Raw genomic sequence first — 144,179 nt, forward strand, 5'->3', positions numbered from 1 at the left:
CGCCAAGAACATTGGAAGAACTCGACTCATAGCCTTGGTCATTACCATGCCGCTCCATCGGCCTAACAATTCGATTAGGCACTGGTTGTTGAGCCACAGGCATGGTATTAGAATTGACTGCCTGGCCTCCACCATTTGGAGCCATTTGACTGCCCGTAGGCATCGACATGCTAGGGGGAGCTGGTAATAAAGGGACATTCTGCATCATGTTCCCTCTCCCATTAGGATTAGCCATCACTATCCCTTGACCACTACTGCCATTGGCTATTCCCATATTGTTTCCCAATACTAAACCCATGTTCGAATTGCCTCTAGAAGCATAGGCTGCTTGTAGTCGGGATTCCACCTCTTGTGCTCGTGTAATGGCAGTATCTATATCCCCCAAGGGGACACTACTCAACTGCAATTGGATATTGAAGTCCAACCCATGTAGGAAATATTGCAATTGGGCAGCTGCGGGGATAGGAATAGAGGTGTCCAACTTACGGAAAACCTCTTTTATCTTCTTCGCATAAGCACGAATATCCTCGTGTGGTTCTTGGCGGGTCACGTTGAGTACACGCAACCAATATTTCCCACCCCTTTCAGGGGCAAACTCCCTTCGAAAAGCTCCATAAAATGCATCAATGTTCAATATAGTTCCGGCTTCTAAACCATGATACCATATAGCGGCTCTTCCTTTGAGAGTCATATTGAAGAACATCATTAAATGCCCTTCTTCTTGAATGCGACAGTTAAACATCAGCTTTTGAAACTCCCTAATGTGGAGTTCCGCATCTTCCTCAACTAGCCCATTAAAAATGGGTAGTGGGTAACCTAGAGCCGGCAAATCCGTCGTTCCTGCTGGAATTGCAATAGGCTGCGCCATGACGCGGATTGGATTTGCACTAGGAATAAAGACCGGTGGGGTTATACCTCCCGTACTTGACGTGGACTGGCTTATAGAAGGAAGGGGAGCACTAGAGCTTCCCCCTTCTCCTAACTTACTGCTTGGGGTCCTAAGACCACTAGATCCACTCCCTCATAAGGGTTCAGCACCGCTACGCTTAGGGGAATATCTCCTAAAAATTTCAGCACGTCGCCTAGCTCTTTCGTCTCTTTCTTGCTTTTGGATTTCTGCTAGACGATGCTTATCAATAAATAACGGATCAATCTCAATATCCTTTGGCATAAACTGCTAGTTGGTCCTTAAACAACCAGGATTCGAGAACCGCCACTTTTAAGCAGCTCCCGACAGACGCACCACTGATGGACCTAAAAAACGGGCCGGCACTGGCTCATGCACTAGCCGGACCTCGTCACTACGCACAAGACAACCCCTCGGCCTCGCGGCCAGGAGCGTCTATCAAAATCTCTGCCTTCCTAAACATTGCGTTTGTAATACGTTGTAGTCCAACTGATCCTAACCCAATATTACTCCTCAGAGGGAGTCCCTTTCACATGGCCAAAAGGCTCGAATCACATACACATGGGGTTCCTCCTACGCCTGAATGCCGTCAACCCTCTGCGACTCTCCTACACCTTGGGGATTGGCCCCTCGATGCGTCGCTCAACATTTAGACATTTCGCACAAAGGTCGCTCAAGGTACCAAATAAGCGTATCCAAGAATGTACCATTGTCCTTACTTGATTTCCCCTTTAGGATCCCACGACTAGCCTACAGCATAGGAACCTCACGCTCTCAACGGTGGGTCAAGGGCCATTGAAAACAATTGCTATGCGTATCCAGGAGCTGACTCTGATACTTTTAATTTCCTCTAAATGATCATGCAAAGAGGTGGATGCCTAGTGCTCAAACATTTTAAAAAAACCAGCAGCGTGCAAGTGCAAAACATCTCTTTCATGCTTTTCTTTCTAACCGCTTTGTGCTTCGCTGCAACACCTAGCACCGAAGTGATCTTCGTGCTACTAGGTTTTAATTTTTATCATTATTATTCCGTCCTAGATGCGATGCATATAAAATCAGCAAATTATTCCTCATGCTCAGAGGCATTTACCCATTTTTTCCACAACTCTACCCTTCCCCGTTTTTCACTTCCTTTGCTTTGTAGTAAACATTACCCCCCTCCTAGTTGAGTGCCAGTCCCATGGCACTATTGGGTGGTGAGTCAGATGGTGTGGCTGGGATAACTAGGTGGCTTTTTGAGTTTATATACAAACCCTGGTGAAAGGTGTGTTGGAGGGATTCATGCCTTTGAAAGGCTTTTTGAGTTTGTATATGATCCCTGGTGGAAGTTGTGTTGGAGGGATTTATAGTTCTGAAATGGAACATCGGGTTGGATGGATCCCTCTGTTGGCTCTCCATGATTGCCTTCTCTTGCACTGTTCCAAATGAGCTTCTTCATTCACTTTTCGATTGGGGTTGTTGCATCCCACCCCTTGCTTTGTTGTGCCGGCATGGTGACATGTTGCATAAGATGGGGAGTGCATTGCATGGATGATGCGGCCTCTGGAGCTGGTGGTCGGGGCCTTTGTTTGTACCTGGAAAGAAAAGAATGTGCACTACCTAGGGGTGTTTCTGCCTTACCGTGGAGTGTGTGGTGCCCATGCTTGTGGAACTAGAAGATGGGTCTAAGCCTTTGGAAGTGTCCCACACTCGAGGGCCTAGTTTGTGCACAAAGGAGGTGCGGTGCATGGGGCTTAGAGTGACAGGTCTAACCATAGGCAAGAATTACCTTCATAGGTATGTCCTACCCTTGGTACGCCCTAAGCATGTGTCATGGGGAATCCAAAGGGCTAGGGGGTTAGACATGGAGCTGGCCGACCAAGGCCACTGGATGCACCTAACTCGGGAACCCCTGGTGCAGTGACTGCGATCGATGTGCAGGTTGCGATTTTTGTGTGGTGTCTCTTCCCATTTCTTTTTTCTTTTCCCTTTCCTCTTTTTTTATAAAATAAACAGAGTCTTGACTTTGGTGGGGTGGTACAAGATTGAGGATTTATTCTTCGAGTTCTTGAGCGTGGGATGGGGAGGTAGGGGGCTTTAATGATTTACTAAGGAATTCCCTACTTAGCATGTACCATTTTTGGCCTATTCTAACATGGAGAGGGGTGGTGGACAAAAATGGATGGCTACAGTTGGTGAAATGGCTGTGGTTCATGTCCTCAAGGAGGGCCATGCAAAATGATGGGAGTAAAGCAGCACGCAGCATTAGTCGAGTCATAGCGCATCCATCTATTCCCGCATTAATGTAAAAGGCCCTTCATCCTCTAAACCTTTAATCCTAGGAAGGATTCACCTCAATTCAAAAGGGGGGGAGGTAAGGTGAATCAAACCAAACACATAAGGAGAATAGAAAGGAAAAGCACACATGGGGGACCTCAATGGTAGGATGAAGCAACTTGTGCTTAAGGAATTGACAATAAAATGTGAAATCAATAGATTGATTGGAGGAAAATGTCTAATTATGTACGAAAAACAATTTAATTTGCCAAGCATGAAGTCCTAAGTAATCTAATATCATTACATGTTGTTACAAAGGCATAGTCTAAAAACACTAAGATTATGTGCTACAGGCCCTTCATCCTCTAAACTTTTAATCCTAAGAAGGATTCACCTCAATTCAAAAGGGGGGGAGGTAAGATGAATCAAACCAAACACATAAGGAGAACAGTAAAGGAAAAGCGCACATGGAGGACCTCAATGGTAGGATGAAGCAACTTCTGCTTGAGGAATTGACAATAAAATCTAAACTCAATAGATTGCTTGGAAGAAAAAGTCTAATTATGTACAAAATAATAATAATTTTCCAAGCATGAAGTCTTTTCTCCCAGCAAGGGATTGTTTGGAAAAGTAGTAATGACAAACCGTGGCTTATGACAAGAGCTGAAGATGTCGCAACAAAACCGAGCCCATCGCCTGCCCTTCACAGAAGAGCAAAGAGCAAAGTACGACCTCTCCCTTGAGAACCTAGCGTACAGCCAACTCAGGTTTAGGATCATCCACAACATCGAAGGGGTAGTGATCAGTGAGGAAGCCATCAGGAGGATCGTGGACCAATGCAACCTCACCACATACATCGAAAAGTTCACACTTAGTGTGTGGAATTCCTGAGGGCATATGACCCCAATAAAGGAGAGTGGGACAGTGTCCTTGGCAAGCAAAGAAGGAATCAAGCAGGTACAAGTCCCGCTCAGCAAGGCCTTAGTGGAAAAGGCATTGGGATTGGAACCAAAGGTGGAGAAGAGACTTAAAAGAGATGTCTATGCCATACTAGGGATGAGGAAGGAGAGTGTCTTGACGAATGATGGTATAAGCATCCAGGACATTCTCAATGCAGAGGTTAGGGCTGCAAGTCAAGGTGATCCACTCCCTCTTCTCTAGTCAAAGATACAATTCACTCATGCATAGGATCAGCATGTCCGTACTAGAGAGCGTGGCAGATCATTCAATGCATGAAGTGGACTGGAAGGGCTATGTCAGGAAAACAATAGATCAATCAGCTAGAACACTAGCCCTTGGAAGCAGATCGGTGAGTGGAGAATCCCCACCATCAAAAGGAACTGACAGGAAGAGGCCCTCAACCAAGGCCTCATTCATAGGGTATGGAGAAGTCTTTACCACCCTTATCCAAGAGGCGATGAAAGAGGCACAAGACAGAGAAGAGGGATCAAATGAAACACCTGATAGGTCACCTCCTCGTCAAGACAAAGAACAATCAAGTGAGAGGATAGTCAGTAAAGAAGAGGGAGAGAAGAAGCTCAATCCAGCAAGAGAAAGGAAAATATGCCTAAAAAGAAATGGCAAAGAATAAGCAAGAGAAAGGAGGAAGCAAACCTACAAAAGGCCAAAACTGAGTCGAAAAGAGCTGAGGAAGAAAGGAGGAGAAAAGCTGTTGAACAGGAAGAGGAGTTGAGAAGAAACGAAGAGGAGGACTTGGCACAAGCCGTGCACATATCCATTGAGCAGCAGTGCAGGCATGAGGAACTAGCAACAATGAGCCTGCCAAGGTAGTGTGAGTACTTCCATTGCTGTAGGCTCTTCCAAGAGACCTAAGTCTAGTCTATCGTAGTTTTTAGCCAATGTCATGAAGGTAGCGTTCAAGCGGCTTAGGCAAGCAACCAAGTCATCACCCGTATTTTTAGCTAGGTTCGCAGTCAAGGTTAGCATCGAGCGTCACTTATAAGAGGGTTTAAGGTCTTGAGGCTTGACAGTAATAGAGAGTTCAGTAGCTACTGGTTGTTGTTCTATTTGCTCTTGAGGGTGTAGCTTGGCCTCATGTTCGATGGGTTTAGGTGTAGCTGCAATTGTCATGCTACTAAATGTTTCTAAGATACGAGGTGCACCATCGGTACTAGATTTAGGTGATTTGTTAATAGCAGGCTGCAGTTTTGGACGATAGATTGGCTTGGGCCTTGGGTCTCGCTGATCTAGGTTTTGGAGGTTCTATGGACATAGCGCTCTTATGGCCCAAGTTTCTCTGGCTTAGTGTTTCGTGTGGTCCAGTTTGAGGGTGGTGTTTGAATAGGGTTTTTGGTTGGTTTGGCTTTAGGGAGCCAAATCCAAGGGTTACCCTCATAGTAGCTTTGCACTTGCGATAAGGCTTTGGCGACCCATCGTAGCTTAACCATGTGTCGATGTTTACGGTTTCGTCTTGGGTTCCTAGGTTCCAAGTGTGGGCCCTTAGCTCCATGAGGGCATGGGTGTCTGCCTCGAGGTGGTAGTCCTTGACATTTAGGCACCCATTTGAACTTGGATCTTTTGGCTTTAGCATGTTGCCGGCATTGAGGTTTGGTGAGTTGTGATGAGACACGAACCCCCTCCTTAGACTTGACAGTGGGGTTCTCTACTGGTGGCCTTGCGAACTTGGAAGGAGTCACACCGCTCTTACTGAAAGCTGTAACTATTCGGACATTGCTATGCCTAGGTGGATATGTTGTGACTCGTAGTCGATAGTACAATGAGCTCACTTCTTGAAGGTTCGTCCTAACAATGATTTTGTGCCTACATCCTTAGTGTTAGGCAGCACATAGAAGATTATTGGCATGCTTTCAGACTCCATAGAAACTGCAACTTGGCACTTTTCCAAAAGTGTGTAGGGTTGGCCTCCATAAGGGCTGAGCTTAGCATTAGTGGGTTGCAATTGCGGTTTGCCAATTTGGGTCCAATGGTCATGGGTTAAGACATTAAAATCAGATCCCTCATGGATCAATGAGTTGATGGTGCATGTGTGCTTAGCAGTGACTATCATGTTTAGGTAAGCTGGTTCTACTTGTTTCTCATTCTCATCATACATCTCAATGATAGTGGCTACTCGTACGTGGACAGGAGGTGCTAGCATTGGCAGCTCATGCAATGAGTGCGTAGGAGGGAAGTCCTTATTTATGTGACAGCCATTGAAAAAGCCCATGCCCTCACCTTCTAGGGTTTCGAGTTCTACATTGCCAGTTCGGCTGATGGTTCTCGAACCCTAAAGGGACCTAGCCCTCAAAACTTCAGTTTCTGCTTATGTCCTTTGACTGAGTATAGCAGCACACTAAGTCTCCCTGTTCAAAGTTGCGCTGCTTGACATGCTTGTCAAACTAGCATTTGCATCTTGCCTTCTCACAGATTAGTGCATAGGTGGCTAGAAGCCGGGTTTCGATAAGTGTTCAAGCTCAATTAAGTGTTCTGTCCATGCCTCTTTCCCGTCTCATCTCTCTTGAAGGGCTATCCTGAGGCTAGGTAAGAAGAACTCCAAGGATGGAATTGCCTCTATACCATAAGTCAACCTAAAGGGGGTCTATCCTATAGCTGTCTTGTAAGCCGTGCAATAGGCCCATAAGGCCGCCATAAACTTGTTATCCCAATCATTGCCCGAGACAGAGATGACTTTGGTCAAGACGTTTACTAAGATTTTATTTGTGGACTCGGCTTGATCGTTTGCCTGAGGATAATAAGGCGAAGATTTCCGATGGATGATTAGGAAGGAGGACAAGAGGTGAGCTATCACTTCATTGATGAAGTGTATGCCTTGGTCTCGCTGACTAGTTCAATGGGGTAGCTGAAGTGTGAGATCACCTGCTTCCATAAGAACTTGGTAATGGTCCTAGCATCATTTTTTCTCGTAGCTCGTGCTTCTGTCCATTTTGTTAGATAGTCAGTGGCCACAATGATGTATTTGGCTTGTGAATATTGTGCTGCAAGACTAATGGGTCCGATGAAGTCAATCCCCCATTTCTCGAAGGGTTATAGTGCAATAATTGGGGTTACCATGTGATCTTCATGAATATGGACTTTAGTTTGTTAGCACTCATCGTAATGCTTTACAAATCGTGTTGCATCTCAGAAGAGTGCAGGCCACCATAGTTGGGACTGTAACACTTTGCGAGCTATTGCGTCTCCCCTGAAATGTCCTCCTATGATTCTGTCGTGTGCCTGTAGTCAATACGTCATGCATCTCATGCTCACACACGCATTTGCACAATAATCTATCTTGCTCCAACCTGTAGAGTTGGCCTGCTATCAACTCATAGGGTTAGATCTTCAGGATGAGTTGTCTAAGTCAGGCCTTTTCTATTGGTTGTTCCGGTTGTCCATGCTCAAGCACTTGAACTGTGTCATCTACTCAATACAATGTCATGTCGGCTCTAAACAAATCCCTTTTGCTCGACAAGCTAAATAGATGTGCATCTAGTAGTTTCTCTACAATGCCTTGTCGAGCGGATTCTTCTGTGGGGATGCGAGACATAATGGTCAGGCATGTAATGTTGCTTCCCTTTACACACCACCATGGAGAAGTCAAACTCCAAAAGCAATAACCATTTAGTGATGCATCCTATAGCGCGCAAGGTTTGTTAACTAGACACAACAAGGATTGATGGTCAACAAAAAAGGTAAAAGGCATTGCCAGAAGATAATGCCGAAATTTCTCTATAGCAAATACCATGGCCAAGCTCTCTCTCTCCATTGTTGAGTAATTCATTTCGGTCTTAGTAAGTTTTCTGCTAGCAAAGCTCACTAGATAATCCAAGTTGTGTTCACCAAGTTGGCACAACACCGCTCATACGACGAATTTCTAAGTATCAATGTGCACATGGAACGTGAGTGCCCAATCTCGGACTCATAGAATTGGTGCCATGGTCGGAGCCTTTTTTAGTTCCTCATACGCGCGTTGGCATTTCTCCGTCCATTCAAATATGATCAATAGCCTATATAGAGGTCTAACAATCAATGCATAGTTTAACATGAAGCGTCAATAATACCCTGTATGTCCTAAGAAGCACTGAATGCCCTTGTAATTAGTTGGGGGTGGAAGGTCGACAATGACCCTAATCTTTGAGAAATATGTGGCAATTCTGTCTTTCGACACCACATATCCTAGGATGCATCCATGCCTCACCCAAAACTGGCACTTCAAGGGGTTCAACGAGAGACGGTATAGTCGACATCATTCAAAGACCGCTAGGAGTTTGTCTAAGTGCTCTCTCCAAGTAGAGTGAACACACAAGTCATCCATGAAGACCTCCAACTCCTTCCTCAACACGTCTTTGAATATTGTACACATCATTCGTTGGAAGGTGACTGGCCCGTTAGTCAATCCAAAAGGCATGACTATGTAGATATGGCGAATGCGGTCTTATGCCTATCGTTAGGATGCACTTGCACCTGATTATATCCAGAGAAGCCATCCAGAAAACTGTAGGCCTCTTTGCCAGTCACTCTCTTGAGCATGTGCTCGGTGTACAGCAATGGGTAAATATCTCTTTTCGTAGCAGCGTTTACCTTCTTGTAATTGACACACACTCTAACTTTCCATTCTTCTTTAATATGATGACTATGGGGGAAATCCAATCCATGTGTTCAATTTCATAGATGAATCCTGCTCTCATTAGCTTGCCAATTTCTTCCTTGACGGCATGGGCGTACTTTGGATTCATGGGATACGGTCGTTGCTTGGCCGATGTTGTGGCAGGTGTCATGGGTATGTTGTGAGTCATCACACTTGGGTCTACCCCTTTGAGCTATTCTAGGGACCAAGCAAAGACGTCTATATACTCTCGTAAGAGAGTAACGAGACCTACTTCATCTTACTCAGCTAAGTCATCAACTATAAAGAAAGGTCATGGGGTCTCCCCTTCCCTGGATAAATTGACCTCCTTGACCTTGGTGGGTCCCTCGATTGGTTCGCTTGCTTGCCCATATCATTTTGCTCCTAGCAAGATCACCATCCTATCCTTCTTTCTTAAACTTCGTGAATCGCTTTGGCAAGTCTTGCAATTTTCACTGCTCTTCTATCTACGTTTCTTTAGGCAGCTTCCATCGTTCCTCCCTTAACCGTCGGTATCTTAGGTGGATGGGTAGGTCCCCTTGGTGCGTCTAGTTTTGGGAGGTCGAGGTATTTCAGGATCACTATCTGAGCTAACTTTCGACTCAGAATCAAACTCTTCGCTTTGCTAGAAGAGGGGCTCTCTCCGGGTGGTCGTATCTCAGAAGATGAGTCCGTTCATAGAGCAGTGGTGCATCATTCTGTTGGGTTAGGCCTACCTGCTCGTAGTCGATTGCCCCTATGTGCTCCAACTAAGTTCGATCACAATCCTTGTGCCAAACTCCTTTCTCTACTCTAAGGGTGCTCTGCTTGTGTGGTCTGGGGTCCACTCGTATTTGTTTGATTATACGTCCCCCAGTGTCATATTCTATAGTATCGATTTCCCTTTCTCTCTCATCACTGAAGGAACATTAGTCCTCGTATTCTTCATCAGAGCTGTCTCTGTCTGGTTGCACATCATTCTCCAAGTTCTGATATATCTCTTCTTGCTAGTTCAGGATTAAAGCCCAATTGTACCTCAAGTTTAAATCATGTACCTTGGACCATCACCATTTGTTGGGGGTAAAGGTGCCTCTTCCTAGCTGCCCGTGTATTACTACACTGACAGTACCTGCCACTGCACATTACAGGTGGCGGGCGCCCGTCATTGTCACTTTATTTTTTATTCTTTTAGTGACATTTTGAATAAAGGAAGGCCCCAGTCACACATTGTGACTATTGGAGTTCCCATTTGTGTCTCTCTCTCTTCTTGCTCTTGCTCTTGCTCTCCGCCACCGCTCACTTCCAAGCAAGCTTCGATCCTTCTCACCTTTCAACTGGTATCAGAGTGAGGCTTCCCAACTTCTCGAGCTTGGTTTGTGGCATTCTTAGCTTCCATTCAAATACCTACAGCATTGGGTCTCCTTCTCGACAGCCATACCCGATCTTCTCGAGCTCCTGTCACTTTGCGACTTCCCGAGTACCTTCCCGGCCTATTGAGGCACCCTTAGGGCATTGCTACAAAGGTATTAAAATGTTCTTTTAGTGCTTTTATTCAGTTCTCAGGTTGCAGTCAATCAGGGCAGCCATAGCTCAAACCCTTGGAGCTTGGATCTTAGTCCCTCTTGCATTTGGGCACTTGAGGCTTGTTTTGTGCCTTCGGAGCTTCCTTACCATCTTGACCAGCACAACAACATCAGCAAAAGCCCTCATTAGATCAACGTGATTTGCGCCTGATCTATTGGCTCCTTGGATAGCTTATCTCCCACTTGTTGAAGGTCATGCCCTACTCATGGATCAATGTGGCACCCTTGGCATTGATGATTAACATGCTTTGAAGCCTCCTGAGCCTTGGACATTGATCTGAGGTCCTATAGCATTGTTTTGAAATAGTTTATAGCAGTCTACAAACATTAAATGTCAATGATACACTAGCAGTTGATGCCTATGCTTGTTTGGTGCTTCCTAGTTAAGCGGTTTGATACCTATTGATGACCGATTGTTTGGGGGATGCAAGACATATGTTATGCCATCATTTTGAACTGATTTTCTTGCTAAAAATACTCAGTTTTGAACAATAAATCACTATTGTGCCTCAGTGGGCAGAACCCTATTACCTCATGTTTGGTTATGCCTATTGGTTTTCGGGCATGTCTTTGGGATATGTAATGAAGTATTGACCTTCGGGGTACAACATCAAGCTTATCTTTGGTTCTGGATCTTTATTTTCACTTGAGCTCAACTTTGGAATGCATTTGATGCTCTGTCTTGGACGTACATATAGCGTATATGTTACCTATGTCTGACCAGTCTTGACATGCTTGGCCTGTGCCACTACTACATGCTCATTACATTGTTTGGAGCCGATTTCTACTAGTGCCTTGCCTTGGTGTGCATCTGGCTTCTTGGAACTTACTTGGGATATTTCTTGGCTTGCCAAAGTTGTATTTGGGATACAGTTGATGTCTATGGATGCTATACTTGGAGGCTATAGAGCTTATATGCTCATGATGTCTTATTGATGTCTGGTCTTGGATCTTTCATCACTGGTGCTCTCATATGCCTTTCTTGAGCTTCTTGGCTTGATCCATACGGCTTTTTGCTAGTGGGAGTATCGTTGGATATTTGACAGACATTGAGCATGTGGATTATGCTATTGGGCTTTGAGTCTTCTAAGACTGGGATCTTCTTCACTTGGATGTTGCATGGTTGATATGCCATGGTCCGTATACATGTTCTTGGGTTGATTTGGGCTTCGCACTCCCTAAGCATTCACCTCTTTGTGTCAGGTCTTGCCAATGTTGTGTACACTTTGCCCTATTACACAAGGGGTGTGCCGGCTTGCTGACGGATTTGTTTGACATGCTTGGGTGTTTGCTCAATGTCCATATGACTGTCATATGCTGATTTATGTCTGCTTGATGCTGGTTATGCTTTGACAGTCCGTGGTTGACTTGGTGCATTCATTTTGCCTATAGTTTGCTCTCATAGTACATGGCTGTAATTTATTACAACAAGCAGTTATGTATGGACTAATGTGGAATTTTTATGTTGAATCATCCTGTTTTTATGTACTTTTGATGGTACTTGGTGGACAACATCATTAGCTATCAGTTCGTGGTCATTTTGCCTTGGTTTGGTTGGTATTTTGGCTATTTACGAGCAGAAAACAGCAAGCAATTTTGAGCTATCTGCATTGATTTGGACTGCATTATGGGTTCTTCTTCCACTGATAGTGCTTTCTTCAACATCACTAAGCTTGATGGTACGAATTTTGCCTATTGGAAGAGCCAAGTTTAGCAGGTATTGGTGCACAAATCACGGATAAAGCCACTAAGGATGCATAGTGAGCAACCTAAAACTATGACTGATGATGAATGGGATGAGCTTGATGAGTTATGCAAGTCCACCCTCATCTTGTCTCTCATTGAATAGGTGCATTACAATGTGGTTGAGGAATCTCAGAGTGCTTGGTAGCTTTGGGATCAAATTAAGAACCTCTATGACAAGAAAAGTCCAACAAGTCAGATGTATTGGCTGAAGCAGCTTATGGACCTGTATATAAAGGAGAATATAACAATGTCTGCTCATTTAAGCCAATTCCATGCTATTCTCAAGAACTTGACTTCGTAGGGTATTACCTTTAATGATGAGGTTACTCAATTGTTTTTGCTTGGGACTCTGAGTGAGTCATGGGATGTATTCCGCACTGCCTTATGTGCTCCTGCTACTATTTTGAACTTGCCTGATCTAGAGAGTGCTCTTCTGCAGGAAGAGATCAACCGTAAGAACCTGGATGCCTCTCGTGTGTCGCATGCTTTGACTGTTAGAGGCAGAGATGGTAATGGCAAGAATGACCATGGGAATGGCCGTGGCAGAGACTCGCAGAAGTCTAGGTCTAAGTCGCATGGTAAGTCACACAGCAAGTCTCATGGGAGAAATGCTAATGTGACATGTCATCATTGCGGCAAGAAGGGTCATATACGCCCATAGTGTCATGAGTTATGCAATGAGAAGTGCAAAGAGAAGGGGAAAGACAAAGTATAGGAAAAGTCCTTTGATCGCAGTATTATGCCTGCGAAATCTAGTGTGAAAATCGAGGAGATAAATGTCATGCAGACCGATGCCTCCGATGGGGAGTACATACTTACAACTAGTTCTTGTGATGCTACATCGTTGACTAATGTTTACTCTATGTATGCGCAGTGCTGTGCTGGCTTTTGGATTCTAGTGCTTCATTTCATGTTACACCATGCCATGAGTGGTTCCACTCCTACCGCACTGTCTCTGGTTCAATTCACTTGGATGATGATAGGTCACTTCCTATTGTTGGCATTGGGGATATACGGCTGCAGTTCTCTACTGGCAGTACTTTTTTGTTACAGGATGTACACCATGTACCTACGCTTACACGGAGTCTTATGTCTGCATGGTAGCTTGATGATGTTGGGTTCATGTTTCGTTTGAGGATTCTGCCTAGAAGATCACCCGTGGCAGACGTGCTTGTTAGAGGTGCCAAAGCTCGCAGCCTATATCCTCTTGTATTTGATGGGTCGTCCTCTGTTGACCATGTTTTGTCAGTGGGTTCCATTCCATATGTATCTCTTTGGCATGCCCGTTTGGGCCATATGTCCTTGAAGGGAATGAAAATGCTTTCTGGTTTGCAGTACTTACCGCCCCTTGACTACGCATGTTTTAATTCATGTGAGCATTGTCTTTATGCAAATAGACTAGGAATACGCATAAGAAGTCTGGTAGGACACGCATGAGTGAGCCCCTGGCATTGGTACATTTGGATGTTTGTGGGCCCATGCCCTGTCAATCTATGGGTTGTGCAAAGTATTTTGTGACGTTCATTGAAAATTTTTCGCGTAAAGTCTGGGCTTACCCCATTAGGCTTAAGTCTGAAGTCTTGGCTGTGTTTCAGAGATGGCTTGCATTGGTTGAGAACCAAACTAGGCATAGTTGAAATGCCTTAGGACTGACAATGGGGGAGAATATGTGTCACATGCTTTTGAGAAACTATGTGACGAGAGCGGTATTAAGTGTCAGTTGACCGCCCCCTATACCCCACCCCAGAATGGTTTTGCAGAACCTAGGAGGGAGCACCTAGTGTGCAAGTTGAAGAAAAGTCTTTATGGCTTGAAGCAGACACCTAGGGAGTGGTATCATAAGTTTGATGCCTTTTATGCAGTCACAAAGCTATAGCAGGAGTGTTATGGATCCGTGTCTTTATACGAAGACAGCCCATGATGGCTCCTTGCTTATTTTGGTACTTTATGTGAATGATATGCTAATAGCAAGGAAAGCTCATGATGAGCTGGATGCTCTTAAATCTCAGTTGAAGAAGAGCTTTGAGATGAAGAATTTGGGACAAGCCTCACATTCTTAGTATGTGCATTAAGGCACGACAGGCATCAGGGACTACTTTACCTCTCAAATAGGGAGTACATTCATAAAGTCCTTAGAGTGTTTCCGTATGTAGGACATAAAGCCTTTTGGCTATCCATTACCTTCTTATGTGAAGGTTTCACAGGCCGATTGTCCACAAATAGATGAGCAGAGGGCCGAGATGGCTTAGATCCCTTATGTATCAGCCGTGGGCAGTTTGATGTATGCCATGATAGCCACTCGTCTAGATATTGCCTTTGCAGTTGGTGTTGTGGCACGCTATATGGCTACACCTGGCAAAAAGCATTGGGATACCGTAAAAGGTATCATGAGATACTTGAAGGGCACAGCAGATATGTGTATTTGCTCTGGGAGCTAGGATACATGAGTTGTAGGCTACACAGACTTCGATTATGCAGGACATGCAGATAGTAGAAAGTCCACTTCTGGCTATATCTTTACCTATGCTGGAGGTGTTGTTTCTTGGATATCCAAGGTTCAGAAATATACAGCTCTCTCTACCACTAAGGGCGAGTATGTTGCAGCACCACTGAGGCTTGCAAGGAGGCCATATGGTTGGATCGTTTGGTTCATGACCTTGGGATTGATACTATCCCTACGCTACATTCGGATTCTATAAGTGCTATTCAGCTAGCCAAGAATATGGTCTTCCATGTGAAGACCAAACACATTGAGGTGAGGTATCACTTCATACGTGGGGTCGTGGAGGATAAGTCTGTTGACACTATTGGAGTTTCCATTTGTGTCTCTCACTCTTCTTGCTCTTGCTCTCTACCACTGCTCACTTCCAAGCAAGCTTCGATCCTTCTCACCTTTCACCATTCAGGTTCGTCTAAGAGATCTTGGAGTGGCTTAAGATTCGTTGCTAGATTGCCAGCCAACTTGTCGGTCAAGTATCCTAGGATCACCAAGAGCTCTCATCTATTGTCCGAGACTTGGAATGCAACAGGGTTGGGTCTTCCGCATAGGCTTCCAGTCATCATGCAGACTGGCACTGAAGGTGTGTCCTTGGGCTCGCTAGTTGCCTTGATGGCTCGTTCATACTCCTCCATGTCCGAGAATGGCAGATCGATGGTAGCAAGAACATGCATCCAATCTCTCTCATCCTCAGGCCATAGGGCATGGGATATACTTGGTAAGGGCCCTATAGGATCCCCTAATCTGGCCGTCACCCTTCAACATGGTGGAGATGGCATCTAGGTTAATTGGCATAGTTTTCCAAGTGTCCATCTCTACTCTTATAGCCTTCGTTCGATTGCCTAAGAAGATGAGACCGTTACCCCAATATTCTATGACTCTTGCATTGCGTATCCAGGGTCGGCCTAGCAAGATGTTGTAGTCCACTCCCTTCATGACTATAAAGTCAACAAAGAATTGGATTCCTGCTATCTTTACTGGCCAAATTTTCAACACTCCGAATGGTTTCACCTTCATTTCTTTAGCTAGTGTGACATTGAACCTAACAGTCTCGACTGAGGGGTTACCCCAAGTTTGGAGTACTGCATGGTTTACCACACTCACTCCTACCCCCGTGTCTATGATTCCCTTTCTTGTGACATCTCCCAAAGCTAGGACTGGCAGGATTGTATGCATTTCCATGCCTTCCCAAAAAGCATTGATGTGCAAGGATTTAGGCATAGAGTGCAGCATGAGACTCGATATTTGTGTTTCTATGTCATGCTCAAGCAAGTATGTGGTAACTGGCTTATCCGATTCCTCGACCCACTATTTTAGCTCCTGCCATAGCATTGAATGCTACCTAAGTAGGTCGCCTAAGCTTAGAGTCACAGGGGTGGTCACTAGTGTATTAAGGAGGTTGATAACCACTTGCCTTTCTCCTCCTAATTCTATAGTTCTTGGCCACTGGCCTTGTCTGGTTTACTGGCCCGGAATATTTAGACTTTGTCTAGGTGGCCATGTTTGTGGTGCCATCATCTCCCTTGATTTTGGTCATGGGAGAGAGACTGGCACACTTATGCTTGAGAGATCATTGACCTCGTCTTCTAGTATGGGCTCAGTGTCTTTAAGGTGCTCTTGGGCCTCCTTCACCCACTCTTTCACCTTCTTGATGGCTTCAAGTTGGCGCTTTGGGTTGGGGTGCTCTCTGACCTTAGCACTTCCCTTTTCAGCCGTCCGTGGAGCCAATGTTTCTTCCTCTGTGTTAATGACTTTGCTTCCAATAGACAGTGTTGTGGCACTTTCAATTTTGAGGGTGACCTTAGTGTCTCGTCTTTTCTTCCTTTGTCTCCGACTTTTCTTTCCAACTAAGGTTGTGTCAAGGTTGCTAGGCCCTGGCAATGATATACCAGCTTGCTTCGTCTACGCGCGGGTCATGACATGCAATGGGATAGTCGTGGCCTCCCCATCAAGGGTCTCAACACCGAATAATCTCAATGGAACTAATGGCTCATTTTTCAAACTAGAGGATGGCCTTCACCTGGGGAAATCGACAAAGAGATGAGTGATTCCATACTCAGTGCATCTCAGATCAGCCTTATCTCTATTTGCTTGCTCCCTCTCGGGGCAGCGCAAAGAAATGTGTCCTGGGTGACCGCAAGTCCAACACATAATTGGCTCTTGGGTCTGTCCTCCTAGGCCTCTGCCTCTCCCTCTACCTAATGCCATCACCGGTACTAGTCAGTAGTCCATAAGGACTGTGTTGCCCTCCTCATCGTATGGCATATATGGGTTTACATAAGGCTCGTCGCCGCTAGACTCGTCCACATAGTGGACTGGAGTATCACTCAATGGGTGGGTCACGTAGGGTCCAGGTGGTCTAGGGATACATATAGGATTTATTTTCATCCTAGGGATGGGCGGTTTGGCATCGTTAGGTGCCGAGAGAGCCAATGGGGCTCCGCTTCCAAAGAAGTTCGATGGCCTATTGCCAAGGTAGGGTTGACTGTAAGGTTGTGGATATGGGAGTCTCCGAGGTAGTCGACAATGCATGGCATCATGGCCGAATTTACCACAATTAGCGCAAGGTCGTGACCTAGGGTCCTAACACTCGGCTTGCAAGTGATTTTCGCCACAATGCACGCATTGGACATGTGGGCGCATTGGTCGTCTCATCATCTCCTGGAGTTTGACTATGTCCATCCTAATCTCTGCTAGCTCTTGTCTCGAATCAATGCCCTTCCCTTTGTCCTGCACGCTTGGGCCTACTCTTTCACTTGGCTTTGAGGCCCTCTCGGAACTCCTGGCACTGGACTCTACTCGATCCGAGTCTTCGGAGCTTCTTTCCTTGAGCTGGTCATCCACTCTAATAGCTTCTTCAAAGACTCTTGCTAGTGCGTCTTACTGCAAGCTCAAGTTGTCGGCCAAGGCTTTATAGAGCTCTTCACTTTGTACTCCACTGATGAATACCGTGGATACTGCTATTTCGGTTGCTCTCTCACCCATTGGGATTCTCTTGAAGAGGCTCCTCATATGGGTCATATAATCTCGAATATTTTCCTCTCTCTACTTGGCATTCATGAGTCATACTAGCAGGTTATCGGAGTACCCAAGTTTGAAAAATCTCTTAATGAAGAGATTTTCAAACTATTGAAATCTGCACGCTCTCTGCAACATCTAGACTCGTATACTAGGTCCGTCGACCCTTATCACCCAAACATAGTCCAAAAGCTTGTGAGCGTTGCGTGGGGTTAGTGAGGCCATTGGCCTCACAGACCTACTCGAACTGCTCCACAAAGCTGTATGGGTCGTTATTTGCTTGGTATTTGTCCAACTGCTTCGCCACCACAGGAATTCTCGATTGGCTCTTAGAGCCTTGGTTGACTCCTAGCCCCACTAGCAACAATGTTGCTAATGCTGCAACGCTTTACTCTGCTGTCATTTTATCTAGCAGCCACTTCATCAAAATCTCACTTAATGTGAGGTCTCCTTCTAGTGCTCTCGCGGTCTCCGATAGGTTTCTGCATGCTAGGGCTAGCACTCTTTGGATCCGTCGCATTTCCATACTCTGGCGCAAGCTCCCAGTTTGCCGCGATCATGGTTATATGCAACTAGGCCTTGTAGAACCCTGCGTGCCAGCTTCCTTTTCTCCTCAAGATTTGCTATGACGTCCTCTACAGGTCTATGGCGGTGTTCTAGTTGAGTTTAAGCATTGTATTTGTTCACTAACTGTTTGATGGCCTCAGGAAAATCGCGTAGATCCAGTTCTTCATTGCTTCTATGACCTGAGCTGCCCTCTTCCATGTCCAAGGCTTCCTATTCTGCCAAGTTGTCGATCAAGTTGATAAGGCTAGGTAGGTCCACTTCCACGATAGTGTATGTCCTTGTTGTGTCCGGCTTTTTAGCTGTGTTCTTTGCTTAGTCCTACCTTTGGGGATTTGATCACCCTTCTATGTCTTTGGGCCTTCTCTTACTAGTGGGTTCCTTCAAGTTCTTAAGTCTGAGTGAGTTTCTTGTTAATTACAACCAATCCTCAATTTACCCTTACTCTGTGCGTGTGTGCATGTGTGTGTTCTTTTCTGTGCACTGTGCTCTCAAGTGTGTTTTGAGGGCTGGAAATCAAAGTGAGTGAGAAAACAAAGTGTCTGGATGGCTCTAGCACTCTCATTATGGGTTTAGCTTGATAGACTTGTCTGCTCGGTCTCTGATTGTCCTCGTTGGTTCATAGGGTTCTCCGCTATGCCCTCCACTCAGTCATGATTCTTTTGTCCTCTACGATTCCGCTTGATGTTGCTAACGGACCAGATTGCTAGATGGTCGAGTACGTTGCCTCTATGCCTGCTTCTCGCTAATTCCTTTGTTCCTTGTGTCAAAAATGCATCTCAAGTGTCTGTATGGTCTTCAGATATTCATACGGTTGGTATCTAGGTGGTCTCGTCCAAATTTCAAAGATTCTAACAAAAATTAGACTCGATCCAATAGGTCCGAATGGAAAGGATTGAGTGACTAATTCGAACGGGCCAACTGGTCGAAGGCCGAGTACCTAATCTGGCCGAGTGGGCGACTCAGACGGGTTGGTCAGCCAAGTGTCGAGTATCCGAATGTGCATGGGCCAAACTGGGCTGGGCCGAGTGCAAGTTGGTTCGAGTGTTTGATTCGGACGAGCCGAGCAGTGGGCGTCTGAGTCAAGTGGGACGAATGGCCAAATACAAGAGAGGGCCGAGGGCCAAATTTCCACAAGTTCGAGTCGAGTGGGTCGAGTGGCCGAATATAAGAGAGGGTCAAGGGTCAATTTTGGGACTCGGCCCAAAATCGACATCACTCGGATGGACTGAATGCGGTACGTTTTTTTCGAAGTGACGAAAAATTCGTTGCGCTAAGCAATTGTGGGCTTCACACTAGTTGAGCACTTCTAGATCCTACCTATACATGAAGGAGAAGGTGTGGGTATACCTATAGTCAGCAACAAACTCATCAACGACGCGATTGAAGCAGATCCATGCAATGGAGCTCACACACACACACACACACACACACTCTCTCTCTCTCTCTCTCTCTCTCTCTCTCTCTCTCTCTCTCTCTCTCTCTCTCTCTCTCTCTCTCTCTCTCTCTCTCTCTCTCTCTCTCTCTCTCTCTCTCTCTCTCTCTCTCTCTCTCTCTCTCTCTCTCTCTCAACCAAGGTTTCAAATGAGCTCCCCCTTGGTCTCCTGGCTATTAAACCCCTCCCCCGCAAGGTTCTCACCACTCCAGTCCCCTTGCTTGTCGACCTCAACCCCCTTCAGCACTCCTTCTTCCCTTTTTTCCCTGATTTGTGCCTTGTTTGGCCTGTTTTACAACAGGAAACCCTACGCTTTTCCAACCGATCTCTTAATCTTAACCTACTCTAAATGCAACAAGAATCGAAAACAAAGTACTGAACTAGTTTCTCCTACTCAACTAACCATCAAAAACCAAAAATACTTACTTGTAACACGGATTAAAGTCCCAAAACCTCCTATCTATCTCAAGCTCCAGTTCGAGGATGAAACCCTTACTTTGATGCTCGATTTAAAGCGCTCAAGCTTAAATCCATTGGTCCCAGAAAATGGAACCAAAATGTAGAGGCAAGCTCAAGCTCAATTGCCAAAACCCACGAACTGCTTATTGTTTCAAGCATTTCAAGCAAGCACTAATGGCTGCCTCTCACATATCCCATTGCCAACCATCAACTCTTGGTGAGTCCTACTATTCTTGGACTCTCTTTCATTCTAGGCTCCCCTAAACCCTGTTCAGGTGCCCAAGGCCCCTGGACGGTTCATCAAGGAACTATGATGACCAAGTATGCTAAAAACCACCATCCTTTAGGAAAGTCTCTAGAAGCATGATAGATGTATATTGTGCCTGTGAAGTTGGGAATGTGGTTGAAGCAAAAGGTGAAGAACTTGTAGCTATAGAAAGCACTATACTAGAAGATAACCAGCAAATCACCATGCTTTGAGTGTGAAGAACAACATGGTAGGAAATGTTACATTAATAAAGTAAATTATGGGAAACAGGCGCGAGGGACGACCGTCCGGGGGCCTTGGGCACCGAAATGGGGTTTAAGGGAGCCTATAATGAAAGAGAGTCCAAGAATAGTAGGACTCACCAAGAGTTGACGGCTAGCAATGGGATCACGATGAGAGTTGCCAGCAACTATCTAGGCAAGGTTGGGAGGAGAAACGAGTCTCGTGCCTCTGTTTTCAAGATCGAGTCGTGAGACGTTCTCATTGAGTGAAGTCGAATCTAACTGAGGTTCAAATAATAGACCCTGATTCATATTATGACCAGTTGTTGCATTTCCTCACAAAAGGGATTATGCTAGCACACCTTACAGAGACCTTAGAGTAGATCAAAGAAGAAGATTGGCACTGAAGAGGAGAGCATTTTAGGTTATTATGAACACACTATACAGAAGGGGAGTAGATAATGTCTTAAGAAGGTGTGTTCCTGAATTTGAGCAACTAGCATTTCTTCATGAAGCTCATTCCGGAGTGTTCAGTGGTAATTTGTCAGGGGAGATTACAAGCAGGAAAATACTGCAAGCAGATCTATGGTGGCCTACTATATTGAAGGATGCTCATCAATATGCTAAAGAGTATTTGCAGTGTTTAAAGGAGGTTCAACCTCTAACTCCCTCACTCACTCACACTCCCTCCCTCAAGCACTCACAAGCAAGCAAGAGAAGAGAATGGGAGAAGAAGAAGAGCCCACTTTGCCACACACCAAAGAATGAGCTCTTATTCACTTTTTGAACTTTATATACATGCCCTGAATCCCATAGGCATCCATCCCCTTTTTACATGGTCATGGCCTAGGCCCTTTTTCCCTTTGCCCTACTTCCTAGCTTAGTCCTACGGCCCGTTCATGATTGCAAATTGCATAGGAGGGAGCCTGGTGCTCTTATACAAAGGTTTGGCTATGCCTTTATAGTTAAAGGTGCACCTTCTTGCTTTTGGCTTCTTGCAAATTCCATGGTTGCATCTTGGACTCCTGTGGTTATTCCCATGCTTTTAGATTTCCTCCAAGCCCACTCTCTTGTAGGGTGCATTTTTCTTTTTTTCACCTTGCACTTTTCCTCTTGATGCCTTGTTTTTTGCTTCCTTCGCTTTGCAATAAACAGAGCCTCCTATTATTGTACAACCAGCTAGATAGCCTGTAGAAACTCATGCTCTAGTGGCCTAGGACCTTGATGTTAGACAGAATGTATAGGCCTCACAACCTATTTTGCAACGGTCTACTAGAGATAGACAACTACAAAACTTCTGATCGATTTACACTCTCTATGGATTATGTTATGGTGACAAATTCTAGTAAGCCTCTTACCTATGATGAGGCCATGTGTAGAGGTGATAGTCACTCTTAGGAGAGGGCAATCAAAGTATGGCTCACTGTAGAAAAATCATATGTGTGATTCGGCTCCTTTGCCTAGTGAAAAGCATGCTTTGCCATGCAAGTGCATATACAAGTTGAAACATACCCCTAGACACCCTAAGCCAGCCTATAAGACCAGATTGGTTGCTAAGGGTTTTAAGTAGAAGCATGGTGTTGACTTCGATGAAGCCTCATTTCTTGTCATCAAGATGATAACCCTACACTTGGTATTGTCTTTGGTTACACAGTTAGATCTAGACATTTATCAGATCGATGTCAAGACAAGTTTCTTACATGGATACTTGCATGATGAGATTTATATGCAATAGTCTAATAGCTTTGAGAAAAAGGGCAGGAACACCTCATGTACAAGTTGAGAAAGAGTCGTTATAGCCTTAAGCAGGCACCTAGGGAATGTATCAGGAGTTTGATGCTTTCATGCATTCATAGGGATATACTCGAGAATATACATATAGTGATATGGATGCGTGTTTGTATACGAAGAAGGCTCGTGATGGCAACCTTATGATTTTGGTGCTCTATGTGAATGATATGCTAATTGTTGGAAGTGCTCGTGATGAGTTGGATGCCTTCAAAGGTCAACTCATGAAGAGCTTCATTGCTTTATATGAATGATATGCTAATTGCCGGGAGTGCTCATGGATCCCTGTTTATACATGAAGAAGGCCCGTGATGGCAGCCTTATGATTTTGGTGCTCTATGTGAATGATATGCTAATTGTTGGGAGTGCTCATGATGAGTTGGATGCCTTGAAAGGCCAACTCAAGAAGAGCTTTGAGATGAAGGACATGGGATAGGCCTCACATATTATTGGGATGCACATCATGCAAATTGCTCTAAGAGGCTCCTTTACTCGTCATAGAAGGAGTACATCCAAAAGGTCCTTGAATAGTTTCATATGCAGGATGTTAATCCTATTGCCTCTTCTTTACCTTCTCATATGAAGGTTAGCCATGCTAATTGTCTGCAGCTTGATGAGCAGAAAGCCAAGATGACCAAGATTCCTTATGCATCTATAGTGGGTAGTTTGAGGTATGCCATGATAGCTACTCATCCTAATATAGCATTTGCAGTGGGAGTTATGGCATGATATATGGCTACACCTAGTAGGTGACATTGGGATGCCATGATGAAGGGTATCATGAGGAACCTTAAGGGCATTGTAGATATGTGCATAAGTTAAAGTGGCTAGGATACAAGAGTTATAGGATACACTAACTCTCATTATGCAAGACATGCATAGAAAGTCCACCTCTAGCTATGTCTTCACCTTTTTCCAGAGTTGTTCTTTCTTGGATATCCAAGGTGTAGAAATGCATAGCCCTATCTACTACAAAGGTAGAGTATGTTGTAGCCACCACAGAGGCTTGCAAAGAGACTCTCTAGTTAGGTTGTCTGGTTGTAGATCTTGGTATTATTGATGTGGTACTTATATTGCATTCGAATTCTATGGATGCCATTCAATTGATCAAGAATCCAGTCTTCCATATGCAAAGACAAAGCACATTGAGGTGCGCTATCACTTCATTAGGGAGGTGGTAGAGGACAAGTCTATTGCGCTTATCAAACTCTCAATTGACAACAATGCTACAGATCTACTCACTAAAAGTCTCTTAGCGGAGCATTTTGCCTTCTTTGAGAAGCTAATGGGTGTTGGATGAGATGACATCTTTCCTCATTCTATTTTACTTTATGTATAGTTTTCCTTTGTCACTTTTTTCTTGTTCTCTCCTCGCTAGGGATACATTTTCCTTTAAATGGGAGGTAGTTGGAGGTAAAGATGCATGTGCCTAATCGTCCATATACTCATTACATAGACAGTACCCACACACTTGTACACTATAGGCGGTGGCGTCCATCATTGTCACTTCAGCCCTTATTCTTTCAGTGGCATTTGAATAAGGGAAGACAAATCACACATTGTGATTGTTGGAGTTCCTAAATACGGTATCTCTCTCTCTTATTCTCTTACTCCATTTGCCATAGCTATTGCTTTGCTCTTGCTTATGCTTGTGTGCTTCCACTCGAGCTCTATCTTTCCCTACTAGCAAAGAAAAGTAGCACACAGAGAGAGAGAGAGAGAGAGAGAGAGAGAGAGAGAGAGAGAGAGAGAGAGAGAGAGAGAGAGAGAGAGAATAAGAAATGAAAGGACCATCATAATGTATGTATATGTGTGTGCTCATATCACTATTTCCTTCAAAAACAGACCCATATAGAATTATTAAATGTTTAATAAATAATAAAAATTTATGAATCAATTTTGAAATTATATATAAATTTTAAATTTCCACAAAGAGGTTACTTTAAAATAAATATCAATGTATGTTGAATTTGGGATATTTATTAAAATAAAATAGGTGTATTTATACTTTGAGAAAATCCAAATTTCCTTGAATATTACAATAGGGAAAGAAATGATATGTAAAGAGTGGGAAGATTAATATTTGAGAGACATTTGGGAAACTAAAATACCAAGTCACACTTATATTAGTGTAAAATATAAGAGACTTATCTTATTTTCACCGTTCAAAAAACAATAAAAAAATGTCTTTATCTCTCCAACTCCTATAAGCATTCATTGCTTCTCTCTCCTTCTTTCTCTCTTCTTGTCAATATTTCTCTCTCCTCTTTTCTCCCTCTTCTACACTCTTATCTCTCCTCTCTAGTGCCCTTCATGACAATTGATATCAAAGCATAGGTCTTTGGTCCCATTTAGTCATGTCTCAACCAAATATTTCTATTCCCAGTCAAATAATCCATGGCTACTTAGGTACAACAACAAGTAAAGATCTTCCAAGGAATTGTGCAATAACCAGTGGTCCTTCAAGTGAAGAAGAGAGGCCTATTTGAAGACTCTTATCGGGGGGGGATGGTGGCAAAGTTGGAGGTAGGTCAGACAAAATAACAAGTCATCACATCAAATCTCAAGCCACTTTAAAGGTATTTCGTCCAAATAGAAGGTCTCAAGAGTTAGTAGTGGTCCAAAGTTCCAATTACTTTTTGGAAAATAGTCTCTCTCTTCTTTCTTCAAGCATTTTCACAAAGCTCTCATGGTGGACTGCTCTCCAATATCTGATCCTACTCTCAAGAAATCACTTGTCCATCTCCAACTTGCCTCAAAGCACTCCTTAGAATATGGTTAGTGTACTACACTTGTGGTGTACCTTTAAGAGACAACCAACTCAATTCACTTTTTGGCACAATTTTCGTAGCTGCTCTTTCTCTTCACTAATATACACCATCTCATTTGTCTTGCATGCTTCAAGTAAGAGATAATCACCAAGTTTTAGCAAGATTGCTTCATATTCGGTCTTTTTTCTTCATCCTCTTCATCAAAAACCCTAAATGCAAATAGGGCAACCATAGCCATTATCTTGAAGGTTTAATTTATTAAATATTTGTTAGTATTTTGTCTTGGACACTTCTCTATAGTGGTCATCCTTCTAGATTGAATCAAGATTACAAGCTTTGAAGAGCATTGGACATCAAGAGATTTGTGAGAGTTTATTGGACAGGAGGGCAGTTAGTATTTCCTCATAGCAGGCTAAAAATTACGTCTAGATCAATTGGAGATGTTTTCCAAGTCTCGATTTCTACTCATAACACATCCTTTCTATTCTCTAGAAAGACTAGACCATTCTCCCAATCCTTAATGAGTTGTGTGTTCTACCTCCGTCCAAGCAACAAATCACAGTCCACCCCTATGTTTGCTAATTCTTTTTGAAGGATGCATCGGCCTTTAAGTGGGAGGTTGTTGGAATAAAGGCTAATGACTAAAGGCCAAGTGGGTACCTCTTATACTAGTACACACTATACAATCATGTATAATTGAAGATAATAAAGAATAATGTGACTAAATTCCCACAAAACACTTATTGTTCTCTCTCTCTCTCTCTCTCTCTCTCTCTCTCTCTCTCTCTCTCTCTCTCTCTCTCTCTCTCTCTCTCTCTCTCTCTCTCTCTCTCTCTCTCTCTCTCTCTCTCTCTCTCACAGACAGACAGAGTGAGTTCAGATAGACAGAGTGAGAGCTACTGTACCAGCCTCCAGCCAGACCTCCGGGCTCACACTACAGCAGGCTGAGGACCAGCGTACCCGACGCCACACGAGGATTCGTGGGTTTCGGACCCCACAGCCACACCGACAGGAGATCCGGAGGATTCTTGATCTGCATCGACAGCAGACTGAGATCCGACGACACTCGACACATTGGATCTCAGATCTACAGTTTGCTCTTTCTCCACCACCGATGTACCACATCCTGCATCCAGGAGGGATCACCTGCTTAGCGACTTCGACGACTGCTACTACATCCTAGGATAGTATATCTCCCTGCATCTGTTACATATACACATCGCACCACTTTATCACAGCCGACAGTTGTTCCCCTATCACAGCCGACATTTGTTCCCCTTTTGTAGCCATTATCTGGAGTACCAGAGCTACATATGCACATACACATACACGACACTTATCACACTCACAGCACCGTATTTTCAGTTTCCAGTTTTTAGCTTTTCATTCAGCACTTTTATTTTGGATAGCTGGACCTCATCAGTTGTATCACAGTTTGTCTCATAGGCCAGTTTTGGTCTTTAGAAGACGTTAATATAACTTTCTTTCTTTCTTTCTCTCTCTCTCTCTCACACACACACACACACACACATTTCATTGACTCAAAATCCCATCATTGCTTCCTCTCAAGTTGTTTTTTGTGCATTGTCTACTAGTTCTCAACCTTACATTTTTATCAAACAACCTCAGGAGCACACCAACAGCCTAAGAAACTAGATTAGATACTTAGAGTATTGTGAACCCCAAATCAAATTGCTAGAAGTGGTTGAGACCTACATCAAGGTGAATATCAAATTTTCTTATACTATTGTGAACTAGATTTTTGGATCTCTCTTCAAATTGCTTATCTTCGAGCTCAAGGATTCGTAAAAGCTTGGTATGTTGCAATGTATCTATGTTGCACTTTCCACTATCCTAGTGCATTGTTAGTAAGTCTAGACCTTATAATTTGAATTGGGTACTTGAGTCTGGATGTCAAAACATGCAAAAGTGCCAATAACTGCTTTACATTGAGGATATTTCTCTACCCTTTAGTGAGAAAGTATATCCCACTGCACTCCAAAGATGTAAAGGAACTATAATAATCATGTTGACTTCTAAGTAAATGAAGTTTCTATCAAAAATCTTGATAAATGAATCAAGGTTTTAATAGAGATGCTAAGCTCTAATGTGGACCCTAATTTGAGATAGTTACTAGAATTTGATCTCCCCAAAGGATCCAATAGTTTCATAAAATCTAACCCTCATGTTGGTTAAATTAATAGAAAAGCTATTTACTTGCAATGAACATTAAAACAGTGAAAGCCATAGTATAGTCTATCATTGATTAAAAATCAATTAGATATCACATTCAATGTGATGGCTAGAACTTACAAACTTACAAGCATCATAGTGGCTAATGAGACCATGGTAGCAATAGCTAGTGCAATAACCACCCAACATTGTTTGAAGAGTTTCTTAAGACCTTGTATAAGGAGAATGCATAGAAACTTAGGATGACACTATCATACTATAAAAGTAATAAAAGAAGAGATGCCTTATCAAGACATTGTTAGAATAGTTTCTCAAGACCTTGCATAAGGAAAATGCATCGAAACTTAGGATGACACTTTCATACTATAAAAGTAATAAAAGAAGAGATGTCTTTTTAAGCATAAGGTAGAAATGAGTAGCATATTATATGGGAAATAAGATATTGAGGAGAGAAGAGTTTGAATAAAATATTGGGGATTTTATATCCAAGTGGAATATTGAGTGATAAATCTCATAGTAGTAGCTTTATCACTGGTTCAAATGCCATTTGGTGGGATGAAATAATTTTTTGTTTGGTGACTATACCCACCTTGAAGGGAATTGGTTCTTGACACATGAGAAAGTGAAGGGCTTGTGAGGAAAATAATTCTGGAATGGGATTTAAGGAGTCCAGTCTAACACCAATAAATTTGAGCTTTTTAGGAATGCCTTTCCCTTTTGACCATTTGCAAGTTTAATCATTAGAGAAGGAAGGGGGACCACATGAGATGCAACTATATATGCATGCATTTCTCTCTCTCTCTCTCTCTCTCTCTCTCTATATATATATATATATATATATATATATATATATATATATATATATATAAATTTGAGTCTACAATTAGAGTTTTGCACATATGAATGATTATGAATTTTTTAACTTGGTAAAGATTACACTTGAGATCAAAAACTACATTTTTCCTTAAATGATGTTTTTCACTTAAATTGATACATTTTTTTGTACTTTTCATGCTTCATAGCCTTTGTCATTTATGCAAACTTCATGATGAAATGTTGAGTCTTGTGAGGCCTACGAAATTTTTGTGGCCTTTAAAAAAATATATATTGAAGAGTTTTACTCAAGCATGCGAGTTTTTAGTTTTCATTTATATTGTTTTATTTATTCACATAACAATCAATAATTCCTTCATTATCTGCATAGTAATGTTACATTTACCCCACCTACGGAAAAACGATTGAGAAAGCCTAGAATCATGGTGGAGCATGACTGCAATGTCTACATCTCCTAGATTTACGAACAATATGTTCAGATGCATGGCTATGGACTACTGACAAGCAATGTGTAGTTCTTCTTTGTATACAACTTTATCAAACAATTAGTGGTTTAGCAACTCCTCATGGATTGTTTCATTGTGAACATTTGATATTTGTTGAACTCGATGATGATGGCATATACACTATCGTAAGCAATGCTCTTTCAGCCCTATATTGTTCAAGACTTGTGATGATGCATCTTTCTACCTGATTCAAGGCTTGCACATTCATATAGCACTTCATCAAAAATGTTTTTAATCTATACCTTGGCATTAGGTTGATTCATATCCTCTGCAGTAGGATTTTGGAGACCTTTCTTGTATATGGGAATGAGTGTTAACAACTGAGTACCATCCTTGGAAATCTTGTTGGTCCATTCTTCTATTGTTGTAAGACGTTTCTTGTATACAAATGCATACTCATCCCAAGGGTTAGGGGCAATCCATGCCTCTACTAAGAGGCTCATGTTTTAGAAAGCCTTGCACTTTCCAAATTTAGATGCATGAGTATTTGTTGCTTTCAATCAAAGGGACTAAGCAAAGGCACCCTACCTAACACAACATGGAGTTCCTCTAATTGCTAAATATGTATTGCTACATGACGTTCACTTTTCTTGGCCACGTTGTCAACCATTTGTTTGAGAATTTACTTTTTGTAATTAATTTTTACTCCAACTAGAGGGTTGTTTCAGAAATGTATACCTTGATCACTTTTTTCTCACCTCTTGAATTGGTTAATTAACAAGTTGTATTTTTTTAAGTGTGTAGAAGCCATTAGTGGTTGAAATAGTCTCGATTACGTGGGTCTTTTTTGCCATTGAAGTGGCTAATTTTGCTTTAGGATCTAAGGGTTTGTGCTCAAGTTTGTAAATGGCTTCATTTTTTAGCAAGTCATTCTTTGTGTCTCCTCCCATGATGGCCACTAGTTATTGCTGATGCATGTCGTTGGGCTTTGTTGGATATGGCTTTGCGGCTCGATTGCAACATCTTTAGCTTTTAGCACCTTTGAGGGTGGCATTGGTTAAGAACTTTGATTTTGCCTCAAGTAGCCAGAGGGTGTTTTTGCCTTCATAATAACCTTCAACTATTAAAAGTCATTTGGGAACCCACCTTGGTCTTGTGCTTCACCTTGTGTAGTATGTCTTCTATTAGGCTTCCATTGGGATTGCCTCTTAGTTTTCTATCTAATTTATGCGCTTGGTATTTTGGACTTTCCTTTAGCTACTTTATATGTCCTTTCTATTCTTGTGGGGAGACTCAGATTATAGAATTTGATTTCCTATTATCGATTTATTGTAGAGTCCTCACCAAATCTATACCCCCTTGCTATTAAATACCTTACATTGAGGTTTTTGTGGTTGCTTCTATTGGTTGTTTGCTTGGTCCCTTTGATTGAAAGTAGCAACTACCTTTGCATCTAGTAAATTTGGATGCATCCTCCTCGTAGAGCAATCCATGTTGCAACATGTTTGTAATTTGAAATGTATATCGAATGTAAAAAAATTATTGATGTTTTCATGGTTAGGTAGTACATAGAACATGATAGACTCGCTTTCTATTCCAAAACTTCACACTTACCCAAAACCTAGTATACTTTATTCTCATATAGGTGATTTTAACGATTTTTGGCACCACTTCATTCGACAAATTTGTGTCTAGGATTTGCCAAGTTAAGGTAGTGTAGATTGGAGACATGCTAGACTCATATTTGGGGTCAAGATTGATTAATAGTACTCTAAGTCAAATTTTTTGTTGCATTTGTCTTAGCGTCTAAATCTCACTTTTCATGTCCAATTTCATGTCTATGGCAATGTTTATAAGTGCATACATTGTAGGAGCCTTTTGCACATCCACTCTCTTGAAATCTTCATCATCAATGAATGGTAAGTCTAGGATGGCTAGTATATGTATCCAATCCTACTCATTCTCTAAACATGAGAGGTATTTTTTATGTTGTTAACTTTTGGTGTGAGGTTCATGTGTCCTTTTAAGGTTTAAATGTGGCGTTTAGATCAATGGAGGTTTTTTGTGTATCCATCCTTGCACGTATTGCCTCCATTTTTTCTTGTCACCCCAATGTTTACGAGTCTAGCATTGGGGATCCAAAGGTCTTCCTAGGAGTAGATAATAATCCATGCCATCATTATCATGGCCACCAAGAATGGCTTTGCTTTTCCCCCATTGACCACCATTTAGGTTGAAGTGCATGTTCTCTATGGGTGGATTTTCTTATACTTCGAACACTCGATCGACTTTTGACTACTCTCCTCTAGTCTTATATCTACAATGTCTTTCCTTGTGATACTATCTATAGCTAAGATTGAAAGTGAAACATTATGCTTGGCTACATCTCAAAAGTTGTTAGGCTACAAGAATTGCACTAGGTGTTAGGCGTGGTGTTAGTAAGCTAGGCTAGCCTTGCCCCTTTTTGATTGCTTAGCTTGGTCTTTGTTGCCTTTTATTCAACCCTTGAAGGTCCTCTAGATGGCTGGATTCCCTTTCAACAACAAGCAAGAGCACCATAGTCAATCACATCGATTGAAGATATCCCACCAAATTTACTCATGTCCGAGTCTTTGTACGTACTACACCTTATTGGTATGCATGCATGGTGTATTTGGGCTCTTCTTATTCTAGAGGGATGGATGTTTGATGCCTAAGAGACACATCTATTGTGAGTTTGGAACTTGGGCTCACAAACTTCCTTAAAATTCATGTCAGTGTCCCTCATTAGTGTAGGACACACAAATACGAGGTCACCAACTATTAACTTCATTCTCTTGTGAGAATAAACTATTCCTCTCCCCACATTTCCTTTTCATGGTAAGCACCATGTCGAGATTCACACACAAAATACCATGATGTGTTCATGCTTTTTAAAGAATCACAAATCTAGTTAAAGTTTCACAAGTGTGTTGGTACAACTTGTTCCAATATGCAAGTATGTTGGTATTATTTGTTTCAATTTGCAAGTTGTTTGAAGAATCGTGTTTATCACACACTCACAGTAACTTTAATATCAACATACATATAGGGATTTTCACATTCTTAATGTGAGTGGAATCTTTGTGGTTGTGGACATTTTTGATTGAAGGGATTGATGGAAGGTCTCATCAATCAAGAAAGGGGATGATTAGATGATAGCATCCTATTTTGTAATATGTTTATTGGCAATTTAGAATTGACTTTGCTATAGGAGGAGGACATGGTGCAATATAGAATCAAAGCAGAGTTGTATTGCTTAGCAAAACAACTAAATTTCTATTTGCCAGTTGTCTTGCTTTATGGAGCTTTGTCACTAGATGTTGCAAGTTTTTGCTCCACATTAGGTAGATGTAGAAGCTAAGCACACCTATATTGTGCTAAGAATTTGTTTGGGGATGTTACATGGCCACGAGAAATTAGTGGAAAGACATGACAACAAAATTCTCCATTTTAGTTTTTTGACTAGGGTGTCAATACCTTTTCACCAAATTGGCCCCTTATCAGTCGAAGCAATTTCAATGCCAAAAAAGCTCTATCCACATTGAATACTCGAGGATAATAAGTGTAAGGGGCTCCAATACCCTTGACAACCACAATTCAACATATATTTACAACATCCATTTTTGTGATCCATTGTGAGGAAATGTATATAGGACCTTGACGTCCCTTCACGTGCCAAAGGTGTGCCATTGCCATTGAACCTGAGAGCCAGGTCACTAGAGGGTGAGTGGGGTGACCTGCTCAAACTCATGCACCCTAAACATTCAAGTCGCACATGATGGTTCGCAAGGGGGGAATGAAAGAAAAGATAGCTAGCATTAATGGCACTTATTAGCAGCATTGGCTGGTGAAAACCAAAAAAAAAAAAAACAGGATTGGGTCCATCGAATGCACTAACTAGAAAGCAAGACTACTTTCCCAAATCCGACCAATAGAGAGCTTCACCAAAAAGCAAGTCTACTTGCCAAAATCCGACCAATAGAGAGCTTCACCCTACTAGCACCGTCTTGGGAACCGCCTTCTCTGACGATGCTAAGCAAGGTGGCTGGGGGGAGGGGGCAATTCACGTCACTCACCCGACATCTCCCTAGTGTGACCAACCCAGCTTTGGTTGCTTTGGCACTAAGGTGATTATTAGGAGACATTGCATTTTGCTTTCAATGAGGCCAACTTGCATTGTAAGGGGAGGGGCATATGTGGTTGGTGTGTGTGAATGGGATCTAGGTAGGCTCTCCAATAGCTTTTGCAATCCAAGGGGCGGAGCCTGGAGGGCAAAATCTCCGGAGTGAGCCTTGAGGCTGGACGGATAGAACGCCAAGATGACGTGGACGAGGGGCATAGATGCACGAGCATGCATGCATGCATGCATGCAAGCATATGCCTATGGACAATGCAAGCATTCTCTCTCTAAGGGAGGGGCATGGCCTGGGGTTTCTCTCTCTCTCTCTCTCTCTCTCTCTCTCGCTCGCTCGTATTTTGGGAGCTTCCAAAGTAAATAGGTCATCGTCGTTAGCCTCCTTCCAGCCCACTTTTTATTCGCCAAAGCTGCCCTTTTCTACTTCCTTTTTCCCCTTCCTGCCTCTCTCCCCCCCCCTCTGTGCAAGGTTTTGCGTTTCTCTCCCCTGCTCCTCTGCTCAAGAGAAGGAATTCCTGTCTGTTTGTTTTTCCTCTCCCTTCCCTTTTCTCGTCCTTGTTATCCCCCCTAACCCCAGTTTTGTAAAACTTTATCATGGCCCTCAGCCCTGCCCCAGCTCCATAGAGAGCCTCCCCCATGGCTTCTTCCGAGTTTCTCACCGAGGCACCCAGCTCCTGCCCTCCGAGCTGCGGTGGAGATGCCGATTGCCAGCCGTCATCCGTTGGTGCAGCTGCCGCCAATGTTCCTGCCACTGATTCTTCCTTGCCAGCCGCTGCTTCTGCTTCTGTGAAGCCTTCTGGCACAGTGAAAAGGAATGGAGGAGCTGCAGCATTGGCAGCCACTGCGGGAGAAGGGGGAGCGTTATCTAAAGCAGCATCATCAACGCCTACCACAGGTCCACCGGATGGCGGCCGTGGGAAAAGCGCATGGTCCCAGGTTGTACAGGGCCAAGCTTCTGAAGGCGAATCAGTAGGGTTAGGTAAGCACCCCGATACCCCTGCTTTGGTTAATGCGATTGCAAATCCAGATGGTAAAGGATCATTGTCTCCAGCTGTTGCATCGACTGCCTCGCCTGCCCATCCAACTGGGCATTCTGTGGCCTTGGGCTCTCCCAGTTCTAGCCAAAAACAGGGAGATGGAGAGAAACAAAGGTCATCAGATGATGAAATGGCAAATGCAGCCGATCAGACAGATGGAGATGGACTCGATGTAGATTCTCTAGTCAAACCCTCAAAGCTTGCCTGGAAGAAGCCAGCTGACGGTTCAGGAAGAGCTACTGGCTCTGGACCTGTGATGGGAGCTATTACCTGGCCAGCACTGGGAGATGCACGAAGCAGCAAGCATTCTGAAATTTCAAAGGCAGCCTCAACCCCTACAGCTCCCGGAACTGATGTTTCTGCAGTGCAGGTTTCTCCTTTATTCTGTACGAGTGCAGGACAGAGTTCTTAGTTAAGGCATATTCATACAGCATGATGCACTCAACTATGATTTGTACATCTCTTTTTACATCCTGCTGCATGGTTTCTAATCTTTTAGCAGGCCATCTGATTTCATAAACATTGTACTGGATTGGTAGGGATCTGGAACTGGACCCTTATGGTCTAAAAATGGGGGGAGTAGTGGCAATGGGAGTCTTTCTCCAAATACAAACAGACAAAAAGTGGCATCCAAGCACAACAGTGGGGCAAATGGTGCACCTGCATCCCAGGTTTTATTGGCTTCCGTGCCCTCTTTGTCAGTTGAAAGCACAGCTTCCCAGCCCACCTTACCACATGTGACTCCAACGACTGAACCCGTTTCTCTAGAGAACACAGGGAAAGGAGCTGGGGAGTCAGGAAACAAGGTATCATCTGCAGGTGGAGGTGGCAATGATCCCAATCGCACCTTTCATCAAAGAGGGGATGGAACAACTGTTTCTACAAATAATAATTCCGGTCGCAGAAATAACATGCGAGAGCAGAATCGGAACAACCATGGCTGGCACCCTCATAACAATAGGGGCTATGCAAATGGTAGGGATGTGGGTATGGCATTCCAGCAGCAACGCATCGGTCCAAGGAACCTCCCTCGGCCACCCTCACCTTACATGAATCCGAATGCAGGATATTTTCCTGCTGGAGGCTTTCAAAGTATCAACACTTATTCTGACTATCTTATATCATGTTTGGCTATGTGTTTTAACTTGGCTATTTGCAACAAAGTACTAACCTCATCTGTGTTTGAACCACATCTAACCCATCTATTCGTAGCTTGTTTTTCTGGCAAATCTCTCCTATTCTTATGGCAATCTTGATTTACTGGAAAATATGTGCAGCTCCACCACCAGGTATGTATTACCTGCCACCAGGACCAGATCATTTGCATGCTCCACCCTACTTTGCTCCCCCTGGACCACCACCTGGAGTTGTTTTGGCTGGCCCTGACCCTGCTTCTCTCAGAGCCATGTTGCTCAAACAAATAGAGTACTATTTTAGGTGAGGATTAGAAGTTACCGGATAGTTTTGTGCTTGAACACCTACATAGAGAGCATTAACTTGTGGCTTGTTTCTGTTTTCCAGCATTGAGAATTTATGTAGAGATATTTACTTACGATCCAACATGGATGAGCAGGGTTTTATTCCTGTTTCGGTGATTGCAAATTTTAACAGAGTATGCAGTTCACTGATTTTCTAAGATGCTCATGCAATACTTAATATCGTGGAACTGGTTGAATTTTTAATTGTAGCGGTTTCTTTATTAGGTACGTATGTTAACGCCTATGCCATCACTCATTCTGGATGCCTTGCGCAACTCCACAGTGGTTGAAGTTCAAGTAAGATGAAGGGTTCATTGGAAGTTTTGCATCATATTGGCTTCTGCTTTTACTGTTGTTTCACCTTCTGGATTTTGTCAGGGTGACAGGATACGGAAACGAGATGACTGGGCTAAGTGGCTTCTTCCACCAAGCCATTATGGGTCCACTGTTTCAGCTACTTCATCCAAGGCTCTTAAAGAGGAGGATATGAGTCCGACACAGAATCAAGTTACAACCAGTACAGGTCAGGAATCAAGCTTAAGTGGTACCCTGCATTCTGGCATTGACAACTCGCACCAAAGCACAGGAGGCAGTGCTGGGGAAGGGCAGCTCTTGATGGAAGGTCAAGCAAAAGCAGATGTGCATGACAAGACAGCAAAATCAGGTGCAAATCATCCACCATCTAATAAGGGACCGAGGGTATCTGATGGGAACAGTTGCAACATTGATACTTCAAGGGTAGGTGCTGCTGATTCAGCAGGCAATGCCACCTCACATTCACAATCTGATACTGGTACGAAAGGCATGCTTGGAGATTTAGACAATCGTTCCAGGTCAAAACCATGGAACGGGTCTTCTCAGTCAGGTGGTGCAATGAGAAGCCCCAGGTCACGACCAGGTGGTCCCAAAAGAGGAGGTTTGTCTGCTGCATTAGCAGCTAAAAATGCCAGTCATCATGAAGAGGATACTTTTCAACTAGATGAAGAGCTGGAAACAAATCGACCACATAAAGAACACCCTTACCATTCTAAAAAGTTTGTCTCCCTCTCTCTTTCTTTCTCAGTCTGCAAGCCTGCCACCCCTCCCCCCCACCCCTCTCTTTTTTGCTGTTCTTCTCCCTCTCCTTGTGTATTTCTTGCTTTGCTGTGTTGACATCTATCTCACCCATACAACATTTGCAATTTTCTATCATTGGAAAACTGATAATAGAAATGTACTTTTCACCACAGCCGCAATGAAGATGATGAAGATGACTCGGAAATGAATGACAGAGATGTGCAGAGGCTTATTATTGTGACACAGGTAAGTGAACTCAACTGTTGTTTGCAACGGGAAACCAAAACCAGTCTTCCAACTTAGTTTCGGTTCACTCAATAAGCTGTGTTTAGAACTGATCTATCAGTTATTATGGCTGTTCCTACATTCACTCCCTTGATTTTTGCTATAGATCATGTTGTTATACGCGCTAATTCATTATTGTTTTAAATTGACATTTAATCTCTATGTGCCACTTGATTAAAATTTGAAAGACCATTTGCTCACATGGAGTAGAGTGTGTGCTTTCACATTTGGAGATTTCTCTAGTATTAGCTGCATGCATGTCCTTCTACCAGGCAGGAGGTGCAGTAGTCACGTTGCATACATTGTTTTGCCTAGCTTTGCCTGACATTAGGAAACTTGCTGTTTATTGAGTCTGTTGTTGGGCTTATTGTCTAAATTTGTTGTGCTGGTTTCTTCACTTTCCACATTCAATGTGGAATTTGACTTCACTCTCTTTGAATGCCAGCGTTTGTTGCATAAGAAATTGACCTGTGAAGGATTGCATTATAACACAAAAGAAGGCTATAGCCAAATCATGAGGATTGTGTCTTAGTTCCTCATGAGAGGTTACATCCCTGCTCAGGGTATCCAGCATCTGTCGACAAGCTTAAGGCGTGCGTCTTACAAGAAGTTCTCCTCTATCTGTTGTTCAATCTTTAACTCTTTTCTCTATCCCTATAGATCTATGTAATGGTATCTTTAAGTAAATAATAAATTTGATTTGAAGACTCTAACAGGCATTTGTTTTCACTTTCAAGCATCTATATACAGATTTCAAGTTAGAAGGCAGTTAGATGAGGATGTCATTCACTTTTAGTCAAAAGAGTGTTTGTCTTTGATGGTTTCTATGGGTTGTGCTTTCAGCTTTATATTTCACATGTACAGACTTTTAACACATATTCAAGATGTATTTATCTAGCTAGGCTTTTCTATCGAGTCTTTAGATGCTCTTGGTTTGGTCATTGCCCTCTTATATATTTTTGTAAAACTTCAGAGTAAAAGAGTCAACAGAGGTGACAGCAAAGGACGTGAAACTGGTCAAAAGATATCAGAAGAACTTGCAACAGCAATCAATGATGGTCTTTTCTTTTATGAGCAGGTTATTTGGGTTACACAGAATGCCTCTGAAAATATAAGTTGTCAAATTCTCGAATAGTAGCACTGTAGGACTTTAACTAGCAACTGGTCTGGTTATTGCATCACTATTTGGTTCCTTTTTATGATTCAGGAGCTGCATCAAAGCCCAAGACAATCTAATTGGGGTAGTCAGTCAAGTCTTGAAAATAGGCATGCCATAAATAATGCTAAGGCTGGGAGCAGTTCAGGGGACATCTCAAATGCTAAGTCAACTATTGGCAGTGCCAGCACTGCCACAACTGGAGCTAATGATGGCCACAACCACTCACGGCCATGGAGAAGGCTCAACAAGCCTGGTGGCAGCCTTCATGCCACACATCAGCAGCGTCTTTTTCCCAGCAGTTCTCAAGATGCAACTCTCCGGGGTCGCTTTAACCAGAATATTATTGCTGAGAGTCCTCCTAATAGCACCTCTGTTGGGTTCTTATTTGGTTCAACCCCTCCTGACAGTCAAAGGTTTGTGTTGCTAACACTGAAAGCATTACATGTATTCTGGGTTCTATAGCTTGGTTGAAGTTTAATGTTGGCAACTGTTTGCAGTGTTTGTAGTAGCCTATCATCATCTTATGGTTCAAGGCTAGGGTCATCCCCTCATGGAATGTTGACAGCTGGTGGTAGTTTGCAAGGCAGCAGCCCACCTGTTGGGTCTTTGCCAAAATCTTTTCCACATTTTCAGCATCCAAGCCATGCTCTTCTCGAGGATAATGGATTCAAGCAACAAAAGTAAGCAGTTTCTGTAGTTTGTTTCCTATGTTGGCACTTTCTCTTTTGAGTTCTTTTTGTTTTCCTGATCAATGTCTCGATGTAAACATAATTTTGATGGCTTTATGCTTGGTGATTAAACATACTGTGATGGCTTTAGGATTGGTGTTTGTCTTAACTGTTTGTTCCTTTGGGTATTATTGGCTTGTTTGTTTTGACCATTATGTATTGAAGGGAGACTCAAATTAGGTTATTATTACCTTATTATTATTGGCTTGTTTGTTTTGACCATTACCTTAGATTATTATTAGGCTACAAATTAGGTTTGATTAGGACTAAAATCTATTCAGAAATGGGGCTTGCTTGGTAGCAATAAGGCTTTGCTCTTTACCTTTTGTAAATTCAATTGAGAAAAATTCATTTCTCTAAGGGGTCTAGTAAAAGCTAATCAACTTTTAGAATGCAAATCATGTGCCTTATACCTTCAATTATGATGCTGTCAAGAATTTCTAGTGATTGTAAGTATCCTTTATTATTTTTAGTCTTATTTTTGTATCAGAATCTGAACTTTTCATGAACTTCTTTCCGTTGGAACTTTGATTGCCTCTCCATTACTACTAAACTAATCCCTTTTATGGGTGGTGGGCAAAAAAGTTTTTATGTTTAAGCCTAATGGGGTATTTTGATATAAGAACAATTAAGAGAATAACCTGAGGTTCTTTGGTGTTGGTTTATTGTGATCATGATGCCAAAAAGTGGCGGATAGGCATTAAGTCCAATTGCCTAAACACCCCTGTTTTTGCAAGTGATACTTGGCAGCCATGTAACACACGGTCACACTATGGTGCCATGTGAAGGAGCATTCAATGGTGATTCTACTATTATTGGTAATGAGATTCAATGGCCATGTGAGTTGTTGAAGCAAATAGAAACAAGAGTTTGAGTTTATAGGAACAAGTCTTTAAAACAAGACTTTGCTACATACGATGGAAATGAGATAGACTAGTATTTCCTTAGTGTTTTTTGGGGGTTTTCAAATGTAAAGATGGGATAATTGTGCAGTTGTTCCATTGAGTGTATCAAATGGAAGATATGTTAGCAATAGTAGGAAATTAATTGATTTGTTGTACAACTTACTACCACCCCAAAAAGAGGTATTTTCGGTGCTGTTTATCATCATCAATTCTTGGCTATTACATTCCTCCTACACTTCTCAAGGATTTGATGCTCTTGTTATGTTGACTCTTGCAAATCCACATTTACTGTGGAGAAAATGCTGTATGATGGATAAACCGATGTAAATTGTATGAGAAGCTTTATGGAGATTCTCTTTACTCTTCCTTGTAGCTCTATTTTTATATCCCTTTAATTTCTTGTCAAATTAAACTTGGTGGCAAAACCATACCTGCATTTGTTTTCTTTTGTTGGATGGTTATCTTTGTTTGGACAACAATGAATAGAGGGAACACTTGATTCTTGGAGGTGAAAAGGCTGGTCAAATGCTACCAATTGGGGTATGTTTCTTAGCATTGCTTGTTGGGGCATATGCTTCTAGAATGGTATTGTTGTGTGGTGAATTCTTATTCATCAAAAATTACTTCCAACTTTTCCAAGTTAAGGGGGAGAATGGACTGCTTGCTTTTGGTAAGGAATGGAGGGACTCATGAGTAAAGGCCTCCTTTGGGCTTGATCTAAAGAAACTGCAATGGACTTGAGATTTTGAGTTCGGAAGTTTTGTCAATCGCATAGCTTTTTGTAGTTGAGACATTATTTGATCAAGTCCCACGTAACTTTCTTGGCTATGATCATATGTGTGGGAGGTCCCTTTAGTGCCATAGCCTTGATAAACATGTTGCTTTCTTCGTTGTGATCATATATCTTGGAGTCCATAGCTTTGATAGGCAATAGATGATTTAGCTAATTAGGTCCTTGGAGTACCAGTAGGTACCTTGCTATATGATCTTCTTTTTCTCCTTTGTCTTCTACTTCTTGTTCTTTTCTTGTGTACTCTCGACATGCATGCAATTGACATCTTAGATTGCAAGAAAAGCTATGTTCTCTACCCTCTCCTTCCTACATTATTTTCAAAATTTTAATTGAAATAGAAATAAATAGAGTTGTAGAGTGGAAATAGAGATAGGGCACTTGCATGAATCCTCTTTGTTGATCACCAACTGCTATTGCAAAGTCTCTTATGCTCCACCTCACCAACTCCTAGGATTTCTTCAAGATGCCATAGTAGTAGTAGTAGTGTCGCCTTACTTGGTCTTCACTTAGTTTCTCTATATGTGGATCCATTCTTATGTATCGCCCTCTCCTCAAGTCAATGCTTTATCATAGAGCTAGAATACCTCAAGTAATGTAGAGAGTTTTGTTTTCTCAGGTTGAATTCACTTGTTACAACTACTATTGGTCGCTTAAGTACAATAATGTTGATAAAAGGAAAAACATTTTACAAAGATTTGATTCTTTGTCTCTCTCTCTCTCTCTCTCTCTCTCTCTCTTTGCCTTCTTGTAGAAGGGACAAGTGTTCCTCCTGACAAGATGAGCTTGAATGGATGCATGCTTCAAGACTTTGGTTCTTACTTGTTATTTGGAGTAGCTTGCTCTGTGTACTATAGCTTAAAGCAGTTGCCTTCTCCTACAACACTGTGGACATCTAGCTTCCAAGGGCCTTGGCTCCTACTTCTCATTTGAAGCTTGCCTTAAGCGTTGCAGCTCAAAGCAATTGCTTTTCCTCGCAGCCCTACCCATGTGTGTGTGTGTGCATCTAGCTTCGAGGGCTCGTTGTGTTAGAGTGCAGCGATGCGGAAGCGTAGGACAAAGATTGAGAGAGAGTGAACACAAAGAGAAGAGAGAGAAAGGAGATAGTGCAACGCAGAAAATCTGCAGTGTAGTGTGTTGTATAGGAGTGTAGAAATATACACGGGTGCAGAGAAAATATCTGTCTCTCTCTGCCTTGAGGACCTCGATCTCCGTCAGCCCGAGTGCTGTCTGGCTCTGTAGTCTATCTCCGTCAAATCTCACGATCAAAATATGTGAGAATGTGCCACAATCTAACTATAAATAGCCAGGTTGGAAATAGTGCCCACGGTTGCAATAAATGCAGCCGATTGCATAAAATAATGTAAACAATTATCAGATTGTAGGCTACCACGTGGCACCTACGCAGACCGTTGACGTGGTTGTTGTATTGTTGACGTGGCCAGTGTCCTGCCATATTGCTGACGTGGTGAGTGTCTTGCCGTACTGTTGATGTGGCCAGGGAACCCCCTCTCAGAACTTGGGCAAGGTAGAAGATGGAGGGATTTGGAATGTTGTCGAAGAAGAGCCCGGGAAAGTGTCTTCGCGAACAAATTTGCTAAATTATCCTCTGTCTTGCAGTACTCCACATCAATGGTCCCATCCAGAAGCTTCTCACGAATAAAGTGATATTGGATCTCAATGTGCTTCGTTCGGGCATGGAATACAGGATTCCTTACCAAGGCAATGCAACTCTCATTGTTGCACTGCAGAAGAGTAGGATGAGTTTGGGGGCAGCCAAGCTCCTCCAACAATCTCCGAAGCCACACAACCTCACATGTGATTGAAGATGCAGCGCGATACTCCGTCTCAGTAGAAGAAAGGGCTACCGTGGGTTGCTTCTTGCTACTCCATGAGATAACACATGTACCCAAGGCAAAGCAGTAGCCGGTAGTAGACTGCTGATGGTCCACATCACCAGCCCAGTCCGAGTCGCTCCAACTTGCAAGAACAAGATCTGAAGTATCTGTCTCTGTTGGATAAGAAATCCCTAAGTCAGAGGCCCCCCTCAAATATCAAAGAATCCTTAGGGCAGCCTACCAATGCACCTGTTTGGGTTCACTCATGAACCTTGCCAAAAGACCCACAACAAAATAAAGATCAACACAAGTGTTGAGAAGCCAAATCAAGGATCCAATCAACTGATGGTAGCGAGAAGCATCCGTTATAGGAGAATCGGAGTGTGAAGTGGCCTTCCAATTCGGATCCATAGGAGTAGAAATGGTCCGACAAGTCTCCATCTCAAAAGTCACCAAGAGCTTCTGCATATATCTTTGTTGAGAGATGAAAATCCCCCTCTAGGACTGATAAATGTCATGACCCAAGAAGAAATGAAGAAGCCCCAAATCCCTCACCTCGAAGATCTGATGTAAAGCCGTCTTGGTCTCTTGCACCTTTTGTGCATGATTCTTTGTCAAAATCAAATCATCAACATACAACTCAAACAACACATGACCAATCTCGGAAGTGTGCACATAAAGCTGCGGATCGGCTGTGGAGCGTCGATATCCCAATTGTGACTGAAGAAACGAGTTAATCTTCTCGTTTCATGCTCGGGGAGCCTGCTTGAGGCCATAGAAGGCCTTCTTCAAACCTGTAAACTTTCCTAGCCGAGGATCCGAAGCCAGGAGGCTGCTCAACATAGATCTCCTCTTGCCAGTCAGCATCAAGAAAGGCTGACTTCACATCCAACTGATAGACAGGCCATCTCCTATGACTAGCCAAGCCAAGAATAGCTCGAATAGTTGCCATACGCTCAATGGGGGCAAAGGTATCATGGAAGTCAATGCCTGAGCGTTGAGCAAAACCTTTAGTAACAAGGCGAGCCTTGTGCTTGTCCAAAGAACCATCGCTAAGGTACTTAGTCTTGAAGACCCACTTGATACCAATCACCTTCTTGTGAGAGGGACGAGGCACAAGAGACCAAGTGCCATTACTCCTCAATAGCCTCCAACTCGGCTTCCATAGCCTTCCACCAATGGTAAGACTGCAAAGCCTTCTTCACTGAAATGGGCTTGATCCTGCATAACACGGGTCATCAAACAATATCTCCATCAAGAGGCTCGGGCTCCAAAGGAACTGTCTTGGGAGCTCGACTCTCCCCTGGATCTCCAAGGACAGGGTGCTCCTCATCCCCCTTTGTGGTTGGAACTTCCACGAACCGCACATCTTGGCTTGGGTAGATGTGGCATTAAAGTGATATTTAATGTGACATTAAGGTCACAAACATTGAATGTGACATTAAAGTGACATTTAATGTGACATTAAGGTAAATCAAGGGGAACATGCACGAGGATGACCGTCCGGGCTCTTGGGCGCCCGAACGGGGTTAAGGGGGGCCTAGAACTGAAGAGAGTCCAAGAATAGTAGGACTCACCAAGGTTTGACGGCTGGTGATCGGATCACGAGGGTCTGGGCAGCAATATACTAGGCAAGGCTGGGAGGTGAAAGGAATCACTCGTGCTCAACCATCCCGACTGTTTTCTTCTGGCTTCAGAGTCTTCTTCTGAGTCATCTGTCAGTAGACATCCCGCTTGACGCAATCAAATAGATGATAACCTTGGGATTGGGAACTGTGCCAACAAAAACCCGTTGTTGGGAAGCTGCCTCGAACTTGTCACGCTGTGTCTTCGGGATGTGCACATAGGCGTCACACCAACGAATACAAATTCCGTCTCCTCCCAAGAGCAAGGGAGTGTTCATACTTTCGTCGGTATAGGTTCTTCCAAGAGGCCTAAGTCTAGTCGATTGTAGCTTTTAGCCAATGTCATGAAAGTAGCATCCAAGCAATCGGAGGCAAGCAACCAAGTTGTCCCCAGTATTTTCAGCTAAATCCACGGCCAAGGTTAGAATTGATCACCACTCATAAGAGGGCCTAAGCCCGGTGGGTAGTTGAGGCTTGACAGAACTAGAGAGTTCAGTAGCTAATGGTCGCAGTATGGTTTGCTCCTTAGGTTGTAGCTTGGCCTCATGTTCAATGGATTGGGTTGTAGTTGTGGTTGTGGTGCTACTAGATGCGTTTGAGGTCTAAGGGGCATCAAGGGGGTAGATTTGAGCGGTTTGTGGGTGCAGGTTGCGATTTTGGGCAATAGATTGGTTCAGGCCCTGTTGAGCTAGGCTTTGGAGGTTCTATGGACTTAGCAGCCTGATTTTCTTGTGGTTTAAGTGTCTCTAGAATAATGTTTCGTGTGGTCAAGCTTGAGGATGGTTGTCTGAACGCAAGGTCTTCAGTTACCGGCTAGATCAATTCTCCTCAAAGAGAAGCTAATCCTTGAAGTGAGAGAAAGCCTTCGACTTCAATGTCAAGAAATAGGCCCATGTCATTCTGTTGTAGTCATCTACGATCAACATGAAATACAAGCTCCCCTTCAGGGACTCCATCCTCATCGGGCCACAAAGATTCGTAGATACAAGCTCCATAGGTAAAGTAGACCGCCACGAAGCTTTGTTGGGAGTCAAATCCCAATGCAGATTCCCAAGGAATCCAGGAGACACATGGCTGATGGCTCACCACTATGTCCGGCAAACCTCGGACAAATGATCCTCGCGATCCCTTTCGAAGGTACTCATAGTTTGGGTGGCCAAACTAAGCATGCCATAGCTTGGACTGTGTCTGAGGGGTAGGGAGAAGAGAGGTAAGAGCTGTAGAAGACTTCAATTTGTAGATGCCATTCTCCTCATACCCTGTTGCAGAGAGAACCTTCCTCGATCCACGATCAAGGACTCGAACAATATCACTATCAAACTCCACCAAGAGGCCAAGAGCACAAATCTTATGGACCGAAAGTAAATGATACCCCAAGCTTGGCATATGCAACACCTCGAAAGTATGGGTACCACCACGTTCATCTGGAATAAGTTGCATCTCACCCCTCGCAGCAATAGACACAGATGAGAGCTCTCCAATGATAATCTGCCCATGCGAAGGTCGCAAATGGGCAATACCAACGGAAGGAGTCATGTGCCGTGAAACACCACTGTTCGTGATCCACTCGCGAGCCTGGGGAGTTGTCATCGCAGCATTAGAAGTCTACCTCAATGACTGCTAAGTGTAGAAAAGCAGTTAATGAGGGTGCAGCCACCACTCCAGAATCCTTCGTGTCCTTCTTGGTGTCCTTGTCTTTGTTGGGGCAATCCTTCTTCTAATGACCGGTCTTACCACAAAGATGGCAGGTTGAGTCCTCCTTGTCCTTCTTGGATTTGTTGTTCTCCTTCTTTTGGTCCTTCCCCTTCTTCTAAGAGGCTCGACCAATCAAAGCCTCTGATTTGGAAGCATTCTATCCCTTTAATTGTACCTCTTTGTCCAAGACCATAGGAACCAACTCTTCCCACCAAAGAGTCGACTCCCGCCCTAATGTAATAAGAGTGGAATAAAAGGTACTGGGACAACAAAGTGATCGCCACATCTTCGGAGGAGATAGGCTTCCTCGCATTTTGAACTTGCATCTGAAGCTGTCGAAGCTTGTTTATGTGTTCCTGAAGCAAAGAAGACTTATTCACGGATAAGGTCTGCATTTGCACCTCCAAAGAAACCCTCTTCATCAGGGTCGTCCGGTTATACATCTGGTCGAGCTCTAGCCATATCTCTCGAGCCACCGTCAAGTGCTCGATGTGAGCTATCACAACTGTAGTGCAAGATAGAAAAGAAAAGAATGAATCTTGGCATTCAGTTTGTCCCAGTGAGATTGGCTTTGGTCAAGTCTGCACGAGCACTGGAAAAGAGTTTGGACTCATCTATCATTGACGGCCGATTGATCTCCTCCATCACAAGCTCCGCCAAATCATAAGACTCTAGAATGGCAACATCATCACGTGCCAAACGTGGTAATTGTCACCATCAAGCTTTTGATCCGATAGAAGAGTTGGTAGGACAGGCACCTTCTTGTCCATGATCGCCTGGAACTCCAAGTCAGTCTCTAAAGACATGTTCACTCATAATACCTGCACAAACACAAAAGCAACCCCCTCTGACTGTGAAGACGCAGCTTGCTAGGGCTCTTTCCTCCGCTTTTCGAACCTTTTTCAGCCGTCGGAGGAGATGAAAAGGTAAAATCTGCAATGGAAGACCTAAAACACAGCCTTCCTCCCCTTCAAACAGCAACAACCTGCAGCAAACTCACCAACTGGGCTCCTTTCCCACACCCACGCTCGCTTCAGCTGTGATCCGATTCGCAGCTCTCACGCTCGCCCTCGAATGTTGGAAATGCAGCCTTGTGTCGCTCTGAAATCTCCTCTTCAGGTAGGTTCAGCACTCAATCAGTCCATCTTCACTGCTCTGATACCATGTCAGAGTGCAGTGATGCGGAAGCGTAGGACAAAGACAGAGAGAGAGTGAACACACAGAGAATAGAGGGAGAAAAGGAGACTGTGTAACGCAGAAAATCTGTAGTGTAGTATGCTGTATAGGAGTGCAGAAATATACACGGGTGGAGAGAAAATATCTGCGTGTGTCTCCGCCTTGAGGACCTTGATCTCTGTCAGCCTGAGTGCTGTCCGTCTCTGCAGTCTGTCTCTGTCAAATCTCACGATCAGAATATCTGAGAATGTGCCACAATCTGACTATAAATTGCCAGGAAGGAAATAGTGCCCAGCACCAGGTCGGCTGCAATAAATGCAGCCGACTGCATAAAATAATGGTAAAAAACTCTCCGACTGCAGGCTGCCATGTGGCACCTGCGCAGACTGCTGACGTGGCCAGTGTCCTGCTGTACTGCTGACATGGCCAGGGAACGACTCGCTAACACGTTGAGCAAGTGAAATTGAGGGCCTCCATTAACACAAAATTATCATTTATTTTGGTGTCGTTTTTAACTCCACATTAACAGCCTCAAAAATATATACTTATGAAAAAGGCATTTGCTTGGGACAAATGCCTAAACATCCCCATACAAGCACATGTGGGGATCCATCCCCATCCCTCATTATCTTCATTCTACCACCAGCCATCGACCATCTCTCTCTCTCTCTCTAGGTAACCATGCCCTATCTAGGGGCTGTCACCTATTGTTAGGAGCTGCTACTCTGTTGTTGGATTCTTAGGATTGCTACAGCCTGCATGTTCACACCTGCAGCCTTCATTTTGTTGCTCATAGGGATATATTGCTGGCATAATCTTCTTCTCCATCATCTATTATGCATTGGGGTGCATTTTAGAAAGTAGACCTTGTGTTTTGCTACGTGGAGTATCAATTGATATCATGCTTCTTGGAGGACTATGTTTTGCTTGCTCCATTGATGCCTGCATCATTAGCCTTTACAATGGACTGCTGCTGCTATTGCTGCATTTTGGGATCCTTGTGAAGTATGGCACGGTCTTGGAGCTGTTTTTGATGTCTTTGACACCAGTCTCAACTTATCTCTAGCCTGGTTCTGGACGCATGGAAGTTTTGAGGCCCTTTGTATCATTCTTTATCTTTATGTACTCTCATCTTCATTGAGGCATTCATTAGATTGTGTTTATTTTGTGTCATATGTTTGCATTTCTCTATGTTTCTCCTAGAATTTCGTTACATGTTATCAAAGTTGGGTATTCTTGATGGACACTTGAGTCGTGATTCAGAAAGCTTGGCATTCAAGAGCGCATGACAACACTCTTAGAGATGTTTCAACTAATCTTGCCAAAGTTATTTGCCCTTGAAGCCTATTTTCAGATCATCAAATGTAAATGCCTCGTATTGTGGTTTGTTGGACAATCATAATACTTGCTTATTTTTTAGACTTAGCATTTCAAATGAATTGAAAGAATGAATCCTTAGAAGCCAAATATCACAATTATTCAAACAATTACAATACAAACATATGTATAAAAGAAATTGAGACCAATTGAGAGTTGAAGAAGAGCTTCAAAATGAGGCATTGTAATGAATTTATAGGTTTGGTTGTCTTGTAAAACAACAATGAGAGAAGAGGGAGATTAATAGATTTGATAATCAAAGAGTGGAGGATGATGGTGGAGATAATGAGCTCTTTTTATACAAGGGAGGTAGAATTAGTGCAAAGAGAGAGAGTGGAGTAGTGTCTTGAAGTGGGAAAAGTGGTGGGATACTTGGAAGCTTGAGTAACAAAGTGTTTTGACACTTGTCCTTTCTTTATGGCTTTCATTTTTGGGTCGAGAATTGTCAATAATTTGAAACAACCAACATTAGTAAGAATTGTCAAAACATGAATTTATTATTTTTAGAATGCGATTTCTATTTGTTAGCAATAGTATGTTAAGGTCAATTTGAGGTTGCTAAATTTAGGAGCCTCCCAAAATTTAGGGACTTGTAGACATAGGTATCATGTGAAAGCTCTTTTCAAGTGTATTACAAATGTCAAAGACAGCCCTAGATCTTCATATGTCTTTTCCCTTTTGGAGTAAGAAATGTCAAGAACTAGAAATAATCAAATTTAGTAAAAATTGTTAGAATTTAGAGGTATCATTTCAAGAATATTATCCTTATTTTTTAGGATTAGCATTTTTAGGCCATTTTGAGGCTATTAGAATTTAGAGATACCCTAAAACTTAGGAACTCCTTAAAATTTAGGGATTTTCCATACGAGAAAACTCATTCAAGTTTTTTGTGTAATTCTTGGATGTGGATTGTAGTTGTTGGTTTTGTCAAACGTAGCTACACTTACAGGCATCTATCCTTTTTGCGTGTTAGTTTGACCTTGTTATGCTTGAGTTTTGATTAGAGGCGCCTAGTTGTTGAATCATACTATATTTCTTCTAACCCATAGCATGGATCTATCGTAAGTTGTGATTGCTCAAGTCAATGGCAAGCTCTAATGGACTATTCTAGAAATCTATTAATGTCAAAGTAAACAAATATAATAACTAATTGATTGCAAATTAACTAAGGAGGATACAAGGTCTTTTTCTTGTGTTGTGACAAACTCCCCTTGCATTACAGGCTTTAAGGGATCAAAATTTGGAGTCATCCACCATGGTTGAAAGGATAAGCACCATCAAAGTTTACTATGCCATCACCCTTGATGAATTCACAACACTCTCAAGATAAAGATTTTCATATCTTGAAGTAGTTCCTAGGAATTATTTGCCTCAATATTGTCTTGTAAAACTCTAGTAGCACCAACATGCCCCCATATTAGCAAATTTATATCATGAAGAGAGGTGCTCAATAGTTGGTGCTAAATGAGCTCCTAGTTGAAAGAGGACGTATCAACCTAAGCACCAAACAACTATTTGATACCTTTTAGAGCTCCTAGTTGAAAGAGGGTACATTGACATGAATATAATGGTTTGTTTAATGTCTCCATTTCCACTAGAATTGATGCAAGGTATATACGATTTATATATTGCCAGGCCTTGTTTTCTTACATCTTTTGAAGTGCAAGCTATGGGTATAAGTTACCATGGAGATTAAGACCTATACCAATGTGTGAATATGGGAAGAGGTAGTTTTAGAGATATAAGGATAGGTAATGTTTCTCAAGCACATGCTAAATTTGATGATTTTACTTTTGACGTATCACCCTCATGTACTTGAAACTCACTCATTCACCCTTTGCGCTCATCATTTCCACTTACTGTTGCTGCATTTAGTCATCCACTTTTTCCTAATCACATCACATTGGGGCTCTTATTGCTTCAAGACACATACCCCTGAGGTTCTAATCCTATTTATTAGCCGGGTTCTAGCAATGCAAGGTTGGTGAAAAAGTTCCACTCCTTATTCAAGCAACCTTAGGAGTTCATGCACAAGTTACGATTCTTCATGTATCAAACCCTAGATACCACCTAGGAGATCACATAGTTTGCATAGATGCCAATGCCTAGTGGTCCATCTTCCTTCTATCAAGCAACTCCACTTTACATTGATTATCCACCTAGAGTACCCATGACCAACATCTCATTATTGCTTGTGTTTTTGCCACATACTTATCCATCATTTCATTTCTCCCACTCTATTGCTGAAACTGGCCTGTTCACTGGAAAGGACGGTAGTGTACAACCAAAATACATAAATGCTTTCACCCAATTTACAGTCGTCCACTTTACCTGAACTTAAAGACACAGAATCAAGAAGAAAAACAGGAAGCTAAAATGCTCCTATTGCCACACAGACACCCTGTTGGCCCCTAAGTTAGGCGCCCCTTGCGGTATTTCTTTATTTTTAAAAAGAGAGAGAGTACAATGGGCTGTCTTTCACCTATTCTGGGTGAATTTTGGCAGCATAACAGTACAATTACTGACCCAAAACAAGCCGACCAGGAGGGGAAACTCTGCCGAAGTCTGAATCTTCTGGTTGGAGTGCAGAATTGACCATTTCAGCCTGCTGTAATTACTGGTTCAGACATGTTTTGAAACCTGTTTACAACTCATACTGTTCCCTGTACTGTTCAGCCCACTGTAATTACTGGTTCAGACCTGTTCTGAAACCTGTTTTCAGCTTATATTGATCCCTGTACTGTTCTGCATCATATGTGCCAAGTGCCCCTTGATTCTGACATCAATTGGGCTCTGAAATAACCTCTGAACAGTCCAGAATCAGTACTGATTTAGTGCTGTTTCAGACACTTGCTTGGTGAGGTTACCACCCTCACCTGCTCCTGCTTGTGGGCAACAAACAACTGCTTCTGTTCCTGGAGAAAAGAGGCTCTTGCCTCATGCAAAAACAACATATTCCACACAGCTGTACCTGAATCAGAAGAAAGGCCCTTGATTCTGCAGCATAACCATACTGTCAACGAGAGAAAGAGTGAGTAGGGAGCAAGCCCAGCCCTCTGTGCATCATAGACAAGGTAGGCCAGCTCTCAAGAGCTCTCCAAGTGCAGCTGTTTATCACAAATGAGCCCCTTTCAGCCCAAAAACTGCACGCCAGCCCTCTTTAAAGAGGTAAGTGCACACATTTGTGCCAAGTGGCAGCACTGTAAGATATTTCCCGTTCTAGCCTTCCGGTCTAAAATTCTCCATGCTCGGTGCAGAATTTGACCTCGTCACAGACTAGAGGATTGATTCTCGTGCAAAAACAAAGATAATGACGCGAACAGATTTTGGGATCCAAAAATAGTAACTCCCTAAATTTTAGGAGTTGCTTCCATTGCATCCCCACTAGTCTTCTGACCATCTTTGCAGACTATGGTTACATCCAAATTTGTAATGTAGCCCAACTGAAAGTGAATTTCCAGTGATGACCCCACATGGACTAATCTCTTGGAGATTTGTCCATCTTCACTTTGAACTAGTCTCTTCCAGGCTAGTTCTTCAACACACTTGTCCATATACACTTTCACAAGTCTCTTCCAGACTTATACTGGACCTTAACTGTCCAGACTTGACTCACTAGATATTCCTGTCCGTTTCACAAACTGTCCATGCAACTCAGGCGTTTAGATTTCAAGAGGGATCCTTCCAAAAAGAAAAACCAAATAAAGTATGTAATAAAGAAATCAACAAAAAGGTAATAGTTGTCACAGTCTTGTGACATACCTCCCTCTCGAAATCGCAAACGTCCTCGTTTGCATGAATGTCATACATGCTTTCAGCTAACACAGTGAACTTAAACTTGGCAAAACATGTAGAACACATATATGCTATCAATCAACATTGTGAACTGAACACACTGTTAACACATGTATGTTCTAACTGTGAAACATGGCAGACTATCATCATGTGACTCCACATCACTGTTTTCAGATATAGTGGCCGGTACACCACAATGATATCCCCATAGTGGAAGATTCTCATTTGATGACTCCACATCACCCTGACTAGAGATCTAGTGGCCGGTACATCAAAATGATATTCCCTTTGAGTCAATTCACAAAATACATGCCCGATCGAGTAACCATTGTTACAACATGTATTCAATTCAATAGAAGTGAAAACTGTATTCTTGCAAGCAATACTTACTTCTTTAGCACTGAGAAAACCATATGGACACAATAAGTGTTAACCTGTACAAAATCTATTTCTGTATATAATTTCTTTCTTGAGCTATTGTCACTTTAACAATCTATTTCAGCTTAGAGATACAAGGTGTCAAGGTAGGTTTCAAGCGAAATGCTTCAAGGTAAAGTTCCAACACATTAGGTGACTCTGCAAGTTCACCTTCGTCCATCCACTTGGCATCTATAACTGGATAGTTCTTGAACTTAACCAAATACCTTCTAGCAACTTTACCTTTCACTTTCCTTTCCTTGTGTGCCAATACTTGTTCTGGAACAAGAATTTCATCAAGTTCCTCAACTTCGGGCTGTTCCTCAACTGGCATATCTTCTGGCACATCACCAACATAGGGTCTAAGAAGACTTACATGGAAAGCATTATGAATCTTCCAATTGTCAGGCAATTTCAGCCTATAGTTGACATCACTAATCTTCTCTGTTACTTGAAAAGGTCCATAGTATCGCACACTAAGCTTAGTGAAAAGACTTTCCTTGCCTTTCGGCTTCTTTAAGCGTGCCTTTTCAAATCGCAACAGTACCCAATCACCAAGTGAAAATATCAATTCACGACGGTGATGATTAGGAGCTTTCTTTTGCTTTGCTTGAGTCCTTTCAAGGGCATGCTTAACTTTCTGATACATTTCCCCCATACTCTGCACATACTGATCTGCCTGAAAGATCTTATCCTTTGTATGCAAAATGGGAGGAACCTTTTTACCACCTTCAACAATTTCAAAAGGGGCTTTGCCTGTTGACGAATGCACAGTATTATTGTATGCATACTTGACCAAAGGCAAATACTACTCCCACTTTGACTTGTGCTCTGACACATAGCACTTAAGCAAATCCAAGACAGTAGAATTTGCCTCTTCTGACTGTCCATCAGTCTGTGGATGAAATGACGATGAGAACTTAAGCGTTGTGCCCATGTTCTCAAATATGCCTCTCGAGAATAGACTTGTCATCCGTGGATCACGGTCACCGACAATAGACTGTGGCATACCATGATACTTGAAGACATTGCACATAAACAAACGTGCCATCTGATCTGGTTTTATCTTCTTCCTGACAGGAATGAAATGAGCCTGTTTGCTAAACCTGCAAATAATAGTCCATATCCCATCATTTCCTGTCTGTGTCCTTGGAACATAGCTTTGCTTTCCCATGGTTTATGTGGAATAGGCAATGGCTGTAAAAGCCCTGGCGCTTTTTCCCTGTCAAACTTGACCTTCTGGCAAATCAAGCACTGCCGCACAAAAGCATCCACGTCTCTTCTCAAAGTAGGCCAATAAAAGAATGCCTCTATTGCTTTGACTGTTGCATCAATACCACGATGCCTTGCATACGGTGGAGAGTGACTCTCTGTCATAACTTTTCGTCTCAATGGCATAGTCACACATAGTCTACCATGCATCAACACGAAACCATCCTTGAGAAGATAATGCTCATGATGTTGTCCATTCACAAGTTGATCAAAGATCCTTGCAAAATCTTCATCATCAGCATACTGTTCCTTCATATCATCAAGCTCATGATGATAAGGAATTGACATAGCTGAAATTTGTGGCTTCCTTGACAAAGCATCAGCCACAACATTCTTTTTGCCTTCCACATGCATAATCTGAAAGTGGAACATTGACAAAAAGTTTGCCCTACGCATGCTTTTCTGACAGCTTAGTTTGAGTTAAGAAATAACGCAATGTTTGATGATCTGTCTGGACAACAAAATCTGCCCCAAGTAGGTAGTGTTTCCAATAAGAAAGCGCATGAATTACAGCCAGCAATTCTTTCTCATAGACTTGCATAGTCTTTTCTGGCCCTTGCAAGAGTTTGCTTTCATAAGCCACTACCCGGCCATCTTGCATTAGCACTACACCAATGCTATTGCCACAGGCATCACACTGGACAACAAATGACTTCCTAAGATCTGGCAGAATGATCACTGGACTAGAAGTCATCTTTTCTTTAAGAAGATTACAAGCTGAAATCTCTTTCTGTGTCCACTGGAATGAGTCTCCTTTCTTCTGTAAAGCATGTAAAGTGAAGCAATCTCTGCAAAATTGCGAATTCTGCTGAAAATTGATCCACTCTTCAAATCGATCCTGCTGAAAATTGACGCTCCTTCCAAACGGCCAAGGATGTCGTCAATTCTTGGAATGGGGAACCTGTTCTCGATGGTACTCTTGTTTAGCGCTCGATAATCTATACACATGCGCCAAGAGCCATCCTTCTTCTGCACTAAGAGCACTGGTGAGCAAAAGGGAGATGAACTTGGCTGAATCAACCCTTTCTCTAACAGCTCATTCACCCGGCTCAATATCTGTTTTTGTTGGGCTGCACTAACCCTATACGGAAGTCTATTTGGTGGGCTACTGCGTGGCACCAAATCTATTGCATGATCCTCAGACCTCTCTGGTGGCAACTGTGATGGTAATGAGTCAGAAAAACAATTGCTGAACTGAGACAAGAAAGCAGACCTGTCTCTATCTAACATAGAAAAATTTGACTCATCATTATCCTTGACATCACGTGCAAAAATCAAGTACGCAGAAAGATGATTCTGTATACAGATGTAATGGTAGAAGCCGATACAACAGGTACAGACTCTCTTTTAAGCTTCACATCAAGCATATGAGTCTTTCCCCTATGTTCCAAAGTCAGTGTCTTGTTAAAGGCATCCAACACAGCATGCTTTTTGAACATCCATGGCATTCCCAACAAGACATCACAGCCTTCAAGTGGCATGATATAATATTCTTGTGCATCAACATAAGACTGTATATGAAGACGCAACTTTCCCAGAATGGGTGTCACAGACTCTGAGTGGCCAGGACATGCCAACCTTGCCTCTGCTGTGTAGCCCATCTCATTTGCTCTGATGCCCAAAGTAGAAGCCAACTTTGGTGAGATAAAGATTGCCTTAGCTCGAGGATCAAAGAAAATAAGTACATGTTGATCCCTAACTTTACCCCAAGCTCTGCAGAGCTCATTAGCATCCGAGTGTGGCTTGTCTCCTAGCATATGCGGCACTAAACCTGCTGAAGGTTTGGGCTTCTTTCCTTTCTTGTCCTCTTTATTATCATCAACTGGTCTCTTATTCTTGTCAGGACAGTTAGACGCAATATGACCAGTCTGCTCACAGATAAAGCATTTCCTCTCAGCCGTTAAAACCTCTCTCTCTTCCAGAGACTTGCACACAAAAGCTTTCTTCTGGTCCTTTGGCTGCTGTCCAAAGAACTTGGCTGGCTTCTTCTTGAACTGCCAAGGTTTACCTGTGCTTTGAGAATTCTGATAAACCTGTTTACCAAATGGCTTCTTTGCTGAAAATTTTTCAGATTTGTCCTGTTTAATGCTGCCCCCCAAACCACTTGACTGTCCCAACAATAATGCATTTCCTGTTGTGGCATTCTCAATTAACTGAGTCAAAGTGGTGACCTTTGTCTTTGTACAATAATTCCGGAGTTCCTTGGGCAGCCCACAGCAATATTTCTTTATCTGCTCGGTCAATGGCACAACCCTGTAAGAAGTGACTGGAAGTAAAGCCTCCCAAAACTTCTTGTTATAGTCTTCCAGATCCTTGCATTTAGATGCATCCAAATTGTGCCAAGTTGACATAACATCGATCTCAAATTCATTGGTCAACCAAGTGAAGCAAATACTTGCTTGAAGTAAGTCCAAGTGGCAGGAGCCTGTCCTTGCATCAACAGTGTACTTCACCACTGACTAGCATTGTCCTTAAGAAAAGTGGCAGCTTTCGAACCTTAGAAGGCTCTGTAAAGTTCCCTCCTGCAAATGCGGCATCAAACTGGTGTAAGAAAGAGAGAGCCTTAGTCCTATCTTCAAATCCTCGAAAGATGTCAAACTGTACAGCTGCACCACCTTCCTTGTATGGCTTTGGCTTCTCATGAGCCATCAAAGGATCCGTAGGATATGCCTGTAACATAGGAACACTAATAGGTGGCATAGGAGTTGCCGGACCACTGACTACAGGGCTTGTAGACACAATACTTGCTTGCTGGTTTTGATAACCAGCCATACCAAAAGTGCCCTGTGGCATGCCAAAGCTGCCCTGAACTCCCTGAAATCCAGGCTGCATGCCTATATTGCCATACATGGGGTTTGGCATAAAACCCTGTGTACCCCCAAACACTGTTCCTGGTACATAAATCTGGTTTCCAGGCGCATAACCAGCCATACTCTGAAATACAGATCCACCTCCAAAGTATCCAGGATGTACAGAGGTCGGTGGGAAAACCTGTGGTAAAGCCTGAAAACTGTTTCCCTGTCCATTTAAACCAACATTTGACTGCTGTAAAGTGGCAAGCTGAACTGGCAATGCCTGTGTAACTAGCGTTTCCGCCACCTGTTCTTGGACAGTCGGAACCAATCTTGGAGTCTCCATTGACTCCGCAAGCTGCCTTGGTGTTTCCACTGAATTTGCAGCATGATTACCCTTATCCTGGACCTCTACTGGATCCGATATCTTTGCAGGTTGCCGAACTTGCTGTAAAGGAAGGGAAGGCTCTAAAAATGCCAAAAACCTTGGATTCTGCATCACTTGAGTAAACATACTCACAGCAGCAACTAACTGAGTCTTGAAAGTGTCCTCATCCATAGAAGAAGCCGTAAGAACTTGTGGGTCAACCATAGTAGGAGGAGTAACAAACTGTGGAGGTCTAGAAGACTCTCCCACCTCATGAACAACAGGGATCTCCTGTGAAGAAGACGCTTCCTCTCTGGTGTCTTCCTTTCTATCAGCCATCATGCACAATTCTGTGTCTTACACCCAATCAAACCCTGGCTCACTCTTTAGGGAAAAAGTGATTTGGTCCCAGCAACGGAAGCATGGAACTGGCCTGTTCACTGGAAAGGGCGGTAGTGTACAACCCAAATACATAAATGCTTTCAGCCAATTTACAGTCGTCCACTTTACCTGAACTTAAAGACACAGAATTAAGAAGGAAAACAGGAAGCTAAAATGCTCCTGTTGCCACACAGACACCCTGTTGGCCCCTAAGTTAGGCGCCCCTTGCGGTATTTCTTTATTTTTAAAAAGAGCGAGAGTACAATGGGCTGTCTTTTACCTATTCTGGGTGAATTTTGGCAGCATAACAGTACAATTACTGACCCAAAACAAGCCGACCAGGAGTGGAAACTCTGCCGAAGTCTGAATCTTCTGGTTGGAGTGCAGAATTGACCATTTCAGCCTGCTGTAATTACTGGTTCAGACATGTTCTGAAACCTGTTTACAACTCATACTGTTCCCTGTACTGTTCAGCCCACTGTGATTACTGGTTCAGACCTGTTCTGAAACCTGTTTTCAGCTTATATTGATCCCTGTACTGTTCTGCATCATATGTGCCAAGTGCCCCTTGATTCTGACATCAATTGGCTCTGAAATAACCTCTGAACAGTCCAGAATCAGTACTGATTTAGTGCTGTTTCAAACACTTGCTTGGTGAGGTTACCACCCTCACCTGTTCCTGCTTGTGGGCAGCAAACAACTGCTCCTGTTCCTGGAGAAAAGAGGCTCTTGCCTCATGCAAAAACAGCATATTCCACACAACTGTACCTGAATCAGAAGAAAGGCCCTTGATTCTGCAGCATAACCATACTGTCAGGGAGAGAAAGAGTGAGTAGGGAGCAAGCCCAACCCTCTGTGCATCATAGACTAGGTAGGCCAGCTCTCAAGAGCTCTCCAACTGCAGCTGTTCATCACAAATGAGCCCCTTTCAGCCCCAAAACTGCACGCCAGCTCTCTTTAAAGAGGTAAGTGCACACATTTGTTCCAAGTGGCAGCACTGTAAGATATTTCCCGTTCTAGCCTTCCGGTCTAAAATTCTCCATGCTCGGTGCAGAATTTGACCTCGTCACAGACCAGAGGATTGATTCTCGTGCAAAAACAAAGATAATGACACGAACAGATTCTGGGATCCAAAAATAGTAACTCCCTAAATTTTAGGAGTTGCTTCCATTGCATCCCCACTAGTCTTCTGACCATCTTTGTAGACTATGGTTACATCCAAATTTGTAATGTAGCCCAACTGAAAGTGAATTTCCAGTGATGACCCCACATGGACTAATCTCTTGGAGATTTGTCCATCTTCACTTTGAACTAGTCTCTTCCAGGCTAGTTCTTCAACACACTTGTCCATATACACTTTCACAAGTCTCTTCCAGACTTGTATTGGACCTTAACTGTCCGGACTTGACTCACTAGACATTCCTGTTTGTTTCACATACTGGCCATGCAACTCAGGCGTTTAGATTTCAAGAGGGATCCTTCCAAAATGAAAAACCAAATAAAGTATGTAATAAAGAAATCAACAAAAAGGTAATAGTTGTCACAGTCTTGTGACAATTGCTATGGGGAAGAACACATTTAGTGATTAAATTCGCTTCAATGGGTTGAATTGCATGACACGGTTTGACCTTATGTAGCATGTTTCGGATTTGTAGGATATATGGGATGTTGTTTAAAGGTAGGATGCCCTATTTGATTTGTGATGGTTTTTATGTGAAGTCCAATGCTCTTGAAAGAGTTGAAAGGCAAAGACGAGTAAGGAGTAGAGTAGCTTGCAATTGGTGTTAAAACTATGTTAGTAGATTATACCAAAGAAGAATAGATTTTGCCATCATTGTGAAAAGGCTTAAAGGCCAAGGGTACCTTTCCCAAATCTCACAACTCTATGTCTCGTAGGACCTTCTGTTCACGAGGACAGGTTGATGTAGTATCTCTTTGGTAATCGAGAGGAGGTCATGCTTCTCTACTCATGATTCATTTAGCATGCTTGCTAGGTGTTGCAATGATTAGTGGAGACATGTTGGTCTAACAACCTATGGAGAATGTCTTCTCTTCTTGACATGAGAAGGGATGCTTGATTGGTCCACTGCTCCTTCAATTGACCTTAGTCTAGACACATCTTCGTGTTAAAAAAGTATGGAGCAATGGAAGCGAAGAGATAATGATGAACAAAAAAGAATAACAAGGTCACAAAAGAACTTGGAGAGGATAAAACTTATATCAAGGCTCTTGAGTAGTACATGGTGGTGTTAAGGACAAGTACAGTGTATCAGTCTCCACCCTCTTTGACAAGCAATGTGCTCATATCTAATAAATGTATGAGAGGATGGAGTAGCCTATAAATAGAAAGAAATAAATACATTAAATTATGCAGTCCGGTAGCATTTTATGTGGCAAAATTAAGTTGGCCACATTTAATGCGCTAGATTGAGAATCAAAATGCACTTTGATTGCAGGTTTCAATACCCAAGATAAACACTTTGGCATCCAGTATATGTACATTCCTAATATCCTCTCTTAGATCATGGGTGACGAGTACAATAAAATATACAATGATGAAGGACTCATCATAGTATATACATAAATTATAATTCAAAAGGACCATGGATACGCAAGTAGTGGTTGATCAAGCCACCACCAAGCTGCCTCAGTGGAAAGACTTTGATATTGATGTTGATTCTTCTAGTCCTTGACCATAGAAAGTAGAAATAGTTGAGATTTGATGCATATCACCAATGCCTTGCAGAAGCGCATCATGACCGTGGGTTCTCTGTCTTCAGCTAAGACCACCGAAGTGTGTTGTGTGAAAATAGACTAGCAATTAAGGCCACATTATATCAAGTATCCCATTATGAACCTAAAGGTCAAACTAGCTCTAGGATTTGAATTTGACAGAACTAGTTGTTGTTGTCGAAAGATATACTCAAGATTCTCCACACTTGCATTTGGATAAGGCTTTGATGTTAGCACAGTCTACATCTCATGGATGTACAAGTTTGCATTTTATAGCAAAGATTTTTGTGGTGGCCTTTGCTTCTAGTTTAAGCTCACATGAAGAGATACTTCGGTGATTTGATCGAAGATAAGGGATCCATGGTCATGATGTGCCTTTTGCGGAGCTAATCGAGAGCTACTTTGATTACTTTTTGTGGTTCAAGATTGGTATAATCTACATAGACAAGAGTCTTTTTGAGGCACCTTAGTGGTGGCTTGATTATCCATTGCTTCCATGGTGCTATTTGAGTATCATTGTGTAACAAACCTTTTGTATATCGATTGTTACCAAGACATATCTGTTCAATGATTCCAAATTAATTTGATGCTTATGTACTTTAAAAGGCGATTTGTATTATTTAAGTATTTCAAAATATGATTAAATGTTCATCTTTCTATTTAAGGGTGGCCAATGGTCTAAACTCTCTATAATTATACTTGGGTCGTCATTGACGAGATGCCCAAGAGTAAATTTAAAGTGTAGTCAAGTAGTCAAATTGATTAGAAAGCTTAGATAACTAAGACTTTTACACTCAGATAGTCACATTGATTGCCCATATAATGAGTAGTTTTAGAAAGTGAAACTAGATGTGCATGATTGAAGAAACAAACCATGAATCGGTGAACCTATACAATGAAGCTCTCTAGAAGCTAAATTTGGCGACTCCTAAAATTCAGCAGGTTACTATTCTTTGAAGTTGCTCAAATGGAAATTTGATTCGTGTTAAACGCTTCGGAATTTCACAAGAAACAAATTTGTCTTCAGCAGCTATCTCAAGTTTTTAACTATTTGAGAGATTTTTAAAGTAGAAGGCTTGAAAGCTTCCCTTTTAAGAAAAGTGACATGTGTCGTCTAAAAGAGGACACATGTCATTTTGAAGAAACAAGTATCTCTACACTTGTCATTTTCAGCAAACAGTTGTGATTTGTAACCTCTACTTTTCACTTTTGAGCATCCATGCTCCACACCTATGTATTAGATGTATCTCTCTTCATTTGAAATAAGCTCCCATGCTGAAATTTCAGCCATATGCTTTGTATTTTCCTATCTCTCTCTCATCCAAGAAGCACTTTCTACTTAGTTTAATCTAATCCAAGGACTAAAGAAGAAAATTAGCTTGCTGCCTGAGTTTGTATAAATTAGGGTTCCAAAACCTTAATGTTCAGAATTGCAGTAAATCAGCCTTTTGTACATTGTTCATGCACTTGGTGCTCGTGGTTTTGTTTCAATAAATCATTGTAAAGGGGGAGGGGCCGGTTTCCCTCTCAACTTGGTGTTGACTCTTTTCTCTCTCTTTTAATTTTCATGATAATAATTAATCAAGCTGGTTAAGTTCAAAGTATTGTCATCCTCACGTTCTTCCCCATGCTTACATATTGTTATATGTACTAGGATGAGTCATTATCATTGTATATTTGAATGTATTTATCATTCATGATCCAAGAAGGTGTGTTAAGAGAGTGTACATCTCATGGATATATGAGTTTATATTTTATGCTAGAGATTTTAGTGTCTGGCCAATTAGTATTTTGGTGCCAAGTTTTTTGCTGATTGATTGATCTTCAATTTGGCATTATATTTTGCCTATTTATAGGTAAGCTCCCTTCTGCATTGTCATCCCATCAGATACTCGTACTTCAGCATGATTGCATCTTGGTGGAGAGAGGGAGATTGATGCACATTGTTGTGACTCAATGCTGGAGCCTTTGTACTGTTCTTGTGCATTGGTGTATGGATTCCAGTGCCTAAGTGTATTTTCTTTGAGTTCTTGTGTTCTTTGTGATGCTTTTAGTCCCTCTTTGTCATTGGAGAGTTGTGATAGATCACAACATCCATAGGGCTAGAAAGTAGAAGAGGTTGGCATGGTCTTTGTTACTTGGCCAAAGTCAGAGTCTAAATTAAAGATGATGGTGATTTCTTAGAGAGTCCTTATTTTTCTTTTTCTTTTTCTCCTTCTCCTGTTGTGCGGCTAGTCTCTTTCAATCCTTTGGAAGATACTCCTTCTTATCACCATGGTAGTATTGACTTTTTTCTTTTTCTTGTCCCCTATTTTTAAAGCAGCAAAAGCATCTTGCATGTTGCTAGACCAAGGTGACAATTTCCCTTGCAAATGCAAAGAAACCTCATGCTCAAGCAACAGAGAGGTCATATTTGGAAAGTAGATAAATGCCATGAATATATATGCTTGCAAGGTATTAGCCACACCATCAAATTTCGGAGGGAGCTTGTAGAGAACAATCCCCATAAGATGGGCTCAAGGGAGGGCAGATTGTATATTGTGAAGTTTATCTTGTATTTGTGTCACCTTGAGAAGAAATTATTAAACCATATTAGTTGTCTCTAATCCGATATTTTATAACTGACTATGGAGGGTCATAACTCGTAGGTCAATGGAGCCTCGTTTAGTTGTAACTTCTTCCACACCTCGATAGATGTCTTGCAGGAGGTAACAATCAAACAGATTTCTTTGGAGATGCACCAAAGAATAGCCGAGTATGCTCGGTAATTATCATTGTTCCAAGTAAGAACTACTTCCTTATGGTTGTCTTCATTCCAATCATTGGGAATAGGAGAGGGCATGCAGTATGCGGATGTGCATTTTTAATGCTTAGCTTTGGCATTATTAAGTTGTGCACATGTGAGGGCTATAATGTTGAAGTACATTGAAATATGGTTTCATGTCCTTCAATCTTCAATACAATGGCTGTCATAAATGGTCAACACTTGGGCACAAGTTGCCCTTTGAATGTACAACAATTCGAGCTTAGTTTGGGTCTCCAATCTCTTGCATGTGGGCCACAATAATTTGATAAAGGGCTACTGTTGAGAAATCATATCATTTAGTAATATTTTCTTCCATTTGTATTTTTCATTTCATTTATAGTCCCAAAAAGGCCTTCTGGGTGCCTTTCAAGAGAGTTGGGGCACCACCCGAGAGGCTTCAATGGTCGGCACTCTAGATAGTCTATGCCTATATAAATGGCATTGACTTTACCGATTCTACCTATCCCACATTCATCTCTTGTGACATTTTGTTACTCTCTTCCATCTTCATACTACTGCTCACATTCCACTAGGAGGACCTTGCAGTTCATGGTCTTCATCTCTCTCTGCACTAGGTGCCATGTCTCTTGCACCTTCTCGGATGTGTTTTGGGTTGTAGATTCTCTTCCTCCACTTGGTGACCATCTCCATTTGGTGTCAATAGGCACTTGCATTTTTGTTTGTAGATCACTTTTGTTTACTTGTGACAGTGCTCTTCGCCTAGTGTCAGGCTCTTAGGCTATGTTTCATAGTTTTATGCCTCCTTGGCATTGGCGACGGCTTTGGTAGGCACGTGCTACCTCAGATACCTGTGCTTTTGGACTTCATGCTCTAGTAGGGGTTGGATTTCCTCATTTAACATGGCCGTTCTATTAATCCTCATCTTTAGGAGTACACGCTCGTAGCTGGTGATCTTCTTCCTCATTTCCAACAGCATCTGAGGACTACGTTTTACTCGCTTGACAGCTGTCCTTCACCTTGAGCACACATCTTTGACATCCTATTGCCGGAGGAGTGTGTTTTACTCCCTTTATTGTGTAGATTCCCTATAGGTGTTGTTGCTTAGTCGGACAAGAGAGTTGCAGTTACCTTTAGAGCTTTGGCTCCGTTGTATCAACTTTGTTCACTTAGGATGATTCAGTGCTTCACCATCTTCTTTTTCTATGTTTTTTGAGGTTCTCTTCTCTCTTAGTGTTTGCTGTTTCTCCCTGCAAACCCTCGTCTCTTTGGTTTGCTTTCACAGCAATCATTTCTTGATAGCTACCTTGGATTGGCTACAAATTAATGCTTTGAGCTGCTATACCGAGTACTTGGGTGTTAATTAGGCATGGATCTCAAAGTGGCTATGGAAACCCTAATTTCTGTAAATTAGGGTTTTAGCAGGAATTTCTTAAATTACTCTTCACCCTGCATTGGGAATAGCTGAGAACTGTTGAGGCTTGATGGTAGATGAGAGAGAAAACTGTTGAGAGAAAATTTTCCAATTTTATTACTAAGAAGTGCTTGTACCAGCTGCTGCCTTGATTTGGGACAGCAAAAATGCTGTCGCTTGTTGATCTGGAGGCTTTTGATGCTGTGGGCAGTCCTCGTAGGTAATCACTTACTCCTGGTCACCTTGAGGAAGTAACTGTTTGCTGCTAGAGCCTCTTGGCTGGCTGGTAATGGTCCTAGACTACTGGTGCTTGCAGCAAGAACTCTCTCCTCTCTCTCTCACAGCTTGCAATTGGACTAACTGGCTGGAATGAGCCTCAGCCAGGCCCAACAGCCCTCTCTTATCCTTGCATGGGTAATTTTGACAAGTGCCAGTGTGTTTTGCCACTTGGCAGCTTTCCAAATGTAATTTTCAGCTTTAATTAACTAATTTTGAGGATTTGATTTTTGGAAAATTAATTAATTATTCATCTGACTTTGCCTAAAAAGTAGCTAGTGTCCATTTGCAGTTAGTGTGCTAACCCTTATAGGACATCTAATTGCCCAACATTGATTGGCCTAGGACCAACATTAATTTATTAACTAATGCCCAATCCCCCAATGGCATATATTTAGTGGCACAATTATTTGCTTTGACCCAAATTGACATAGTATCTATTTGGCATGACTTTGTACAACTTTTGTCAATGTCACTTGTTGTTCACTCGGGTTACTTAGGCCATCTCCTATGACTTAATTGAGTTGCACGTCACATGTGTACAACTTAGTAATGCCAAAGGTAAGCATTAAAAATGCATGTCCTCATAGCAACCAGACGAGCTTTTACACTATTAGAGTTGGTACATATTGACTTGTGTAGATCTATGAGGACCACCTCCTTAGGGAAGGCCAAATATCTTATGCTTGTGGTTGATGATTTCTCGAGATACATGTGGCTCTACTTTTTGGAGTTCAAGTTCGAGGCATTTTCTAGTTTTTGCGAGTGGAAGGTGTTTGTGGAGTAACAAACAACCTTTCAGGTTCGAACTGATCTTGGAGGCGATTTTCATCCTATGAAGTTTGACAGGTTTTGTAGGTAACATGGGATGATAATGGAGTTTGCTCATACGAATATACCATTTGAGAATGTAGTGGAGTGATAGAATTTGACCATGTTGCTGATTGGTTGTTTGACGTTGGGGTATCGAGGACTTTCTCACACTCTATTTGCAAAGGTAGTCTATGTAGGGGTGCATAATTGCAACATGTCTTCGACTATTGCTTTGAATGATACGACTCCTTAGTAGACGTTTTTTTGCGAGAAGCCATCTATCATCCAATTTTGCATCTTTAGGTGTGGTGCCTACGTCCATGTCAACAAGAAACATAAGGAGAAACAAATTCGGCAAAGTGGTGGTGAGGTTTGATGTAGCGTTTGACAAGGCTATGCCCTTCAACCCTCCCTCTAATGGTGCTTCTTCCTCAAGTGAAACTTTTTCTATTCTTATCAGTTTCTTCTTCTTCTACGACTATCCCTAAGGTTCGTGCCTTATTAGAGGGGCCATTGAGTTGTTAAGGGGAAGTTCTTTACCTTGTGATTGGGAGTCCCTTTCTTAGATAGGTACATAATAGGTTCCAAGCTTCCCTCATGGGAGGAGTAGCGCTATGTGATTCAATAGTGGTTCTAGAAGCTTACGTAGGATTCAAGATTGACATCCTTTCTTGAGACCTCAGACACTAGAGGGACCATGACAACCAGCCATGTTGCAAGCGAAGTAGGGGTGTTCACTTTGTGTGAATTATGCTCTTATGATTTGGGTCTTAGAGGATTGAGAGTCTACTACCATTGAGGAGGCATTGGCATAGGACATTTGGCTTTGAGCTATGCAAGATGAGCTCAATTTTATTGAGCATAGTGAGACTCAGGAGTTGGTTTTGCATCTAGGCAAAAGAAAAGTGGCTGAGGTGAAGTGGGTCAATAAGACCAAGTATTTGGTTGATGGCACTTTAAATAAGCACAAGGAGAGGCTTGTTGCCAAGGGATTTGCTCAGAAGGCAGGGTTGGCTATTTAAAGACTTTCACTTTGATGGCTCGTATCACTACTATTTGGGTTTTTTTGGCTCTTGAAGCCCACCATCATTGGCTTGTTTATCAATTGGTTTTGAAGTTTTCCTTCTTGAGCAATATCTTATAGGATGAGATTTACATTGATTAGCCTCTAGGCTTCAACGAGTTTGGAAAGGAGAACCATGCCTATAATTTTCATAAGGTCCTTTATGGCTTGAATCAAGCTCCCAGGGCTTGATTCTAGCATGTTGATTGGTTCTTTCTTTAGAGTGGTTTGTTGGTTACACCATGATCCCAACCTCTACTTTCAGTTGGATGTTGTGGAGTGTGTCTTTAGAGCTAAGTACCATGCCCTTTACTCTATCGCACATGAAGTGGTTTGGTGCCTCTTCATGTTGGACGAGATTGGCTTTCCACAAATAAGACCTATAGCACTCTGCATGGACAACTAGAGTGCTCTTGCTTTGGCAAAGAACGCCATCTTACATGCTCGCACGAAACACTTTTACGTCTAGTACCATTATGTGAGAGAGTAGATCGCGAAGCTCAAGCTAGGGGTGTTTTATTGTCCAATGGAGGACAATGCAGCAGATCTTTTCATAAGCGTTTGTCTTAGGCTTCTATGCTCCATCATATGATATTGTTGGGTCTTTAGCCACTCCCCAAGATCTGAGAGGGGGCTGTTACATCTCTTCTATTTTATGCTGGTCCTTCTCTTGGTTGTGAGCTCTGTTAGAGTTTGACTCCTTGCATTTGTTGATCCTCTCTTCTCTTTTCCATTTGGTGTCCTAACTGCATCAGTCTTGGAAGGCTATCTAAGATCAGTTGTCAAATTTTGGCCTAGACCAATTAATTAGCCACTAATGTCAACGGTAACATTAGAGACTTGGCATTAATTAATTAATGCCGGTCTAAGGGCTAATAACTGCTCAAGGATACTTGGAAGACAAATTGGCCGATGAAATCAAATTTTATTGGGCTGATTGCTGTTCTTATTGGCATCAATGGGTGATTGGTAAATATTCTGGACTCTGTTGTGGGTCTGCTGCTTTGGAAATTGGATTATCACTTTAAAAAACTCATTAAGTATCAAAGTATTGCGCTGGCTTTAATTCAACACATGATCTGATGCTTGGAAACCCTTCTTTGTGTTTTGCAAGGAGTTTTAAGACTAGTAATCACCTGCCTATCAAGAAGCTTATGAATGATGCTCATGCTAACAATGTTCCATGACCTTAGTCTAAGTGCTGATTTGCATCATTCAACGGTAAAGCCTCAAGCTGCCTTTTCAAAAGGCCATACACAAGCCTTACTTTGAACGTGATAGAAGGAATCAAATCATTGCAACCTTACTTTGCTATATTATATCGTGTGTTATGAGGAAAGTGCAATAACATTATGTGCTTTTGCATCTCTACCATATGCTGAACATGTACTTATGTATGAGGAGGTGTCCTGTCTTTTTGTTTCTTGTTGCCTTTAACTAGTTCAATTGTTGAAATGAGGGAAGTAATCATCTCAGAGCATACAGGTTCTGGACAAGAAAGAGTGAGACATCTTAAAGAACTAAATTCAAATTTTGAAACAACTCAATTAGTTAGAATAATGATGATAGAAAGTTTTGTTGTTTGTCTTGTCTATGTATACAATGTGAGAGTGTTAGTTTTGCTGTCTGTGCTGTTTTATTTCTTATTGATTTTCTTGTTAACCATGGAGAGTTTTTACAAACAGGTACTTGAAGTTTCATAAGCGGTGCTTGGCAGAGCGGAAGCGTGTCGGTATTGGGCGAAGTGAGGTTTGTCTTTTTCATGTTCAGTGTACATCAAAGACATACGTGAATCAGTCTTTCCAGAACATATGCTAAATCAAAATTGTTAAACTATTTTCTCACTTACCCTCTCTTGTTATTGATAATTCTCTTGCTTGTCAAGCTCGACGTACAGTGTATGAGATAGAGGCAAGTTCTTTTTGGTTGTCAGGCTCACATTGGAAGCTTTCGAGGAGGAAACACTCTATTACTATTGACAAGAATTTTTCTTTTTTTTTTCGTTGGGTCAAAGTAATTTCATAGTTATGTGATAAGTACTCAGCTGGCCCTTAATGCGGTACCACTCAGCTGCACCTTAACTGTCTATATCAAGTGTGTTGATCATCATGACACATTTTAATTAAGTTATCTCTGTTGAATCAATGTTTTAGTGCGAAGAACCACACCATTTTTATGTCCTGATGTTCGCCCACTGCAGCATAGTTTTTGATAGTAGTGGCCCTACAGGTGGGAGTAGTAGAGGGAGAAGAGTGCTCCAAAATACCTTGACCTGATTGCCTTTTCTTGCTTGCCATCATGTAAACAATCACTAGCTTTCTTCCAACCTTCATCATTCTTAGAATGAAGTGGACTGCTTGGTTTTCCACTTGAAACAGAGGAATCTCCGCCCTTTGATGATTGGGAGTTTGGTCAGAAGCTTGTGGAGTGGAAGTAGTATGCATGCAGATTTAACACCATGCTCCTTGAAACACACAAAACAGATTTCCATTTTTCAAGGATTATTTAAGGTACCTTGACATTGATCCCTTACAACATATTTTTCAGAAGTTGCACTTGCACTTCTATTTAAAACTCACCTCTTGGAATGCACATGTACTTCAGGAGTTGGGACGTTTCATATGCAAAACACTTTTGTGGCATTCACTGCTTCAATGTGGGAGAGGCAAATCAATGTCCATACTTGACCAGATGATGTGTTTCAGGTTCATCTATTCTTGAAATAGCTCATCGTATGAGGAAGGCTCTTGATAGACATTGCCAGCTTTTGTAAATTGTAGCAAAGACACTAGAAATTACCCCTCTTTAAACTTCTCGTAAGAGAGAATCCATAGTGTTTCTCACATAAACTTTACTCTATCCAGTCAACTATTTGCCTCAAAAAACACATTTGCTTAACACTTTTCTATCTTATGTTGTTTACCATTGGAAGTTGTCATTACAATATGCAACGAACCATTAATCAGCTTCATACTAAGCTTGGTTTGCATCTTGCTTATCAAGCTGTTGTATTTGGTTCTACTGCAAGAGAAGGAAGTGTTGGCACCCTGAAGTCATGCACTCAATGTATTTTGCATTTTTTGATTATGCTTTTTTTAGCATTAGTTGTAAAATCATTTTCAAGAAACATGTCTTGGCTCTTCATTTACTGGAAAGCGAAAGTGTGCACATACTCATACACAGCAAAGCAAGAACACAGAGAGTGAGAGCAAGAGATAGTTGGAATCATAGTAATGTTGAAGGAATGAAAAACAGCTACATCTCTGATATACAAAAGTACCATGCCTAAGAGGATAGTCCCATCAAGGGAAAACCCCTCGTCTTTGCTGTTGCTTTTATTAAGTTCAGCTTTAATAGAGGTAGGTAGTGGCACTGGGTGGATGGTTTATCCCCCCCAACAAGAGGGTACTAGGTGCCCATGTTTGAGCATGTTCACAATGGAGTGATTGCAAGAGGAACATGTAATGTAACAATCCTACTAGGATAGAATGATGCGAATGGATATATGATTGGTAGATTAGTCCCCGAAAGGTAATAAGACTAAAGCCTTGTGCAAGACCTAAATCTTTTCTTGAAAAAGAGGTCTCGTGAATAAATTTGCCATAATCTTGTATAAGCTCATAGATCGGTTCAATCTCATGAGTATGAAGCCTTGCTTTCACATAGTGATAGTGCACCTCCATGTGTTGTGTGCGAGCAGGGAAATGGAGATTGCCACAACACTATGACTATCAGTGTAAATGGGTGTTAGTGAAGATTGCTTGACACATAGATCGGCTAGAATGTGTCTAAGCCAGACAGATTGGTAGTTGTTAATGCTGCCCCTCTTTTAGCCTCACAAGTATAATTGTTAATCTAAGAAATGCACGAGTTACCAAGCATGAGGGAATTGCGACTGGTGGACAATTTGCTCTCATGAAAACATGTTAATATGGATGAGACCCTTGAGGATAGAAAAGTCCCAATGTTGCAGTCCCTTTGATATATCTAAAGACATGCTTGACTATGTGTTGATGCTTTGTGTGAAGGCTTTTGCTTAGATGTGCTCAACTTTCACATTGTAGAGTGAAGAGCTCTTCTAGTATGACAGAGATATGTTAGGCACCTACACACACAAAACCAACCACTAAAAGAAAGAGAGAGAAAATCCGAAAAAGGAAGTGCAAACAGAATGCTCCAAAAGTAATGTAATATGATTTAGGCCTATAATGTAAAAACTTTGCTGTAGCTTGGAATTCAGCTTGAATGCTGCAATATTGAGCTCACATGGTCTTGAAATGAGTAATGTCATTAACATAAAGAATCAAGAACAGTGAGTCCTATGTATGTACATACATGGAGGGTGCTTCCAATTGGGCTGTTTATGAAACAAATACAACCCGAATAAGAATGCATTTTCTCATTTTAAGCCCAAGGTGCTTGCTTTAAGCCATGAAGAGCCTTTCACAAGCGACAAAATTTGTGCTCATGAACTTTGACCACTAAACCAAGTGATTGAATTATATGCACAACTTCACTCAAGGACGTTGACTTGACATCCACCAATCCCTTGGCAATCATCATGGGCTGCGATACTTTATGTATGGGTAAGCCACATAACTCTCTCATCATTCTTGTAATAGCAGTTAAGATTGATTACACAATTGGCATGTTGCCATCTGCAATGCAAAAGATATAGAAGTTTGGTGAATGTCTATTTGTCTTAGAGTGCACAATGGAAGAGAAAGCATGAAAACACAAGTACTCAATGGAATGAAAAGAAAGAACATTGAACCCAAGAACATAGAACTTAGAGATGCTAAAGAATTGGCAATTGAATCCATAGATGACATGAGAGAAAATTCATAGATGACATGCCTTGTCCCTTTCTCCACTAGATTGTAGACAATGACAAGATGATAAGATAGAAGAGGAGAGCTATGAATAGCCCAGAGTGGAGCCTCAAAAGCAGTAGGTTGGCTAGCAATCAAAAGACAAATCAAGTCTACCAAAAATGTAGGTTAGCTAGTCATAAATGCATCCACCCATGTGCCTCCCAGTTAACAACTCATTTAATGATGGCCCAATGTATGACATGTACAATAAAATAATTGCTTACAATTTGACTTGTGAAATGCAACAAACTATTGGTATGGACGTGGACGGGTACTCAATATTCAGATTCTAAATATGAGTTTGAGTGTCCAATTCACTTATAACACGAGGATATCATGCACTCTATAGAACTTTAATCTTTAGTCAAGCGTTGAAGGCATTAGCTATGGCCATATACCAACCACTTCACAAAGTGGGCTAGATGTCTTTGTTGATGTGAATAAGTGAACTAGAGAGAGAGAAAGAGGAGAGAGAAGATTGCAAAAGAGAAAAAGAAATGCAAAAGAGAGAAAGAGACGAGGAGAGAGACTAGAATAGGAGAGAGAAAGATTGGAAATAAGAAGAGAGATGGTTGAAAGTCGTAAAAGGACAGGAGAAGCTTGAGAGATGTGAAGGACAAAGATGTATTATTGTGTAGAAATTGATTACCTGTACATGTGTCCTTTGTCCTTTTATATGCCCTTAATTCAACGCTTGTCATCCCCACTCGGATGTTTTTGTTCTCAAAAACAAAAATAGGATTTATTATAAATTGCCAAGTGGTAAAAAGGGACAGAGTGTACTGTGTGGACTAAAATAAATTGGCCTAATCTTCAAGGATCCACGAAATAGGTACAACTAGAGGGTTGAGAATCAAGTACAAAGCATTGACAATCATTGGGAAATATGAAAATGAAATCTTGGACCAAAATGTTGCCATTAAGAGCTTCTCCCAAATGGAGATTCTATGTTGTCCACTGCAGGCCTTAGTGTACTAAATTTGTAATAACTTTGGATTGGCCGATCGAAATCAGACATGCTATAGCTCCAAACGAAGCTCTCTTTAAGTACTTTCAGCCCATATGACTTACGTATCTCTGACAGCTTCTCCAAGATGGAGACTCTATGTTGTCCACTGCAGACCTTAGTGTACTAAATTTGTAATAACTTTGGATTGGTTGATCCAAATCAGATATGCTATAGCTCTAGACGAAGCTCTTTTTAAGTACTTTCAGTGCATATGACTCACACATCTTTGACATTAATTCAGCATTAAATTTGGTCCAAAATATAGATCAGCTCTTCAATGAAACCAAGCTCACTAGTTAGCATGATAGTTGTTTCAAAATTCTTGAAGGTAAGGACTTCATTCCCAAAGTAATACTTGTCCACGTAGAGAGTTAAGCCCAGTCCTTAATCTCGTGGCTCAAAAGGAAATGTAATATCTTGTCCATGCATTAGGACTACGAAATCAGAGATATCATCACTCATGAGATAATATGCATGTATGAATGAATCCACTAAAGCATAAGCAATTGAATCAAATAGAAGCCCATGGTCATGGTCTTTAGCATCTGAATCAAATTGAAGCCCATAGTCATGGTCTTCCTCATCAGAAACTTCATAGATTGCAACTGTAAACCCTTTATCTTCCTCTTGATCATCATCAAAATTATCTTTAGCATGACTGTCTTTATCCTCTTCATTTGAATATTCAAGTACCATAAATATCCTTGCATTATTTGCTTTGCACATATCTTTGTGATTAAAATATATCGGTTCACCACATCTATAACATAACCCTTGAGAATTCAACTCTTTGATCTGGTCATTGTTTAATTGTCTAGCTTTACGGGTTGTAGACCCAATGTTGCCCACAACATCACTATATAGATCAGCAATAGAATAATCATACTGATGTCCATGGTACTCATAAGAAACATATGGCTGAGAAGTACATGAATGCTGAGAAGCATATGGGTGAGAAGTATATGAATGTTGTCCATGGTCATATTGCTGTCCACATAGGTATGGGTGTCCATTAGAGAGTGATTGGCTATACTCATTGCTGTACATATTTAGCAATGATTGCAATAAATCTTGTTGAATTACTTCATCAGCCATGGGAATTGATACAACTGTCACCAAGTGGTGATGCTTTTTATAGTTGCTTTTCTTATTTACTTATATAAATATTTTATTTTTCTTTTCTTTTGTTGCTGTTGCTAAAAGGGATTCTGCACATGAACCATTGAGTTTTGGTCACAGTAAATGCTTTCCTAAAAGGGATGTTGATCTGGATATGCTGTACTGTTCTTATGCAGTTGGGATTTACTCAGAAGAGATGAAAACCAACTGTTCACAGGTTATGTATTTTGAAACATTATCATTTTTGTAATTTTTCATCTTGTAATTGATAAAGAAATACCGAGAGGGGTGCCGGTCTTCGGGGCCAATCTGGTGTTGAGCGAGGAAGTGAGGTCTCTGTTTATGTGTGTGTGTGTGTGTGTAAAGACTAGGTGTTAATTGAAGGAACTACCGCTTTATGTGAGTTATAGACCGGTTTTATGGTTCCATCATCGGGATTTGAATTCTTTTATGTAAGAATTTAAGCTCAGACAGTTTTGGGTGAAAAGGCCATACACATAGGTTTTACAAAGATTATAGGACTAGAGAGAGGGCAGAAATGGATAAAGCCAAAGGAGAACTCCCTCATGAAGAAGAGAGTTTTTCTGCTCGTAAACACTGAAGAGAGAGTATTGGTGCATAGGTGTGAGCACCTTCTAGAACCGACATTGAACCACAGGATGAGGAGTAAGAATAGGAGGACTTGTTTATGGTAGAACTTCTTAGTATGGTTGGCTCTTTCAAACAGGTTGTAATGAATCCTCGGATGCAAAATTTTTTGAAGTCACATAATGAGGATTCTCAAGTAAAGTCATTACATCATACCATGGAGCGCTAAAAAAGGCAAACTTCTAATGTGTGTGAGCATGTGGAAAAGACACCAATCATGGAGATAGGTCCAGTGCAACAAGAAGCACGAGCATAGGACTAGGGAGTGAATGGGTAAGCCAGTAATGCAGAAGTGGCACAACAGGCTATTCCTCCTCAGTTTGCTACCTATCTTGGTTACTTTGGTGGTGGGTCAGTTTTTCAAGCAATGGATGTATTACCCATGGGTTATTAGGGATACTTGCCTAGAGGGCCACCAGGAATGATGCCTATTGAGGCAACGAACCCACTTTATGCTAATATTGGTCTACAGCCTGATTATTAGACTCTATAGAGTCCTTATTTGATGTTTGGAGTACAAAATGTAGTCGTTGGTTTTTTTCAGCCTAGTGGACATATTGTAGCTAAGACGGGTGAAATGAATGCTGATAATGCGCGTAAGGGACTCACCTTTTTACAGCCACCTTTCTGTGGCAACCTAACACAAAAAAGTGCAAAGCCTAAAGACTATAAAGAGGGTGGTCAGGCAATAAAGTTTGAAACCTTCAATGGTATTCAAGATAAGCTGAAAGCTTTGACATTTATACAGTAGTTTGATGCAGCTTACATAGGAGAAAATTTTATTGAGACTTCTAAGGTGCGGAAGGTTGCAACTTTTTTGAAAGGTAATGCTTTGCAGCGGTGGAACATATTGTTGATGCAAGGATATGCACCTGCCACTTGGGTCCATTTTAAACAGTTGTTTGCAACCTCATGGTTAATCAACTCGTTTGAAGTAGATGTCATGATTGCATGGCATAAATTGGACGCAGCAAATTGTACGAATTTAGAAGAGTACAATAAGAAATTTTGTGAAGCACTTTTGCTTGTGAGTTCTTACAGAGAACAGTGTCCCTATCAGAACAAATTGAAAAGTACTATTGCGGCTTGCTCGAAGCCTTCAGGGATTATTGTACCAAGACTAGGGTTACAAATATGATACAATTAATTAAAAATGCTGGTGTGGCAAATGCATTGTTGAAAGAAAAAGTTGATAGATTTAAAGGCATTGAAAAGAAGGATTCTCAGTTTCAGTTTAAGCAGGATCCTGGCAAGAAGAAGAAGCAATTTCCAAAAAAGACCAGCTTTACAAAGAAGTCTTTTTGGGAGAAAAGATTTCAGCAGCAACCTCAGACTTCTTTTAAACAGGGTAAAGAACAGAAGAAGCCACTTTTTGGCAAATCATTTGAAAAAAGAAAGGCTTTAATGATGGCTGGGAAATGCTTTATATGTGAGCAGAAAGGCCATATTGTTTCTAAGTGCCCACAGCAATCTTCTAAAGATGCGGAGGATAAAGATGCGCCAAGTAAAAAGAAGCCCAACATTGGCTTAGTACCTGATATGGTGGGAGATTAATCAACTGATGATGCTATAGAATTGTGCAGAGCTTGAGGAAAGGTTAGAGATTCCACAGTGCTTATTTTCTTTGATCTTGGAGCTTGTGGAAACTTTATCTCACCGGCATTGGCAACTAAGCTGGGTATACGTCTCGAGTAAATGGGACCAGTTGAACAGGCTGATTTGGCATTCCTAGGACATACTGAACCTGTCAACCCCATTCTTGGCAAACTTCCTATGCATATTCAGGGCTATGTGGACATAGAGGAGTTCCATATTATGCCTTTAGAGGGCTATGATGTTCTGTTGAGTATCCCATGGTGCCCAGGAAGCACGCTATCTTGGATACTTACAATAGAACGATTACTCTTGTACATAGGGACAAGATTCATGTGTTAGATGTGAAGCTTAAAGGAAAGTCTGTCCTAGCTATTTTTGCTTTTGCAATTACTTCTGTAATGAAAAATCATATTTCTGCGTACTTGGTTTTTGCAAAGCAAGTTAATGAAGTTGATAGTAATGTGTCTGTACTAGATGAAAGTAAAAGGGATTTCTTGGATAAATTCAATGACTGTTTCTCAGATTCGTTACCAGGAGAGTTACCCCTTGAGAGGCCTGAAGATCATACCATAGATCTTATTCCAGGGACTAGTCCGCCCAATAGGCCACTGTATAGGGTCAATGCGGTGCAACAGAAAGAGATTATGACACAGGTTAATGAGCTTTTAGAGAAGGGACTAATTCAGCCCACTAGTTTTCCGTTTTGTTAACTTGTGTTGTTAATTCAGAAAAAGGACGGCTCTTGGCGAATGTGTATTGAGTACAAAGCCTTGAATAAGAACATGATCAAGAATAGGTTTCCGATTCAGAGGATAGATGACATTCTTGATCGATTACAGGGAGCAGGAATGTTTAGCACGATAGATTTGAAAAGTGGATACCATCGAATCAGAATCAAGCTAGAGAATATCCATAAGATTGCTTTTAGAACGACATTTGGTCTCTATGAATTTTTAGTCATGCCGTTTGGATTGACCAATGCTCCTGCTACGTTTTACAGGATGATGGGTAGAATTTTCCGCCCTTATCGAAGTTTTGTTGGCACATTCTTTGATGATATGATTATCTTTTCAAAGAATGAAGAGGAGCATCGAAAACACCTAGTTGCATTTTTAATGAGCTTAAGCGAAACAGATTGCTCATTAATGGTAAGAAGAGTGAATTCTTTTTGGAAGAGATTCACTTCCTTGGGCACGTAGTTTCTAAAGATCGTGTGAAGATGGATCCTGCAAAGATAGAAGCAATTGTCTCTTGGCCAGACTTGAAAACCGTTCATGATGTCCGCAGTTTTCTTGGCCTATGCTCTTACTACAGAAGATTTGTAAGACACTTTGTAGAGATTGCTTCTCCTTTACATGTGCTTGAAAAGAAGGATGTCAAATGGCAATGGATTGACAAAGAGAAATCAGCATTTAGATGTTTGAAGGGGAAAATGACTACAGAACCAGTACTTATTTTGCCAGATCTGTCTAAGCCATTCTGTGCAGTGTGATGCATGTGGAAACAACATTGGTGTTGTATTAATGCAGAATGGCCGAGTTGTGGCATACGAGATTTGAGTACTTTCTGTCATTGAAAGGACTTACCAAATTTATGAGAAAGAATTATTGGTTGTGATCCATACACTCTCTAGTTGGAAGCACTATTTGCTTGGTGCTGATTTTGTAGTGCAAACGGATCATCAAACACTTAGATACTTTCTCACACATGCTAAATTGTCAGAGAAACGCATGCGTTGGGCAAATTTCCTAACTATGTTTCATTTTCAGATAGTGTATGTGAAAGGCAAAAAGAATATAGTTGCATATGCTTTATCTTGCAAACCACAAGTGTCAGCTGTTTCAATTCCTTATCACCATGAATTGGATGATATGAAAGAGCAGTATGCCAAAGGGTCAAATTTGATAGTTAGAAGGCCCTAGGGTTATTGCAACCAGTGCCTATTCCAAAAAGGCCATGGGAAAGTATTGCCATGTATTTCATTTTTTGATCTTCCAAGAGCTTCTTCAGGAAATGATGGAATGTGGACTATCATTTGCAGATTCAGTAAACATGCACATGCCATTCTTGTAAGGAAAAATATTAAGTCAAAACACATGATAAAGATATTTATGCAAAATATCTTCAAGTACCATGGAATGCCACGGTCAATTGTGAGTGATAGAGACCCAATAATGACTAGCTTGTTTTGGAAAGCATTGTTTCAAAACATGGGCACTACGCTTAAATTTTCATCTTCTTTTCATCCACAAACTGATGGACAGTTTGAAGAAGCAAATTCGACTGTTTTAGATCTACTGAAGTGTTATGTTTCGGATCATAAGACTTCTTGGGAACACTACTTGCCATTGGTTGAGTATGCATACAATAATACAGTGCACTCATCTATTGGCAAAGCATCTTTTGAGATTGTGAAAGGTGGAAAGAAATTGCCTTCCATTTTGCAGAGAAAAGATTACATCTTTGAAGCAGATCATTATGTAAAAGATTAGAAAGAAGCATATGAAAAGGTCATGTAGCCATAGAAAAGTCACAAGCTAAACAGAAAAGAGCTGTTGATAGTCATCGTCGATGATTGGGTCTTATTGCATTTTGAAAAGGCACGTTTGAGAAAACAGAAGGGCAAGGAGCGTTTGTTTCCAAAGTTGAGTATGCGTTACTATGGCCCTTTTCAAGTCTTAGAGAAGATCAAGACGTAGCATATAGGCTGAAATTGCCAGAGAATTGGAAAATTCTTAATGCATTCCATGTGAGCCTGTTGAGGCCTTTTATTGGTGAAGTGCTAGAGGATATGGTTTAAGAGGAACAACTTGAAGTAGAGGAATTAGATGAGATTTTAGTTCTTGAGCAGATCCAGGCACATAAGGATAGGAAAGTGAAAGGTAAAATTATAAGAAGATTTTTGGTGAAGTTCAAGAACTATTCACCAATGAATGCCAAATGGATTGAAGAGACTGAATTGGTAGATTTGCCTCAGTTATTGCAACCTTACCGAGAAGCTTTCTTACTGGAACCTACAGTGACTTAGAATGCTTTTTGAAGCAATGTACATTCTCTATTGTATAGTTGAATATTGCATCTCATTGAATAATGCACATTGTATGGTTTACATTTAGCATTAACATGTGTATCATTGAATGAAATCTCAATGCTTTGAAGTTGTATTTGTTATACTTCAGTTGAATGAATATGCACGTTGTGACACTAATAGTTTGCGCATACGTGCTATCGCCCTATGTTGCATCTAGAAAAATGTATATTAGAAAGGCTCCTAGTAATCATAGTTGGATACAGGATGTAATCCTCCACCTATGTAAGACTTGAACTTGCAATGACACAAATGGTAGTGGAAAGACTCCTACCTTTGCCTCGTGTCACCTGTTAGCAAGTGATACATGCGATGACACTAATAACATGGAGAATCTTGTTATCGCCCTGTGTCATCCGTTAGTATGTGTGGCATGCAATCGAGGTCGCTTGCTTCTTTCAAGAGGGGGGTATGTCACCAGGTGGTGATACTTTTTACAGTTGTTTTTCTTATTTACTTATATAAATATTTTATTTTTCTTTTCTTTTTGTTTCTGTTGCTTCTTATCCCGAGAGTTCTCTTGGAATAAACCGGAATTTTTGTATAGCTAGAAGAGACAGCCATTGGAACAAATTGGACCAATGGTTTGTCCGAGCCTTAGAACCGGTTCCATATTGAATGGGCACTGAAAAATAGAATGCCAGTGGTTTGGGACCGTGTGCTTAGCCATTGGAGATGGTGCATGACAATGAGCCTGGCCAAGACAGAAGATGCATATGTGAGAATGCTCACGGAATAAAAGTCACCGTAACTGAGCGACATTACACTTTTTGATGTGGTCACAATGATAAAAGTTGCTCAAAACAACTTGAGGAATGCAAGGGTCACTAGTTACATGTATGCCATGTGGCACAAATTCCCAAAAGAGAGAGAGAGAGAGAGAGAGAGAGAGAGAGAGAGAAAGAGAGCATAAAAAAAAACGTAATAGGCATGAGGGGTAGATGGGAGAATGGAGTTTTGAGGAGTTGAGGGCAGATTGTTGTAAGAAAATCAGCCATGGAGAGTACTTTTATGTCTCTGACTCAAGTACGGAGGTAGTGCTTGCTCCCACTGATCAACTCTCTCTCTATTCTCAGAGGAAATGCTTCACATTATAGGCTGATTCCATGGAAGGTACAATTCTGTGTTTTGTCACAACTCTATAGAAACAGAATTTATATCCTTTTTCATTAATTTGTCTATATAATGATTTATTAAATTTGTTTTCTTTGCACTAATTAGATATAAAGAAAAGTGCATTGGAGCTGGCCACTGATGAGTGGTCATAGGTTATGGTGGACCCACGCGGTGGGTTAGAGAAAAGATAGTTCACACTTCCACCTATATGGCCCGATTGGGCGCCTGTGACTAGAACTCACGCATATCAGGGTTAGACTCGCACACAGAAAGGATTGATGCCTTGAAGTGTGGGCTAGATCCGCCAGAAGAGACAATTACAATCAACAAGATGGCATGATCATGAAATGCTTGTACAATGTGCATGTGTGGGCTCAAAGCTTGAAATGCACATTTCTTTGCATAGGAAAGTCACATGAAGATTCTGATACCGTTTTTGCGATGTACACAGAAAAAGCTTTCATATGATACCCATATTGGGGGGGTCCCTAAATTTTTGGAGCCTCGAATTAGCCTAAAAATGCTAGTCCTAAAAAATAGGGATGTCATTCTAAAAATAGTAAATTCTGTATTCTGACTGTGCTTACTAAATTTGGTTGTTTCTATTCTTGACAGCATTCAGCCCAAAAAGGAAGGCCATAGAGAAGAGACAAGTATCAAGACACTTGTCACACAAGTTTCCAAGTGTCCCACCACTTGTCACATCTCATGACATGTGGCTGGACACTTGTCTTGTGCTACTCCACTTTCCCCTTTTGTACTAGCTCTTCCCTCTCTTATAAATAAGAGCTCGTTTTTCTTCATTCAGGATCATTTTTCTTTGCTGTAAACTCATGTACACCACCCACAGATAGCTAGAAACTGGCCCCATCCATCCCCATCATCATCCCCCACTTCTCCATTATCAAATTCCTCCATATTTCCTCTTCTATCACTGCTGTTTTACAGGACAGCAAGCCTGTAAATTCATTATAGCACCTCCTTCTCTAGCTCCTTCTTCCATTTTAGCAACAAGAAGCAAGCCCTATCCATGTATTGCTGATCAACGATGAAGAAAGGCTGATTTCCCCTCTTTCTTTTCTCATACTGTAAAGAAATCATTTCTTCTTCGAAGGTCAAAGCATTCAATCAATTAGACAATCCAGCTAATGAATCAATCCTCATGAAGGCACCTAGCCAATCTTGATTATTTTAGGATATGGTTATTATTTTTCATGCCTTTTCATGGGTGATTACTCCCCGAGGATATTCACAATGGGTCAAATATACATTTATCGGGAAGGTCTCTATTCATGTTCTATTAGTGTTTAAGGACAACAATACTTTGCCCATCTTACATATGATACAACCTAACTGAGGTAAAAAATACCAATGTATCGTAATGCAAAATGTGATAGAGATCAAATCCTTAATAAGGTAAAAAGTTTGGTTTCTCAAGACATATGTATTTTACTGAACTTTTTTTTATGTCAATGAGTAGGAAAAAATAATTAGTGAAAGGGTATAACCTAGTTTAGTCCTTGCAGTAATCCCAAAAGTTTTACAAAAGTTGATTTCTTGTTGAGAATTGATAGGTCAATTGAGGATTTTCCTTAATCATAAATATATTCTCTTTGAAGCCCAAAGATTTCAATCGCATAATAGATAATGCATGTGTGTTTGTATATCTTTGCATGATCTTGTGAGAGTGAGAATTACTTCTCCTCACTCTCAGGTTGATTGTAACTGAGCTCTTCCCTAAGGGACTTTGGTTGAGTAGAAATACATTCCTTTGGGGGGGGGTTATCCATCTTCAACCCTCAATCTTGTCTCCATTACTTTTACATTTTCATGGCTGTAATTTTGTGAGTAATTTTCATTTTCAGCTTTAAGTGTTCATTCTCTTTTATATTAAATCTCGAAAACAAGCGAATATCATAATTGTTAAGCATACTACATTGTTCGAGGCGTTTACATGTTTTCTTTGAAATTCTGTACATGAATCATTGAGTATTGGTCACAGAAAATGCAGGATATGCTAGATAGTAATAACAATGTGCTGGACAGTAAGAACAGTGAATTTTGCACATGCTGGACAATAAGAACAGTGAATTTAGGACATGCTGGACAGTAAGAACAATGAATTCGGAGATTCGCAGACTGCAATTCTGCATTGGAATCAGAATTTTGGTCATAGAAAATGCTTTCCTAAAAGGGATGTTGATCTAGACATGCTGTATTGTTCTTATGCAGCTGGGATTTACTCAGAAAAGATGAAAACCAATTGTTCATAGGTTATATATTTTGGAACATTATTGTTTTTGTAAATTTCCATCTTTTAATTGATAAAGAAATACCAAGAGGGGCGCCGGTCTTCGGGGCCAATCTGGTGTTGAGCGAGGGAGAGGTCTCTACTTATGTGTGTATGTGTAAAGACCAGGTGTTAATTGAAGAAACTACCGCTTTATGTGAGTCATAGACCAGTTTCAACAACCAATATTTGTGATGTACATGCACTAAACCCTCTTGCAAAACAACATTACTATAAAGATTGATGCGAGCTTCCAAGACGCATGGGTGTACCAACTGATCCATACGAGATCTCAAATGTTTGACGAGTGCTCGTTCTATCCGGACGGCATCTATCACTTTAGTTGCCATCATGGTTGCATCAAAATGCATAAGTGCATATGCCAACACATCAATCATGTCAAACATGTGAGCAACTGACTTGTTGAATGCCAAAGCTGTTGTGATACTCATAATATCGCTATTGGATGCCACTTGCCTCCTATAGGCACTTCAGAGTCAATATTACCTTGTGGTACATGATAGGGATAAAAACCATGTGAGCAATACCCTTGCTGAAGCATCTCTTGCATCATAAACCATGGTTGTTGATAATGTTTTGGTACCATGGTTACTTGCAATTCTACCGATAGTAACTATTGCCACTACTATCTTGGTAGATATTTTGAGTGACATCCTTAGAAAAGTTGTACCTTGCTGTCTTGGTAAATATCAGTCAGTTTCTCAGTCTTCTTCCTTAGATCAACAGAAAGAAGTGTAGGCTTTGTAGACTTGAGCAACTCAGCTTGCTACCTGTTTAGGGAAGTTGAACTTAAACAATCTGCCCTATTCTCAACAACAATAGAAGTGCCTCATAGTCTGCTATAGATCTAAAATAGTTTCTGTTGCAATAAAAGCTTGGAGACTTTGACCAATTCTCAATAGCATGCCATTTTTCCTATGGACGTACAACTATGTAAATTCTCGAAGTTGGAATATCATTACAGTTGGTGTCACAAGACTGTGACAACTATTACCTTTTTGTTGATTTCTTTATTACATATTTTAGTTGGTTTTTCTTTTTGGAAGGATCCCTCTTGAAATCTAAACGCCTGAGTTGCATGGCCAGTTTGTGAAACGGACAGGAATGTCTAGTGAGTCAGGACTGGACAGTTAAGGTCCAGTATAAGTTTGGAAGAGACTGATGGCACAGTAGATTGACAAGCCTGGAAGAGACTTGTGAAAGTGTATATGGACAAGTGTGTTGAAGAACTAGCCTGGAAGAGACTAGTTCAAAGTGAAGATGGACAAATATTCAAGAGATTAGTCCATGTGGGGTCATCTGTGGAAATTCACTTTCAGTTGAGCTACATTACAGATTTGGATGTAGCCATAGTCTGCAAAGATGGTTAGAAAACTAGTAGGGATGCAATGGAAGCAACTCCTAAAATTTAGGGAGTTACTATTTTTGGACCCCAGAATCTGTTCGTGTCATTATCTTCGTTTTTGTACGAGGATTAATCCTCTGGTCTGTGCCGAGGTCAAAATTTGAACCGAGGATGGAGAATTTTAGACCGAAAGGTTTAAGCAGGAAAATTGTTACATGTATGCCATGTGTCACAATTTGGGCATAAATTCCCAAAAGAGAGAGAGAGGGCAGCACAAAAACGAGTTTCAATGCATGGGGGGCTCATTTTTGTGAAAGGGAGATGGATTGCTGCAGATGGAGAGCTCTTGAGAGCTGGTCTACCTTGTCTATGATGCACAGAGGCTTGAGCTTGTTTCCTACTCTCTCTCTTTCTCTCCCTGACAGTATGGTTATGTTGCAGAATCAAGGGCCTTTCTTCTGATTCAGGTACAGCTGTGTGGAATATGCTGGTTTTGCATGAGGCAAGAGCCTCTTTTCTCCAGGAACAGGAGCAGTTGTTTGCTGCCCACAAGCAGGAACAGGTGAGGGTGGTAACCTCACCAAGCAAGTGTCTGAAACAGCATTAAATCAGTTCTGATTCTGGACTGTTCAGAGGTTATTTCAGAGCCCAATTGATGTTAGAATCAAGGGGCACTTGGCCCAGATGATGCAGGACAGTGCAGGGAACAATATGAGCTGAGAATAGGTGTCAAAACAGGTTTGAACCAGTAATTACAGTGGGCTGAACAGTATGAGTTGTAAAGAGGTTTCAGAACAGGTCTGAACCAGTAAATACAGCAGGTTGAAATGGTCAATTCTGCACTCCAACCAGAAGATTCAGACTTGGGCAGAGTTTCCCCTCCTGGTCAAATTGATTTGGGTCAGTAATTGTATTGTTATGTTGTAAAATTTCACCCACAATAGGTGAAAGACAGGCCATTGTACATTCTCTTTTTAAAAATAAAGAAATACTCCAAGGGGTGCCTAACTTAGGGGCCAACAGGGTGTCTGTGTGGCAACAGGAGCATTTTAGCTACTTGTTTTTCTTCTTGATTCTGTGTCTTTAAGTTCAGGTAATGTGGGCGATTGTTAATTGGGTGAAAGCATTTATATATATTTTGGTTGTACACTACCGCCCTTCCCAGTGAACAGGCCGGTTCCATGGTTCCATTGCAGGGATCGAATTACTTTTTCCCTAAGGAGTGAGCCAGGGCTTGTTTGGGTGTAAGACACATAATTGTGCATTATGGCTGATAGAAAGGAAGACACTAGAGAGGAAGCGTCTTCTTCACAGGAGATCCCTGTTGTTCATGAGGTGGGAGAGTCTTCTAGACCTCCACAGTTTGTTACTCCTCCTACTATGGTTGAGCCACAAGTTCTTACGGCTTCTTCTATGGATGAAGACACTTTCAAGACTCAGTTAGTTGCTGCTGTGAGTATGTTTACTCAAGTGATGCAGAATCCAAGGTTTTTGGCATTTTTGCAGCCATCTGCAAAGATTTTGGATCCAGTAGAGGTCCAGGATAAGGGTAAGCATGTTGCAGATTCAGTGGAAACACCAAGGCAGCTTGCGGAGTCAATGGAGACTCCAAGATTGGTTCCGACTGTCCAGGAACAGGTGGCGGAAACGCTAGTTACACAGGCATTGCCAGTTCAGCCTGCCACTTTACAGCAGCCAAATGTTGGCCTAAATGGACAGGGAAACAATTTTCAGGCTTTACCACAGGTTTTCCCACCGACCTCTGTACATCTTGGGTACTTTGGAGGTGGATCTGTATTTCAGAGTATGGCTGGTTATGCACCTGGAAACCAGATTTATGTACCATGAACAGTGTTTGGGGGAACACAAGGTTTTATGCCAAACCCCATGTATGGTAATATAGGCATGCAGCCTGGATTTCAGGGTGTTCAGGGCAGTTTTGGCATGCCACAGGGCACTTTTGGTATGGCTGGTTATCAAAACCAGCAAGCAAGTATTGTGTCTACAAGCCCTGTAGTCAGTGGTCCGGCAACATCCATGCCATCTGTTAGTGTTCCTATGTTACAGGCATATCCTATGGATCCCTTGATGGCTCACGAGAAGCCAAAGCCATACAAGGAAGGGGGTGCAGCCGTACAGTTTGACATCTTTCGAGGATTTGAAGATAGGACTAAGGCTCTTTCTTACAGCAGTTTGATGCTGCATTTGCAGGAGGGAACTTTACAGAGCCTTCTAAGGTCTGGAAAGCTGCCACTTTTCTTAAGGACAATGCTAGTCAGTGGTGGAGTACACTGTTGATGCAAGGATAGACTCCTGCTACTTGGACTTACTTCAAGCAAGTATTTGCTTCTGCTTGGTTGACAAATGAATTTGAGATCGATGTCATGTCAGCTTCACACAGTTTGGATGCATCTAAATGCAAGGATCTGGAAGACTATAACAAGAAGTTTTGGTAGGCTTTGCTTCCAGTCACTTCTTAAAGGGTTGTGCCATTGACCGAGCAGATAGAGAAATATTGCTGTGGGCTGCCCAAGGAACTCCGGAATTATTGTACAAAGACAAAGGTCACCACTTTCACTCAGCTAATTGAGAATGCTACCACAGGAAATGCATTATTGTTGGGACAGTCAAGTGGTTTTGGGGGCAGCATTAAATAGAATAAATCTGAAAAATTTTCAGCAAAGAAGCCATTTGGTGAACAGGTTTCTCACATTTCTCAAAGCACAGGTAAATCTTGGCAGTTCAAGAAGAAGCCAGCCAAGTTCTTTGGACAGCATCCAAAGGACTAGAAGAAAGCTTTTGTGCGCAAGTCTCTTGAAGAGAGAAAGGCTTTAATGGCTGAGAGGAAATGCTTTATCTGTGAGCAGACTGGTCATATTGCGTCTAACTATCCGGACAAGAATAAGAGATCAGCTGATGATGATAAAGAGGACAGAAAAGGAAGGAAGCCCAAACCTTCAGCAAGTTTAGTGCCATATATGCTGGGAGACAAGCCACACTCGGATGCTAATGAGCTTTGCAGAGCTTGGGGTAAAGTTAGGGATCAACATGTACTTATTTTCTTTGATCCTGGAGCTAAGGTAAACTTTATCTCACCAGAGTTGGCTTCTACTTTGGGTATCAGAGCAGATGAGATGGGCTACAGAGCAGAGGCAGGGTTGGCATGTCCTGGCCACTCAGAGTCTGTGACACCCATTCTTGGAAAGCTGCGTCTTCATATACAGTCTTATGTTGATGCAGAAGAATTTTATATCATGCCACTTAAAGTCTGTGATGTCTTGTTGGGAATGCCATGGATGTTCAGAAAGCATGGTGTGTTGGATGCCTTTAACAAGACACTGACTTTGGAACATAGGGGAAAGACTCATATGCTTGATGTGAAGCTTAAAGGAGAGTTTGTACCTATTGTATCGGCTTTTGCCATTACATCTGTAATAAAGAATCATCTTTTTGCGTACTTGATTTTTGCACGTGATGTCAAGGATAATGATGAGTCAAATTTCTCTATGTTAGATAGAGACAGGTTTTCTTTCTTGTCTCAGTTGAGTGATTGTTTTTCTGACTCATTACCATCATAGTTGCCACCAGAGAGGTCTGAGGATCATGCGATAGATTTGGTGCCAGGCAGTAGCCCACCAAATAGACCTTCGTATAGGGTTAGTGCAGCCCAACAGAAAGAGGTATTGAGCCAGGTGAATGAGCTGTTAGAAAAGGGGTTGATTCAGCCAAGTTTATCTTTCTTTTGCTCACTAGTGCTCCTAGTGCAGAAGAAGGATGGCTCTTGGCGCATGTGCATAGATTATCGAGCGTTGAACAAGAGTACCATTAAGAACATGTTCCCCATTCCAAAAGTTGACGACATCCTCGACCGTTTGGAAGGAGTGTCAATTTTCAGCCGGATAGATTTGAGTGGATACCACCAGATCAGGATTAAGCAAGAGGATGTGCATAAGACTGCATTTAGGATCATGTTTGGTCTCTATGAGTTCTTGGTAATGCCATTTGGACTTACTAATGCTCCTGCTACGTTTAATCGAATGATGGACATGATTTTTCATCCATATAGGCAGTTTGTTGGTACATTCTTTGATGACATGATTGTCTTTTCAAAGAATGAACAGGAGCATAGAGAACACTTGACAGCAGTCTTTGATGAGCTTTGCAGTAATAGGTTGCTTATCAATGGCAATAAGGGTGAGTTCTTATTGGAAGAAATCCAGTTTTTTGGGCACATAGTGTCAAAGGATGGTGTTCGAATGGATCCTGCTAAGGTTGAAGCAATTAGAACATGGCCTGATTTGAAGACTGTCCATGATGTTAGAAGCTTCTTGGGTTTGTGTTCTTACTACAGGAGGTTTATTTGCAATTTTGCAGAGATTGCTTCACCTTTACATGCTTTACAGAAGAAAGGAGTCTCTTTCCAGTGGACACAGAAAGAGATTTCAGCTTTTAATCTTCTTGAAGAAAAGATGACTTCTAGTCCAGTGATCACTCTGCTAGCTCTTAGGAAGTCATTTGTTGTCCAGTGTGATGCCTGTGGCAATAGCATTGGTGCAGTGCTAATGCAAGATGGCCGGGTAGTGGCTTATGAAAGCAGAATCTTGCGAGGGCCAGAAAAGACTATGCAGGTCTATGAGAAAGAATTCTTGGCTGTGATTCATGCGCTTTCTTGTTGGAAACACTACCTACTTGGGGCAGATTTTGTTGTCCAGACAGATCATCAGACATTGCGTTATTTCTTAACTCAGACTAAGCTGTCAGAATAGCATATGCGTTGGGCAAACTTTTTGTCAATGTTCCATTTTCAGATTGTGCATGTGGAAGGCAAAAAGAATGTTGTGGCTGATGCTTTGTCAAGGAAGCCACAAATTTCAGCTGTGTCAATTCCTTATCATCATGAGCTCGATGATATGAAGGAACGGTATGCTGATGCTGAAGATTTTGCAAGGATCTTTGATCAGCTTGTGAATGGACAACATCATGAGCATTATCTTCTCAAGGATGGTTTCATGTTGATGCATGGTAGACTATGTGTGACTATGCCATTGAGACGGAAAGTTATGACAGAGAGTCACTCTCCACCGTATGCAAGGCATCGTGGTATTGATGCAACAGTCAAAGCAGTAGAGACATACTTTTATTGGCCTACTTTGAGAAGAGACGTGGATGCTTTTGTGTGGCAGTGCTTGATTTGCCAGAAGGTCAAGTTTGACAGGCAAAAAGCACCAGGGCTTTTAGAGCCATTGCCTATTCCACATAAACCATGGGAAAGCATAGCTATGGATTTTATCTTTGATCTTCCAAGGACACAGACAGGAAATGATGGGATATGGACTATTATTTGCAGGTTTAGCAAACAGGCTCATTTCATTCCTGTCAGGAAGAAGATAAAACAAGATCAGATGGCACGTTTGTTTATGTGCAATGTCTTCAAGTATCATGGTATGGCACAGTCTATTGTCGGTGACCGTGATCCACGGATGACAAGTCTATTCTCGAGAGGCATATTTGAGAACATGGGCACAACGCTGAAGTTCTCATCGTGATTTCATCCACAGACTGATGGATAGTTAGAAGAGGCAAATTCTACTGTCTTGGGTTTGCTTAAGTGCTATTTGTTAGAGCACAAGTCAAAGTGGGAGCAGTATTTGCCTTTGGTCGAGTATGCATACAATAATACTGTGCATTCGTCAACAGGCAAAGCCCCTTTTGAAATTGTTGAAGGTGGTAAAAAGGTTCCTCCCATTTTGCATACAAAGGATAAGATCTTTCAGGCAGATCAGTATGTGCAAAGTATGGGGGAAATGTATCAGAAAGTTAAGCATGCCCTTGAAAGGACTCGAGCAAAGCAAAAGAAAGCTGCTGATCATCACCGTTGTGAATTGATAGTTTCACTTGGTGATTAGGTACTGTTGCGGTTTGAAAAGGCACGCTTAAAGAAGCCGAAAGGCAAGGAAAGTCTTTTCACTAAGCTTAGTATGCGATACTATGGGCCTTTTCAAGTAAGAGAGAAGATTAGTGATGTCAGCTATAGGTTGAAATTGCTTGACAATTGGAAGATTCAAAATGCTTTCCATGTAAGTCTTCTTAGGTCTTATGTGGGTGATATGCCAGAAGATATGCCAGCTGAGGAACAGCCCGAAGTTGAGGAACTTGATGAAATTCTTGTTCCAGAACAGGTATTGGCACACAAAGAAAGGAAAGTGAAAAGCAAGGTTGCTAGAAGGTATTTGGTTAAGTTGAAGAGCTATCCAACTATAGATGCTAAGTGGATGGATGAAGGTGAACTTGTAGAGTAACCTAATGTATTGGAACTTATACTTGAAGCATTTCGCTTGCAACCTACCTTGACCCCTTGTATCTCTAAGCTGAAATAGATTGTCAAAGTGACAATTGCTTAAGAAAGAAATTATGTACAGAAACAGATTTTGTACAAGTTAACACTTATTGTGTCCATATGGTTTTCTTAGTGCTAAAGAAGTAAGTATTGCTTGCAAGAATACAGTTTTTACTTCTATTGAATTGAATACATGTTGTAACAATGGTTACTCGATCGGGCATGTATTTTGTGAATTGACTCAGTGGGGATATCATTGTGATGTACCGGCCACTAGATCTCTAGTCAGGGTGATGTGGAGTCATCAAATGAGAATCTGCCACTATGGGGATATCATTGTGGTGTACCGGCCACTATATCTGGAAACAGTGATGTGGAGTCACATGATGATAGTCTGCCATGTTTCACAGTTAGAACGTACATGTGTTAACAGTGTGTTCAGTACACAATGTTGACTGATAGCATGTATGTGTTGTACATGTGCTGCCAGGTGTAAGTTCACTGGGTTAGCTGGAAGCATGTATAACATTCATGCAAACGAGGACGTTTGCGATTTCGAGAGGGAGGTATGTCACAAGACTGTGACAAGTATTAGCTTTTTGTTGATTTCTTTATTACATATTTTATTTGGTTTTTCTTTTTGGAAGGATCCCTCTTGAAATCTAAACGCCTGAGTTGCATGGCCAGTTTGTGAAACGGACAGGAACGTCTAGTGAGTCAAGACTGGACAGTTAAGGTCCAGTAAAAGTCTGGAAGAGACTGATGGCACTGTAGATTGACAAGCCTGGAAGAGACTTGTGAAAGTGTATATGGACAAGTGTGTTGAAGAACTAGCCTGGAAGAGACTAGTTCAAAGTGAAGATGGACAAATCTTCAAGAGATTAGTCCATGTGGGGTCATCAGTGGAAATTCACTTTCAGTTGAGCTACGTTACAGATTTGGATGTAGCCATAGTTTGCAAAGATGGTTAGAAGACTAGTGGGGATGCAATGGAAGCAACTCCTTAAATTTAGGGAGTTACTATTTTTGGACCGCAGAATCTGTTCGTATCATTATCTTCGTTTTTGTACGAGGATTAATCCTCCGGTCTGTGCCGAGGTCTAATTTTGAACCGAGGATGGAGAATTTTAGACCAAAAGGTTTAAGTAGGAAAATTGTTACATGTATGCCATGTGTCACAATTTGGGCATAAATTCCCAAAAGAGAGAGAGAGGGCAGCACAAAAACGAGTTTCAATGCATGGGGGGCTCATTTTTGTGAAAGGTAGATGGATTGCTGCAGATGGAGAGCTCTTGAGAGCTGGTCTACCAGAGAGGGCAGCACAAAAACGAGTTTCAATGCATGGGGGGCTCATTTTTGTGAAAGGTAGATGGATTGCTGTTGATGGAGAGCTCTTGAGAGCTGGTCTACCTTGTTTATGATGCACAGAGGCTTGAGCTTGCTTCCTACTCTCTCTCTTTCTCTCCCTGACAGTATGGTTATGCTGCAGAATGAAGGGCCTTTCTTCTGATTCAGGTACAGCTGTGTGGAATATGCTGTTTTTGCATGAGGCAAGAGCCTCTTTTCTCCAGGAACAGGAGCAGTTGTTTGCTGCCCACAAGCAGGAACAGGTGAGGGTGGTAACCTCACCAAGCAAGTGTCTGAAACAGCATTAAATCAGTTCTGATTCTGGACTGTTCAGAGGTTATTTCAGAGCCCAATTGATGTCAGAATCAAGGGGCAGTTGGCCCAGATGATGCAGGACAGTGCAGGGAACAATATGAGCTGAGAACAGGTGTCAGAACAGGTCTAAACCAGTAATTACAGTGGGCTGAACAGTACAGGGAACAGTATGAGTTGTAAAGAGGTTTCAGAACAGGTTTGAACCAGTAAATACAGCAGGTTGAAATGGTCAATTCTGCACTCCAACCAGAAGATTCAGACTTGGGCAGAGTTTGAACCAGTAAATACAGCAGGTTGAAATGGTCAATTCTGTTGTAAAATTTCACCCAGAATAGGTGAAAGACAGCCCATTGTATTTTCTCTTTGTAAAGATAAAGAAATACTGCAAGGGGCGCCTAACTTAAGGGCCAACAGGGTGTCTTTGTGGCAACAAGAGCATTTTAGCTTCCTGTTTTTCTTCTTGATTCTGTGTCTTTAAGTTCAGGTAATGTGGGCGACTGTTAATTGGGTGAAAGCATTTATATATATTTTGGTTGTACACTACCGTCCTTCCCAGTGAACAGGCCGGTTTCAGTTGGCATATCCACAATGACCTTTGCTCCATTGAATGGGCACTTGGCTCTAATTGCAAGAAGCATAGTAGTCTAGACCTTTCTTACACAGAAGTTAGCAACATTGGCTTGGCATTTGTCAAGAACCTCAAACATTTGGAATCTTTGAGTTTGGTTGCTTGCCACAGCATTGATGATGAAGGTTTGGCACACCTCAAACATTACTGCAAATCATTACAGATGCTGGATATATCAAGATGTCAAAGTGTTAGTTATGATAGCCTGGTAGGCCTTGCTGATGGCTTTGCCGTGCAACATCTCTCATCTTCTTTCCAGTAACTGATGCTTTGCTTCAGAGCATTCGGACGTTTGAAGGCCTACAGTCAATTACGCTTGATGGCTGTGATGTTGGTACAGCTGACTTGTCATTGCTTGGGGGAGGTTGCAAAGCATTGAAAGAACTGAGCCTGAGCAGAGGTATCACAGATACTGGCTTATCTGCTGCCCTTGCAATATCTCAGATTGTTGGAAGGAAAGTACTCAAAGTAGGCCAGATTGCACCTGTTCAGAAGTTTCCAGTTGTGATCCTTCCACAGCCTGAAACCTCTGACCACTAGATAGATGAGCTTTGCTTCCAGATTGATTAGAGCTTCCCGGATGATTAAATATCCAATCATCTGCAGTTGCAAGACTCCTTCCTCAATGAGCTCTCATGGGCTTGTTTAGTTGACGCTTCAATGGAAGTTTCAGTAATCATGGCTACTCAGCGTCTTCCATATCTCACCCAAGCATTTGACATGGCTCACTTTGAACTGCTTTTGATTGACATACTACCCTCACTAACAGAAGACTCATCACTGCTCTGAGATGTGACTACAGAAATCCCGGCCATGTCTACACATTTAGAACCACTTTGGACCTCCTTTCTAGTTGGACTTGCAGGTGAGAAATCCTTAATTCCAGCCAAGACCTTGAGAGCCCATTTTCAAGCCATGATTTTCAGTGTTTTCTAATCCAACCTGAAGACATGTCTTCTGGAAGAATTTTGCAATAAGCTCTTCTGCAGCTCCCCTATCTTTTGGTCTTTCAAGACGGCGACAACGGGAGCATGCCACTATCGCCTTCTTGACTGAATTTTTGAACTCCCTCAAGGGTATGCTGTTTGATGTGGATATGATCTACCGCATTGTTCAATATTTTCTGTTATACAACCAATCTGCAGATGCTGTACTGTAATCACCTAAGCTTGATTCTGAAGCTTCACCCCTGGTGCCAATGGTGGGTCTTTCATTCAAGGTAAAAGTTTCAAGACTGTGGATGCATACCGTAATGAAGTGGCAACTGATCCTAAGCTATCTCTACATTGCTTTCAGACCCTTGTTAAGGCACTCCCTGAACATGCGAGATTGAATGATGACAGTCTGTACAAGGCTGTGGACAGTTTTATCAAGGCCCACACAGAACTTTAAGATGTTGAGCAAAAGAAGCTGTGTGGTTACATTGATGTTCATAAACTTCCACCAGAGACTTGTATGCATGCTTTCGACAAAAAAAAAAAGACGCTGCGTGATACACAAGATTAGGTAGAACAGCTGCTGGCCTTGGCATTTAAAAACTACAAGTCTCTGGATGAAGCGTCTCCCTCAGGGATATTTGAAGCTCTTAAATATATTCTGTTCCAAACTCTACGTGGCCTGCAAATTTAATATGTGCTACATTACACCCAGCAGCACCAGCATCTTTTACCTAACTTCTTGCAGCTGCACTTAGTGGCCCAGGTCTGAAGTTCTTGTAGCAATTGATGGTCATTTGGAGGGTATATTTGGCGTAGCAGATCCTTTGAAGCTTGAAGCTCGTGTAGTTGTTCAAGGAGGAGTTACTTTTGAGACGACGGTAAAGAACAATGGTTCTGCATTCTGTTATTGTCCATTCTATGACTCTACGAGCAGGCCGGTTCTGAATCTTCCAAATTGGAGGAGTGGCATCTGTCCATGATGTCTAGAATGTTGTTAACTTGTTAGTGAACTCCCTTCCATGTGATAAATCTTTTCCACTTGATGGATATAGTTGCATAGGACCTTACCATCCTACCGAACGAGAGATTTTTAATTGTCCTGCATTGAACTGACGAAAGAAGCTTCAAGTAAACTCGTAATTGTTCCAAAAGAAGTGACAAGATTGCTAACATGAAATAGATGCTTGATGAGTTTTGGGTATCTTTCTGTACTTCTAGATCTCAAAGGCTTGATGTCTAATGAAGCATGCTTGCAATTTCGGTGTTAGCAATGACAATGGTACAACTCCTGTTAATTTCTTGATTCTCATGCCCTTTCCTCACCAATCTTCTCCTTTCACTATTGTTGCTTTGCTGTCTCAATCCGGATGCGAAAGTGAGAACTGTGATGAAGAATGTTGTGGAGCTTCTTAAACCCCTGCTAAACATGAGGGAGAGAGTCAGAAGTAGTTCTCATGTGCCATCTACGCAGGGGTGTTTGTTTCCATCATAGCCACCTGCAAACAACTTTGCTTGGAGAGTGCAGAATGGGCCAATGTGGCCTTTGCATCACCATAGCAATGCTCCTTTGGTGTCATACTTCAAGTTGCAGTAAGTAGTGAGCATGGCTGTTAGAGTACAATTTGCATGTTTGTTTCTTTATCTTTTGATCCTTAAGCTTAATGACCAAAATCTTTCTACTCCATTTACCACCAAAGGTTGTAGTAGAAATGCTAGCCTAGAGTTGAGGCTCATGAGCCATTTAGAGCTTAAGAACTCGCAGATGCAAACTTGACTCTCGATCCACTTTCATCCGTAGCATCTTTTTGTGGAGGCCTAACAAAGGGCAAAAGTCAGATACGAAGAAAATGGTGGATAACAACTCCATGTTTTGAGGAAGAAACCTGTAATAAGGTTGTTAGAGCAGCACAGGAGGCTGCACCTCTTGCAAGCTGAAAATGGCTACCATCACTCCATGAACATCAAGGTGGTTGTCTATTAGAAGCTTACGATGTCAAGAATGCATTTCTTGAAGTTATCTCCCATTATGAGCAAGTGATCGATATAGTAGAAGGGATTTTCTCCATGAAAGCTTAGAAGAGAGCTCATTGAAGAAGAGGAAAATGTGTGTTTTCACAAGGTAGAAGGAAAGATAGTCTCCTCTAAGTCCTCTGAAATCATTCTTTAACCAAGAACCCTAAAATTTACCTCAAAGTTGGTAACAAGCTACTAAATTCGACCATCCACCACCATATCTGTCCTAAAGATCTCCAAATTTAGTTTCTTCCAATTGTAGATGATTTACAAATCTTTGCTAGTCACTGTCTATGTCAAGTACTTGTAGTATTTGTTTGAATTTAGTTTTTATGGAGAAAAATTGAACTGAAATAGAGAAAAAATGGATCAAAGGCCAATGCTTTGATACCACTTGTCAAGAAGTGAAGAGGAGAGAAAGAAAGAGGAGAGAGAAAACCGCAAAAGAGAGGAGGAATGTAAAAGAGAGAGTGACGAGGAGAGAGAAATACTAGAATAAGAGAGAGAAATATTAGAAAGAAAAAGAGAGATGGTTGGAAGCCATGAAAGGACATGAGAAGCTAGAGAGAAATGAAGGACAAAGATGTATTATTGTGTAAAAATTGATTACTTGTACATGTGTCCTTTGTCCTTTTATTTGCCCTTAATTCAGCTCTTTACAATTAAAAACTTTATAGTGGGCAGCTACATGTGTAACAAATGTGCTTGCCATAATGCCAAAAACACATAAGTTGGTGGGTAGGTACTTGGTGTGTAACCACCCTAACTTTGACTTCGTAGCTTCCCATTCCCTAATTTTAGAAGTATCTTTGTGAGATAGTGGCTCTTGAGTACTTGGTGTGTAACCACCCTAACTTCGATTGTGTAGCTTCCCATTCCTTATGTTAGAAGTATCTTTGTGAGATAGTGGCTCTTGATTGCAAGTTGCCATTTGTGAAATCGTGTGTGGGTATGCCATTGTATGGTGGCTGTCACGTGGACATGCATTTTTGAAACCTCACTTAACATGTGGATTAATTTTAATCACATGATTAAGTAAATGTTGCACATGTGAGGTGCAACTGGGATAAAGTAAACTTACGAGCCTGAGACCCAAAGAAATCACGGGATGTGAAAGGCAAAAAGTTGCTATAAGTTATGTCGCACAAGTACTTGGTGGTATCTGGTGCCAGTTGTTGGCCTAGGTTATTCATTTGGCCATAAGTGTCAGTTGGTGACACTAGAGAAGTGGCATTTAATGGTACCTAACGCTAATCTGATGGTCAAAGATGGTGCAGAGACACTCGGGAATGGAAGTTCCCTAGCCAATTTATTTATTGGCGAGTCAAATTATTTTGCAAGGCATCAAAATAATTATTAGATTTAAAGACTGAAAATTAATATTTAATTATGAAAAATATTGGGAAAACCATTTGGGAAGGCTGTCACTTGTCAACAATGTCCATGTAAGATTGAAAAACGTCTTTAGAGGTTGGAGAGAAGCATTTCTATAAATTCAACATTCAAGGGAGAGCGAGGGCGAGTCAAATTATTTTGCAAGGCATCAAAATAATTATTAGATTAATTTTTAGTATTTAAAGACTGAAAATTAATATTTAATTATGAAAAATACTAGAAAAACCATTTGGGAAGGTTGCCACTTGTTAACAATGCCCATGTAAGATTGAAAAACGTCTTTAGAGGCTGGAGAGAAGCGTTCAAGGGAGAGGGAGGGGAGGTTGCTGGTCTGATTTGCAGCCATTGGAGGACCTTCTGAGGATGCCAAGGGCAGGAGAAGACCAATCAACAGCAGGAGATAGGATCTACAGGCTGTTGAGATAGGGCAGTAGTTGTAAATGTTTGATTTTCTTCAGTTCTTTGCATCTACAAGCTGTGTGGTAGGGCAGCAGCTGCATTTGACTGATTTTCAGTCATTCTTCGCGACAAAACTCTGAAATTTCTCTCTCTACAGCTTTTCCTCTCATCTCCTAGCTATTTCATAACCTTGCTCTGAAGATCTCAGCATTTGTATCCTTGGGAGATTGAGAAATGTCAGATTTCTTTGTTGTAAACCCTAATATGCAGCAAAAATCAGCAGCCTCGAGAATCGTGCTAGAAATTGAAAGCTCCAAGACTTGGATTGAACAAGGCTGAAGCTGTTTTTAGTCTATTCAAGTGGAGGGACCAATAAATAATTGAATTTGGGGCATTTTCCATTTTCATCAAAGTGGGTGAAGGCCAATTGATTGCCCGAATCAATGTGCAAATCAGATTAAAAACTTGCTGGTGATTCATCACAGCAAGGGGAGTTGGAATACCGAAAGGGATTGGGAGAATCCCATTGTAAATCAACTTATTCTTCAATAAAGTTAAAGAAATACCGAAAGGGGCGCCAATTTGGGACCAATCGGGTGTGCATTATCTAAGATCAGTAGGTAAATTTGTATTTTCAGATTTGCGTTAATTGCTTGCTGCTGTAATTTAGTTGTAATCAGGGATTTACCACCCATCCACGGAAGGAAGGCTGGTTACAGTGGCATGCATGGCTGATTTTGTACACGTTTGCTTGATTTTCAGCATGCACATGTTGCAGGTTTGATTGTCTGTGACATTCATTAGCCAAAGAAACCATTTGGAATTGATGACCTATTTGAGAGAGAAACAATAGTATCCAACACATTTTGTGGGCTGACATTTTACTTATTGGGGGTCATAGAAGTGGTAGCCCTTGCTATTTGAACTAAAATCCACATACATACATTTAGTGGCCTTGTTTGTCCCAAGCTCATACCAATAAAGCTAACACAAGATTGCTCCTCTTCCAGCAAAAGTGACACGAGTTACTTTTTTTCACAGCCAAGTGAATTGTAGGAGTAAAGTTTTGGAAAGATTTCGGTAGTCCACAAAGTAGTGTAGACACAAGTGATGCAACTTCATTGATACTAACAATTAACATGAGTTATATACGCATCCACTAATCCACCTTCGTCCAATGGGTTTTGCAAGCATTCAACTTGAGGTTCATTGCACAATACAAAGAGGTAAGTACATCCTATATTTGCTTGGCTGTAGTAAATGGCTGAATATGTGGTAAAGTGGTCTTTTGCATGATAAGGCAATCAAAGAATGTGTTTGAGCATCCTTTCCATTCCATCACGTTTACTTCTTTATGGTAGGAGTGTTACAAAACATGGTTGAGCAAGAAGAAGATCAGATGAGCTATGGGGGAAGGAAGAACAAGTGGGGAAGCATGATGCCGCCAAATAGACTTTATTAGTTTGATAGTGAAGCTAGTACATTGTTTTATAGCTTTTTAGCTATGCTACTCTTTCCTCTCTTTGCTTATGGGATACATTGCATGCATTGTAGGTATTCTCTTTTTGGTGTCAACTCATCCATCCTTATCCATCCACTCTCATAAACATCGTTCACATGCCTACGCATCAAATGTATTAACAAAACCCCCCTTGATGCACGGTCGGTCATTATTGATTGTCATTGTCATTAGGTTTACAAAATGAGATTGCTTCCTGGAGTCCCCTATCATACTCATAAGCATGTGGTGTGACGCAATCAACATGTGAGCAATTGACATTAATTTGATTTGGGAGTTTGTCCCCTTGGCTATATCATTGGTGCCAACAGTGGACATTACAATTATTTTTTTTGTCTTTGGTGCTTACTGTTCTTTGACTTTTTAGTCTTGGTTGATTTGCTTCTTAGATTTGGCTCGAATCTTGATCTTCTTGGTTCCTTTCTTGGACTTCTTTTCCTTCATGGTCTTTATCTTGGTTATTTCTTTGTTTACTTGCACTTTGACTTCAAGTTTTATTGATAATCTCTTTTTGCTTTATACATTGGATACACAAAGATACATTGCCTTGGCTTGATAGACTCGTCTTGACACACACAACTCATTGGGACATTACATGGATCCTCTTGAGATATATAGAATTTGGGATTTTGTTGGACTTTGGCTTTACAGATTTCATGGCATATATTGCTTGGACATTGCTCAATGGCTACATGGCACTCACTAATTTTTGAGGCATTATAATGGCTTGACCTTACATAGGCGCTGGATTTTCTTCCGAGCAGTGATATTGGGTGCTCGTATGTGATGGATAGAGACTTTATCATTTTAAGTTCCTGCATATGATGGATTTTTGTAGACATATCAACGTAATAGAGATGTAGTGCTGTTGCGTATTTAATTTAGACTGATTTGACACAACATGTGTGAATGCATATTTTGAAGTGTAGCTTGTTTTTGAGTGGATATTGTAAACAAGCTCAAGACAACTGAGTTTGCAAGTGAGTAGGTGTGAAAGAGGCTTTATTTAAATTTTAGTGAAAAGGTTTGAGAAAGAGAGAGAGAATCAAAGCTAAGAGAAAAGAAAAAAGAGGATGTGAGCAAGCTGTGTTACTAATAGCGTGAGCAGGCCATATTCAGCTGTGTTCAACTAGAGCAGTTGAAACTTCTCATAGATTTTCTGATCCTCTCCTACAAACCTGCTTTAGATTGATCAGCCTTTGCTACTTGCATGCCTGTTTTGTGGAGTCTTCGGTGCTTCTACATCCACAACACCTTAGTGTGGTAGCTCCATCATCAAATCAACACCACTAATCTAGCACATCAGCACTAACAACTTCTTTTTAAGCCACTATCTTCATAACATCGTCCTATTGGGGAGCCCAAACACCTTACCAACTCCATAGGACATCAATATGTCTTCTTAGTGTTCGATTTGCAAACAAACCTTTTGTTGGAGTAGGGTAACATATTTTTGAAGAGCTTTTAGGTTCTTCTATCTCTTCTTCCTCCTCTCTTCTTCTCTTTGTCGCTATTGAGATAAGCACACCCCCTATTACAAAACAAGCAGGCCCTTTTCTTGACTCCTTGTACAAGCCCCTTGCTTGTGGCTAATGACAATTGAGAACTCAACCTTTCAATGGTTGCAAACCTCTCCTTCTTGACAATAGAAGCCTTCTAAATAAATTGAAAGGATAATGGCCAAGTGATAGATATATCTGAATACCTTCCTTTAATGGCAGCCTCTTTGAACTCAAATAGACTCCACACCTTTGTAACCTTCAAACCAAGCTTTAGCCTTCTTGAGCAGCACCTCCTTGTCTCGAGCTACACGAGCCTTAAACCTCTTGAGCTCCTTCACTTCCTACACAGCAGTGGATGCCTCTCTTCCTCACCACCTTGTGAAAGAGGCTTTGATACCATGTTGCAAAACATGGTTGAGAAAGAAGGTAAGATGAGCTATGGGGGAAAGAAGCGAAACAAGTGGAGAAGCATGATGTCACCAAATATACTTGATTGATTTAATAGTGAAGCTAGTACATTGTTTTTATAGCTTTTCAGTTGTGCTACTCTTTCCTCTTTTTAGGAGGTGGTAAGAGACAGGTTGGGCAAGAGGAGGTGGTAAGAGAGGTGGAGATGTAGGTAGAGGAAGAGGAGGTGGTAGAAGAGAGGTAGAGGAAGAGGAAGAGAATGAGGAATAGATGGTGTTAAGAGCAGTAGAGGAAGAGGAGGTTGTAAGGGAGTTAGAGGTAGAGGAAAAGGAAGATTTTCAATGTCTGTAAAAAAATCCGAGGTCTTTTTCTTTGTCTAGTTTGGATTGGATTGGATGGATTGGACCAGATTGGGCAGATTTGACAGATCTATTTTGTGTGTGGATTGAATGTAGCTATGTTGATCCATTTAATTATAGGATAGACGCATATAGATCACCTTTTAACCATTTAGTTAGATAGACATCATTTGACATACAAGTCAAGGTCTAACCTATGTTTGGGCTCACACAAAGCTTTTATAATAGGGCATTGAAACTTTGAGTGTAATGGATGATTGGTGGCACCTTGTGAGGGTGGGGCATTGAACATATCCAATGTGTCCCCAAAAAGCCTTTGAATATGAACTCGGAGCAAACCTTAGTACTTGCCTTGGTGAAGATGTTTGCTCCATTCTCCTTGATTGACCAACATACTATTCCATCTTAGTCAAATTATGCACATATTGATATTGGATCTCCATATATTTGGTGTGTCTATGGAATGTTGGATTTCAGCAATAGTGATGCAACTCTTGTTGTTACATCTTATTATAGTTAGCACTTTATCTTGCATTGCCATGTGCCATAGGATTCTCCTTAACCATATTGCGTCACATGCAACAAAGCCAGAGGGTAACAATAATTGAAAACTGACTTTTTGAAATCACTATCTCAAGCCTAGTCAAAGTTGCAATTCTTCACCAAAGAATTTATAGTCAGGATTTTTTTCAAGTACTCAAATATTTGGATCTCAACTTTCCAATGATCTTTACGAGGCTTGTTTGAGAATTCACTCAAAATGCCAACAGAAAAATTGATATGTGGCTTAGTGTTTCTCAAATAAATGCATAGTCACAAGTGATGGTCATTTTTGTCACGAGTGATCGTCATTTTTGGACTTGAGCATTGCAGGGATGGTAGCTTCTTTCTGTCCAACATTCCATTCCATGTGACTATATTGTCACAAGTGACAGAAATTCCTCTTCGTTTCTTGCCATCCATCCCTATCCCATTTTGCGTCACTTGTGACTATGAGTAGATGAGATAGGTAACCAACTCTCTATACCTCTTGAATTCTACTAGTGGTGAGGTATTTGCAATGGATATTTTGATATTGATGTTAGTAGGTTTTGATACCATGTATAGGGGCTTGTTTTAGCCCATAGAATGCTGTTTTCAGCTTATACACTTTGTTCTCGAAAATGGGGCCCTAAACTCTAGTGGTTGAGCCACATTCATCTTCTCCTTGAGGTTACTTTTCAAGAACATAGATTTGACATCCATTTGGTAAAATGGCCACTTCTTGTGAGTGACCACTATAAGTACAATGGCAAATTAGTGGCCATTTGGAAGTTCGAGTCGAGAATTCTTGAAAATCAAATGCTTCCAGCAGTTGGAGTGAAGAGTTTGATTGTTGCATTGTTGGCAACTATCAAAGTGGTCTGATTAGGCACCCTGCTCAAAAAACAAAAAGTGGTAGGTTCTTGTAGAGGCTTCATAGAACTGTATAGACCTTTTTTTCTTTGGTTGTGAGAGGGGAGGCATCGAACACACATGAGTTAGTGGTCGATGCTTCTTGAACCAAGGAGTGTGCTTCCTAATAATAGCCACGAATAGTTCTAGCCTTGCTTCAATCATATTGTCTTCTTGACACTATAATCTAAAATTTCATGTCCCTTCTTCTTAGAACAAGACTCTTCTTGAAACTTCCTCTTCCTACTCTTCTTTTTGTCACCATCACTCTTGGTGGAGGATCTATCTTTTCTTAGGCCTTAAGTTGCAACTCAGCTTCCATTAATAATGCACAAAATCTTTTCTCAAATGGTCAATGCTTGAGGTCTCACTCGAGTTTCCAGAGCTGTTACCAATCCATCAAACTTTGTTGGATAGGTCCAAAGGCATTAGCAAGCTAGTTCCTTGCTAGTCTTTTGTATCCAAATGCCAACCATTTGGTTGCATGGATTCACGATCCTGGTGATGAATGGTTTTGTTAGCATTGTACACGTCTTGGGTGACAGCTTACATCCAAAGTGCAATGCATTTCTAAGGAGGTGTATTTAATGCTGACCGACCTGAATTTATGGCCACATTTAATGTCTGCCTACCTCCTATTTTTGATGTATTTCCATGGCCTACAGCCCATCCCTTTGTACACTCTCTAGAGCCTTTGTACATGGATTCCATTTCCGGTTGAGTTCATGTGTTCTTATTCTTTGATTCGGTTCCTTCTTTGTGTCTATAGCAGTTCTGTCATCTGTCTCTTTGCTTTGGCTGCTCCACACCGTTCTGACATGGTATCAGAGTTTCTTGGTTTTGGCGCTAGTTGCTCTTTTTTTTGCCACATAGTAGTCTAAATGGGCAGCCATTGTGGAGCGAAAATGTATGAAAAACAGTCATTTTTCTATAGATGTGCAATGATCAAGTGACAACATCTGGAATAAGGTGCCCTACAATTACTAATTTTTAAAGTTCCATTTTGATGGGCATTTTTGCCACATAGAAGTCGGAATCGGCAGCCAGTGTGGAGTGGAAGGGCATTAAAAACAGTCAATTGTTTGTCTATAGCTGTGCAATGATCAAGTGACATCATCTGGAATAAGGCGCTCCACAATTACTAATTTTAAAGTATCCTCTCCCATGGTCCCTACTGGATCTCTTTGGTCATTTGTAGTACCTAAACTTATGAGTGGGGAATACCTAAAATAACATTAAATATCGTATCCTATAGTACCCACAGTATCTTCTAGGTCATCCTTATTACCTATGTTTAAGGGAAATAAATTTGTTATTGTAATTGAATAGTTTTCAAAAGGGTATCAAGGCAAAGTTAGTTTCCCTGCTTTGATGAAAGTAATGGAGTGTAACAGTGGTATACCTTGATATGCTTTTTAGGACATCTGTTGACATTTAAGTTGATGTTTGCCCATGGTGGTTGTTACTTGTCCATAAATAACGTGGCTAGGTTTCTTGCCTGAACCTACGACAGGAGATGAATACTCTATTCCGCTTTTGGTCATATTTTTTGCGCTCCCACTTCAACAGTTCCATGTACAAGGAATTTCGACGTCTTGCTGAAGAAGATGGAGCTGCAAAATACAATTATGGGATGGAGTGCTTGTTCAGGTTCTACAGGTTAGTTCATACACAATACTGAAACATAGGTGTTCTGTAATTTGATTTTAAGCAGTGATATTGTTGTCTCTTTAAAACAGTTATGGCTTAGAAAAGAAGTTCAAGCAGGAGTTGTATGACGATTTTGAGCATTTGACGTTGGAGACTTACAAGAAGGGGAACCTTTATGGATTAGAAAAATATTGGTGAGTGCCTGATCAGAACTGTTATATCATCTGAAGTTGTTGCAGTTGTGATTTCACATCTTATAGGTAGTTCCTTTGCAGGGCTTTTCATCACTACCGGAAAGGTAAGGATGTGAAAGCTTTAAAAAAGCGCCCTGAGTTGGAAAGACTTTTAGATGAAGAGTTTCGTAGCATTGAGGATTTTCGAGCGAAGGACAGAGAGTCTTGTGGAAAGGATCTGCCATCTAGCTGCAGTACTGATGGAGATCAGATAGAGCAGGGAACCACAGCATCAGGCTCTATTTTGGCGACACACACATCTTCTGTTCAGATAAATACCATATCTTCAATAGCAGTCTCTTAGGAGTTTAAGGTATTGAACTGGCAGCTTGGCACATGTATAAAGTACAGTGATTTCTTTAACAGTGAAATGTTTCTTTTTTCTTTTCTTTTTATCCTTTTTGGAACAAAGGATAGAGCTGAGCAAGAGATATGGATACAAAAATGTATCTCGAGAGGCTATTGTGGTATATATATTGTTAAGTACTTCTGCAGCCTGGTCTAAGCTTCAGCCCTGGTGCGGAGCAAACCAGTTATAAGCTCCAAGTTAAAGAGCTTCGGAAACCTTTCCTGACAGATGGGGCAATTGGGTGACCTTCCAATCGTGGAAAAGCAGCAGAATTGAGGACTGTTTATGTTGCTCAGTACAAGTCCTGTCAAGAAACAGCAGACCTGTTTTATGCCTGGAGAAGTCTGTCTGTTGGTTCATTGTATAGTTTTTTCTCCCCAGAACAGTAAATTTTATCTAATTTTAATTGTAGCTGTATATTTCAAAAGACATTTGTTCTTTGAAAAGCTAAGGTCTCTACTCTCTCTTTAAACTTTTATATGCGGGATGTAAGATTTGTCCTGAAGTAAGTATAATAAAAATACTGACATAAGACAACAAACCATCATGACTCGTCTTTTTTTTTTTTTGGGGTGGTGTTTTCTGCAGGGGGAGGGAGCCAGGTTTAATGATTGCTCTGTAGTGCCTGCTGTTGATGCATGATTTGGAGTAGGGAGATATGAGCATCTGAAGTATGTAGGTTTTCTGCATAGAAATGAGAGGAGCACGAAGCCTCGTCTGGGTCTGGATTATGCTCATCAGCAGTGTGTGTGGTATATCTAGTCTTTGAGGCATGATATGTTGCAGGAAGATAAGAACACATTAGCATCTAGGTTGTCAGTAGAAATGAGAAGAGCATGACAACTCAGCTGGATCTAGATGTAGGATCCTCCCTTCCCTTTTTTTTTTTTCATTGCCTCCAAACTTCTTGTCTCCCTTGTCCACAGCCTTGTTTCCTTCCAACAACGCAAGTATTAAAGGTTGTTAGTGGATTGTACATCTCATGGGGGAGTCTGTATTCTAGAAGGCATTTCTCTATTTTGTGCCAGAGGGCTGAGGCTGGCTGCCCTGATTTTGGCCGCCAGCTCCTCACTTGTCCAACTAGTATTTGGGTGGCTGTTTGCGGGCTACCTGATTGGTCATCCTCTTTGGTATTCTTGGTTGCCTATTTATAGGCAGGTTGCCTCCACTTTAAATCACTCGTTCACCACAGTTGTTTCCTGGTTGAGAGAGGGAGGCCATACCCACTGCTGGTAACTCAGCCCCAAGCTTTGAATTGTCTTGTGCCTTAGTATATGGGTTCCACTTTCTGAGCATGTTCGTGTTATTTTGTTCTTTGAATTCTCTCTTTCCTCTCTGTGTTTGTGCAGTCTATGACAGTAGTTTCTCATGCTTCCATTGCTGTCCCCTATTCTGACATGGTATCAGATGTCTGCATCAGGGTTCATGGTATTGTTTTCTGCTACATGTCTGCATTTACCCTGTTACACTGCTGATTTGTTTTGCGTTTACTTGCTGTCTGCTGCACACTGTTCTGTGGCCTAGGTGACTTCTCTTTGAGCCTGAGTAGTCTGCCTGTTACGAGCACTCTCCAGCCTGCTTTTACCAGCCTAGACACTGTTTTTAACCTGTCAGCCCTGCGTTTTATTTCCCAGGCACTGCATTTGCTGGATCAGCCTTTCTTTTCAGTTTTTGACCTCTTGTTGGGCTGGGTGATGCTCTTCTTTCCAATTGTCGATTAATCTTGTCTTGGTTGGATAAACCTTTACTTTACTCTTTCACGTTAAGAGGGTTCATGAGTAACTGGTGGTTGTCCCCCGTACACCACTCTCTACCTACTTGTTGATCCCATCTCTTTGTGCAAAACTCCTTGAGCTCTTAAACTCCTGAAGTTTTGGACTGAAGTCTTGGCATACACCTCTCTTTTACATCCCTTGTTTTATTTCATTTTCTCTGCATCTACCTCACAATGGCTCCTTTGTGTTCTATTGATGACAAGCTTCATGACCTCTCTTTTCACATCCCTGATCTTATTTCATTCTCTTTGCGTCTACCCCACAATGGCTGCTTTGTGTTCTACTATTGATGACTTCATGACACTATGGACTCATCTGTTTTTCTTTTGGAAGCTTTTGTGTGGATAGATTTGGGCTAACGCAAAGTGTTGGAGATGAAAAATGCCCCAAATTCATTGATTTGCTAGTTCTTCCACTTGAATTTGACCAAAAACAACTTAAGTCTTGTTGAATCTAAGTCTTGGAGCTTTTAATATGTGGGACGTTTCATCAGGATATTGTAAACTCTAATTTTTGTTGCAGATTAGGCTTTACAATAAGAAAATTTGAAATTTCTCAACCTTTGGTGAGCCCAATGCTATAATTTTCAAAGGAGGGTAGAAATGCTAGGAGAGAGAGAATGTCGAGGAAAGAAATTCTGGACTCTTTGCGAAGAACTAAAGAAAATGAGTCATTTACTATTGATGCCTTGTCTCAACAGCTTGAAGATGCTCTCTTCTTGTTTGTTTTTCTCTTGCCCTTGGTTGTCTCAAAAGATCATCTAATGGTTGTAGATAGACCAAGAGCATCTCCTCTCTCTCTCTCTCTCTCTCTCTCTCTCTCTCTCTCTCTCTCTCTCTTGTGTAGGTTGAATTCACTAAAATGTCTCTCCAAAGGATGTTTTCTAGTCTTATACGTATATTTTTAACAAGTTATAGTAGTTTTAAATGGTTTTTTAATATGATTTATAATTAAATATTAATAGTTAAAATATTAACAATTAATTTAATACTTATTTTAGTACAAAAAAAATCCAATTAGTATCGATTAAGTGGCTAGGCAACTTTCATTCTCGAGCGTTTGCGTTAACTTTGATCATAAGATTGGTAATCAAACGTCAATTCTTTAGTGTTACCAATTGACACTTAATGGTCAGATAGACGACGCAGATCAACAACTAGCATTAGATATCACTAGGTACGTATGCAATATAAATTATAGTAACTTGTCTTAAAATTTTGTGATTTTTTTGAGTTTAGGCTTTTGTACATTTACTCTAATATTAGTTACATCACATATATATAATTTTTTTTGATTATGTGATTAAAAGTTAATCCATATGTTAAGTGATTTGAAACATTCATGTTTTCACGATCGGTAATTTTTTGATTACAACTTAGTTATAATAATATTTATTACAAACTTTAAAAAGAAAAATTAGCTTATAATCGTGGACAATGGATCCTTTGATGGCCTCAAAATTGGTGGTCTTTTGGTATTTTAACTTTATTGAAGAAATTGATGCATATCATTTTTTCACTTTCTCTTTTGTAGGATGAATATACTAAAATGTCTCTCAGGCTTGTAAAAGATGTTTTTCAATCTTTTAAGGGTATTTTTGACTAGTGATAGTCTTTTCAAATGGTTTTTTAAGTATTATTTATAATTAAATATTATTTTTATCTTGATATTAAATATTAATATAATAATTATTTCGTGGTTCAAGAAAATAATGATTGATAAGTAATCAGATTAGTTAGGTAACTTTATTTTTGAGTGTTTGTATAATCTTGATCATTAGATTGATATTAGGTATCATTAAATGTCACTTTTTTAGTCACTAATTAATACGGTTAAATAAATGACCTAGGCCAATAATTGGTACCACATATCACTAAGTACTTGTGTGGTATAACTTATAGCAACTTTTGCATTTGATGTCGTGATTTCCTTAGATTTCTTAAGATTTCATGCTCTTAAATACTCTAATCTTAATTACATCTCACATGTGCAATATTTACTTGATCATGTGATTAAAAATTAATCCACATGTGAAGTTAGGTTTTAAAAATACATGTCATCATGACAATCCTTTTCCTTAAAAATCCTTGTAATTATTCTCGATTATATTAAAATAGTGGATTAGAATTTTCACCAAGTATCATAATTAATACTACATTGTGTAATGTTGCTCAACTATTTTATATATCCGAGATATTTTAAAAATTGCCAATTAGTTATAATATAATATGACTTTTAAAGAATCTAAAAAATTTTGTCAGATTATTATGTGACATCTATTTTTTGCGAGCTCAACTCATCCGGCAAAACCAAACCATATCATAGCATAACCAAGCATAATCCATGGTTGAAACATCAATGCTAACATAACATATGTTGTTTATGGAACTAGATATAAACCATTGAAAACTAAGGAAAAATTGGGCAGAATTTTCACTTGTTGATTTGAGAATTGATCACAAGCTGTTGCAAATGTGGCCCTAAACTGATCACAAACTCATTGTAGAAACTAACTAGCAATCAATGCAAAAATTGATGCAAAGTTGATCTCGAAAGTGATAATAAAAAGTTCTCTAGTTGATGAAAAACAAGATTGAAATTGATCAAAATTTTTATCTCAAAATTGAGGTAAAATTCATGCCAAATTGATTATGAGTTGATGTAAAAGTATAGTTTGTCCTAGAGTAAAACTCGTATTCATTTGTATACAACTGACAGTGACTAGTACGCTACATAGTGAGCTCATGGCAAATATATTGTCAGCATAGTACCTTGGATGCATGCTAAATATATCTGAGATCTTGTACATATGAGAGCTGTCGATAACTAGAGGAGTGGAGTGCTACCTCTCCCTTGAGTATCAGACAATACTCCAGATTCTTGCTCTGTTGAACGTGACGGAGCAAACTAAAGTTGGCTCTGACTGAAAGGCATCTAAGTAAAGTTGTAACAACCGAGGATGGGTGGTCTGTTAAGTCATCCTCTTCCATCCATTTGGTATGCATTGGTGAATAGTTTTGAAATTTCACCAAGTCTCTCTTGGAAACTTTACATTTTCGACCTTTCTTTCCTTATGTGTCAAAATTTGCTTGGGTAGCAAAATCTCATCCAGCTCCTCAACCTCTACTTGAATTTTAGCATACATATCCTCCTCTAGTACATCACCATGAAAAGGCCTCAACAAGTGGACATGAAAGGCATTGTATATTTGTCAATATGGATGTAATTTCAATCGATATGCTATATCGCTAATATTCTCCAACACTTGGAAGGGCCCATAGTATCTCACACTTAACTTCGGATACAATCTTTCTCTTCCTTTCATCTTTTTATGTCATTTCCCTTCAAAACACATTAGTACATAATCACCCTCTACAAACTGCAAAGCATGTTTGTGGCGATTAGGTGCTATTTTTTGCTTTTCTTGCGATCTCTCTAGTGCATATTTTATCTTTGCATGGGCTACATCCAATTTTTCCACATAACAACCAACCTCAAAGATCGTATCCTTAGCTTGCAGAATAGGTGGTACCTTCTTGTCACCCTTAACCATCTCAAATGGAGCTTTGCCCTTGGAACTATGCACTGTGTTGTTGTAATCAAACTCAACTAAGGGCAAATAATGCTTGCATCGTATCTTGTGGTTTGAAAAATAGCATCTCAAAAGATCCAACACTCTGGAATTTGCTTCCTCAGATTGACTATCTATTCGTGGATGGAAAGATGATGAGAATTTCAGTATGATATCCATATTCTTGAACAATCCCTTCCAAAATAAAGAGATTATCTGAGGGTCTGAATCACCAATGATCGACTCTGGCATACCATGATACTTAAAGATGGGATTCAAAAAAATTGTGCCATATGATTAGCCTTTATTTTCTTCCTCATCAGAATAAAATGGGCTTGTTTGCTAAACTTACAAATGATAGTCCATATCCCATTATTCGTTGTAGGTATCTTAAGAAGCTCAAAAATAAAGTTCATTGCAATGCTTTGCCAAGGTCTATCTAGAATAGGCAAGGGCTGTAATAAACCTGGCATCTTTTGCCTTTTTCACATACGATGCATGTCCTAACAAATTGTTCTACATCATGTCTCAAAGCTGGCCAATAAAAGAAATGTTTCACTTCTTGACTGTGGCATCAACCTTCTCTCCTGCATATGGAGGGACATGACTTTCAGTAATAACTCTGAGCCTTAATTGCTTTGTGACACAATCGTCCATGCATAATTGTAAATCCATATTTTAGCACAAAATGTTAATGCCTTTGTCCATTGCAAAGCTAATCATAAACATTAGCAAAGCTCAAATTAGCAACATATTGCTCTTTCATGGCATTTAACTTAGTGTGATCAACCATGCTAATGGTGCTCTATCTTGTATCAAAAGAGTGAAGCACCACTGTAATGCATTTTCTTTTAAGAAAGTGATTGTTTTTAAAATCTTTGAGGACTTGATGAAATTCCCCTTGAATAGACTGCATCAAATTAATGAACGAGAGTTAAAGCTTTCAGACTATCTTGTCCACTAGTGAAGGACTCAAACTTCACTCCTTTTTCATCCTTATCATAATCTTTTGCTGCTCCGTTGGGTGTCAAGTTGTTATACACTTGGCTGTTGCAAAAAGGACGCAGTTGTTGAATTTACATAAAAAAGAGTGCATTTCTTGATTTTACATCAAAACCAATGCCAAATGGTGCATTTGCACGACCAACATTCATTCCTTGAGCCTTGTAAGCATTTGAGGGTGCATATGTAGTACCGAACAAACTCCTTTGTGCCCCAGGAATCAAGCCAATGTTGCCGCATAGGGTTTTGCATACTTTCAGCTATACTCAAATACATTGGGTCTTGTACACCATGCATTGGTTGCTACATACCATAGGAATTTGTGCCATACGTTTTGGTATGCGGTCCTTGTCCAACCATAGTATGAAAATTTGTGCTTTCACCAAAATATCATGGTTGCCCCATTATAGCATGTATGCCCAGCTGTCCAAAATCCATTGGATTAACACTTTTGTGATGGCCTTGGAGTTGCATTCTTTGCTTCATATGTACCAAGTGTTTTGTTTCATTAGCATCTTTGGAAGCTTCAAATGAAAGTTTTGGCATTATCTTTGACGCCCCTTTCGATATTTCTTTAACTTAATTGAAAAAATAGTTCATGTACAATGGGATTTTTCCAATCCCTTTCAATATTGCAACTCCCCTTGTTGTTTGAAAATGATTAGCAAGTCTTCAATTTGATTTGGCCCTTGGTTCGGCAACCAATTGGCCTTCACTCACTTTCATGGGAATGGAAAATGCTCCAAATTCATTGATTTGTTGGTCCCTCCACTTGAATTTGATTGAAAATAGCTATTGATTAGTATTCTCCTGCTCTTGGTTGTCTCAAAAGGTCCTCCAATGGTTGTAGATTAAAGCAATAGCATCTCCTCTCTCTTTTTCTCTTTTGCAGGATTGAATATAATAAAATGCCTCTCTCTAGTCTTTAAAGATATTTTTCAGTCTTGCATGGGCATTTTTGATAAGTGGTAGTATTTCTAAATGGTTTTTGATCATTATTTATTAAAAAATATTAAATTTTGATATTGGAATATTATAAATTAATCTAATAATTATTTTTATGTCAAAAAAAATTCTAACTAGCCAATAATTAGATTGGCTAGACAGCTTTAATTCTTGAGTGTCATTGCGCCATCTTTGACCATCAGATTGACATTAGCTACCATTAAACACCATTTCTCTTGTGTCACCAACTGACACATATGGCCAAATGAATGACTTAAGCCAATATTTAGCACTAGATACCACCGAGTACATATGTGGTATAACTTATATCAACATTTGCCTTTGACATCTCGTGATTTTCTCAGGTCCTGGGCTTGTAAATTTACTCTAACCCCAACTAGATCTCACATGTGCAACATTTATCTAACCATGTGATTAAAAATTAATCCACATGTTAAGTGAGTTTTTAAAAATACCCGTTATCATGATAAGTGCCATGTAGAAAATAAATGTGTGGTGCTATTGTGGCAAGAAGTGAAATCCAAAAAGCCATCTATTGGTGGAGTGAAGGCTAGAAGGTTCTTAGACTTTCATGGGAGACTTGGTAAGATAAACTCTAGGAATGGTGGCTCAACTATTAGATACAATCAATGGAAGTGCCTACATAATGTAGTTAAGGATCATGCTAATAATGGACAAGATCGGAATAGAAAAGGCAATGTTTGAGAAACACTAGACAAACTATTCTTTTATTGTGATAAAACAGAGTGGAATGATGATGATCTCAAAGACTTCAAAAACCAATTGAATCTTATTAAAAAGGCAATGGAAGAAGCTTGGGGTAATCAATACTTCACTCACTATATAGTAAGAAAATTGCATATGTATGTCTCTTTATTTTTTGACTCATATAGGATTTTCTAATTGAAATTTTTTATTTGTTAACTATGTAGTATATTTTATACAACCATGCTCCATATTTTATTAAGAAATATGGATCTCTATCTATTTGATCAACCCAAGGTATGAAAAAATCACATCATCAAGCAAGAACAAAATACTTTAGATACACAAGACATGGAGGTGGAAGATACAAAGTAAACAGTTTATTAAAGGTCGTTCAATGGCTCTACATACAAATTTGGCACAAATTCAAGCTCAAAGACACAATCGCATCATGTAATACATCATCTTTGGCAAGGACTATATCCACTATTACCCAAAGAAGAAAAGAGGGATATTTAAACTCTTGTGCAAAGCAAAGATATTCTGAATGGTTACAAACTAGACAAAGAGATGGAAAAAGATGTGTTTCATGAAACCCTTAACATCTTTTAGTTTGACTCTGTGCAGAAGAGTCTTTGGTTTCAGGGAATTCACTAAGTCCTCTAAGGGAATCTTTTGTTTCATCCCACTCGATGAGACCTCTACATTTTAGGAACTCTTGTTTCCTATAGCCTAGAAGGAGCTTCAAATTCTTGGTATCTCCTACACGGGAGAGCAAATAAGAGGCAAGAATTCCAAAGTATCCTGCCCTAGATGCACTATCTCCAAGCATGAAGCCAAAAACTCTTACAATGTCTTTCTTCTCCACCAAAATTATCTTGTCTGAACCTCTATTGAAAGCTTGGGATTCAATCACCTTGGAGATAGCTTTCAAAGCCATTATTGGTAAGCTTGGAGAGCTTGACAACCTGCTATGATAAATTGCAAATGTTTGATTATTTAAGCTTGCAATATAATGACCAAGGCCTTGAATTTTGCCAAGCTTCAATGGCCTTGAGCCCTTGGCTCTTCCAAGAAAGTTGTATGCATCTTCAATTTCTATCTGCACAATAAATCACAATAGTATAAGATGTTAGTAGATAAATATCCAAAAATATTTGTGTATAATGCATAACATACTCTAATATAAATCACAATGGGTATCTTAGAATTATCTTTCATACCTTAGGGTTTTCATCTTCTTCAAGAAGACTATCATCATATACTGGTTTCTCCTCTAATGGAGACTTCAGTTTCTCTTCATACCCCATGTTATCAATACCAAGTCTCTGTTGAATTTGTAAGTACTCTTCCTCTGAAGGTATCCCCCCCTTTTCATATTCCACAATCTGATTAATACAAGAATGCAAGGCTATAGAATTGTCTTGAAAATTCTCTCCCTCAACATCAAGAGTTGCTAGCAATTCCTCTTCATAATCGATAAAACTTTTATCATTTTGACCACATGCAGCAAGGATTGCCAAGCAGTAATCTTCTCTAAGATAAAAAAGGTGTTGAATATCATTTAGCAATACATATCTCTTTTTGTTGATGAGATAACTGGGAAATGTTGGGACACATTCAAGAGGACATGTTTCAATCTCTGCACTCAACTCTATCTCATTTTCTTCCACTTTTGTAATGTTCTCACTTTTAAACAAAGCAACATTAAATCCTTGCACTAAGTGGTTCTCAATATCCTCCTGAAACATTTCACCCTTCTCTTTAACTTCTTTGTCTTTACATGCAATATCCTCCATCTTCTTCTCTTGTATTGTATCTGAAGAACAACTATCCATATATTGAAGATATACAGGAAATCCAATATCCTTCTGTACAAGAAGACATTGTTGCTGATTTTGACGAAAAGGGCAATCTGCTTTCCACTTCTTGAATTCTTCATCAATAAGGCTAAACCTTGTTTGCAAAGTTGTTCTAGCAGCATTAGAAGCTTCCATTACATCGCTATAATGGACAAATCCCTCAATCTCTAGGCCTTCCACATATCTATCATAAAACACCTTAAAATCCTTTAGTTTATCTTCAATATTCTTCAAAAGCTCTTGTAAATCAAAGGAAACATTGAGCATATATCTGATGCAAATAAATCTAGATGAATTTCTAGTTGCATGAAGAAAATCAAATAGCCTTTCATCACAGGTGACTTCCAGATCCTCCTTCTCCATTCCCTCTAATGAAAACTTCATTTTAGTCATCCTAATTACTCACAAAAGAAAATCCAAAAAATAAAAATAAGGATCATAATATACAAATCCATACATTTTCTCATATGCAGTAGACTAAATAAAGAAAGACTGCTAAGAAAATTAAGGAAATACAAGATGAAAGAAATGAATTAAAACTTTATAGAGCAGAGAAAGCATGCAATTCCAAGTCTCATCGATCAAACTTTGTTTAACATTTTCGACTCATGAAACACAAAAAACAATGATTCAGACTGTCTCACAGTTCACAAAATAACGTTTCACATGTCACTTATAAAAAAAACTTGACGAATTCACGTTTTATACCTCTGAAAAATTTGAAAAAAACAATGCCTCAAGAACATCAAAATCCCATCGTTTTACATGTTTACCAGACCAAGATGAAAGAAATAAATTAAAACTTTATGCAATAGAGAAAGCATGAAATTCCAAGTCTCATCGATCAAAATTTGTTTAACATTTTCGACTCATGAAACACAAAAACAATGATTCAGACTGCCTCACAATTCACAAAATCGCGTTTCACATGTAACTTACAAAAAAACTTGACGAATTTGTGTTTTATACATCCGAAAATTTTGAACAAAACAATGCCTCAAGAACATCAAAACCCCATCATTTTACATGTTTATTAGACCAATATTGCTAGAAAAACAAAGTAAAACCAATACATAATTTCTGAGTCCATGATGTATCTTTCTCCTTTTAAACCAACTAACATCTTCAATGCCTCAAAATTCAAGATTGCAGAGAAAAATATTTAAAAAAGTGTGATACCTGATATTTGCAGGCCTTGCTCTTGAGAATAAATGGTTTCTTGTAAGCATACGCTTGGTTTGGCTTGTGATGCTTACGAGATAAAAAGCTGGTCAAAGACAAGATAAGATACGTGAAAGAAATAGTAACCAAGATCCAAACCTAAGTATTCATATGTATATGCCAATGGTCACCACATGTTTGATAAAAAACTAGGCTACACTAATTCGGAGGATGTCCAATTTAAATGAAAAAAAAAGGAAAAAACTTAAAAATCGGAGCTATAAAAGTGCTATCATGGTGAAAAAGTAAGTGACACTTGGCACAACTAACTAGGAAAAACAGTCTTCAGTCGCACGTGTGAAACTAACTACTCATTACAACAACCACACGTGTAAACCAACATAGTTATGAACCCGATTTTTGATCGACAAAAGAGTTTTTTCAAAGACAAAACCCTCTCTATGCTCAACCACATCAACACAATGCTAATTTGATCGTAGTATAAAATTATTCTTCCATGCAAGGGTACCAAATAAGGTTTCATCGACAACATATGCACTCAACACTCAAGAATGTAAGTTTTTTTTAAAAATATGAGTAAGTTTTGAATCACTTGAACACTCCTACTAAATCATCCCAAAAAATACCAAACATATGAAATACGTTGGGTGCTAGGTTTCTCTTTTCTCTTGTCCACAAGAGGCCTCCTCGCGTTTCATGCGACTAAGGCCAACAAGTTTATGTTGTAATGTGGGTGCTAGGTTTCTTTTTTCCATTAAAGCCATACTCGCATTTCATGCATTTAACTTGATGGAGGTTATAGAACTTTGAAGGATAAATTTCGACTATGTAGTAAATTGAATGCATAGAATGTGCCTATTGAAAGCTATGAATGAGAAAAGGGAGGTAGATCCCCTAAATGGCTATGGATATGCTATTAAGAGTTGTGAATGAGAGTAGGGAGGTAGATCCCATAATTGGCTATGGCTATGCCTGAGGTTTGAGTTGCAATGGAGGAGAGATTGAGGACAATCAGAGGCAAGGATGTTCCAATGGCTGTAAATAGCCATGTACATGATAGGTAGGATCATTAGCATGTCTTAATGTCATGCCTCTTAAATAGCCATATACATGATAGGTAGGAAAAGTGGGGAGTGACTTCATGAATTACTCCACCTCCTTAACACTTCCACAATCCCAGCAGACTAGGGATCTTTAGTTTACATCAATAAACCTATCCAAAGATGATATCTAGAAACAATGCTTGGGATTAGTTTAATAATAGATTATGATGCTAATATAATGTACTATACCGTTGCTTCTCAATCTACAAAATTGTAAATTTCATACCAAGCAAAAGATCCAACCCACCTTCATGAATCAAGTTTGTTTCATTGTATACTAATGGGTAAGAGTGCATAGCCAAACAATATCTCATGTTAGCTTGAGTTAAGGATAAATTTTGACTATGTAGTAAATATGATGTGCAATGGTAGATGAGTTGAACACGACTAGGATTGCCATGTTTGTCATGTGACGTATGAAATGCGAACGGTGTTATGTTCTTTTTTTTGAGTAAGACCATATCACGTTTCATCCGTTTTGACCCTGCATTGTTCCCCTTGTGCCGTGTGAAATGCGACATGATGTTGAGTTCTCTTTGTCTTCAAGGCCTACCCGTGTTTCATACGTCTTCGTACCGTTTTATTGAGATTGTATTTAGACTTTGTGATTACTATTTGTTTGCTGCTTCGTGATTGAAGATATATTGATATGATAGATTAGGAGATCTTTCCTAATTTTTTAGTATTATTTGTTTTTGGATGTTCTAGATGACTAGAACTAAGTCTACTGCAAGGAAGTAGAAAGTTGATCCTAGAGGTCTTGCTTCAAAGATACATTAGTCCCCCAAGATTTCCAAACTTTTAAGGAAATCAAAGCCAAGAAGAAGGTTCTCACAGCATGTGAGGTGCGTTAAGGAGATTAGAAGTGCAATGAAGGCTTTGAATAATGCAATTCCAAAGATGTCTTTTCAAAGGCTTGTCAGAGAAATATGTGACAAGCATAGTCTACAAAGTTTTAGATGGACTAGGGAAGGTCTCAAACTGTATTCAGGAGGCTACAGAGGATTTTTTGATTGAGTTTTTCCAAGATTCTTATATTTATGCGGCTTATGCACATAGGATTATGCTTATGGATAAAGACATGATTATTCTCAGGAGATCGAGATACATGTTTTCAAAGGTCCTTGAGCCAATCCCTCTTTCTGATGTTAAGGCTTTCAATATTTTAAATGTGCCTCCATATAGAAAGAAGAAAAATGATACTGGTCTGAAGGTTGAAGATGTTACGCATGAAAAGGATACAATACAATATGAGAAAGAGGAATAGGCCACAATAGAGCAGGGGGATAAATGGAGAGAGTTTAAAAGAAAGAAGGAAGAAGAAAACGAAGCAGAAAAACTCCCATCTTTTGAAGAGGAGTTATCTACCCCTCTTGAAAGGGTTGACCCTAAGGGCTTCAATGTTTCTTGCTTTTTACCTGTTGCGGATATTAATAAGAGATATGATATGATATTTTTGGACTTTGATTGTATTCAAAATCTCCAAAATAAAGTGAGAGAAGTAAACGCCTTTCATATTTTTGGACTCACCATATTTTTATAGCAATAGACTTTCATGTTGATGCTTACTATCTCCATTCCTTTGCTAGGTGTGTAATGCATGAGCTCCCCTTCGATATACAACAAAAGATTGAGGTTCTTGATCCATCCATCTCATACTATATGAGGAGTGAGCTAGATTCAAGTGCTTTTGACCATTGGTTCAATTCAATTGACTTTAAATCTTTGGAGCTGATTTTAATTTCACACAATGAAAAGTAAGTAATTTGATATTTTTAAAGATTTTATGAGATCTTATTTTGTTAGATTATTGAAATATTTTTATTTTCAGTTCTCATTGGAGCCTAATTAAAATAGATTGTGTGGAGATGCAATGTTTCCTCATCAATTCTATAAAAGGAAGCCATGGAAATGCCAAGTTGTAAGTTATATAATCTAGGGTCTCCTTGATATTTTGATCTTTTTGTTGCAGGTAATCTAAATATTTTGATCTTTCTTTTGTAATAACTCTAAATTTTATTGGCTTCTTAGTATAGAGTTTGCAAAAGATTGATTGAAGTGCTAGAGAAAAGGCCTCCCATGCCCTTTTACTTACTTGCAACAATGTAATATAGACAAGTTGCGGTAAGTTCTTGATTAATATGGTTGGAACATACTAAGAAAATTTATTCTAAAAACTACCATAAACAAGTTACTTTTGTTGATTGCAGCGTCCTCATTAGGATGATAGTTACTCTTGTGGCTGGAGAGCAATTGTAAATGCCTGAAGATTGGTTCAGTTTATTTATCTCAATGATGATAAACTTATAAATGTAATGTGAAACATACTAAACTTTTAGATAGAGTTTTATTGTAAAATAGTCCATTGTAAAAAATAACAATGAAGTAAAAATATTTTTTTACAAATGTATGATAGTTTACAAGGGATTGATATACAAGTGAGCATGTTTGGTATATAAGAGCAAAGCTCTTGAAGTACATAATGACCAATTGTATACAACCGACAAGAAGTGGGGGCTTGGACATTGAAGGAGAGGATGTGCATGTAGCTACAACAGGTGAAGCTATGCCCTCAACAACCAAAGCATCAAAGATAGACAAAAGGACTTCTAGAAAGGACGTTCCTTCTCAAAAGAAGTAGCTTTGCCTCAGATTGTAAGCCCTTGTGTATAAGTCATGGAGATGGCTGGCAAAAAAATGTACATTTATTTTATATTGATAGGAAAGAGATATTTTCTTCAATATCCTTGCATTGTATATTCTTCTCTCTCCTCATTGATATTTGTAAAAAAAAAGATTACAATGTTTCTTAATCAAAAAGTGAAATCAGATATACACCTAAATGAATATAATATAAAATAAAAACTTACTCATTTGTTATTAAGTTGGAACACAAATGAGTATGGTAGTTCAATGTATTCATTTTGTAAATCCAACCTCATCAAGATCCACTATAGGATCTTTGCTAAAATTATCAAGATTTTGGTCTAAAGCAACCAAACTATCACCAACATAATTCCATCTATTGTAATAAAAGCTAAGGATGAAATTTTGAGTAGCAATCATATATTTACAAGCTATAGAGTCTTGATCTATCTTACATATAATTTTTCCTTCTGTCCTAGTGTCCCATCCCTCATCAACAAATTGTATAACATGATCATGTGTTAGTCTCTTCACTGAAAGCATAGCCTTTGATTTTCCTATCTCAGCATTAGAAAAGAAGTCAACAAATATATTAATAGGCATGAACAAAGTAACTTTGCTTAGCCTACTTGAGATACTAGGTTTTAATGCTATATGTATCTCAAAAACTATTTTACATCTATAGCCCTCACTAGTAGTTGGACTTGGCAAAGGCCACTCAAAGCTTGAAAAATCTAGCAAAGGAAGGGGGGATATTGATCCCCATTGGCTATGCTGCATGGGGACAATATAAGAATGGTCATCAAATAATATTCCATTCTCTGCAAGCTCTGTCTTCTTTCTACCTTTGTACCTCTTCTCCAATCAAGCCATGCATCACATCAATCACATCAACAATAGACTTGACCGGTTGCCATTCCTCAAGATTAGATAGATAGACATCTACAAGACAAATGAACAAATGTTATAATGGAAAACCTTAAACCAAGTTTAAGAAAAGAAATACTTTAAGAATTAAATCCTTACAATTTGGTTTATGCATTGGAAGATTTGAACTTCTAGGCTCCAAATATAGCTCTCTATGTATAAACACATGTTGCACCAAAACCTCTTTTATTCTATTCTTATTTACTCCAAGCTTGAAGTCTCGGATTCTACCTTTCCAAGCAGAGATGAACGAGCTCTCATATCTTCGCCTTTTTTCACATTTTGCCTGTTGCATGGTGATCCAACTACCTTTGCTAATGATTGTAGGAATACATCTTCCATATTTTTGGAATGAGTTAAATATTGATATGGATGTGATTTGGGAGCTTGGACGCCTTGCTAAAGGTTGAATTTCTGTATCCATAGCACAGAGAGAGAGAGAGAGAGAGAGAGAGAGAGAGAGAGAGAGAGAGAGAGAGAGAGAGAGAGAGAGAGAGAGAGAGAGAGAGAGAGAGAGAGAGAGAGAGAGAGAGAGAGAGAGAATACTAGGCTACCACGAGAGGGACAAAAGAAAGGAGGGAAAAAAATATGTGCCAAGCTTTTTACTAATTTGAATTTAGAGTAAACATGTCATTATCATTAATTCAAGCATATCATTAAATAAAAGAGGTCGGGATTGTATATCATTAATGCAAAGAATGTCATAATCACGAATATAAGAGGCTAAAAATAGATATTGATAATACAAATTCGTAATATTATTATATATGTATTTTTTGTAAAATAATTTTTTGCATTTTTTAAAATAGAAGTTTTGTTACGGAGGCTTTTCCCCTATTCGTCTAGAGCACTCTCTTTCTATCTCCTAAAAGGCATTTTCAAGACCTCAAAACTCCCCTAATGGGACCCATTGTGCATCTTTTTATATGCATCGATGAAGTTTTGCAAGTTGAAATTTTGGAGTTACGATTGACTCATAGGTTCATGTAGACTTGTTTCATGGTAGACAGTAAAATTGGATTTTAGTCTTCTTTGTGTTTGTGGAGTCTATTACAATAGTTTTCCCATGCTTCCATTGCTTCCCCTACATAGAGGAGAAAGTAGAGGACGTTCGAGTCAAGATAATATCACCAACTTGATTAGAGAGGGAAGACATGGAGGCAATATCTATAGTAGCAAGCTTGCAACTTGGAAGAAAAAAGTTATGCAAGATTTTGGTGAGTCAAAGAAAAACATAGCAACCAATGTGGGTGAGGGAATAACATGAAAGTAAGTGACCATTAGAGGCTAGTAGTCAAAAGAAATTTAACTATTCAAATGATCAATACTCATTGGAACTGTGTTCAATGCCTCTATGATGGCCCATTAGTTAGTAGCACAAACCCATACCAAGTACTATCCTATATCTATGAATAGGCTTGAACTGCACAAAAAGTTGAGCCAATGGTGGCTATGTTTTTGTGGTAAAATCAAAGCTAACCTCTCAATCTTCAATGAGTTGCTAAATGGTTGCAATTGGCAATGGATGTATCTCCATGGAGTGTTATTTGATTCCCATAATGACCTCTTCCTCTCTTTAATATGAGCAAGGTGTAGATAGTGGAACAACATTAAAAATTGAGCATGAATAGCATCCCTCTTATGAACATGGCCCAAGCCACTAATTGATATTCAAGATCATGGTGGATATACTTAGCAAGTCATGATAAAGATAGTATAAAATTCCACATATAAGGCTAGATTGGCCACTTCAAGTGAGAACTCAACATAATAGGTTTAACTAATACATAATAGAAATGAAAAAAGAAAAATATTTGGAAGTGGGTATGTGTGTATGCAATGAAATGGAATGTGCACGTCTCAGATTGTCATTTGTATTGAGGTACTTAATTGGTATCAAACTTGCAAGGTATTGTATGCCTTATTTGTTATCTATGGGAAGGTTGATACTCCCTTGTTGAAGTTCTAATCATATAGTTATCTTAAGAACATTACTTGTTCATTTACCCAATCAATTATTTCGATGTGTGTTTAGAATGACACTTAATTGCCATAGTCTTGTGGTTCCAATAGATTATCTAGGTTGAAAGCATACTAGAAATGTCTTCATCAATAGAGGTCTCAATTTGAGATTTAAGAACTAATTTTGTTTTGTAGCATGTGCATGCATAGGCTAAAAGCTTGATACACAAATTCCTTTCCATAGAACTCTCAAATTGAGATTTAAGTGTAAGAAGTTCACTGAATTTAAGATCCTCAAAATGAGAATGAGAGCCAGGTTTGCTATACTTTTTTGTTTAGAATGACTGTTTGAAGCTAAGAATAGAGCCAACAGGGAACTCCTTAGCAATTGTTATTCAAACTTCCAAACATTTGCCTACCTGTCTAGCTTCACGACGTGTGGTTGAAGACCTATTTTATGACTACACTTTTGTTCTTCTAGCTTATTTTTTTGATTAAAAAAAAGCTAAGCCTCACAATTTCCATATGAAAAATTTGATGTAATTTATTTTGCGATAGCTAAAGAGAGTCTATAAGTTGTTACAACCTTAGCCATCATTATCTTCTCCTCATCAAGAGGTTTAAATGAAGTGAGCTCATTTAAAAATTTCATTCACTTGAAGAGATAAAGCAAAAAAAGTCAGTGACCCCAAGCAAGCAAACAAACTACATGGAGGTTTGAGAGGGGCTTCCATGGATCGAGTAGATTAAAAAGCCCATTCATTGTGAAGAGAGAGAGTGGATCATATGATAGGAATTCTGCAAAGAAGAGATTGCTCCTTCTCTTCAAAGCATTGGGTTGTATTTTTTGGGTCCTAATAAAGTGAGAAAATGTCAACACCATTCATGTGAGAGAACTCATCGATAAAACATCAATGTTGTCTACATCCATCTCTAGCAATTGATTTATCGGAATCTTTCCATTTGATTAGCCTAGCCGATCCCTTTTGCATGGTTTGTTTTATGAAGATTTATTTGCATGTTGAAGGTGCAATTTCTCATCCATTTGCAATGACGTGTGAAAATGAAAGGTGAGCCTCTCTAGAAATAGGACTCATTTGATGATATGCAAAGAGATTAGAAGGGTTTACTATTTTGAGAACATAAGTATGCTTGCAATGTGGAGGAATCTTGAAAGAGTTTTACATTTTCAACTTTGGACTTTGTGCAATCACTCTTACTGCTTCTAGCTTATCGTTTGTTGTTTGCACGTTGAAGGCACAGTTTCTCAACCATTCGCAATGACGTGTGAAAATGGAAGGTGATCCTCTCTAAAAATAGGGGACTCATTTGATGATATGCAAAGAGATTAGGAGGTTTTAACATTTCAAAAACATAAGTGTCCTTGCTATGTGGAGGTAGCTTGTAAAAGTTTTATCTTTTGAACTTTGGCCTCTATTCAATCACAATTACTACTCCTAGCTTATGGACTTGTGAACTATACCATGACATATGTGATAAGTGGATTGAACTAAAAATAGAAGAAGTAGCCATCCAAACAAAGCAATGAACTTCTATGCATAGCTTCATGCTGCTCGGTCCTATTCAAGTTGATAACAATACATGAATTTTTTTAAAGAAAAGAAATGATACTTTGAAGAGGAGAACTTTTTAGATGTCAATAAAGAAGCCACAACTTAGAGTGTTGTGATAAAAGGTGAAATAGGTCGCTAGATACAATCAATAAAATGTATTTGATACCTCTAAAATGCCCTCTTACGGACACAACCCAAATAAAAACAAAAAATGTTGAAATGAAACTTTATAGGTGGTCCTTCTATTATGGATGGGTCATAGGTAGGTAGCTAGGGAAGGGGTTAATGGATGGAATGGTGTCCATGGTGTAATCCCTTAATAAAAAAGTCTAAGATTTGCCTTCTCTTATGGTCTCATAATGATGATGATGTATGGAATTAGCATAAAAAGTGCACTCGTCACTTGAAGCTTGAGAGCTTCAAAGATATGATAATAAAAAATACCAATCTATAATTGTTGTCTTATTTGCAATTGTTTGTGGTCACTCTTTTGAAAAGAGCTTCTAATTTTTCATAGAGCAATGAGGGGCTACAAGAAGTATCATTGTGTCTATGGCACATTCCCTTTCCCTCTTCAATTGTGTCTTGATGTTAACCTTCTTGCTCCACAAATATTTAGCTGATGCTCTAGGAGAGAGTTTGCAAGAGAATAGAATGAATATTGTGATGATTGGCTTTGTAGCATTACTAGTCATGCTTATTATGAACATTGCCCTCTAAGAATGGATGAGTGTGTTTGATGCATAGTGAACAACAACAATACACTCAAGTGTGGCTGATGATGAGGAAGCAACAATGCAATCACAACAATTCCATTAAATATTGATGTACATGATGATGCAAGGTTAGTTTTAGGCAAAGGAATCACATTTTGGGTTTGATATAGTGTAGAGTGTCTTTGCAGTGTATTAGATGGAGAAGGATTCTCTCAAGTATGCTAATGTTCAATCTAGATTGTGGTTCAATATTTTCTTGCTTTGCATCTAATATTGATAATAGAGTACACAATCAATTTTAGAAGATACTCAACATCTCCAAGATTACATTTGAAAGTAAAAGAGTACAGTTCTAATATTAAGCTCAAAAGTAGTTAAGAAATACTCAACAATGCCCATGCTCTTGGATGTCAATGGATGCTAAGGTTTTTTAGTGTTAACTAGTGGAAACAAATGTTTTTATGAAAAATGACAAAAAATAGTAATGAGATGTTTGAAAGTGAGGGCAAAATCCATGTGAGAGTTAAAGATAATCCACCTAGAAATAGAGCCAAGCCACTCATGCCACATCTTTGTGTCATATCAAGATACAAATTACCACACCCTCAAGCACATGAAACTTTTTAGTGCAGAAAATAAAGAAAATTCAGTCTCTTTATCTTAAGAACTTCCATGTACAGTGCCGTCTAATCATCATTGTAGAGTTTTTCATATAAGACATGCCATTTGATGTTTATAGTGCTCTTGACATAAACACTATCAACTTTTAGATGAAGGTAGACAACAATACCTTTACCAATTCCTTCAGGATGATCAAGAACCCAAAGTTCACATGGTCCAATAGATAAGATTTTTGGGTTTGAAGCAACTTATTTTTGAACTTTCAATGCAATAGCAAAATGATACAAGTCATTTTACAATAGCTAGGCATGTCTCGTTTAGGTTGTATATGCTTCACAAGGATACTTCATCAGAATCATAGACGTATAACTTGAATGTTCAACAAAGTTATTGATGTCCTCAATGTATGGAACTGAGTGCTCTTTTGTCTAGGCTTCCCACCAAAGTGCCAATGATTCTACTAGTATAAGGTGGCCATTTCTAGAGCTCAATCTCACTTTGTATTGAAAGATCTTCTAAGTTAACCTACTTCTAAGAAATTTATGTATCACATGTATTTCATTTGGGATTTCATTCTTAGCCCTCATCCTATTGATGAAAACACATACATATGGCTCTAGGATATCGTGATCCCCCATGTTAGTGCATCATTTGGATTTGATGGTATTGATTGTTGCATTGGCACCTTGATCATATGATGTTTTGATGTCAAGGGAAAATAACAACGTTTATCATTGCATGCAAAGGTCTCTTTATTAGTCACCATGCTATAACAAAAAAGACCTCTATTTTTCATGTTTTATGGTTGTAATGTTGCAAGAACTACATCCATAAACAAATAGAACCAAGCCTACCCTATAAAAAATAATTGTGCCACATTAGTACCTATGGGATAAGCGTGCAGCAACATGCCAAAATGTATAAGGGGACATGACGATCTAGGACTTTGACCCATGGCCTACCCTTTCCCCCACCCTCTCCACCATTGTGGTGGCATCATGAACCAATGTAAATATGAGGGGAGATTTTATTGATTTATATTCAATATTAGTATTGCCCCATACAAGAAAAGGTGGAATCTTCCACTTTTTGAAAAAGGATGTGTATGAGCACTACAATAGTGTTGGGGTTATACATCTTGAATCTTGACAAATAGTTGCACTTGTGGCCCATGCATAGACTTGCAATTATAATTGTATGCGTGGAATGATTGCTATCTAAACTTGCTTTCCTCTCCCTCCATGTGTATATGTGCATGCATGTGTGCACACATGGGTGGTTTACTATAACTTCTAGTCATGCAACCAATGCAAGTAATTTCATTAGACATGATGAATGCTTTGCTTAGCTCTTGTTCTAGCCCTTCTAGAATGGAAATTAATGTTGCAATCTCTATGTCAAAAGAACTTTCAACAAATCAAATTTCCACTATGTGGTAGTTTCACATGAGTTGCAATATGCATTCATTATTCCGTTCTGAAGGAAGTGAAGCCACCATGTGATATAAGATTTTGTGCAATGGGTTGTTCCCTTTGTGAGCAATGTTTCATCATGAGTGGATCTTGTTGTGCTACAAGGATACTCAATGACCATGCTTAACTTAAATGCAAGTAGTATGCAATTTCTCCATAGATTGAGCATTGAACATGTTAACACTATTATAATATGCAATGCCTCATATAATAATGAGTATAGTGCATATCATCATGTTCCTATGCATCTCAAGTATTCACAAATATTATAATGACATCAGACTAATCCATCTACAAAACTCACCCCTATGGAATGATTCAAAGAACTTTCATCACTAATAAGTAGATGGCAATACTCTTTCCATAGTCATAAAGATGACATGATTTATAAATTAAAAATTGACTTAAAATTTGATGTTGATAACTTGCAAAGCATATTTTATTAGTTGTACCTTTTGCATAGTTTAACTTTCTTTGCCTCTAGCAAGTTTACTTTGCCTGTGTGTACTAGAGCATGCATTTAAGTACATGTAAGAGTTATGCAAGCAAAAGACATACAACATAGCTTCATATTGTTCCCTCCATGTATAAGATCTCCTTGTGCCCCCTTCCACCCTAGATTTATGAGGATCATTTGAGGAAATAGAAAGAGGGGTATAGCTCATCAATCAAATAACTATCATCTTTCTTGGTGGCTGTTATTTTATACATAGAATGTATTAAAAAACTTTAGTAGAGAGTGATGCCTATGGAAGTAAAAAACCTATAGCATAGGGCATATCTCAAGGTGTATTGAAATGGTTCCCTCCATCTACACTTTCTCATTCCAAACATCCCTCCCTTCAACCTCAATCACACACAAACACATAGAGCCTATTTTTAATTTTTGTAGGACTCCTCAATTTTCCTTACATGTCACCTTTTAGTCCTTTACTATACTATGGGATTTTCCTTCCTTTGGAAAAAATAAAAGAGGTGGACATCAAAAGTAAGAAAGTTGGAAATAAGGGGCTTGTGCATACATTGGATCTGCCTTTTTTAAATCTTTAGTGTCTGGATCACTATAAAACAGGTTGCACTCGATCCATCCACTTTTCTTTCAAACATGAGTATAGTTTCTAAGCTATGTAGTGACTTATGAAGAGATGTATTCTCAAGGCTCTTGGCTAGATGACCTCCTTTCTCCTCTACCCTCCATGCATAGTATGGCTTCCTTCTATCAACCATGAGCATGCTCCAGTGCCCACAAAGGTCTCCCACTAGTCATTCTCTTGGACTCTAGTCCATGAGGTCCACGATCGGTATGATCAACTCTCTTGGTTGGCTTAGATTTAAACTCTTACTTCCTAGAATTCGCCATAGCTTAGAACAAAATTGAAGAGAATTGAGAGAACCACTAATTGTAACTGAGTAGTGTTGAGAGATGAAAATGCACCAGAGACTAATTGGGTACAATTTTCAATGCCTTTGTTTTGTGTCATTCCCATTAATAGATTCACAGACTTTGAGCCTAGATTTGGGGCTTCTCCTTTAGCTTTGGATTTCGAGTCTTCTTGTTTGATCCATCATGCCTAAGAGATTTTCTTGCTTCATAGCTCATCTTTAATTATCGTTCTTGGACAGATACAATCATCCTAACTTGTCGATCCCCCTCTGAGTATGATCTAGGCTGTATGTATTATGGGTTTATTCCCACATAGCATGCATGCATATACTTGTATTCTAACTCAATGGTTTAGAGCGTTAGTTCCCCGTATGTACAATGCTTTATAGTCTTGATCCTATTGACATGACCACTCTTATATTGCTATGCTATTATAGCCCTTAAACGATAAGAAATCCTTTCATTTCCATGTAACTAATCTACTTAACCAGCTCTCCTTTCATGGCTTAATAATTTTTATCTAATGCTTACTTGGTAGTTTTGACCTAGGTTTGAATGGAAGACCTATTGGTTAGAATGTGGTGGTCCATGCTTTTTGACTAACTAATGAGGGATCTTAATTCTTCCCTCGAGGTCCAAAATTTTAGACATAAATGTGTCTCAATGATTGGAACTATTACTAATTAGATTTATAATAATACAATTGTCCTTCTTGGTTTTTCATTTTCATCACCTAGAATTTTTGTTTCCCTCACTACTTCTAGGAAGTATATTTCTAGATAATTGTATGCTATAGTTCCCTTTCATTTCTCCTTATCCTTATATAGCTGAGCATCTATATACCTTTTAAGTCCAAGATAACTTTGCTACTTGGCTTAACATTAGACAAAGTCGCCCTGACCACTTGGCTAAGCATAAGAGCCTCGGGATGTTTCCCCTCTAATTTTCTAGGCACTTCCTTAACCTATTACTATAGCGGATCTCTTTTCTCCTATATAGTTTCAAAGTAAAGAAGCTATCTAAGTGTTACATGTCTTTCATCTCCTCCTACATCCTTAACACCTTCTCAAATGGAGTCCTTAAAGGTAACTATGTAAGTGTTAGTTATATAGATAGCAACTATGTTCATCCCTCAACACGTGCAACACATGAACCTTGTTTTAATTTTTACTAGTTGGTTATTGTTTGATTTTGTAGGTACCAAGAGAGACTCTTCTAACTCTCACATTTGTTTCTTCATGTTTTCATTTAGCAAGTTCTATGATGCTAAACAAGTTGAATCTAACCATGCTAGTTATTTCTATTCAAGCTCTTGTAATGGTTACTTTCCAATGTTTAAATGGTATCTTGAGAGTGTTCTATGATAGTATCCATACAATATCAAGTCTCATTTTACTTATTGCTAACACACACACACACACACACACACACACACACACACACACACACACACACACACACACACACACACACACACACACACACACACACACACACACACACACACACACACACACACACACACACACACACACACACACACACACACACACACACACACACACACACACACACACACACACACACACACACACACACACACACACACACACACACACACACACACACACACACACACACACACACACACACACACACACACACACACACACACACACACACACACACACACACACACACACACACACACACACACACACACACACACACACACACACACACACACACACACACACACACACACACACACACACACACACACACACAGTCCCATCCTATAGTCAAATAATGATGCGTCACATACTGCAACATGCATCTGACTCATGGCCAAATGATTCACTACTATTGGTTTTGAAAAGGTTGGTCTTTAGAGATTCCCCATGGCCTATTTAAAGCTAGAACATCCCTTACTTGGGATGGAAATTTAGGGTCTCCAATTGTTGCTTGACAAGTAGGATTGGAGTATGTCAGGACCCCACCATGTGGTGGCCCCTTGGATACTGCCACTTGTTCACCTTGTAGGTATGGGCATAGTGATGGGTACACTGTTATGCTCTACCATTTTTATTTTTACTTTTATGTGCTTAATTTACATTTAACAATGTAGGCCAATATAATTTGTTTCTACACTAGGGGGACATGCTCCCTATTCTTCTACATGAAATACGATACTAGAATTTTTGAAATCACTTGACAAGACCATATAATTATAAGATGAACTTTTGTTATTTTAGAGGTACTTACAAATGTAATAGAAATACATCAATACATGTGGCTCAACTCAATGTTTAGTATCATGTGAAATGCCATTGTCCTAGTTAGCCATACAATATGCCAAATTATTTCCACCCCATCAAAGACAATTTTTTTTGAAAATTGAGGGCATCAGAAGGTGCAACTACTACAAGCGTAGTAAAAGTAGTAGTAATTTTATGGAGCTAAGTCTAGAAGTGATACTTCAACAACATCTAGTAGGTGTCATGTCCAATATCTAATCCATGTGTCTTCAAACCCACAGTACTCATCCACCAGGATTAGTGAAGAGACCAACTACCTACATCTATCTAAAGTCCTAGTGCCCACACTATTGCCTCTTGGCCCAATTAATGTCCAAATGAATATGAAATGCTAGTCATGGTAGATAACATAAAAGAAAACTTACTATATATAAACCATGGGTAGATATCCTTTATCATAGATTCATTATATGCAATCTTGTTAGCATACATATATTTCTGGCTATAAGTGATGCACGAATTCATGCATCCAAACTCTATGCATAGTATCATATGAAACATCATTGTCCTAGTTTGCTACATGCCAAAGTATTTCTAAATCACTAAGATTAGTACCCTCTAAAATTTAGGGTATCTTTGACCAAAACATTTGCATACTTGCATACTACAATCTTAGCAAAAGATCACTATTTGAGTTATGTAAAACAAGTAGGATACACCTTTAGTGTACAAATGGGCTCTCTAGAAAGTAACTATCCTAGCTTATGTAGTAGAATGTTGACTCGTGGCAACAAGATTCTCACAAGTATCATATAATTTGACTAAGAAAACATATGTATAGTGAAAGGTGAAACAAGAGGTGAGAGAACAAGTAGAAGCAAGAATATCAAAGAGCCATGGAGGTTAAAGAATGAGAGAGCAAGATGATGTGCTAGAACTTCAACAATCACAATGTGTTGCCTTTGGAAATGTAGCAAAAAGTTTCACATCCAAAGACTCACAAGTGTGTGTATGAGGGAGGTTTACGAGACCATACCTCCTCTGCAACTCTATCACCAAGATTAGTGCACAGGGATCTATTAATCAAATGAATTGTAGTAGTAACTGCTTCAATCCAATAATGTTGTGGTAAGCTTGCTTGACTAAGCATACTACAGACTCTTTCCTAAATAGCCATATTCATGCCTTTTGAAACACCATTCTAAGGTGGGTGTAAGGGGTGGTCAACTAATGCTTAATACCCCTCTCATCACAAAACTACTCAAATGCCTTAGAAACAAATTTACTCCCATTGTCAGATCATAGGCATTTTAGCCTGTGCCCAAACTGGTTCTTAACGATAGCTTGAAGACTTTTGATTTCTTCTTTATGGGATATGCCCAAACCTTATGCAAGTAATCATCAAGGAACATAATGAAATAATTTGCACCACCTAATGATTGACAAGGAATGGAACCACAAATATTTGAGTGCATAAGAGCCAATGGCTAACCAACATGGGTAGAAGAAGACTTTTTATGTGAGTTATGAGTCAACTTTACATATAAAAAATGATCACATGAATCAAAATATGAGTAGTCAAGAGGTTATAAGTATTGCAAAAGCATAAGGACTTTTGTTCCTTTGACATATGCCCAAGATGGAGATGGCCAAGACACGTGGAAGAAAACATGATCAACAAATGTAGACACAAGCAAGGGATACAAGCTTCCAACCTTGGCACTTCTAGTAAAAATGAGGTTGCCACGTATAATTTTCCATGCAAAACTACCAAAACCTAATTTTACTAAACTTGTAACAATGTAGTAGGTGTAAAACCAATGATGATGCTGGGTAACATGGAAAGAAGCCCCCAAATCAAGAAGCCAACATTGAGAGTAAGCATACTAAATATCAAGCAAGTGAGTAAGTAGCATCAAGTGAAGAAGCAACAAGTATGCCATAATCTCAATTGTACTCTAAGGCATTTATCACTTCAATCTCAATAGTGGACTTAACAATGTTGCAATAATTAGAAGACTTAGAATTTTCTTAAACGTTTCCTTTGCTTTTTGTGCCTGTCATTGTGTATCTTATGGCATCGCAGCCTTAGGTGACCCTATTGCCCCCAATAATGACAAGTGAGAAAGAACTTAAAACCATGAGACTTACTATATTATTGCCCACAACACTTAGACTTGCTTTTGTTGGGGTGTGAGTCTTTATCGTAGTTCTTATTTCTTTTAACATCATGTTTGCCTCTAACTATAAGTGCATGAGAAGTACAGGTTCATCAATATTCTTTCTATTTACTTCTTTTGTAAGCAAAAGATCCCTCTACATTGTGTTGGGGGTAAAGGCACATGTGCCTAACTGCGTGTGTATTCATTGTACTAATAATTCCCACACACCTATATACTACAAGTGACGGGTACTTATCACTATCACTTTATTCTTTATTCTTTCAGTCATATTTGAATAAGGGAAGGCCGGTCACACATTGTGATTGTTGGAGTTCCCATATGTGGTGTCTCTCTCTTGCATTGTTGCTCCATCCACCATAGCTCTTGCTTTACTCTTGCTCCCACTTGTGTGCTTCCACTTGAGCTCTACCTTTCAACTAGCATTAGAGCCAACCATTCAAGGATCTTCTTCATCCTTTGCTTTAGCTTGGATTCAAACCTTCGACTCAAGGTTTTGTGGCAACCATTGTTTCTTCCTCTCGAGGTATGCATTGAGTCATTTCTTCTTTCGACTCATTCCAGCTTGCTCCATGCTTGTTGAGAAGCTTTCCAAGGCTTAGTTGAGACTTATTGAGTGCTTATTGAGCTAAGGAGCAACCATTTTATCCATTTTTGAGTGGATATAGAGCATGCTGTAGAAGTTATAGATAGCTATGGTAGCTTGACAACACTATCATATTTTGGCCATAACTTTTGTATATGGTATTGAATTTAGGTGTTATATAGCTAAAAATGTAGAGTCAATAAGAGCTACGAATTTGGGCACTCAGAAAGGTGATTCCATGTAATTTTTTTTTATATATTTCACATAGAATAGAATTATTCTACTTGGACAACAGATAATGAATTCCATAATGCATGTTTGATGCTTCAAGGATGCTATTTTGGTGCTTGGATGGTATGGTTATGCTTTTGGGATGGATTTGAGCTTGAAATAACTCAAATTTTACTATCATTTCACTGTTGTAATGGCAACAAGCATTTATCAGTGAAAAGCCAATATCCAATACTCATGGATTCTTTACGGAATACTTAGTGGATGTATTGCTACTTTTGTTGTTATACATACTTTCCGATAAGCTATGTCATTCTTTTGAGATAAGATTTGGGGCTTTCTTATATTGATATTAGTTGTGGTTATATGCCTTGGTTACTTCAGCGACTTATGTAGTTATGGGCTTGAATAATCTATTGGGTTTTATGCTCCAGCTTATGCTTCATATATCTTGAATACTCGGATGTCATATACTTGATGTTTTGAGCTTGCATTGTTAATTTGACATTCGATTTTGTTCTAGTGGGAGTTACTTGCACTATTTTGGATGTTACATAGAGCTTTGGATTCATGTAGCTTACTTTCATAATGCCTATGGGACACTTACTTCGTGTACATGCTCTCTTGATATGTATTGGATGCAATTATCCTATAGTCGGTTGATTTGATCACTTACTTTGGACCTAACACTTACATCTATCAGTGTGTTGTCAGTGATATTTATATGCTTCTGGATTATGTGTTGAGCTTTGATTTAGTGGGTTATGCATTTGGCAACTCTCCTCTCTTTACCTTGAGATCTCCTATGTGCATGATATCTATGCCTATCGCATTAATGGTTATTGACACATTGCAGTTGTGACAACCTTCAATGCCAATTGTTTGTAGTCTTTCTTCCTTGGTTGCTCACTCTTGGTTGTTGGCCTATTGCTATAGTTTATTACAACAACATGTCATTTCAGTTTTATATAGTCTATTGGAGGGTAGTCACTTGGATTTGATAATTACTTGATTACAATTAGTGGGCATCTCATCCTTCTGGTAGTTTCTCTTGCTCAAACCTTTGATTTGGCTGTGATTTTGGGGATATTTTGCTATCATTTGCAACATCTTATTTGTCTTGGATTGTGCTTTCATCTCTTGCATTATGGTTGGTGGGTTGAATAACCGTGCTATTTTTAACATTGACAAGTTGGATGGTACCAACTATAGTTATCGAAAGGCACAAATTTGGTAGGTTCTAGTGTAAAAATTGTAGATTAAGCCATTGAGACTTGAGGGTGCCAAGCCTAAATGCTTTGATGCAGAGGATTGGCTTGAACTAGATGACTTATGTAAATCTACAATCATTTTATCACTCTCCTAGCAAGTCTACTATAATGTTGTCTTTGACATAATATTGGAGATGTCTAGTTGGTTTTCTTTAGTTAGTATATTTACTTTGCATAATATATGCCATGTTTTGACTTTTATTAAAAGTCTACTTTCAATAGAAAAGTTGGATGATGCAGGTTATGCTCTTTTTTTGTGATTCCTCATGGAAGCTTACCCGTGGGAATCTTGTCATGGCACAAGGTACCAACTTTGACACTCTTTATCCCTTACTTATATTTGGGTCAATCAACCATGTTTCGGTAGTGGCTATAGTACCACATGTATTGTTATGGCATCGGCACCTTGGGCACATGTCATTGAAGGGAATGAAAATGCTTACCCATTTGCAATATCTTTTGCCCCTTGACTATTTGTGTTTTGATTCTTGTGATCATTGTCTTTATGGTAGGTGGACTTGTAATTCACGTAAGAAGTCTGGCAATATGTGTATAGGTGAACCTTTGGCTCTTGTTCATTTTGATATTTGTGGACCTATGCCTTGCAAGTCTTTAGGTGGTGCGAATTATTTCATTACTTTCATTGATGATTACTTGCATAAGGTCTGGGCATATCCCATAAAGCAAAAATCAAAAGTCTTGGCTACCTTTCAGCATTGGCTTGCTTTTGTTGAGAATGAGTCTAGGTATAGGTTGAAATGCCTATGATTTGACAATTGGGGTGAGTATATATCTAAATCATTTGAGTAGTTTTGTGATGAGAGGGGTATTAAACATCAATTGTTGACGACCCTATACAACCCAGCCTAGAATGGTATGGTGCTGAGTGCATGAATAGGAAAATTTAGGAGCAAGTTTGTAGTAGCTAAATAGACTTATCACATCACTTTTGGACTGATGTAGTTACTATTGTCGTACTCCTTCATACAAAGATCCACAAGGGTTCCTCTGCAAGGTTCATCCACGGAGGGTTAGTTAGGGCCTAAGATCATGTTTTGCTAAGAACTCCCTAGTAGTGCAGTCTTCTTCTTCGATCATCCCGAAAATTTCGTTATCTTCTAGATTTCCCAATTCCTTCCTTTCCTCTCATTGGTAGTCTATTTAGGGTTCCAATTTGAGTAATGGCAACTAAACACGAGGGTTGCGCTCGTTGCGAGACTTAACCCAACACCTTACGGCACGAGCTGACCTACTCGACTAGAATTGAGGAAGTATCGTCCTTGTTGTTATGAGAATACTATTCACAAAGAATCAAAAAAATGATTGATTCACTGATTCTAGGGTATGAATGCATCACTTTTGCTTTCTCTTCCTCTGGCTTCAAGCTTCTTTAACCAATACAACCGGGTTGCATGACTTTTCTTATCATAAAGATGACATATCTTTTGCAATTAATCATAAGCACCACCTTGTGTCTCAATAGCATTGAAATAAATCTGCACGGAAAACAACAAGATAATAATGTACTTGCATAACTCATCCAAATGAGCCATGCCTCTGAATCAAACTCCTTAGGATTTATGCCTTTGCATTTCAACCAGTCAGATTTGCTTCTTTTGCACAAACATCTACCAAATCTGGGTTTTCTTATAATTGAAGTTGGTGCCACCCAACCTATCTATGTTGAAGATAGTGCTACCCCTAGTAGTAGCAGATGCCATGACAACGACAAAGAAAATGGTAAATGGGCTATTGTAATAGCAATAGAATAGCCCAAAATTAGCCCAAAACCAATTACAAGTGATAGGGTATAATGTGAGATATAGTCATTGACAAAACAGATATTGTGGAGTGCTTGTAACAAGTGTTTGCTTTCAAAGGACTACTCAAAACTAACATTTCAACATGGCTGGTCACAAAACTATAGTAAATGAGTGTGAAACTATGAGAAAGAGACCAAAATAGAAAACTCCCATTGCTAGAAATACTCGGCTAGCAATTGAGATATGTAATGCATTTAACAGTGCAAATAAAACACCAAGGTATAAATACTATTAGAAACCCAAAGATGTTAGGAACATAGATGCAATCCAAAACAAGAGAGTAGCATGTATTTAAAACAGATGTACTAGGTGTACAATCACCCCACAATCATCAATGTCTGTAAGACAATGTATACAGAAACCAACCCATCATATATGCATATGCAAGAGACTCCTACTATCTCAAATAAAGCAAGCTCTATAATGAGAAATAACAAAGTTCTCCAAGTGAAGTAAATTTGGAATGTCCAAGAACAAAAGAAAGCTCAATACATATGTCTCGTAGCATTCAGGTGCCCAAAGACATGAATCAATACATCAAAGAGCATATACTTGCAATAATCCTTCAAACCTGTAAATGCAAAACCATGAAAGCAAATAACGACTACAAGGATATATCCAACGAAGCTCAAAACCAAGGCTTAGAGCTCAACATAAGCATATCAAGGCATAATAATCAATATCAAACATCAATACATCCATGTAGCATGCCAAAAGTATTTGTAGGCACACAATACATAAGCTTTAATCTGTGAGCTTGTTGTCCATAGGGTATGACAAAAAATAACCTTCCAACTATTGAGCTAAACAAGCTCTACTTGATCCATAAGCCTTTCTCAAGCATAAATACATTATCTAGACATAACAAACTTTCCCCAAGGACATTAGTAGAGCATTAAATCGGTCAAATACTTGCTGCCCAGATAGTATACAATAGGTCTCGATTGAATAGTAGTGAACAACATGTTTGCCTTGAACACAGTGAGTAGCAAATTTTCTACAATGCAATGAACAATAGGTCTGTCTCGGCAACACAATGAATAGCATGTCTAAATAAAAAACTTGTCATGCATAGAGTGAACAATATGAGTTGGAAGAGGTGAAGAATGCAAGAACAAGGGCAATAAATTAGGTGCAGATCACACTGATGGTTGCTGGTTCTCTACTACAATGGCTGAGCTCAATGATAAATTGGTAAGGCTCAAAAAAAGGTCTAGAGAAAGGCCCTAATCCATGCTAGAAAAAAAAGAAAGTGATCGAAGAAGGAGCAAGGTTGATGCATAGCTCAATGAGTAGCTATTATGAAAGATATGAGTGAAACTCTCTTCCTAGGTTGAAGTGAATGTTAGTGAAGCTCCTCAAATGCCAACTTTGATACTATTGGAAAGGTGGAGCAAGAGGTGAGAGCGCAAGATAAAGCAAGAAGATGCAAGATCTATGGAGGTTCAAGTAAGAGAGAGCAAGGTGGTGTGTGGAAACTCCAATAATCACAATGTGTGACCTTCCCTTTGTTATTCCATTATCATACAAACAATAAAGAATAAAGTGACACATTTCAACTTGCAATGTACAGATGCGCGAGTTGTAGGTACAAATGAATGTAAGCAACTAGGCACATGTTTAATGTAACCCCCAACATATAAATGTTAAGGTGATAGGAGAAGCACTTGTAGCATGTAAAAATTTTAAGGATATAGAAAAAGGATAGTTATGATTTTCCCAAGTCTTAATATCTCATGATTCAATTTAGCACAATATTGCTCATACAACCAGTTGTGATAGATGATCATCTTAGATAAATAGTTTAAAACACATGGCCAACAAATCATGAATCCATATCATGTATAAATACCTCGTGTCCAATCTTTGGGCCATCAACCAATGCACTTATCAAGGTCAATTCGTCAAAAACAAAAGAAGGGGGTATTACTCATTAGACAGTGAGCACCTTTACTCCAATCTAGTTCAAAAAAATACTTCTTTAAGTCATGTGACAATATGTTACTCCAATCTAGTTCAAAAAAATACTTCTTTAAGTCATGTGACAATATGTGAACTGCATGTTTTAATCCATATTATCATCACGTAGTTTGATGTCCAAGGTTCCCTATTTCAGAGTTAAAGAAATTTATACCAACATATTATATTTCTCGTAGTATGGCCCACAAATACTATAGAGAATTGTCCATGGCCCAAATTACAGCATGCATCTTTTCTTTGATGTCAAGGCCATCAATTAACACTATTGCATGCTTTAGGAAATAGTAATACATTACGTATTGTTTTGCCACTACAACATTAAGGGACTTTGGGGCCTGCATGAGTAAGAGAGTATCAAGAACAAGCATATAGGAATACACCATAGTAAGAAGAATGCTAGCATTACAAAGAAAGAATATATACCCTTGTTGACATGTGTAACATCTAATGCCATATCAAAGTACCAATTTAAACTATGAGCCTATCTTGTGGGATGGTGTGAAGGGCACAATTACCATTATTTGTTTGAAAAAGAAGCACAAAAGCCACACTAATTACCATGCATAATGATGGAAGGAAAATATATTGAAGTCTTTAAGCTAGATATGTGCAATGTAGGTCTACCACAACCAAGGATTATATAGCCTATAAAAAATCATTATATAGCCTATCAACCATCATTATGGGTTCAATCGGTGAGTATAACATAGTTGAAAGAAGAATCCTTCATTGTAGTTCAAGGGTAGGAGCCAAAGTGGGGGTTCCTCCCCCACTACTGAATATGAACAAGATACATTTTCTTGGCTTAAAAACACCCAATGCAATAAACCAAAAATGAATGATGACACCCTATTAGGTTATATTAGGAAAAGTTTTGTGTTTGTGTATTTGAAAATGAGATTTAGAGTGTATGTGAGTTCTACATTCATAATGAGGGTTAAACCCACCCCCTCCCAAAAAAAGAAAAAAAAGAAAGCCAAAAGATGGATGTTTACTTTTAATGACAAAGTAAAGTTAGTATTTTTAAACCAAACATTTGAAAACCACTTGTCTAATATAATTTGGGTAAGATCTTATGGTATGTGATAAAGTGCGGAAGTAAGCATATGTGTTTACTGGGTGCATTATAGTAAGAGAGAGAGAGTGTGTGTGCATTGTAGTAAGTGTGTGTGTGTGCGTGCATGCGTGTGCATGTGCACACATTTACTGGGTGCAGTGTAATAAGTGTGTGGGTGCATGCATGTGTTTGTGTAGTATCAATGTGTGTGTGTATGTGTGCATGTGCACATGTGCACGCACATTCATGCACACATGGTTGTGCATATGTGATGAAGATAAACAAAAATAAGCCATTCAAATACATAAAAGAGATACATAAGGTCATATAACTTCCTAGAAAGTGGTAAGCAAGACAATACTCTTTATATCTAAATACAAAAATTATATTGGAAATATACAACAATGGGTTCAGATATGCATGCAAGTTCATGTGAACGTGCATTGAAAATGTATCAATGATCTATCTCTCTCCTTATGGGCCTATTTCTCATTACTTAAATACAACACTGAAATTTTTGATTTCTTATTTTTTACATACGAAAAATAGATGTGACAACCATTCATTTATGTTTAAAGACACATTTATGAATGCATGTGTTCAAAAGTGTTTGCATGTCCAAAGGGTTAGAATTCGTTGACATAATGTGTGCATGATTTGATGTGCATTCACAAGAAGTCTCTTATGTGGTTTGGTGTGCACATGTATGCATGTTTCAAAGTGGATCTACATAAACAAGAGCCAAAGAATTGGCAAAGGTCTTATAGAGAGAGAGAGAGAGAGAGAGAGAGAGAGAGAGAGAGAGAGAGAGAGAGAGAGAGAGAGAGAGAGAGAGAGAGAGAGAGAGAGAGATCTAAAACATAGTAATCAACTTATCAAATGTCAAGATTTAATATATGAAGAGGGGTAAAGCACCCACAAGGTATTAAAAGGATACATTTATTGTGTAAGAATAAACACGGTGACAAATTAAAAAATATTTTGATCCAAGACAAATAACCTCTCCATCTTCCATTAAAAAAATAGGAAAACCCAATTTCGATGACGGGTTGAATCTGGTACATACAAAACCTTCCATAATAATGGGTTACTAAGAATGAACACACCATTATGGGATGCAAGCATTGACAATTCAACATTAGTTGTCATTCCATCACATCAATCTTAGTTACTAGAACCAAGAAGTAGATGAAGAGGACATGTTTGTCTTGCTAGTTGCATTGGTAGCCATAGAAGTAAGTAAGAGAGGATAGGAAATTTGAAAGAGGATGGAAAGGGTGCCACATATGGCAAGGTGCTCATTATATAAAACTCCTAGCAGTTTGAAATATTGTTTTGCCTTTTATGATAAATATACAAATGTTTATTTTTATGCTTTTTGAAAACGTTCAATACATGAACAACCTCATGGTACCATCATGTTTTCTTGTAAAATCGATGGGATAGGCATCAAAATCATCATGTGCATGGGTAGTCTCATCTTGATAGACAACTCATGGTCTTTGTTTTAAAACCCATTCTTTTAGTCTTGCATAGCAAAATACATATGAGCATAGGCATATATATGAAGGGTGTCCATACAACAGTCATATAAGCTACATAGTAGCTGATGCTACTTTAAAGTATAGTAATATAATGCTTTTAGTTAGTGGGTATAAATCCTTAAAAATAGGCCATGAATGGCTGTACCTAATAGGCATAAGTTGTAGATTACTTTATTAAGATGTGTTCATGTATGTTAGACACATTAGAACATTCTTAGATTAGAGGAGATAATGGTTTTCCCACAAGTAAATTGTCATAAATATAAGAAAATTCTATCATAATACATGACTATTACTCATACTCAAACAATCACATATGAGTCCATGTATATATGTTTGACTCTCATGTGTTTATGTAGTTCAAATGGGGAGCATACATACATTAGCTCCATCAAGTATCATTATGGCTGCATATGATGTGTAGTATCTTATAATGAATTGTTTAATGTTTTAGAGATAAAGCTATCAAGTTGTGTAAGGCATGCTTTTTGTAAAACTAGGTTTATAGATAAGACTCATTGCTATTTCTTTACCTGAAAAATGCCCTTGTGTTAATCCAATGAAGGATTAAAAAGAAGGGCCTTTCTCAAGAAGCATGCCACAATACCCTCATGGGATTTGTGTAGTCCATATAGATATGAGGAACATCCATATCTTGGTATCATTAACTGTGATGAATATGATGCATACTATTGCAATATAAGTTGTTGAATATGGGTAAGGAACTAATTTAATCTAAGTGTTGAGACATAAATATCATGAATGGTTGGGGGGGGGGGACTGTAATCAATAGTGCATTGAGCAACTCGTTCATGCACATGGTAGTATGAACAAACAATTCAATAAGCCTAAAAAACAAGGTGTTGATGTTTGGGGAAAAATTGCCACTCAACTAGCTTCAATATATTCCAACTTTGATAAGGATATCATGTCTTTTAGGAAGAAGTGGACTCATGTGTACCAACAATACAATCAATATAAAGCACACAACACAATTTTAGGCTATGATAGGAAGATAACATGTAAATGATATGATGTCATTGATGAGGATATGCATGGTCGAGCCATGTCACATGTGTCATCCATGTTTTTGCTACCCAAGAAAGGAGAAACATCCTTGGGGGATGTTGAAGGTAGTACATCCATACAAAATGCATTAGGAGCTAATTGCATGAAGCTGACTTGGTGGGCTCTTACATAGCTCAAATGTTCAAGAAGTGCCTTCCTATTAGTAGGGACACACTCCATTACCTTTGTGGAAAGTTAGTGGTTGTGTTTGGGAGACAAGACACATGCTTGATAGAGTCCATACCTCTTCAAACTTGTGTATGCATAGCACTATGCAAGTTGGCAAGCGGATCTCCACTTGAGCTTCTTGGAGATATCTATGGATGCACTAAAGCTATAGTATGTCAAATAATGCTTCAATTTTGTGATGCATTGGTAGCATCAGGATTTAAGGATACATATATTTACATTGGTCAACCCCATTTTGGAAGCAAAAGCTCGTTGAAGGATTTGAGGCTATTCAGGACCTTCGTTCCTTTTGTGATTGGCACCATTGATGGAACACATATTCCCATCATAGGACTAAAGGAGAATGCAAAAAGATTGCTATACCAAAAAGAGTTTCCACTCTATTTTGTTGCAATTGATGGTCGTAGCTGATTGCACTATGTGGGACTATGATGTAGGTTGGTGTAGATTGATGCACAATTCTGTGGATTTCAGTAGTAGTTTACTTGGTATATAATGCAATAGATGAGACCTTGGAAGTACTTAGTAGGCAATGTGCATACACTGCAAAACCATACATGCTAGTTCCTTTTAAAGGAAGTAAGGAAGGGTTGTCTAAAATGAAGTTTTATTGGAATTTCATCCAATCTAGTACAAGAATGGCCATTGAAAGGGCTTTTGGATTATTGAAAGTAGGTTCCAAATCCTCCTAAAGCACATAGACATAGATCTCCTCAATATTCAGATGTATACTAATGTTCCAAATCCTCCTAAAGCACATAGACAATTTTTGTTGGATACTAATGTCTCCCTTTGATTTTGAAGGGTATGTCTTTGAAGAGTACTCATTCTATGCATTCTCTTTCTTGTAATGTTCTGGTTCTTAGATGCTCATTTCTATCCCTTTTAATGCTCTCTATTGGCTTCATCAATATTGATGGTATAATAGTGGTGGCTATGTGCAAAATATCTCCAATATTCCAATACAAAACAGAGCTAGAATGAAAATCTTAGACAGCTTGTTAGTCAAAGATGGAAGCGATGATCATCTGAAAACTTGCTGGTCATCTAACAATGTTTAGAACTATTGTACTATTGATTCTAGATTGGAGTGTATGGCATAACTTTGATCAAGGCTAAATATCTATGTTGCCTTGTTGGAGGAGCTACTGGGTGCTAGGTTTTTTGTTGTGAAGGATTGCTGTGGCTACCATAAGATTTAAGTTACAAATCCTTATGACTAGTGCTCAACAACTTGCTCCTTAGGGAAGGATAGAAGTGCTAGATGTTCTAAAGAGGATTGTCATGATCTTTTAGCTATGTGTGAATTGTCACATTTATATCAATAATAAAGTTTGTAATGTTGAAGCGTGTCTAGGTTATTACAAGGACAATCAATTGGTAGCTACAAAGACAAGTGCAATACCAAAATCTATATCTATTTGTTTGCTTATTCTAGGGTGCTTGTGCTCAGTTTGCACTCTTCTAGTTGCAATGTGCTATGGCAACAATGTTTTTGAATTTGGGTTTTGCAAGAAAGATGTTTTGAGGACTAATTTAGAACCAAAATATGTGGAATGCATGAGATATTAACATGATAATACAATAAGTTTTTCCTATCCTTCTTTAATTGTAAGTTTCATCTAGCTTGCTAAGGCATGTCAATCAAACAAGTAAGAAAGATACATCAAATTTATTGAAAAGAATGCCCATTCAATAGGGACACATTGTCATCAAACATCCAAGAGGTTTTTGGTGATAGTAAGAAACTCTATGTTGGCATATGGCTCAAGTTAGGACTTGTAAAAGCATTTCAATGTTATTCCTTCTACATAATTCCACTCTTAGTTGTACTTGATGTTGTACTAGACAACTTGGTTGTGCAAAAGGTTCCTTCATGAGTAGTAGTAGAGAATGTATTTTAATGTATAATTTGGTGCCACTTACCCTGATCTAATTTTGCAGTAGCAGTTAGGATCTAATTCTAGTGGTTTGGTGCCACCTACTCTAATCTAATTCATGCACATGTTAGGATAACCTACCTTGATCTAATTCATACATGTATACATCATTCCACCTACTAGCACTTGCATAAAGTTTTTTCATCAATAAATAGGAGGAGGAATCTTCACCATCGACATCCACAAGATGCTCAAAGCATTTTTGCCCCAATTCTAGCTTGCCATAGGTTTTAGAGGCAATAAGAAAGGCTTTTAGATTGCCACTATGTGTAGAGCGCTACATCCTTTGCAACAAAATTTTTAGCCTCATTAATTTTCCTTGACCTTGTAAAAAGATCCAGCATACAAGAATAGTGATCTTGTGCTAGTTCAATTCCATGCTTGCTTTTTATCAATTCATAATACTTTTGGCCTTTTAGAGGATTGAACTAGCATAGCCACATGAAGAACACATGTGAACTTGATAGAATTTGGTTTCACCCCTTGCTCTTACATGGCCTCAAAAGATTGTACATCCATGTCACCATCAATTAGTGCATTGGCAACATAAAGCTCTCTTTTCAACACCCAATCTTGATTACAAGAGTACATATTTCTTGACCTATTTCTAGGCTACATATATGTCCACATGCTTTAAGCTGGAAGCAAATGTAGCAGAATCAAGAGATGGTATAGTAGTGAAAATTTTGTTGTGTAGTAATTTGTATG

At 39.9% G+C, this 144,179-nt stretch overlaps 1 protein-coding gene across 1 annotated transcript; it reads left to right on the top strand.

Annotated features, from left to right (window-relative positions):
• Positions 1-33,133: 33,133 nt before the first annotated feature.
• On the top strand, positions 33,134-104,305 carry LARP1A (LA RNA-binding protein). The gene is made up of 15 exons (XM_087666914.1): positions 33,134-33,687; positions 33,760-34,115; positions 34,285-34,837; positions 35,023-35,182; positions 35,267-35,357; positions 35,449-35,520; positions 35,602-36,257; positions 36,453-36,525; positions 37,538-37,642; positions 37,772-38,136; positions 38,221-38,403; positions 67,630-67,693; positions 103,158-103,303; positions 103,384-103,488; positions 103,570-104,305. Exons 1-15 carry the CDS (start codon positions 33,345-33,347, stop codon positions 103,829-103,831), a joined length of 3,534 nt encoding a protein of 1,177 aa, XP_087523040.1. The 5' UTR covers positions 33,134-33,344; the 3' UTR covers positions 103,832-104,305.
• Positions 104,306-144,179: the final 39,874 nt, after the last annotated feature.

Source organism: Lygodium microphyllum, chromosome 25 (genome assembly GCF_053477565.2).
Source record: "Lygodium microphyllum isolate KBCC chromosome 25, Lygodium_microphyllum_v1.1.10, whole genome shotgun sequence".
Taxonomy (NCBI): Eukaryota; Viridiplantae; Streptophyta; class Polypodiopsida; order Schizaeales; family Lygodiaceae; genus Lygodium; species Lygodium microphyllum.

Bases quoted from the DNA above. Each gene is read 5' to 3' on its own strand.
- LARP1A (XM_087666914.1), top strand. From the start codon at position 33,345: ATGGCTTCTTCCGAGTTTCTCACCGAGGCACCCAGCTCCTGCCCTCCG. The intron at 34,116-34,284 runs GTTTCTCCTTTA...CTGGATTGGTAG, and splicing joins CTGATGTTTCTGCAGTGCAG to GGATCTGGAACTGGACCCTT. The intron at 103,304-103,383 runs GTTAGTTCATAC...TCTTTAAAACAG, and splicing joins TGCTTGTTCAGGTTCTACAG to TTATGGCTTAGAAAAGAAGT.